Here is a 105534-nt window from a genome sequence, read left to right on the forward strand (position 1 = left end):
TTGACATCTGATTCCACCGCTGGTTGGTGAAGCTGGGGAAATATGCCTACCATTGTATTTATTTTATTATTTCAAAGGGAGAGAGAGAAGAGCTCCCAGGCCACGGACCCTCCCCACAGGCCGCTTTTAGCCAGTGTCCTGAGACTCCAGGAGCAACTTACTGAGGGAGAAGCTCCTGTCAAAAGTGGGGAAGGCCGGGTCTTTGCTGGAGAGGACGGTTGCAGGCCAGTCACCCCTGGGAGCAGCCGGGGGTGGGGTGGGGTGCCCAGCCGGGGGCACCAGCATCCTACAATGCCCCATGTTTCGGTCAACAGAGGGCTGTTTGTGGAGCCCCTAGGTGTGCACTGCTTCTCCCTGAAGCTGCGGCAAACCGCATGGCAGCCGTGGGCACCAGCAGCCCCTCTAAGAAGCCCGGGAACCCCAGAAGTGGAGTGCTTTGAAAGTCAGCCCTGGCAGCGAGGGGCGCCGTGTGCACACCCCGCCGTGTAGCTGTGCGCACCCCGCCGTGTGGCCTGGCCTCTTTTCTCAGCACACCAGCCCACCTCCCCCCTGCCCAGCTTGGAAACAGCAGGACGGGGCTGCCCAGGGAGACACAAAGGCACCAAGCAGCGGCAGCAGCCCATGTGTGTGCCCCGAGGCCCCCAGGGCCGACTTCCTCCTAGGAGTTTCCTCCCCAGTCACCACGGTCCAGCGGCAATCCCTCATTCAAATCTGCTTCGCTCATCTTCCTCCCGGGCTTTGCGCCCGTCCAAACACAGCCTCAGCAGGGCCCCAGGCCGCGTCCACGGGAAGAGCAGGACAAGCTTCTTGTGGGCTCAGCTCTGCAAACAAATAACTTGCTGTGTTTGCACAAGCCAAAGGCTGACCTTGGCCTTGGGCAGGCCTGGCATCCAGATGCCTGGGCAGGGGTCCCAGGAGGGCTGCGTGTGTGTGTGTGTGTGTGTGTGGTCGGGGGACTCAGACCACGGAAAGCTTTGTGACTGAGGTCGCTGTGGGCACCGTCCTTTCTCCACCCGGAGCAACAAACACCTTTGGCCGCCATGTTGTCTTCAGCCCCACGAAGGCAGCCAGCAGGTGTGCGGTGTTTATGTTCAGGGAGCCAGAGGAGACACCTGCGGGGAACCAGAGATGGAGGCAACAGGAAGGGGGGCCGCTCTGGGAGCTGGAATCAGATCCGGGTGCTCCCAGAAGAGAAAGGACGAGGATTCTCTTGGATTAGAACAAAGCCCTTATGACGACATTGGACAGTGGAATTCTTGTCGTTCTCTGCTATGATCTAGAACACATACCTAAGGAGAGATCTAAAGCAAGTCATCCCAGCCACTGAAGGCTCCCCGGGTCCTCGAGCTGTGTGTGGAGGACTCGGGTCCCTGACGAAGGCTCGAGGAATTTAAGTCTACCCAAACCACCCACCACCTCGGCATGGCACCCCTTGCTTGCTCGCTCTTGCAAGCTTTATTTATTTATTTATTTTTTAAAGAGTTACAGAGAGAGAGAGAGAAAGGTCTTTCATCTGCTGGTTCCCTTCCTAAATGGCCACAATGGCTGGGGCTGGGCCAGACCAAAGCCAGAAGTTTCAACCAGGTCCCTCACATGGGTGCAGGGGCCCAAGCACTTGGGCCATCTTCTGCTGCTTTTCCCAGGCCATCAGCAGGTAGCTGGATCGGAAGTGGAGCAGCCGGGACTGGGGTTGGCACCCGTAAGGGATGGCGGCACTGCAGGTGGCAGCTTTACCCGCTATACCACGGCACTGGCCACAGTGCCACCTCTCTTGACCTCCCGTCTTCAGGGTAGCTGGCTCTGAAATGAGCAGACGCAGGGTGGAAGGTTGGATGTCCCTCTGGCTCACCTTGGCCTCCCCCACCCACCACTGAGTGGGAACCACAGGATGTGGCTGCAGTGGGTGCCGTGTGCACAGCTTCACTTGTGATAAAGGACACGAGCATTCACGGCAGCACCATTCCAAAAAGACACAGCCCAAATGCCCACCCAATGCCCAGCGGCTGAACCGTTTGTGGTCGGCGCATGCCATGGAATGTTAGTAGCACACTGACGAATGGTGTCCCAACACTCTATACCCAGCGTGGATGAAGCCGGAAGACATCGTGGGAGGCACAGACAGGCCTACTGTGTGATCGCCTGTCTGGACTAGGCAGGGAAGGTAAGGCCGTGGAAGGCAGACGTGTGGTTACCAGGCGCTGGAGGGAGGAGAGGTGGCGAGGCGACTTAAGGGGCTGGGGTTTTCTCTTGGGGTGGTGAGAATAATTTGGAACCAGACAGAGGGGCTGGCTGCACGACATTGTGAATAGACCAAATGCCATGGAGTATTCGCTTCAAGAAGCTTAATTTTGGGGCTGGTACTGTGGTGTAGCAGGTAAAGCCTCCTCCTGCAGTGCCAGCATCCAATATGGGCGCCGGTTCAAGTCCCAGCTGCTCCTCTTCCTATCCAGCTCTCTGCTGTGGTCTGGGAAAGCAGTAGAAGATGGCCAAGTCCTTGGGTCCCTGCATCCTCATGGCAGACCCGGAAGAAGCTCCTGGCTCCTGGCTTCAGATTGGCTCAGCTCCGGCCATTGCAGCCATTTAGAGAGTGAAACAGTAAATGGAAGCTCGCTCGCTCTCTCTCTCTCTCTCTCTCTGCCTCTTCTTCTCTCTCTGTGTACCTCTTTCAAATAAAAATAAATCTTAAAAAAAAAGCTTAATTTTATGTTAAATAAATTCCAATTAATTTTGTAAAAATAAATACCAGAGACCTCTCCCCAGGGTGGGCAGCTGGGGATGGTCAATGGCACAGAAGGAGCAAGGCCTTGATCAGGTCTGGGCCCCGGAACTCCTACGGGGAGGGCCCTGCACTGCCTGATCACTCAGGCCTGGGTCAACTCCAGATCTTTCCAAACACGCGATCTGGGCCCGGTACTTAACCCGCCAACCTGTGCTTCTTCACCTACAAGTCTTTGCAGGGACCAGGTGAGGAGAAGTGGGATGAGGAAGGCAGAACTTGTCCACAGCAGGCATTTGATAAGAGAGAACCCACAACCATTTTCATAGTCTCAGCTCCACTGGGACAAAGAAAGGAACCCATCTTCTCTTATTCCACTGCACAGCTACAGGCCTCCCGCTCACCTGGGCACCGGGGGGCAGACTTCCCAAAGAACCCATCAGCTCTCCTGAGAGGAACCCTAGTTTCACTAACTCGTCTTCCTTCGCCTCTTTCATCCGTCCCCCACCCCCACCCCAAGCAGGGTAGGACCCAAGGATTGGAAGATTTGGAAGCTGACTCCATTGGGCTCCCGGTTGTGGGACAGTTGTGTGCTTTGGCTGATGGGTTTTACCTCTAGAAGCTCTGTAGTTGTAAACACAAAGCCAGGAGTTGGCAAACTTTTTCTGTCAAGGGCAAGAAAGTATATATTTTGGGGTTTGTGGATCCTACTTTATTTACAAGAACAGGTTACGGCCACATCCAATCTGCTGCCTGTTTTCACACAGCCCTTGCACTAAGAACGGCTTTCACATTCTAAAGTGGCTGGTTAACAAAGAAGAATATATGGGGGCCGGCACTGTGCCATAACAGTCAAGCTGCCGCCTGCAGTGCCAGCATCCCATATGGACGCCGGTTCAAGTCCCAGCTGCTCCACTTCCCATCCAGCTCTCTGCTATGGCCTGGGAAAGCAATGGAAGATGGCCCAAGCCCTTGGGCCTCTGCACCCGTGTGGGAGACCTGGAAGCAGCTCCTGGCTCTTGGCTTTGGATCAGTGCAGCTCTGGCCATTGCGGCCATCTGGGGAGTGAACCAGCAGATGGAAGACCACCCCCCCCCAAGCCTCTCTGTAACTCTGCCTTTCAAATAAACAATAATTTTTGTTTAAAAAAAGAATATATGGCATGTGAGAATGAAATGAAATTCCAATTTCAATGCCCATGAATATGATCATACTGGCATGCAGGCCTGTGCATTCATTATGTGTCATTTGTGGTTGCCTGGGGACTGCCATGGTGGAGCTAAGTGGTTGCAACAGAGACCATAGGAGCTGCAAGGTGTGAAAAAATTATTCTTACCCCTTTCTCTGAACAAATAATAAACAAATAACATTAGTGATTAAAATCACTCGTAGGCTAAACCTCCACCCGCAGTGGCGGCATCCCATATGGGCACAGTGTTGTGTCCTGCGTGCTCCTCTTCCCATCCAGCTCCCTGCTCATGTGCCTGGGAAAGCAGTGGAAGATGGCCCAAGTGCATGGGCCTCTGCGCTCACATGAGAGTCCCAGAAGAAGCTCCTGGCTTCAGCCCATTTGGGGCATGAACAGTGGATGGAAGACCTCTCTCTCTGTCTCTCCCTCTGTCTGTAACTCTTCCTCTCAAATAAATAAATAAATAAATACGCCAGCTAATTCGTCTGTGGGTACCAGAGATTTCCTGCTCACACGCTGGGGACAGTCATCCCATGTCGTGAGGTTTCTTGTGAAGATAAAATGACTCAGTGCAGGACAAGGAGCCAGAACAATACCCAGCAGTGTAAGGGCCCCACGCACGTGGGTTCTAACCCCGTGTAGACTTGTTGCTGGGCAGGCACGACTTCAAATAAAGACAGAGAGCAAAGACGTCTCCCCTCCGGTTTATTTGGGAATGCGTTGTAAACAGTGTGCGGTGTCCCTTTGGCGACGCCCTGGCTTCCCCGTGCTGGACGCCACGCCAGCTTCTCCTTCATAGAAGGCACAGTGCACGGACGGACGCGGAGCCAGGGCGGGTCCTCCCCTCCCGAGGATGTGCGACGTCCCCAGGACTCTCAGTAGAACTGGCCCACGTGTCTCGGGAGCGAGGTGTCCAGACCGCTGTTCATCCATATCTCCTGGATGATCTGTTCCCTGCGCTCGATCCTCTCGGCCAGTTCTGCGGCCTCTATGGAGCTGTAGACGGGATAGGAAGTCCTACAGAACGTCGCCAGCTCCCCCGGGAAATCCGAGTCGGAGGAGTGCTCCTCCTCGGGGCCCTCCTCGCTGTCGTCCTCCGCCTTGTCACTGCCCGGCACCAGGTGCTGCCTCCCCAGCCGCAGCTCCCGGAAGTCCTTGGCGCAGGACAGCTGGATGACCAGGGCGCACAGGGTGAGCACCAGGCCGACGCACACGCTGGACACGAACAGCAGGGCGGCTCTCTCGGGGTGCGCTGTGGGTGGGAGGAAGAGAGCAGGTCAGACGCTGGCCCAGTGTCAGCCTTCACCCATCCGACTCCTCAAAGGACCAGGCGTCTGTCCCAGGACGGAGAGCGCCAGTCCTGGACAGGGGCTGTGGAACATCCGCTCCTAACCGGTCACAGTCACAATCATTGAACACAGTCAACAGATCCGTGTCTATGGCAAATCAACTAGCTGGGGGACTCAGGATCAGAGTTCAAACCCAGATCTGCCACTCACCAGCCAAGTGCCTTTGGGCAAGGTATGACCTCTCTGTGCCTCGGTTTCTTTACCTGTAAAATGGGTTTAATAGCACCTTTCTGTGATGGAGCTGTTATGATGAACTGAGTTAACTCCCGTAAACAATCAATGGTGCTAGCCAGCAGAAGTAGGAGACAATGAAGAATTAATCGAAGCATGAAGCAGATACGCGAACTCAAAGACTCATGAAATAGCTGCTAGCACAGCTTCATCCCGTTGTGTTTTTTTTTGTTTTTTTTTTTTGTTTGTTTTTTTGGTAGAAACAGCAAATAGAAATCAAGGTTCTGATGTGTTTTTTTCTGCACACAGATGCATTTTCCATATGGTAAAACCAGAAATAAAAATAATGCTAACACACACGTACCACACGGCTGGGTAGTCCTTACATTAACCCCACATAGAACGGACAATTTCACTTTTTTTTAAGTCCCCATTTTTTCGCTGTGTACCCCTGGGACATCAGCGCCTCCGCTCAGGAAATAATGGCCCGTTAACCAGATCGAGATCTAGATCAGGAGTTGCCATGTTTTCCCAGCGACAGGTCAGACAGCAGATACCAAAGTTTCGCACGCCCTATCTGTAGCAAATATTCAGCTCTGCTGTGTTAGCTCAAAAGCAACCACAGACAACACGTCAGCCGCACTGCCCGGCTGTGTCCCAGTGAGACTTGATCACAGAGCTGGGCCTGGGCGGCTCAGGGGCTGCAGGTGGCTGAGCCCTGCTCTAGATGCTCAAGCTGAGGCCTGGACAGGAAGCCGTTCCCAAGGTCAGTTGACCTCTTTGGGAAGAGCCAGGAGCAGCACCCAGATCTTGTGGGGTACACACGGGCACCCGTGGCCTTTTCTCGGCTGAGCGGCTCCTCATGCAGGCACGTGGCCTGCCCCTTTGTCCCAGGTGAGCACTGAGGACTGACCTCTTCTTGGTCTCCTCCCCCGAGGTCCAGACCGGAAGACCAGAGCTCACGTGCAGGCAAGGTGTCCAGGTGCTGTCTGATCGCATGGGGGAGGTCTAGCTGCGACATTTTTCTTGCTGACACTTGAGACCTGCCCTCCCAGCCTTCTCTGCTCACAGAGAAGCCATCCCTGGAGCCACTGGCCTCAAGCAGGCTGTTCTGTGTTGCCAGCGCCTGTGCCTGACACAGGCGTCCTAATTAAAAACTTACCTGGGCTGGAACAAGGGCAGTAAGCTGTGTCTGCGGTGCTAATAACAACAACATGTTTCCTAAGGGCCAAGGAATTTATTTGAGAGGCAGAAAACAAGAGAGGGAGGGAGAGACAAGGACAGAGAGCGAGAGAGCGCATCCATCCCCCTGTACACTCCCCAAATGCCTGCAATGGCCGGGGCTGGGCAGGGGAGAAGCTGAGAGCTAGGGACTCATCCAGGGCTCCTGAATGGGAGGCGGGGTTGCAACTATTTGAGCAATCATGGCTGCCTCCCTGGAAGTTGCTTTAGCAGGAAGTGGAGTCAGGAGCGGAGCCAGGAATCGAACCTGTGTACTCAGAGATGGCACTTGGGCCTCTGAGCCCGATGCGTGCTGTGGGCCCGTGGCATTTGGACAATGTGATCAAACACAGACAAGCCTCCTTTCTGAGAGGAGGACGAGCTGTGTCCATTTGGGGGCATGGTGGCAGATGGGATCCAGAGACACTGGCCCTCGGAACCCAGTCCTGACACCGGGAAACGCCGCGGGAGGATCAGGACAGGGGCTCTGCTCCCGGGGTGGGGGTGGCTCTCTCCTCCAGCTGAAGACCAAAGCCTCACTGCTCCACTCTCACGCTCCTTCCTCCCTGCATCGCCTCCTGTCCCCTCCCAGCGCAGCCCGCACCCCACCCCAAATCCTGTCCTGTCTGCTGGCTTTCAGAGCAGCCACCCGCGGCTCCTTCTTGGAAAACAAACTGGAGCCCCGCGGGCAGCGATGCGGGGGACTCTCATCCTATCCTTTTCCGGCCACCCCCGGTCGGGGCAGGGCCAGCTGCAGGCAGGGAGGACTCCATCCCGATCAAGCTTCTGAGGAGCGACGGTCACTCACGAACCCCTTCCCTCCTCTCCCAGCGCTGCTGTAGCGGGAGGACCTGGTCCTCCTCCAGCCACACAGAGCAGGGTTCAAGGTCAGGTTCTGCCACAATCCTTGCTACGCCTTTTAACGTATGCATCTTCAAGGATTTCAGGTGACTGGAGCTGATTTAGTCATAGTCTGTAGGGCAGGCACATTCATTAGCCAACAGGTGTCCCTCCGTCCTGCCTGCTTCTTACCCTTTAAACCCTGTGCTGTGAATAAGCTCCCCAGGAGGGCGCGGTGACCTCGACCACAACCTGAGCTCCCCTCCCTTGCCATTCTAGGTGGCAACCAGTGAACTCCACGCCTTGCCCGCCCGCCTCGCGACTCACACATTTATGGCCTCTATTGCGTATTCCTATAAGCATGTTTCAAGGGCGGAGCTTTAAATGCGGGGTCGGGGATTTGGCTTTGTTTTCAATACTGCACGGCTGTGCAGTCATCCTCCATCCTGACGGCACCTGGGTTGCCACCAGGGCTCTACTGCCGGGGACACGTAGCCACGGGCGTGCCTGTCCCTGTCCCTGTCCCTGGGGCATGCGGGTACCGCCCTGGAAGGCAGCTGGCGGGGTTTAGGGTCTGCCAGTCCCATTTCAGCAAACCCTGCTGGAGCGGTGTCCAAAGCTTGGACTTCGATGTCTGGGCAACCCCGTGACTCTCCACGGCCTCCCAGCACCTGGACTCGGTCATTTTTCCAAGCCCACGGGTACTGGACTGTAGCTGATGGTCGCCTTGATTGGCATTTTCCTGGTCACGCCTTCGTGTGGTATTTCTTCCCACGCCGATTACTTCCTCTTCTCCAGACAAGGGGCTGCGTCATTTCCGGTTTTCTGCCCTTGTGCTTCCGCTCTCACGGCCGGGCAGTGTGCGTAGGCCTGCGTGCTCTTGGTCATCATCCTGCGACGGCGCCCGTGTTGTGGAGGGCAGCTCGCACTCCCACTTCCGGTGAGGTGCCCTTTGACCTAGCGAATCGTCTGGAAGGCAGGGCGGACCCTGCGGCTTCCCGGCGTCCTCTCCTGCCTCTCTCATGCACAGCCGCTGCCCAACTCGAGGGCTCCGCATGGCGTCCCTCCTCTCCTAAGACAAGGATCAGGTCCTGACCAAACTCCCCAAGTTCAGCTCCCAACAATCTCCACTCGCAGGGCCCTCCCCTCCCCCCACGCGGGGGTCGCCCTCGCGCTGTGGCACCATTGCACGTCGTGCGTGCTCCTCCCGCAGCCTGGGGGTCTGCCCTGCACACAGCCGAGGCCAGGCCCCCGTGTCATCGATCCTCAGGACTTCTCGAGGGGCTCCTCCCCTCGTCACCACCTCCCGGTGCAGGCTCACCCTTCTCTGACTTGTTCTGTCAAGTCCCTAGCGCCCAGTGTCTGGGGCGTGGCAGCTGTTACCCATGGCTGAGGGCACGAAGAGAGGGCAGTGCACCTAGCAGTAAGCCGGGGGCCCTGTAGATGAGTTGCCTTTCTTCCCTCTCTCCCTCTTCTCCAGGGAAGTGGAGGTCTGGCTTCTGCCAGGACAACCTCCAGGTCCCCTTGGTTCAGGTTCGCCTCCTGCCGGTGTCACTTCCTGGGTCACATCCACTGAGAGCCAGTGAGCAAAGATGGAGGACATGGCAAGCCCATGGAATGAGGGTTCATCCCGGTGGGCTGGTTTGAAGTCACAGCATCTCCGAATGGGAGTCAGGTGCAACCTTAGAGATGAGCTGGCCCAACCCTTCCTGTGGTGGGCAAGCCATGCTGGCTGGGGCCCAAGCTGGGCAGGCCAGGGCTCGCTCCCCAGCCCTTGGCGATACGCTGGGGCACTGCATCTGCTGTCTAGGAGCAGTTGGATAACAGTAGCGTTTCTGTGACTCCTTTTCTATTATAAGTTCTAGAAAAATAAAGCTATTCTTCATGCGGTTGAACATACACGTGGGTTATTGCTGGTGACGTTCTCAATTTAGCCTTGGTTCATCAAAGGTTGAAGCAAATGCTTTTCACTTTCTCGTCGACGGTTATGCCCTGGGAAGCCTCAGAACGGTGGCCAGTGCCTCTAAGGCCCCTCTCCAGCTAGGGGTCCCCCAGGAGAAAGCACGGGGGTGTCCTGGGCCTGGTCTGACAGCCTTGAGGCTGTGACAGTGACTTCCTGTCGTGGAGCCCGTGGGAACTCATCAGGACCACCGCGGCGGTGACAAGGCTGTGCTGATTTCCAGCTGTGCTCCCTGGGGGACTGCAACTCTCCCACGTGGGAGGTGCTCTTCTGTTTCCAGTGGGCCTTTCACAGGAAGCAGGGACGCCTCCCCAGCCCAGGAGATGCTACAGCCTGGTCCCTCTGCCTCTACTTCCTCACCTGGGACCCCAGTACCCCAGGCACCCCCAAAGTCCACAGCAAGGCTTGCCAAAGGGCTGGAGACACACACTTGCCCAAGGAGTGAGGGCAGCGACAGAAGTATCCGTTCACCAAAGGGGTCTGAGTGTGCAGATGAGGTCAATGCACACAGTCAGTGGTCAAGAAAACATGGGAGGCCGCATTTCAAGGTGGGACTCGAAGGGGTGAGGCCCACAAGGTCACTGGGTCATGGGTGTAGAGGCCCAGGGATTTAGGCCATCCTCCAATGCCCTCCTAGGGGCATTAGCAGGAAGCTGGATTGGAATGGAGCAGCCGGGACTTGAACCTGCGTCCACATGGGATGCTGGTGCTGCAGCAGGGCTTTAGCCCACCAAGCCACAGCACCGGCCCCATCGGCTGCTCCACTTCCAACCAGATCTCTGCTCATGTGCCTGGGAAAGAACAGAAGATGGCCCAAGGGCTTGGGCCCCTGCAGCCAGCCATGTGGGAGACCCGGATGAAGCTCTTGGCTTGGCCCAATCCATTTGGGGAGTGAACCAGCAGATAGAAGACCTCTCTCTGTCTCTTTCTCTCCCTCTCTCTCTAATTCTGCCTTTCAAATAAATTGAATACAATTTAAATTAGTAAATAAGTAGATAAATATCCAAATGGCCTTTGGCAGAAAAAAAGTTCCCCTGCCCTGGAACAGGTGCCCCTCGGCACCCTGCCAGGGCACAAGGCTTCGTGCAGCTGCCTTCTAGAACCTTCTATTCTAGAACGAATTCACAGCGTGGGTCTGTTTCACTGATGTAAGAGTGAATTCAAACACCCCTCAGGGGTCCCACTGTTGGGCAAACAGCCTCACACATCGTTCAGGTGGTCACAGGAGAAACGGTTCCCTAGGGTCATTCCGAGGTCCCTCCCACCAACCTCTGTTTCAATGTCACAGGACGGACCCTCCGCAGCAGTTTCTCATCTACTTGTCCTCACACGTACCTGATTGCGTAAAGCACACAGCCAGACCTGGGGAAGTGTCCAGTGGATTCTCAGGTTAGCAACTATTTAGCTGGTTTGGCTGGTCCCTGCCCTCCTCACACCCCTGACTTCCAGATGCACCTGCCAGTGGCCTCCTACTTGGGTCCCTCCCCAGGGACACAAGTCCAGCTCATGGGTCACACCCTGCAGTGGCACCAGTGGTGCATCTGCGAGTTGGCCAGGCACCTCTTGCCAGCAACAAGGATGGCATGTGGCTCCCACACTTGTGGTTGGCTCGCCATCTGCTTACGCTGACATGGCTTGGCCTGATATCCACACTGGCCACTGGCCAACCACTGTGAGCTTTCCACGTCCAGAGAGCGACACAGTCACACCTGGGAAGTTCACAGCCAGGCCAGGGGCGGGTGCGCCACCAGCACTCTGGTGATTTCAGTTGTGAGCTTCTTGGGGTGAGATTTTTTTTTAGCCACTGTCTTGGACCCTGTTCTAGGGTTTGGTCATGGTTTGTTGAGATAGATGTGCCTTGTCCCTCAATGAAACCAAAGAACAGCCCAGCAAGACCCTTAAAAAAACAAACATCTTAAAAAACCAGCAATTCTCTACGAAGAGCAAATAGTGGGTGATAAGAAAGCCTGTATAATACAGATCAGGATCCACCACTCGGTCACTCACTAAATACTCACCACGCAGCTACCCCACATCAGCACCCAGCACAGGCCGGTGCGGTGACAACAGATAAGACGAAACACCTGTCCTCCTCCCCTCACCCTGGAGCCCTGAGCAGAGCTCCCTGGCCACACCCAGAACAACGCAAAAGATCAGCAAAACAGAGCTGGTTTTTTGAAAAAATAAACAAAATTAATACACCATTGGCCCAATTAACAAAAGAGAGAGAGAGAGAGAGAGAGAGAGGGAGGGAGAAGACCCAAATTAATAAAATGAGAGATGAAAAAGAAAAGGTAACAACAGATAACACAGAAATAAAAAGAATCATCAGGAATTACTACAAAGAGCTGTACGCCAACAAATTGGGAAACCCAGATCCCTGGACACATACAGCTTACTCAAATCAGTACCCTAATGTTTTCCTGTTTAGGACTCTTATGTAAATTTCATCATGTTATTTGGTTTTCCTCTTTGCACAGTTTCAATTTTTGATAACTATTGTAATGATTGCCGGTCTTTTCTGTGTCTTTGGCTATTTTAATAAATATAGCCTATTATAGTTAAAAATACAAAAACGTCTGTCCTAGGGAACTTAATGTCTCATTGGAGGGACGGGACAGACGGTAAGACAACGAGTCTCCCGTAGGGTCCCTGGGGGTGATGAACATGGGTAAGGATGGAGGGGTGAGGGCAGCTGAGTTAGACACCTCGCAGGCAGGAGGTTCCCGGCTCTCAGAGTTCTCAGGGGCATAAGTTCTTGTTCAGAGGCCAGAGCAGGGCTCCGTGTGGGGCTTCGTCCTGCCACTGTCCGTGGTGTCCACAGGCAAACGGCTCAGCCCGTGCGCCCCTCGGCTTGTGGAAGTGCAGAGTGGGAGTCCGAGTCTCTCTCACCTCTCTGGCTCACGCATGGGAGCACTGGTCACCAGTGTGGCTGCACCTGGAGCCAAGCCTCTCAGGAGCTAATGAAGGGTAAAGGCAGTCGCGGCTGGAGTCTTAGTCTCCAGAGGACTGCTGGTTTTACATGAAGAGGTCTCTCTCTCTCTCTCTGTCTCTGCCTCTCTCTGCCACGTGAGTCCACGAAGAGAAGGAGCCATCCATAAGACGGGAAGACAGTCCTCATCGGAACCCACATCAGCCGGCGCCTTGAGGACAGACTTCCTGCCTGCAGAGCTTCGAGCAGACAAACGGCTGTCTGCAGCCTCCGGGCAGTCGGGGTCAGCTGTTCGGGGAACCCACAGAGCACCTGCACTAAAGCCCACGGCCCGGCCACCGCTCAGCGAGTAACACTGTTGTTGCTCCTCTTCCTTCCTTATTCTCTCTTTGAAAAATTTTCGTGATGCCTTTTCTCCAAGAGACCCTTTGGGGATTTTGAAAATGGGAGGATATACCAGGATACACCTGACAACAAAAATCCTCACCTTTGGTCCCCCTGGCAATGATCAGGAATAGCGAGACACACAAGTCGGGGGATGGAGAAGAAAGTGCAGATTCGCAGAGCAAACCCTGGCCAGGTGACAAACCCCGGGAGGAAGATGGGCGTGGGAAGGCAATGGGACTGCAGGAGTGATGAGACCGAATACTCCCATACTAAGACCTGAGGGGTCTTCACATTGTTCATGGAAAATGCATATTATGGAGTCCGGTGCTGTGGCGCAGCGGGTTAACGCCCTGGCCTGAAGCACTGGCGTCCCATATGGGTGCTGGTTCTAGTCCCGGCTGCTCCTCTTCCAATCCAGCTCTCTGCTATGGCCTAGGAGAGCAGTGGAGGATGGCCCAAGTCCTTGGGCCCCTGCACCCACGTGGGAGACCCAGAAGAGGCTCCTGGCTCCTGGCTTCGGATTGGCACAGCTCCAGCATTGCAGCCAATTGGGGAGTGAACCAGTGGATGGAAGACCTCTCTCTCTCTGCCTCTCCTCTCTCTGTGTAACTCTTTCAAATAAATAAATAAATAAGTCTTAAAAAAGAGAAAGAAAATGCATATTATAAAAATACCATGCACGGAGTTCAAGCATGTTTTGCACCAAAATGAACTCCTCTTTTAGTTTCACTTGCCCATGAACTTCATGAAGCCACTGCCTAAACCCCAGATAGCCCTAACTCCAACAGGCCTATATAGTGGTTCTGGGGTGCATTCTATCTACGCATATTTGACCAGAGGTCTCAGAGGTTTCCGCCTTCCTAAATTGAGGCAGGTATGGCTGATGCTAACAGTCAGTATTTCCAGAATAGGGTTTCTCTTAAGATCTGCAGGGCCGGGGCGGGTGCTGTGGCAGAGAAGGCTAAGCCTCTGCCTACAGCATCCCATATGGGCACTAGTTCGAGTTCTGGCTGCTTCACTTCCGATCCAGCACCTGCTCATGGCCTGGGAGAGCAAAGGAAGATGGCCTGAGTGCTTGGGCCCCTGCCACCCATGTGGGAGACCAGGAAGAAGCTCCTAACTCCTGGCTTCAGCCTGGCCCAGCCCTGGCCATTGCAGCCATCTGAGAAGTGAACCGGAGATGGAAGATCTCTATCTCTCTCTGTCTCTCTCTCCTTCTGTCTCTGTATCTCTGCCTTTCAAATAAAATAAAAAATATTAAAAACAAAGAGATTTGCAGAGCAGATGGTGAGGAAAGGCTATCCACACTTTTGCAGCTTGCTCTGTCCTGTGGGCCCCACTGAGTCGGGAGGGCGGTGCCTTGCTGGTCCTTGCAGGCAAGATGAACAAGGAAACCTTGGCAACCATGGGAACCATGGGAACCAGCACTCGTCCATCAGAAAGGGGCCTGTCTTCGTGGGGCACCACCTGTTTTGCTGACTGAGCACTCTTGGCTCTTTTTTTCTTTCCAGCACAGGTGGAATTCGATCGTCCAATTCCCTTTCCACATTTTAGACTGGGAAACGCACCCCGTAGGCTCCCACTTTCCAGAGGGAAAGATATCCGTGGAGCCCAAGTCTTAGATCACGTGCCTTCATCTGTGGATATAGTTTCTCTTGTTTGGTTGCCTGGTTACCACCGAACCTGAGCCTGGGCACTGGACTCAGAAGCCTGTGTTGCCGCGTCAAACTCAAAGTCACTTTTCTGGGGCTGACACTGTGCTGCCGTCATCCCACAGAGGCACTGGCCCAAGTCCCAGCTGCTCCACTGCAGATCTGGCTCCCTGCTAATGCTCCCGAGAAAGCAGCAGAAGATGGCCCAAGTGCCTGGGCCCCTGCCACCCACACGGAAGACCTAGAAGGAATTCCAGGCCCCTCGCTTTGGCCTGGCCCAGCCCTGGCCTTTGCGGTCATTTGAGGAGTGAACCAGAGTAGTTGAAGATCTCTCTGTCTCCACCCCCCCAACTCTGCCTTTCAAATAAGTGCAGGGGCCGGCGCTGTGGTCCACTAGGTTAATGCTCCGCCTGCAGCACCAGCATCCCATATGGGCCGGTTCGAGTCCTGGCTGCTCCTCTTCCAGTCCAGCTCTCTGCTCTGGCCTGGGAAAGCAGTGGAGGATGACCCAAGTGCGTGGCCCCTGCACCCACATGGGAGACCTGGAGAAAGCTCCTGGCTCCTGGCTTCAGATCGGCGCAGCTCTGGCCATTGCGGCCAACAGGGGAGTGAACCAATGGAAGGAAGGTCTCTCCCTCCGTCTCTCTCTCACTGTCTGTAACCCTGCCTGTCAAATAAATAAATAAAATCTTTAAAAAAATAAGTGCAATAATTTTTGTTTTTAAACAGTCGTTTTCCCATCATTATCTGAACGTCGTAATGGAGCAGCACACAGGTTAAGGAGACTCTAAGAAATCCATCGGCATTCAGGGATTCGGACCCTTCACCTACCCCGGATGTAAGCAAACGCCGCCAGAGAGTTGCTGACAATCACGCCATCCTTCCGCAGAATCTTCGACTCACTGGGGTCAAAGGTGACACCTGTCGCGTCAGAAACGCAAGACCAGTCAATCACAGCTCCTCACAGCTCGCCTGTCCTAAGCACCCCTGCGGCCCCTACCCCAGCCCTGCTGGAATCATGACAACTCACTGAAAGGGATCATGGGAGATGAATCTAGCGAGAGCGCGTGGGAGGCGGCCCTTGAAAGTATGAGATGCAGAGGGGGCTGGAGATGCTTAGAAAGTGCAGCGGGGACAGATGTGCGTCCCATCCTCACCGTGCCTCCCGGAGGCTTCACACCTAAGGTCCTGGTTCCCACCCAAGCTGCCGTCAGCTCCGCGGACCAAGGACCAGACGCACCTGGGTGATGCAGGGAGCTGGCTGCGGGGGGCTACTTTTTGGGAGGTGACCGCAACGTGCGGGAAGATCTGCTTCCAGAAGCTGTGCTTGCATGGAGCCACGCGAGCTGGCCACGGGCAGCACAGGGCTCGCAGGCCCTCACTAGGGACCAGGCTCTTCCCGGGATTGGGTGGGGCCTCGTGAGAAAGGGAAGTGGGACGGAGAGAGGCGGAGCCACGGGGAAAGCCCGCGGTGGCCGAGAGGGTAGAGGAACGTCAACAGCAGCTGCCTCCAAGCTTTGGGCACGGGTGGTTTCTCACAGGCGGCTGGCTGTTGTGTGTTTCCTATTAAGGAAGTCAACATCCAGGCAAAGCAGATATCACCTTCTCTGTGGCTGGGTTCTACCTCCTCGGACTCAACCGAGGGGCGGAACTATCATTTTTTCAGATGTGTGTGCACGGATCATGGGCAGACTTGTTTCCTTGCCGTAATTCCCTAAGCGATTCGGTATGACAGCTGTTCCAGGGGCATGTGCCTTGTGCAAGGTTCTGTGACTCATTCGAGATGAGTCAAAGCACACAGGAAGGTGTGTGTGGATCATACGCGGATGCTACACCATGTGATGGAAGGGACTTGAGCACCCAAGGATTTGGGCATGGGGGGAGGGGCCCTGATGCCACTTCCCCTCCCCCCCCATGGATGCCTGTCTTTCACTTTTATGCTTAGAGGGGGCAGCCCTAACAAGCAGAATAAAAGTCACAGAAGACAAAATTCCTGCCACCAAAGCTTGACACGTCATGTGCTGCACTGGGCCTCTGAGGCTTCTGCCAGGAACCCCAGTGGTCTGAATGGTCTCCTGGCTTTGGTCAGAAAGCAAAATGCTGTAAGGAAGTGAGAACCAGGGGGCTGGCGCCGCGGCTCACTAGGCTAATCCTCCGCCTTGCGGCGCCGGCACACCAGGTTCTAGTCCCGGTCGGGGCGCCGGATTCTGTCCCGGTTGCCCCTCTTCCAGGCCAGCTCTCTGCTGTGGCCAGGGAGTGCAGTGGAGGATGGCCCAGGTGCTTGGGCCCTGCACCCCATGGGAGACCAGGAGAAGCACCTGGCTCCTGGCTTCGGATCAGTGTGGTGCGCCGGCCGCAGCAGCCATTGGAGGGTGAACCAATGGTAAAGGAAGACCTTTTTCTCACTTTCTCTCTCTCACTGTCCACTCTGCTTGTCAAAAATAAATAAATAAATAAATAAATAAATAAATAAATAAATAAAAATAAGAACCAGGGATGGAGACGGCCCGTGCATGGGCGCAGCGGGTCCACCCCGGGGCCCGGCAGAATCATCTTTCCAATGAGTTCGTCCTGTGATCCCGGAGCCCCAGACTTCCTTCTGATCGGAGCTGTTGTGCAAAACGACTTTTCTTTCGGGAAGTGCAAAAGAGACTGCAGGGAAACCAAATGGTGGTCGCCAATGGCAACTACCAGCCGCAGCACAGCCATGACCAGAAGGAGCAGCTCAGAGCCCCCTCCCGACATCCCCTGCCCCTCTAACCAATGCCTGGCTGTGGTCCTGGGCAGGAGGGATTGGGGGCGGGGTTTACCTTTCCTCAAAGAGAATGCTGGGAGTAAGGCATGGACATTACCGTGCGCACCATCTTCCTGCTCCAGAGAGGGTCTGAGGTCGACGACGGCTGGGTCGATCGCTGAGAGTATGCTCTTGGGAACTGAAACCAGAGAACGATTTTAAACACTTGGTCTATTTTTAGAACATACACACATTTTATATTTGCTGAGTGTGATGTAGAGAGGGCTTAAAAATCCCTTTTTGAAATTGTTATAGGGGCCGGCACTGTGGCATAGTAAGTAAAGCTGTCACCTGCAGTGCCAGCCTCCCATATGGGTGCCGGTTCGAGTCCCGGCTGCTCCACTTCTGATCCAGTTCTCTGCTATGGCCTGGGAAAGCAGTAGAAGATGGCCCAAGTCCTTGGGCCCCTGCATGCGTGTGGGAGACCCGGAAGAAGCTCCTGGCTCCTGGCTTCGGATCGGCGCAGCTCTGGCCATTGTGGCCAATTGGGGAGTGAACCATCGGATGGAACACCTCTCTCTCTCTATGCCTCTTCTTCTCTCTCTGTGTAACTCTGACTTTCAAATAAATAAATGAATCTTAAAAAAAAAAAGAGAAATTGTTATATTATCACTCACTCTTCCTGTTAGATATACACGCATATACCCACTGCACGTGATCACATATGATCATCCAGTATTCCAGAAGACTTCTAGGCTCATTTTGCCTAGAGATATAGGAGAAATAGACAAGATACGGTCCATGGACCAATGGAATGCCCCTCAGTAACAGAAAGACTCAGAGCCCATCTACACTGCAGCGATGAACCTCAGAACCGCTGTATGTGCCAAAAGAAGCCACACCCACAAAAGCCATGCCCACAAAACCCTCCACTGTCCTCGTCATTCTGTTCCCAGGAAATAGCCGGAAAAGGCAAATCCAGGGACGGGAAGTAGATGACTGCGTCCCAGGAGCAGGGCTGGAAGGGGAAGGGATCGCAACTAGCACAAGGAAACTTCTGGGGACTGTCGAAATGCTTTAAAATCAGGGCACGGCGCTGGTTGCATTAAGTCTTTTTTTTTTTTTAAAGATGTATTTATTTATTTGAAACGCAGACTTACAGAGAAGCACAAACAGAGAGAGAGAGAGAGAGATCTTCCATCTGCTGGTTCACTCCCCAGTTGGCCACAACGGCCAGAGCTGCGCCGATCCAAAGCCAGGAGCCAGGAGCTTCTTCCGGGTCTCCTATGTGGGTGCAGGGGCCCAAGGACTTGGGCCATCTTCTACTGCTTTCCCAGGCCAACTCTCAGGCAGACAGTTGGATTGGAAGAGGAGCAGCCGGGACTCGAACCGGTGCCCATATGGAATGCTGGCGCTTCAGGCCAGGGAGTTAAGCCGCTGTGCCACAGCGCCGGCCCCAATGGTTGCATAACTCTTATGTGTACTGAAAACCTCTGAATTACATTCACTGAAAGTGGGTGAATGTCAAAGTGAATATCTAACCTGTAACTGGGAACACGAGCTCCCTCGGGACAGAGTAGAGTAAAATGACCACGGCCAGCTCCTGCTCAGCTCTCCCAGCCCCAGCTCTGGGTCTCCTTGCTCCCGGAATACACCCAAAGAACATTCTCAGATCTCCGCTAGAGTGACTGGCTGGATGTGAGAGACATGGGGAGGCGGGGACAGCACGGCCTCAGGTGTCGGCATCGGGACAGGTGACAGTAGCAGCTGCAACACGGAACAAAGCGAGAGATCCAAGGCCGAGGGCCCCGCTGGCTGCCTGGCTGCGCGGCCCGCAGAAGGGAGAGGAAATCAGATATCCCCACGGCAGAAGGCTGCTGGTTTCTGTTTGTTCTTTAGCCCAGCTGACATCTGGGAGAAAAGGCAACAGGAAACAGAAGCAAAGCCAAGGCAAACCATGCGCGCCCCACTGCACTGCTGCATAAGAAAAGACCGGGTGGTTCACGGCCAGCTGCAGAAAAACCTCGCTGCCTTGCTCAGAGTGCCTGACTCAGTTCTTCTGAGGATGTCCCAGGAGTTGTGACATTTCCACGGACAGGAGGCCCTGGCGCTTTTGTGCCAGGAAGGGTCACTTTCCTGGGCTCACAGCAAGGAGGCACAGGTGGCTGAAGCTGTCCAGGGTCTCCAAGGAGGAGCCCTGGCTGGCCCAGGGGCACGCCACGTCTCCTGGGACCATGACAGCACCCAGGGAGCTTGGCTGTGCTGCTACAAGAGGCCTGCTTTTCTCTTTCTTTCTTTCTTTCTTTTTTTTTTAGATCTATTTATTTATTTGAAAGTCAGTGTTACAGAGCGGGGAGGGGTGGGGGAGGCAGAGAGAGGTCTTCCATCTGCTGGTCCACTCCACAGATGGCCTCAAGGGCCAGGGCTGAGCCAGGCTGAAGCCAGGAGCCAGGACCTTCCTCTGAGTCTCCCACGTGGGTGCAGGGACCCAAGCACTTGGGCCATCTTCTGCTGTTTTCCCAGGCACGTTAGCAGGGAGCTGGATCAGAGCTGGAGCAGTCAGGGACATAACTGGCGCCCACATGGGATGCTGGCGTCACAGGCGGCAACTTGGGCTGCTACGCCCCTGCAGGATGGCTTCTGATTTAGTGACCTCTTGCTCATCTCTGGGCCCTGAGGACGGCGCTGACTGCTAGATGGCTGGAAGTCTGGTACTTGTCGCTCCTCCTCTTCCTCCCGTCTGTCTCTGGGTGCCTTCTTAAAATATGGCGGGAGGTGGGTCTGGGCTGCCTGCAGAGGCCGGAAGCTGTGTGCAGTTGGAGAGAGAATCGGAACTGCACAGTGGAGCTGCCAAGCGCAGTGCTGGGTGAGCTTGGCGGAGTAGTCAGGCGCTCAAAACACGGAACTGCCTGTGTAGGACACGGGCCACGGCAGGAAACCTGCTCATGGCTTGGCCAGTGGGGACACTCTGAGGACTTTTTATTTATTCATTTTTACAATTTTTAAAGAAGGATTTATATTTATTTATTTATTTGACAGGCAGAGTAAGAGAAAGAGGGACAATCAGAGCTACCCACTGATTCCTTCTCCAAATGGCCACAACGGCCAGGCCAAAGACAGGAACCTGGAACTCCATCCAGGTCTCCCCTGTGTGTGGCAGTGGCCTAAGCACTTGGGCCATCTTCTGCTGCTTTCCCAGGCTCATTAGCAAGGAGCTGGATCAGAAGTGGAGCAGCTGGGGACATAACTGGCGCCCATATGGGATGTCGTGTAGCAGCCGGTGACTTAACCCACAAGGCCACCACGCTAGACCTCTTTGAGGACTTTTTTTTTTTTTTTTTTGACAGGCAGAGTTAGACAGTGAGAGAGAGACAGAGAGGAGAAAGGTCTTCCTTCTGTTGGTTCACCCCTCAAATGGCTGCTATGGCCGGCGTGCTACGCCGATCCGAAGCCAGGAGCCAGGTACTTCCTCCTAGTCTCCCATGCAGGTGCAGGACCCAAGCACTTGGGCCATCCTCCACTGCCTTCCGGGGCCACAGCAGAGAGCTGGACTGGAAGAGGAGCAACCGGGACAGAATCTGGCGCCCCGACCGGGACTAGAACCTGGTGTGCGGGCGCCACAGGCGGAGGATTAGCCTAGTGAGCCGCGGCGCCGGCCTCTTTGAGGACTTGTTAAATATCAAGTGTCAACAATCCCGTCAGATCCTTGCTCCAAGTTGCAAACTGGCTCCGCATGGGGATGGGGTGGAGAACCTGGATGGGGTTTGTCATCGTCTCTAAACGCCCCTCTCCACCGTGGAGACATTTGTGAAAACGCTAGCAAATCACTCTTCAGAGAGTTGCTAATACACAGATCTGGAACCCAGGATATCTTGGGTGCAGTGGTTAAAACACCACTTGGGACGCCTGCATCCCACGTTGGCGTGCCTGGGTTCGAGTCCCAGGTCTATATTCTATTCCAGCTTCCTGCTATCACACGGACACCCCGAGGTAGCCGTGATGGTGCAGGGAGCGGGGTCCCCGTCACTCACGTGGGAGACCTGGACTGAGCCCTTGGCTCGCAACAGAGGCTGTTGCAGGCATGCGAGGGGTGGGTGAACCCGCAGACGGGAGCCCACTCCGTCTGTCTCTCCGACTTGCAGCACCTTACATAGACCTCCTCACGGCCCAGTGACAAGGAGGCTCGTTCCCTCACTTGCAGGTGGGAGAGTGGGGGCTCCAGGATGCACTGCTTACGAGGTTCCCCCTCCTGGCGTGGCTCGTGCCCCAGCCCAGCCCTGGCCCTGGCCCTGGCCCTGGTGCTGCACTGCGTGGGGCGGTCAGTCCCTGGGAATGGAACAGAGAGGATTTCAAAGGATCCTAAAGATGACCAAGCGACTCCCGCGCAGGCAGTGCCGCTGAGTCCGTCTGAAAGCAGAGGTGATTACAAGACCTTAGCGGCTTACTAAATGTGGGCGCAGCCCTCACCTTTCTTTATTGGCCTAACGCACCTCCCGTGTCAAGCCTGAGTCAGGGCAGACTTTAAGAAGCACACTGCCGCAGGCCAGTCTGTGTCCAAACCCTTCCTCACTACAGTAGGGACGGAGGCCATCTCTGCTCTCGGTGTCCCCTCCCCTGCAGGTGCCCAACGCCAGTGCCTGCCCCGCCCACCCCACCTGCTCCTGACCACGGGAGGAGGAGGGGTGTACACCCCAGAAACTGTCAGCACAGGGACACTGCCCAGGCCTCTGGGCTACAGATACAAGGAGGGGCCTTCCCTCCAGGGGGCGGTGGGGGAGAGGAAGCTGGCCCGGGGCAGAGGAAAGCCTCAAATCCAAAATTTCTAAGCAGCTTAGCTCATTGTAAGGTTTGGAAGGAAAAGTAGAGAGAGCGGGGTCCTCACTCTGCATCACATTCTAGATGAAGACCAGCGTGGTTCGTATTCACACCCCGTGCATGGCCACGCGCCCCACGCTCTGCCATCAGTCAGGCGTACAGGCTGGGGCAAGCGCCTGCATCCCACATGGAATGCCTGGGTTCGAGCCCCAGCTCTGCTCCCATTCCAGCTTCCTGCTCGTGTGCACCCCGGGAGGCAGCAGGTGATGCTGGCTCAAGTGCCTGGGTCCCTGCCACCCATGTAGGAGACCCAGATCCAGTGCTCAGCTCCGGGCTTCAGCCTTGCCCGGCCCTGGCTATTGAAGGGAAGAGAACCAGCCGATGGAAGAGCTCTTTCTCTTTTAAATAAAATGAAAATAACAAGAAATAAAAATTTGGAAAAAAACTGGAAATGCTAAAGGCCCCACAACCCAAATCATTCCTTCCATCCAGAAACCCCGAGCCAGCCCTCGGCCGGCCCTGCGGGAGAACTTCTCAGAGGCAGGAGCAGCGAGCCCTGTGGGACAGGGTGGAGACGCCTTCCTGAAGTGCAGATGGCTTGTGTCCATTGTGAAAACCCATCACGGGCTGCCCTCGGCCCTCTGGCACCTGCCAAGCCTTAGCTGCCCTCTTCCAAGCTCCCTGCTGCTCGGGGGCTCAGCTCCCAACCTTTGTGCTCTGTCTGCCCCGTCCTCCCCACGTCCACTTCACCGACGCCCGCACGGCCGTCAAGTCTCACGCGTCTCCCGTGCCATGGTGAGGCCCCCTTCACGGCCCCGTAACACAGGACTCCATCCAACCACAGTCTCCCCAGCCCCCACCCACCGCCACGGCTGGCTTGGTGCTTGTGCCCAATTAACATGAATGCCACGAATGACGGCAACGGCACTGCCCGCCCCTTTGTGGCCCAAGAACAGTGGCCCACAGAGCAGTGGTTCGTGGCCAGTGAGCACCAGCACCACCCTTGCATGCAAATACTTGCTCCCCACACCCCCTACCCGCCCCCCGCCTCACCAGCTTGGCCCACCCAGGTAATTTCAGAGACAGGTGGCCTGGGTCTCCTCGCAGGGTCTGCCTGATGAGGTCTAGCTCGTCCCACCCGCGGGGCCAGACGCCAGCTGGAGTGGCAGAGCAAGGCTGCCAGGGAGAACGGCAAAGCCGGGAGGGAGCGGTGCTGGAGCACGCGTGGGCCTTTGCATTCAAGGACGCCCGGCCTCAGCTGGAGGGACCCCCCCGGGCCTCTCCCGGCAGTCACCACATCCCACAGTCTCTGGCCAGGGCTGACGGAAGGAGCACACCACCTAACCCCAGCCCAGCCAGGGAACTGGGCCCCTGCTAAGAACTTGGAATTAGCCTGGTGAGAGTGCACGTCTTCACGGCTCAGGGCTGTTAGGATGCCCTGGCCCACACAGCTCAGGCTGGAGGAAGGCCGCCTGCAGTTGGGGGCAAGAGAGAGAGGGAGAGGGAGAGGGGGAGGGGAGGAGGGGAGAGGGAGAGGGGGAGGGGAGGGGAGAGGGGAGGAGGGGAGGGGGAGGGGAAGGGGAGGAGAGGAGGGGGAGGGGGAGGGGAGGAGAGGAGGGGGAGGGGGAGGGGAGGAGGGGGAGGGGAGAGGGGAGGAGGGGGAGGGGAGAGGGGGAGGGAGAAGCAGAGGCAAGAGATGGTGGCCCTGGCCTTGAGGACGTGTGTGTCCACTCCAGCATGAGGGCCTGCTCTCCTCCTCTGCCTTCTGAAGATGGCCTTCTAGCCATGATGCTGCCCATCGCCCTTGGCTTGAACCAGCTCAGATCAGGCCCTTCACTCACATCCACAGAGTCCTCAGAAAGACAGGTTCACTTAGAAATTCATTATCACTAATGGTGCACCAAACGTGGAGGCACGGACCAGTCAAGAAGCCAGGTACAAAAGACCGCAGACTGTGTGGCTCCCCCCAGGGGTGGCAGAGCCACAGACAGGAAGTGGACAGGTGGCTGCCCGGGGTGTGTGTCGGGGGTGACAGCTAAGGAGTACAGGGCACCATCTGGGGGTGATGACAATGTTCTTAAATTGATTATGATGAGTTGCAATCATGATGACTTCTGCAAATACCCTAACAATCACTGACTTGTAGAGTTTGTTTTTTTTCTTTAAGATTTATCTATTTATTGGAAAGGCAGAGTTACAGAGAGGCAAAGGCAGAGAGAGAGAGGTCTTCCATCTGCTGGCCAGATGGCCACAATGGCCAGAGCTGCGCCAATCCTGCCAGGAGCCAGGAGCCAGGAGCTTCTTCTGGGTCTCCCATATGGGTGCAGGGGCTCAAGGATCTGGACCAAGATGCCAGCCCTGACTTGTAGGTTTTTAACAGGTGAAATACCTGGCCTATAAATTATATTTAAATGAGTCATAAATTATGTTTAAATAACTCTGTTACCCCCACCCAAAAACAGCAAGAGATATTTGGCGGGGAGAATGGTGTTTTCAAGGGCAAAGGCGGCAAGTGCTCTCTGCTTTCCCTCGCCTCTCGTGTTTGTATTTAAAAAAAAAAAAAAAAAAGCAGGCAAGACAGGATTGCAAACCGGAAGTCCGTGGTACCCAACAAGGAACCGCCGGAACTCCAGGAAATTGGAATCCAAACAAAGCAGGCGTCTCACTTGATTATTTAAAGACACCATGGAAAAAGAACGCTGGCGTGTTTCGGTTTTCCTCGTCTGGGGGGTGAGCATTTGGTGTGCTGACGCAGCGCTGTGAGTGTGTAGATAAGACAGCTGTTGGCAGTGTAGCGAGCTAGTCACGGAGGGCCCCAGGGCACTTCTGGGAGGCTAAGTGGGGGCCGCACGATACCTCCGTGAACTGGCATGACACACGGATACATTTCAGAGCCTCCACCAGTGACAACCCCCGTTCCCAGCGACATCGGTTTTGTCCTCATTTGCTTGTTCTGTCCCCGCCCACTCCACCTGCTGCCAATCTGATCACCAAGAGCTGTGTTAAGCCTCATTTTGACCAAGGAAGATTCTAGTGCTTATCTGATGTGAGCGTCGTAAACAAGAATAAAGGACAGAGCTGGGGCGAGGGGGCAGACAGGGCTCCGGGGTCTCTGGCTGACTCAACGGCTTTTGTGGCTGCGACCACTGCCATCCGGGGAGGCAGGGTCTTCCATGGGGGTCGGGGTGGGGGCTGGCTCTTACCACAGGCGTAGGTGACAGTGAGGTATTTTTTCACTCCTGGCAGACAGGGGCTTCCGAAATGGTGGTTGTTGACAAGGATTTTGCATCTCTGCTTCCCGTAGCACCTTCTGGACAATACGGGTAAAGCTGAGTGAGACAAGCAGTCTGAAAGGCAGGAGATACCAATAAGAACCTGGCGCACAGTCCACACCGGGCCACCGCGCAGCTCGCCGCCCTCTCGGTATGCCAGATCAAAGAGACACCGTTCCTCTGCCTGTCCTCAGGGGACGCACGCAGGGGCAGAGCCCGCTTCCAGGCCGTACCAGAAGGGTGCAGCGCTCTGCGGGGCCACCTTGAACTTCTGAGATCGTTTGAACGAGGGACCCTGCATTTTCCTTTGGCCCTGGGCCCTGCAAATCATGCCGCAGGTTCCGCAGGACAGGCAAAAGGTGCAGAGCACCGAAGAAAGGTTCCAGCTTCCTTTATGATCTCATTACTCTTGGGAATATTTTCTTGGTTTATTTTGAGAATCCAGTTTCCCTACATGAACGTAAACTCCACCAGGAACTATTTCTATCTTGCTTGCCATCTAAATCCCGCTGCCTGGCCCAGTATGGAATCCCGAACAATAACCAATGAATGAAGGAAATGGGCTAATAATAGAAACAGCGGGACGTGTTTCACCACATCCCGACACAAAGCCGTCATAATTAGTAAATTTTACTTAAACACCTCTTCCTATGGTTTCAATTATCTCCCAAAGTTCATGTGTTGGAAACTGAGTTCCCAAATTCATAAGTCAACGGTATTGGGAGGTGGAGCCCATGGTAGGATACTGGGATTAGCTGAGGTCGTGAGGGCGATGGCATTAGCAGCTTTGTAAGAAGAGGAGGTGACCTGGCCAGTGCACCTGCTCCACCTCTCTGGGCTGCAGGAGGCCTCCACCAGATCTCGGGCAGATTCCATTCCCGAGCCCCCAAACTGTGAGCCAAATACATTTCTATTCTTCAGAAATCACCTAGTTGTGAGCTATTTTGTTCTGGCGACAGAAAAGTGGACTAAGACACTGTGGCAGATGAGACGCTGTGCCATGCGTCTCCGTGTGTGCCTGGGAGCTGCAGAGGCACAACCGTGTAGGAGCCCTGCTGTCGAATAGCGGGAAACAGTGACTGAGTGGCAGCAGGGGGAGGTCCAGACTGAAGGTGCTGGGGTCCCCGGGGGCCGGAGGGGAGGACACAGATTTGGTTGGGGAAGAAAAAGCATGAACTAGGCGGGAAAGGAATGCATGAACACTAAAGCACGTGGGCCAGGAGCACCTGCAGGGGGCGGGCTGGGGGCTGCAAGGCTGGGGGCCAGGCCAGCCACGGTGAATGAGGGGGAGGAGTAACCCAAGACGAGGCCGTCTGGGGTTTCTTCAGCAAGCCACAAGGGAGCCTGAAAAAATGGCCAGGCCCCAGCATCCTTGGGGTGCAGGGACAGGACGCCCTGGGGAGAAACTTAGACAGAGGCAGGGAGTGCAGTTTGGAACTGATTGTAAAACACACTGGGAGGAGCCAGGGGATGATGAACAGGGAGCAGAGAAGGAGGGAGTTGGGGAGACCATGCAAAGCTCGCTCGTGGGCTAACAGCTGATGGGATGCTGTGCACGGCTCTCAGCACTTGGATGCTACCTGATTTAATGTTCCCAGTGACCCTGTGACACACACACACACACACACACACACACACACACCAGTTATGTGGATGAAGAAGCAGACCCAGGAGGTTCTAAAATCTCCCAGCAGCTGGGGAGAAGGGTGGGGCCCAGATGTGCACGCTGAAGCGAGGCCCCCACGTGTGCAGGATGCAGCGTGGAGTGCTACAGTCCAGGTGGCCCCAGAGAGGCTGCTCTCCAGGAAGGCACCTCCCATCTCCACTGCAGGCTGCTGGTTCGTTTTGTTTGTTTTGTTTTTTGGGGAATGTTTCGATCCTGACTTCCTGGTCCCGGTCAGCAGCAGCGCCATTACCCAGGCTGGAATCCTCCTGCACAGCCCCCTCGGCCTCTCAGACGGCCCAAGCCCTTGGGTCCCTGCACCCGTGTGGGAAGACCTGGAGGAAGCTCCTGGCTCCTGGCTTCGGATCGGCACAGCTCCGACCGTTGTGGCCAATTGGGGAGTGAGCCAGTGGATGGAAGACCTGTCTTTCTCTCTCTGCCTCTCCTCTCTCTGTGTAACCCTGACTTTCAAATAAATAAATAAATCTTTACAAAAAAGACTTACTAAAAAGAAAAAAGAATGAAGAGCAGAGAGCTGGCCGGTGAGCAGTGGACAGTGCCACCACAGCACGTGTTAGGTGTCTGTCTATAGCAAGAGCTGGAATGTCAACAAGGCCCTGGGGAGGGGGGCAGGCGGGGTGCAGTGTTGCGGTGCAATGGGTTAAACCACCACCTGCCATGCTGGTATCCCACTCGGACACCAGTTCAAGTCCTGGCTGCTCCATTTCCAATCCCGCTCCCTGCTGATGTGCTTGGGAAAGCAGCAGAAGATGGCCCAAGTGCTGTGGCCCTGAACCCATGTGGGAGAACTAGAAGAAGCTCCTGGCTCCTGGTTTCAGCTTGACTGTTGCAGCCATTTGGGGAATGAACCAGTAGATGGAAGATCTGTCTCTCTCTCTCTGTGTCTCTCCCTAGTTCTGTCAAATAAATAAATACATCTTAAAAAATAAATATCGTGGGAAGAATACAATCACCTCTTCGACTTTGTGCAGAGCTGGTCTCCAAATCTCAAATCCAACATGCTGCAAAAACCGAAGCTCTGTGAATGCCAGCAAGACGCCCCGAGTGGAAAATTCCATGCCACAAAACTTTGCTTCATGCACAAAATGATTAAAAATATTGTCAAAAACTACTGTGCATATAAGGTGTATATGAAACATTAATGCCTTTTGTGTTCACACTAGGGTTTCATTCCCAAGAAACTCTATTCTGTGAGAGATATATATGTAAATATTCCAAAATTTTCAAAAAGTCCATCTCCAAAACACTTCTGGTCCCAAGCACTTGGATAAAGAACGATGCTCAACCTGTAACAGGGGAAGAGCACTGGGCAGTGCGTCCTCTGGCTCCTGGCAGGCCACCGGTGGCTCCAATCGGAGTTTAACAAAGAGACTGGAAAAGTGGGATACAGGGAGGCTTAGAACACCAAGGGGATGGTGCAGGCCCAGGCTGGGAGCAGAGGAGATGCTACACCCCCAGCATTAGGGGCCAGGGCAGAGTTCCCAGGACACAGAGCCCGGTGCACAGGCAGCTGGGGTTGCTGTGGCTTTCACACCTGGCTCTCTGACAAGGCCACGAGTCCCTGGAGGGCCAGGAACATGTATGCACCGCTGTTTTCTCAGCACTCGGCGTCTGTTGGACTCATTGAGACTGTGTCTCTGTCCCACGCAGCACAAGGAACGCCCTAAACAGCCTTAACAGATGATTTCAGTTGACATGTATTAGCTAACGTGCTTCCAGGGTGCAGCGTGTTATCTCAACACAGGCGCACAGGTCGGGGCAGTTAGCATATCCGTCATCTCCAACACTTATCAGTTCTTGCGCTGGGAGCATTTGAAATCCTGTCTTCCACCAAATTAGAAATCCGTAATAAATTATTAACCCCGGGCACCCACGGTGCTCTGGAGCCCTAGAGCTTCTTCTTGAACTATATATATATATATTTAAATATTTACTTATTTAGAGGCAGAGAGAGAGAGAGAGAGAGAGAGGTCTTCCACCTGCTGGTTCACTCCCCAATTGGCCGCAATGGCCGGAGCTGTGCTGATCTGAAGCCAGGAGCTTCTTCCAGGTCTCCCACGCGGGTGCAGGGGCCCAAGGACTTGGGCCATCTTCTACTGCTTTCTCAGGCCACAGCAGGGAGCTGGATCAGAAGTGGAGCAGCTGGGACTTGAACCGGCACCCATATGAGATGCTGGCACTGCAGATGGCGGCTTTACTCATATGCCACAGCGCCGGCCCCTCGAGCTGTATTTTGTACCCCATCAGCACCCTTCTCTTCCCTCTCCCAGCATTGATAACCACTGCTTCCTGAGATGAACTCATCTGTTGGCTTCCCCATCTGGGTGAGAACATTCGATATTTTTCTCTATGCCAGTCTTGTTTCCCTTTTTCACTGTATTTCTGCGACGTCTGTAGCAGGTGCACCCGAAGCGAAGGCCCCCATAAATGCTAGGTGTTCTCCTAGCGGTCTCTGAGCTTGAGTGACAGCTCTGCTGAGGTTAGGATTCCGGAGCATCCTCTGCGTGTGGCAGCTCAGTCCTCTCCCAGCTGCAGCTTCTGCGTTAGCACAGGGAAGGCACCAGGAGCTGGCTCCCAGGCCAGCGTGCAGTGTCTGCAGCCAGCACCCAGCACATGTGAGCTGGCACCATTGCCATCGGGTGTTACGATGGGAAAGTGGAACTTTGGGGGAAGTCCTTTGGGACGATGAAAACCTGTGGTCTAAATTACATGAGGATACTTCCGAGAGTTCATGGAAAATGGAATTCAAAGATGAGCTTATTTTGATGCAAGTGTGTTTGAAATCCATGCATCATACACACTTTCCATGAACTTTTTGAAGACCCAGCCTATGCAATAAGAAAACAACCATGGATGCAATCAGAACTGAATATCATGGCCCAAGCCGTATGTAGAATTGAGTGATACAAAAGAGTGGTGTATTCTAATACTTACAGAAAGTATTATATCTCTGAAAAAAATTGCTTTAGACTCTCCATCCAAAACTGTCTTCTACTCAAACACGAACTTCTTACGTTTTAAGGAAGTTCATTTTCTACTCTTCCAGTTCAAAGCAGTGGTAACTCCCCCGAAATCTGGAACGTGCCTTAAAATCGGTGTGTGTGTGTGGGGGGGGGGGGGTGTCAGCGTTTATGGCAGGAAAATCACCAAGATGGCAGTAGAGGATACTTTTGGCCAATGGGAAAGGCTAAGTCCTCTCTACTGTTTCTTTTTTTTTTATGATTAACTTTTCAGTTAATTTGAAAGGCAGAGAGACAGAGACAGATTGATAAAGATCTTCGACCCACTGGTTCATGCCCCCAGCATCCCCACAGTTGGGGCTGGGCCAGGCCAAAGCCAGCAGCTGGAAATTCAATCCAGGTCTCCCACGTGGACGGCAGGAACTACAGCGCTTGGGCCCTCACCTGCTGTCTCCCAGGGCGCTCACCGGCAGGAAGCTGGATGGGAAACTGAGCCCGGACTGGAGCTCAGGCAGTTTGCTGTGGGATGCGGGAGCCACAGCAGCGTTGTGACCTCTGTGCCAAACGCTGGCTCCCATTGGTAAGCAACGCTGTGTGGAACATCCTTAGACTACACAGTCGCCTGGAAACTGTCTTCTTAGAGTCTGACCATATTCTTTGAGGCAAACAGAAGAAGGCGAAGGAAAACCACTCCTGCTTCCAAGACCACAAAGCTCTTTGTCCCAGGAGGCCTGGCCACCAGGGGTGACCGACAGCGTTTGCAGGCCTGGGCACCCCGGCAGAGGGAGAACTCCCCTCGGCGAGGGTGCAGAGCCCAGCGTGTTTTCAGGAGGAGGTCACTCAACTCTCGCTCAGGTTTGACCGCATCCTTGTGGACGCTGAGCTCTGAACCATTCGCACAATTTTGCCTTTTTTTTTTAAGCCGTTATTGCCCTCCCCCCTCGCCCCGGGCTAATGCTGCTTGCATCCACTCCTTCTGGCAAACTCTGCCCCGCCCCCAACCCATGTGATAACAAGGTACTCAACCAATGCCAAGTCTAAGTTTTTGGCTGTTGTCGGGCACTGAAAATGAAGCTAATCGCTCTTTTTCAGCCTGCGTTTGTTTAGATAATTGGGCTGGGGCTGCTCTTAAGTGGTCCTGTCTCGGCAGCAGGAGCCCCAGGCACCTTGATCTTTGGCTGAAGTGTCCAGGCCTGTCCACACTTGGGCTCGGCCCAGCCTTGGCCCAGCCATGGAGGCACCTCATGTGGTTTTAGCAGCATCCCTGGAACCCAGTGGGAAATGTAACTGCAGCAGTGGAAGTAGATCGCTGGAGTGAATCAAACAGTGGGAGTGGCTTTGGGGCTGGGCTTGTGGGCACGGGTTGGCAAGAACTTGAGGGGAGAGTTAGGGGGAGTCTAAGGGTCAGTGATCCTTAGATCCTGAAGCCAAAGGCACCCACGTGGAAGGGCTTCTCAGCTTAGTGAGGGGACACAGGCCATTGATACTGGCCTTGAGCAGCTGTCTCTCTACCCCACTGTGTCGTGCATTGTGTGTGATAAGGAGAAGGAGGGGGAGGGGGAGGAGTCTGGGAAGCACTGTGCGAGACAAGGGTATGATGTGTGACCAACGCAGGTCACCTCTGCACCTGTCGCGTCACGGCCTGGCCTGCCCTGATGCGTTTCAGGTGGAACCAGGCTGGGGCACCGGACACAGACATTGTGACCCTACCCTCCTTCCTCCCAGTCTGGCACCCAGAGGCTCCTTGAAGGCGAGTGTGAGCACCCTCTTGTCCTGTTTAGTAAGAGTGCACCTCCCATTTGGGGGTACCGACAGGCAGGCCACGGCAGCCCTGAAGGTGCTTATGGGGTACAGTGGTGTCATAGCTACAGCCCTGAATGTACCAGGTGGCCCTCAGCACTTACTGTGCATGTGACCCCCACAGAACCAAAGAAGTAAGAAGCCCTACACACCGAACCGAAACTGTACGTTCGGACAAAAAATAGTCATTCCCCCTCATCTATAGTTTTGCTTTTCACTGTTTCCGTTACCCACAGTCAGCCAGGGTCCAAAAATATACATGGAAAATTCCAGAAACAAACAACTCCCAAGGTTTCAGCTGTGCACTGTCCGAGGAGCGGGATGAAGTCTCACGCGGTCCCTCCCGCCGCATCCCGCTCAGCATGGGAACCATCCTCGTCTAGTGTTTCAGCACCCGCTCGGCGGTTAACTCAGCATCCCTCCATCACAATAGGCACGGTTATACAGGAAAACAAAGTGCACGTACAGAGGGACCTCAGAAAGCTCATGGCAAGCAGAATTAAGAGGTAGTGCTAGGGCTGACGCTGTGGCGTAGCTGGCAAAGCCACTGCCTGTGACACTGGTATCCCATATGGGCACCGGTTTGAGTCCCAGCTGTTCTACTTCTGATCCAGCTCCCTGCTGATGTGCCTGGAAAAGCAGCAGAAGATGGCCCAAGTGCTTGGGCCCCTACCATCCACATAGGAGACCTGGAAGAAGCTCTTGGCTCCTGGAGTTGGCCTAGCCTAGCCCTTCCAACCAATGGATAGAGGATCTCTCTCTCTGTCTCTGTCTCCCTCTCTTTATGTAATTCTTTCAAATAAATAAATAAATAAATCTTTAAAAATGCAAATTTTCCATGAACTTTTTGAAGTCTCTCCTTATAGGGTTTGGGACTCTGTGGTTTCAGGCACCCACAGGAGTCCTGGACACATCCCCTGTGGATAAGGCCAGAGGCTGCAGGAGTAGGAGACCGACAGCCCAGAAAGCTTGCAAAGAGTTACTGTCTCTACTCCGCCTAGAGCTCATACAGTTTTGTAAAATAAACAAACAAACACATGAAGATCCCCAAAGGAGAAAGGCTGGAGAGATGACGAGAGCAAGTGCCAACACAGCTACGGGAACAGTAACAAAGCCCAGGGAAATGGGAAACTCATTCAGAACCCAGGAAAGGCCGATGCAGGCAGCCCTGGCGGACCACTTTGAAGCTCTTGAATTGGAAACATTCTGAAACACACACAAGAAAGGCTTCCACGGCACTGGCACTGTGGCGCAGCGGGTTAAAGCCCAGCCTGCAGAGCCAGCATCCTATACGGGCGCCGGTTCCAGTCCCGGGTGCTCCACTTCTGACCCAGCTCCCTGACAATGCGCCCTGGAAAGCAGCAGAGGAAGGACCAAGTACTAGGGCCCCTGCACCCACGTGGGAGACCTGGAAGAAGCCCGGGTCTTGGCTTTGGATCAGCTCAGCTCCAGCCACGATGGCCATCTGGGGAATGAACCAGCAGATGGAAGATCTCTCTGTAACTCTGTCTTCAAATAAATAAAATAAATCTTTTTAAAAAGAAAAAAGAAAGGCTGGCAGAGTTGCTTGGGTACCCAAGTTGTGTGTCACGGTTTACGCAGATAAACTGGTACAGAAAGTTTTGGGAAAGAACTCTGACAATGTGTACAAAGAATTATAAACATCCCCATGTCCTTTCCTGGTATGAAACTTCTGGGACTGTATCCCAAAGAAATAAGGCAGAAGAGAGCAAGACAAGCAAGAGCTCGTTATATATTGTTTATGATATTTGAAAATTGGAAACAACAACACAGAACCCGTCCACTGGGAAAGAGTTACACAAGTTGTGTAACATATCCCTTTAAGACATTAGGAAGTGACAAACACTCTCAGGATCTTGTTGGCCACACAGGGAAACACCCGTGCTATAAATTTGCGGGAAAAAAGTTAGAGTTGCCTGCTACGTAAAACTGTTCTTAGCCCTACAACCTGGATTTGGATGAAATCCAGAAAAATCCACATCTTTTCGCTGGATGGGCGAACGCTGTGGCTGACTCTGTGTGTCTCTACTAAATGTTACCATGTGTTTCTGCAGAGCAATCACAACGTGACGACGGTGGGATTTTAGAAAAACCGGAAGTTCTCTCTCTTGATAGCTGAGTGCTAAAGCCAAATCCAGGCTGGCGCCATGGCTCACTAAACTAATCATCCACCTTGCGGCGGCGGCACACCAGGTTCTAGTCCTGGTCGGGGCGCCGGATTCTGTCCCGGTTGCCCCTCTTCCAGGCCAGCTCTCTGCTGTGGCCCGGGAGTGCAGTGGAGGATGGCCCAAGTGCTTGGGTCCTGCCCCATGGGAGACCAGGAGAAGCACCTGGCTCCTGGCTCCTGCCATCGGATCAGCGCGGTGCGCCGGCCGCAGCGCGCTGGCCACGGCGGCCATTGGAGTGTGAACCAACGGCAAAGGAAGACCTTTCTCTCTGTCTCTCTCTCACTGTCCACTCTGCCTGTAAAAAAAATAAAAATAAAAAAATAAAAAGCCAAATCCAGCTGTTGGGAAAACCAAAGGGGTCCCTGGCCATGCAGCCGTTCACCAAAGCCCAGCTGGTCTTTCCCAACTATGCTTCCAAAGAAGTACCCACATTCTGAAGCTTGTGAGGTTTGGCTAGACGCTAGTTGACAGGCAATGGAAAAGTACAAGGATCACCCTCTGCAACCAGAAGTTCTGGGGTTCCGCCCGCTGAGCGCCCCGACAAGCCGCCCCTCTGCCGTCGCCCTACCAGACTCGCCCCAGCGTCTCTGGTTAGGTATAAATGGCTCTTCCCCGTCTTCAAAGCAATGCGGCTGAGCTGCAGTAATGACTGGAAATGCAGAGCACAGCTCACACACTGGCAGCCTGGGGCCCGGATGTGGCCTGTAGGCATGTTTTATTTGGCTCCCAGAGTGTTTTAGAAGTTGGAACATTTCACTTAAAGAAAAAAAAACACACAGATTTCCAGCATTTCATGGGAGGTTGGAAGCTGTGACAGCACCAGACCCACATTCCCAGGCCGTGACCCGGCACCCACGACTCTGCAGGAACCCGACGTGGACACCCCTACAGGGGCCCTGATTCATTCGAGCACCTCCAGGTTGGCACGGGTGCCCGCTCTGTGCCAGGAACCACTCCAGCTGCTGGGCTGGGAATTCCACAAACACAGTGCCTGCAAAGCTCAGCTTCTAAGGAGATGGGGACACATATGACATGGACTCTATCCAGCCAGGAAGAGAATCGGACAGAGCGATGGCTCCAGAGAGTCGGCAGGGACGAGGGCCATGCTGGCAGGTGTCCCGGGAAAGCTCTCTGAGATATGGATAGGGACAGAGCTTGTGTAAAGGCCCGGAGGTAGAGAGGGAAGGGGAGAGACAGGGGACAGAGCACAGCTGGAGACTGGGAAGGATGGGGGAGGCCATTTGGGGGGTGAACCAGCAGATGGAAGACCTCTCTCTCTGTCTCTCCCTCTCACTGTCTGTAACTCTACCTCTCACATAAATAAAATCTTCAAGCTGAATGGCTAAGCCAGGACCAGTCTCCCGTTCACAGCCCATCCCCGCAGCATCAGTGAGGGCTGGTTACCGCCGGTGGCTCCCTCCAACTCTCCATGAAGTCTGTCTCCAGCCATGGCGTCTGCTGACACTGTCCTTGTCGGGTCACTTTTCCCACTGAAACCCAACCCCCATCCCACTAGGGACGTAAGGCGAACACAGAGCATTCAGCCGACACGTCTACGTACGTGGCCGAATGAATCCCGCTGGACAGAGTACCCGAAACAGTCACTTAGAACCGTTTCCCAAACAGGTATAGCAGGTGAGAGTTGGTGTACACCTGAGAAACGGGAGCTCCGCCCCCAAATTAAGACATGGTGGACGGAGCAGGTAGCAGAACCCCTAAAGAACCTGCACGATCCCCAGGAACGTTCTAGAAAGGCCTCCTTGAATAAAGAAAAAGTTAGGATTGAAAAGAAGAAAGAAGAATGAAAGAGAGAAAGCAAGCAAACAAAGAGGAGGAAAGGAGTGAGTTTCTTTCGGCAGCGAGAGTTCAGATCACCGGCGGCTCCTCCTGTAGCTCTGGAACCCAGATCACCCAGGGAGCAGGGCGCTGAGAAGGCCAGCCACAGATCTGCGTTTCAAAGGGGAGGGAAGCAAGTGCAGGCGTGGGCAGACCCCAGGAATGGCCCAGGCTTTGGTCTCTGCCTAAGGCAGGAGCAGGGAGCAGGGAGCAGGGCCTACGGACACTGCCCTGTGTACTTTCAATCATCTCTGGGTTGCTCGTAACTCCTAACACCACACAGGTGCTATACACACAGCTGCTGGCCTGTGTCGTTTAGGGAATAGCAACAAGAGAAGACAGACGCATTGCAGACAACGGACACAACACGTCCGACTGGTTGAACCCACACAGGCAGAGCCTGCGGACATGGACTGCTCACCGTATCATTACGGTCATTATGCACCGCCCACTGCACTGGCTCATTTCCCATCTGCCTGCTCACAGCCTCCCTGTCCAGTGCTGGATGTCAGCTCCACAAGGAGTGGACTCTGTATGGGTCACTGATGGCCTTGCATACAGCAGGTGCTCAATAGCTACTTGGCTGAACAACTGAGCTTCACGGATATGGAGCGCAAATGCGCCCTCCCTGCCCTTGACCTTCCCTCTGACCCAGGTGCCTGCCACCTGTACGGCTTCCTTCCCTGGGGGGCCAAACTGAGACATCAGACAGCGCCTTAAAGATAACCACGTGACAACACCTACCGAACGGGGGCAGCCACCCGGCCTCCGAGGCGCAGGCGTCCCTCTGCTGGGTCCTCCTGCCGTAGGTCGCGGAGTAGATGTTGAGAAACTTGGACTCGTGGCAGTGCAGTTTCAGCTCCTGATCTTCACACACGGTTTTGTTTTTTAACTCGTCTGAAACAGACATCGGCAGGACCATGAGCTTCCTGCAGAAGGAATCGGGGAGCCCCAGCCGGCCAAGTCCCCTTGGCTCATCCCCCCACCCGGGACTGCACCCTAAGAGAGAGGGAGAGACAGGATGGCCCTGCCTGCCCAGGGGATCTGCAGGAAGTGGCGGGGGAGGCCCCAGATGTGCACCAGGCACGCGCTTTCACCTAAGGGAAGCTTTCCCCAGATGTTGCCTTGGGAGCCACGCAGGTGCGGGACCTCGGACAGAAGCAGGAGGCGGCCTAGTGACACCTCACTGGGCTCCACAACCCGCTTATGTGTTTAAAAAAGAGAAAGAGAAAGATGACACGAAAGCAAAGTCTTTCTTCCGCCAGGACAGAGGCGTGGTCAGGACACTGCCCCTGTGAAGAATCGGGGGTGGGGGAGGCCACCCCAAACCTGAGGATGCAGCAATGGGGAGCCCGGAGGCGCGCGGTGCATTCTGGGTTAGGATAATCCGTTCCCAGAGAACTCAGGGAAAAGTTTGTTTAATCTTCTTACTGTTGGGAAATCTTTCTTTGCAATGTCCTACGGAGTTGACGTGACAAACGCACTGCAGAGGAAAACACAGTTTGCGGTCGTTCTGCGAAGGATACACCCCTCCAGCTGCTCGGCAAATAAAGATGTTCAACACTTATTTGATTTTGAAAATTAATAATAAGGGGTGTCGTTATGGCACAGCGGGTTAAGCCGCGGCTGCCTGTGACACTGGTGCCCTATATGAGCACTGGTTTACGTCCCAGCTGCTCCACTTCTGATCCAGCTCCCTGCTAATGCACCTGGGAGAGGGGCAGGAGATGGTTCAAGTACTTGAGCCCCTGCTACTCAGTGTGGGAGACCCGGATGGAGCTCTGGGCTCCTGGCTTTGGCCTGCCAGGCTGTTGCAACCATTTGGGGAGTGAACTGGTAGATGGAAGATCTCTCTCTCTCTCTCTCTCACTTTCTTTGGATACGCTGCCCTTCGAATAAATACATTTTAAAAAGAAATAAAAGTAATAATAACTAAGACTGCAGACACAGCGAGTCTCGTATCACGTGAGAAATGCAAAATAACAGAAAAGGCAAATGCATGGGGCAGAATGAGGATGAGGACTGGATCAACATCCAATGGGCTCAGGAGACTCCCGGGGAGGAGGGGACGTTTAGGCAGCTGGACTGCACTTGCTGGAGTTTGGATCAGAGTAGATAGCAGCCCCCAACAGATGCATGTGATTAAAGGTTTGGTCCTCTGGGTGGCGCTGTTGGGAGCTGCAGTGGCGCCCTGAAGAGGTGGACGTAGTGGGAGATCCGTAGGTCCCTGGAGGAGTTAGGTCTCAGCTCCTGGAGCCAGCATGGTCCCAGGCCGTCCGCTCTGTGCCTGTCTCGCCTTGCGATCCTCGCTCTGCGTGGGCTCCCGCCATCCACCGTCTACCATATGCTCTTCCAGAACCTGTGCTATGTTCTTTGGATTTTCAGCTTCCAAAACCAAGAGCTAAATAAACTTGCTCTCCTTAGGAAGGGAGGAGCCCCCAGTCTTTCATTGTAGTGAATCACCGCTGATTAATTCAGCGGTCACGGTTGCACAACTTAGTAAATGAGCTGAAAATCATCAAGTTGCACACATGATAAGCATGGAAGCTGAATTTCGTGCTGTGTAAATTATATCTCATAAAGATAGTTTTAAATAATAATACTTAGTACGAGTGCTCCTTGACTCACATAACCTTGGCAGTTATGTCCCAACAAATCCACCCTAAGTTGAAAATACCATCAGTGGAAAATACACTAAATACACCCAACCCACCAAACATCACAGCTTAGCCCAGTCCACCTTGAACTTGCTCAGAGGGACCGGCGTCATGTAGCAGGTAAAGCCACAGCGTGTAACACCAGCATCCCATATGGGCGCCAGTTCATGTCCCCACTGCTCCACTTCCCATCCAGCTCCCTGCTAATGGCCTGGGAAAAGCAGCAGATGACCCACGTGTTCGGGCTTCTGCCACCCATGGGTGAGACCTGGCATAAGCTCCTGGCTCTTGGCTTTGGCCTGGCCCAGCTCTGGTCTTTGAGGCCATCTGGGGAGTGAGCCCATGGATGGAAGATTTCCTCTCTCTCTCTATCTCTAACTCAGACTTTCAACTAAATAAATGACATGCTCAGAACACTCCGGTAGCCTAGAGTTGGGCAAAATCATCCAACACAAAGCCCATTTTGTAATAAGGTGTAGACATCTCCTGTGATTTGCGGGATACCCCGCAGCACACAGCACCCCGGAGAATGTTGCCAGTGTCTCCTCTGGGCACAGGGCTGCCTGTTAGCCGTACCCACCACTGCTCTCCAGCCTTGCAAGAGAGGATGGTACCGGGGAAATCAAAATTCAAAATACAAGGCATGGTTTCTACCGAATGTGGGTTACTTCTGCACCATCCCAAAGCTGGAAAATTTAGGTTGAGGACATCGGCATCCCATGAGCACTTCCTCTCTCTGAGGCCCTGTGTCTCTGCCTCCCAGGGTCTACATTAGCAGGAAGCTAAAGTCAGGAGCCAGACCAGTTACTCCAACATGAGACCCTGGCCTCCTAACCACCGTCTTTAACCACTAGGCTAAGTGCCTCCTCCCACATCCCTAGGTCATGTCTCTTGGGCTTTGCAAAATAAGTGCAAAACAAAACATAAAGTTCACCTGTTTGCATATGTGGTTCTCCCCTCACCCGCCACAGTGCTAGCATGTTTCTGCTGGCACCACCAGCCCTGGGTTGCTTCACTTTGCCATGCCAGCTGCATAGCAGACAGGGGCACTGGAGCTAAGAGCAAACAAGAAGTGGATGGCAGAAGCTGCTCAGGTGGCCCCGGGCTGGCCTGGGCAGGGAGGAGAGTATGAGATGACAGCCCATGTTGTAGCACAGCAGGTAGAGCCCCCGCCTGTAACACCAGCGCCCCATCCTGGAGTGCCAGTCCAAGTCCTGGCTGCTCTGACCCCATCCCTGCGGGGGCTGGAAAGGCGGTAAAAGATGCCCCAATGGCTTGGGGCCCTGCCATCCATCCGGGAGACCTGGATGAATTCTGGCCTCCTGGCTTTGGTCCGGACCAGCCCAGGCCACTGTGGACATCTAGAGAATGAACAAGTAGATGGACGATCTCTCCCTATGTCCCTCTGCCTTTCAAATAAATAAAATAAATCTTTATTAGGAAAAAAAAACTATGAGGTGACTTCAAAAACTTTATGAAAAATGGAATTAAAAGATAAGTTTATTTTAGTGCAAAAGAGTTTTGAAGTCCATGTATATGAAGGATCTTCAAAGAGTTCCTGGAAAATGTGTATTAACTAAAAGCTGCATGGATTTCACTTTTTTTTTTTTTGCACCAAAATAAACAACTTCACTAGCATTTTCTGTTTTTTTTTTTTTAATTTTATTTTTATTTTATTTTATTTTAAAGGCAGAGGGACAGACAGACAGACCAATAGACATCTCATCTCCTCTCCAGGGGTTCACTCTCCAAATGTGAGTGAATGAGATATGAGTAGGGGAGGGAGAGAGGAGGGAGTGAGTCTTCTTCTCTCTGGATGCACAACTGGACTTCAGAAAGCTCATGGGGGAAAATGGAGTTAAAGATGTTCATGGGGCCGGCGCCGTGGCTCACTAAGCTAATCCTCCGCCTAGTGGCGCCGGCACACCGGGTTCTAGTCCCGGTCGGGGCGCCGGATTCTGTACCTGTTGCCCCTCTTCCAGGCCAGCTCTCTGCTGTGGCCAGGGAGTGCAGTGGAGGATGGCCCAGGTGCTTGGGCCCTGCACCCCATGGGAGACCAGGAGAAGCACCTGGCTCCTGCCATCGGATCAGCGCGGTGCGCCGGCTGCAGTGCGCTGGCCGCGGCGGCCATTGGAGGGTGAACCAACGGCAAAGGAGGACCTTTCTCTCTGTCTCTCTCACTGTCCACTCTGCCTGTCAAAAAAAAAAAAAAAAAAAAAAAAAGATGTTCATGGGGTGGGCGTTTGGTACAGCGGTTAAGACACAGCTGGGAATGAGTGTCTGGGTTCAAGTCCGGGCTCTACCCTCCGTCCCAGCTCCCTGCTAGGGTGCCCCCTGGGGGCCACTCAAGCACCTGGGTCCCTGTCACCCACATGGGAGACCCAGATGGAACTCCAAGCTCCTGGCTTGACCTGGCCCAGCCCTGGGTATTGCAGGGATGTTTACCCCTTGATATATCAATCTTTATCATAGATACACACGAATAGGAAAAAGACACAGCACACAGGCTCATAGGGTTCAGTGCTCTCTGTCCTTGGGTTCAGGCAACCTCGGGGAAGGAGCACAGCTGGACGGGATGACGTCGGCGTTAGAGATGAGCCAAAGCGCAGAGCAGAAAACAGGTCACAGGTGCACATGGCATCCCTCCCCCGCAACACATGAACCACCTCAGCGAGGAAAAAACACGGTGACGACCCAGGGCGCATTCAGCAGGCCCCCTACCCACCCTCCGCATCTCAGTAAAACCTCAGCAACTCAGAGCCAAGCAGAGTTCGGTTTCCTTTCTCTGAATAAAAGGAGCACCGGGTCTGACCCCGGCTTCGGAGGCTTGGAGTCCTTCGGATGAGTCACATCCGCCCTGGCTTCCCGGGCAGTGCTTGGGACCAGCAATGCTGAAATTTTGCCGGACTTCAAAGGGCCAGAGTGAAGGCTGCTCTTTGATGCAGGAGCCGGCAAGCAGCAGAGCTGACGCACCTCCCAACTGCGAAACATCTCAAGAATGCCTTGCAGCTGAGCCTGCGGAGCGGCAGGATGGGAGAGGGCGGGAGAAATGAGCTTCAGCTCAGAGAGATTTTTTTTTTTTGAATAGGAAAGTGGCCCCCCCCCCCTTTTAAAATCAGAATTGTAAAATATTATACTTTTTAAAGGCACATCATGAAATGCGTTTTAATAGCCACTTCTCCTTGATTTACTAAAGTGCATTCATTCGAGGTAGCCTGGACGCCAGCAAAACCCACCCAGAGCAACCCAACACCTGCATGCGAGGTCTCCAGCGATTCTGTCCCCAGATTACGGGCAAATCATCTCCTGGAACCGAAGGGGCCTGAGCGTGTCCCATTACATCCTTGGGGTTACTGTGGAGTCACTCGGTTCCCTGGGAATACACTAACTCACTGTCACCTACGAGTGACATTTCTGGCTTCCAGAAATTGCTCCTTTTCTTTGAGAATGAGAACTTGTTTCAGAGCTGGATTAGGCTTCTCAGTTGGTCTTGACTTACAGAGGGAGCGGGCAGCCTTCCAGGAGTGGGTCGCCAGCACTCCTGTCGGCCTAGGTGGGGGAGAGCCACAGGTGCTGGGAGGCAGCACCGCGACTCAGCTTAAAGACACCAGCAACAACATTCTCCCTCCCGGTTCTACCAGTCAGCAGGTGCGTGGGTCCTCCCAGAAGCTCCTTGCGTCACCACGGCAAGTGGAAAACAGTCTGAGTTGCAAATGCATTGAATGCCCTTACCCCACCAGACAGGACAGCCCAGCCTCACAGCTCACTGCCGGCTGGGTCCTCTCTGGACCAAATTCAAAATCTGATGGATGGTTGCTGCTGCCTGCTCATCACCCCGGCACCATGGGAAACTCACACTCCCATTTCTAAGCCTCCTAAGTCTGGGACCCTGTGCGCACCTGCGCATCTCAGCAGGGGCCTTTGTGGGGTGGGCAGAGGGAGGCGTCTGCCTCGGAGAGATTTTCGTTACTGCCATTGCTCCTACAAATGCCAGTGCGTGGTGATATGAAGTGCAGACAGACGTCGGTCACTTTGTGCATTTCAGTCCTCCGCAGACAACACACCCTGCTATTGTCTGCAGCCAGGCCTGACCACGCCACCCCCTCCACCCCGGCTTCCACCGCTGCCTATCATTGCCTTTCAGCCTTTCTCCGCGTTAGCAAGAATTACTCGAATCTGCTCCAATTACTGGAATACTAGCTTCCAACGACCGAGCTCAATTCCCCAACAGGTCCTGCGATAAGCATTTCACACACAGTGCTGTATTTTTAGTCTTTGCAGCAGCAGCCCTAAGCAGAAGGGCCTGGTCTTTATTCTACAACCAATGGCAGAGCGTCCGCAAGGGTCTCCACGCCTCCCTCTGCCCAAAACGCCCGTCAGAAAAACACGCGGATCCAGAGCTGCCGAAATCGGAAGCCACTCAACCCCAAATTCGCTGGAGGGATGAGCCTGGGGCCAGGGGGCGCACAGATAAGAGTGGTACACACCAGGGAGAGAAGATGCTGGTGATGTTTGCTGGGGGGAAGGAAAAAGCACTCTTCAAAAAAATCCAGCCCCCCCCCGATGTGTCGTGTTTGCCAGTTTCCCACGTGTAGCGTTCACGGAACACGGGCAGAGCTGCGAGCAGCGGGGGATGATGGACTCGCACAGTAAGAGCTGGCCCCGTGCACCACTGGGGCACTGGGGCACTGGGGCACTGGGGCACTGGGGCAGCAGGCAGGGGAGCCTTTAGGCGATCCGTGTCCTGCACGGACCAGCACAGGGAGAGCAGGGAGCCAGACGAGGGAGCCTCAGGAAGCGGCAGGTTGGCATAAAAAGAGGCGGAAGGATGTGGAGACAACGTCCTCTCCCCCTGTATTTGGTAACAGCCATGGGACCCACCTGCCAAAATGCAGGGCTTCTGGCTGCCAAGGCCCTGGTGACACAAGGGCTCTGCCTCCCCGCCCCTCCCTGCAGATGCACTGCAAACTCCTTCCTCCGCCACCCACCAGCACCCTGGGGCCTGCTGCAGCGCCTGGCCGGAGCTCCTTCCTGCTCCTCTGGCTGCAGCGCCTCCACCCACCCCTTCACTGGCTGCACCAGGGCACCTGTGTCCTCCAGCCGCAGGCTGTGCAGGGAGCGCTCTTTCTGTGTCCCCAGCCCTGCCTTCTCTGCTCTGCCATTGCTTGCTCGGAAGTCTCTGCTGATTCTCCTGTTGCGCTTGATCCCTTCCGTGAGCTCCTTGCACAGAACAGGGGGTTCTCTGTGGAAGCCCTGCCCCGACCTGGAAGCTCCTATGTATATCTGTGATTCCACAAGGAATGTCAGGCCCCCTAGACTGTAAGATCTGGTTACCTGGGATGCGCTCGCCCGTGTTTCCACTGTGCTGAGCACAGCACCTGGCCCCTGCTGGATGAGCATCTACGCCAGACACATCTGTGCACCTGCTGCTCTGGGGTTACAGCGGTGAAGAACAGCATCCCTGCACTCAAGACGCCTAGGCTGTGATGGGAGGGGGCTCACAAACGAGCAAGCTGCAGGCAGGGGACAATAAAGAGGGAGTCCAGGGGGGGCATCATTTGAGTTTCTGGACACAGAGGGTGGGTCTCTTTGGAAAGGAGCTATTTGGGCTGGAACCGAAAGCCTAAGAAGGAGGGGACTTTGTGAGGATTCCATTAGTGCTGGAAGGTTGCCGTGTGCCCAGGAGTGGGCGTGGCACCTGCCCAAGGCACAGGAGCCCCGCAGGGCAGGAGGCCCCTGGCCCGACACCAGCGCACAGCAGGCACTTCACACACACTTGCTGAAAGGAAATGAGTAAACCAACCGCATGCTGTGCTAGGGAAGCCGTGGCCTAGCAGTGACTTAGCCAAGGTTCAGGCAACTGTACAAGGACCGGTGACTTCTCTCAGAGGCTGGCTTTCCCCTACTTCTTATTATGCAAAATGTCAAACACGCAGAACAGTGAAAGACTATCACAATAAACAGCCGGAGTTCGCTGGCTGTTATTTTGAACAAAGGCCATTTTATAAAAGGGTTTCCGTTGTCACCAGAGGAGGGAACTGGGGTGTGAAAGAGCAAAGAACACAGAAAAGAAGACAAAGCTAAGAGCGGCCAAGGGCATCACAAGGAGGTTGTGGTCCTGGAGACCCCCGTGGAGGATGCCTTGAACAGAGACCTCGAGGTGGGTGTCCTGGGTCCGCAGGCAGAGCACGCGTTGGTGAGACCTCCTGGGGACGCACAAAGAAAGAGCCAGCCGTGCCGCAATGGCCGGGCCTGCCTGTGGGTGTGATTGTGTGAGCATGTGTGAGTGTGCCTGAGGGTCGTGTGTGTGCACACGCAAGTGAGTGTACAGGTGTGATCGGCATGTGACGGGGTATGATGCTCATAGGGTGTAGGGGTGTGATGGGTGTGTGTGACAGTGTGCGTGTGGCTACACGCATGTTGTATGAAGGTAAGCATGTGACAGTGTGTGCAACTGCCTTGCATGTTGTCTGAAGGTATATGTGACAGTGTATGTATATATAGAGCATGTGGCATGACACCGTAACTACCACACATGTTGTATGAAGGTGTGTATGTGACAATGTTGTGTAATGCCTTGAATGTTGTATAAAGGTACATGTGACAGGTGGGTGTGTGATTACCAAATGTGTTAGATGATAGTGTGTAGCTACTGTGCAAATAGTATGAACGTGTGTGACACTGCATATCCATTGCACATGTGGTATGACAGTGTGTATGTGTGTGACTACCATGTGTGTTGTATGAAGGTGTATGTAACTGTGTGTATGCTGAGCATGTGGTATGAATGTGTATGACTGCCATGTGTGTTGTAGGAAGGCATGTGTGTGACAGTGTGTGTATGCTCAGCATGTGGTCTGAGTGTGTGTGTGAGTACTGTGCATGTTGTATGAAGGTGTGTGAGTACTGTGCATGTTGTATGAAGGTGTGTGTGCAACTACCGTGCGTGTTGTATGAAGGCGTGTGTGTGTGTGACAGTGTGTATATGCTGAGCATGTGGTATGAGTATGTGTGAGTACCATGCATATTGTATGAAGGTGCATGTGTGACAGTGTGTGCGTGACTACCATGTGTGTTGTATGAAGGTGTGTGTGAGTACCATGCATATTGTATGAAGGTGTGTGTGACAGTGTGTGCGTGTATGTTGTATGAAGGTGTGTGTGACAGTGTGTGTACCACACGTGTTGTATGAAGATGTGTGTGTGAGTACCATGTGTGTTGTGTGAAGGTGTGTGAGTACCATGCATATTGTATGAAGGTGCATGTGTGACAGTGTGTGCGTGACTACCATGTGTGTTGTATGAAGGTGTGTGTGTGTGTGAGTACCGTGTGTGTTGTATGAAAGTGTGTGTGTGTGAGTACCGTGTGTGTTGTATGAAGGTGTGTGAGTACCGTGTGTGTTGTATGAAGGTGTGTGTGTGTGAGTACCGTGTGTGTTGTATGAAGGTGTGTGTGTGTGAGTACCGTGTGTGTTGTATGAAGGTGTGTGAGTACCGTGCGTGTTGTATGAAGGTGTGTGTGTGTGAGTACCGTGTGTGTTGTATGAAGGTGTGTGTGTGTGAGTACCGTGTGTGTTGTATGAAGGTGTGTGTGTGAGTACCGTGTATGTTGTATGAAGGTGTGTGTGAGTACCGTGTGTGTTGTATTCAGGTGTGTGTGAGTACCATGCGTGTTGTATGAAGGTGTGTGAGTACTATGCGTGTTATATGAAGGTGTGTGTGACAGTGTGTGCATGACTACCATGCATGTTGTATGAAGGTGTGTGAGTACCATGCATGTTGTATGAAGGTGTGTGTGTGAGTACTGTGCATGTTGTATGAAAGTGTGTGTGTGAGTACCATGTGTGTTGTATGAAGGTGTGTGAGTACCGTGCGTGTTGTATGAAGGTGTGTGTGAGTACCATGTGTGTTGTATGAAGGTGTGTGTGTGAGTACCGTGTGTGTTGTATGAAGGTGTGTGTGAGTACTGTGCATGTTGTATGAAAGTGTGTGTGTGAGTACCGTGTGTGTTGTATGAAGGTGTGTGTGTGTGTGAGTACCGTGCATATTGTATGAAGGTGTGTGTGTGAGTACCGTGCGTGTTGTATGAAGGTGTGTGTGTGAGTACCGTGCGTGTTGTATGAAGATGTGTGTGTGTGAGTACCGTGCGTATTGTATGAAGGTGTGTGTGTGAGTACCGTGCGCATTGTATGAAGGTGTGTGTGTGAGTACTGTGTGTGTTGTATGAAGGTATGTGTGTATGTGAGTACCGTGCGTGCTGTATGAAGGTGTGTGTGTGAGTACCATGTGTGTTGTATGAAGGTGTGTGTGTGTGTGTGAGTACCGTGTGTGTTGTATGAAGGTGTGTGTGTGAGTACCGTGTGTGTTGTATGAAGGTGTGTGTGTGTGAGTACTGTGCGTATTGTATGAAGGTGTGTGTGTGAGTACTGTGTGTGTTGTATGAAGGTATGTGTGTATGTGAGTACCGTGCGTGCTGTATGAAGGTGTGTGTGTGAGTACCATGTGTGTTGTATGAAGGTGTGTGTGTGTGTGTGAGTACCGTGTGTGTTGTATGAAGGTGTGTGTGTGTGAGTATCGTGTGTGTTGTATGAAGGTGTGTGTGTGTGAGTACCGTGTGTGTTGTATGAAGGTGTGTGAGTACCGTGCGTGTTGTATGAAGGTGTGTGTGTGAGTACCGTGTGTGTTGTATGAAGGTGTGTGTGTGTGAGTACCGTGTGTGTTGTATGAAGGTGTGTGTGTGAGTACTGTGTGTGTTGTATGAAGGTATGTGTGTGTGTGAGTACCGTATGTGTTGTATGAAGGTGTGTGTGAGTACTGTGCGTATTGTATGAAGGTGTGTGTGTGAGTACCATGTGTGTTGTATGAAGGTGTGCGTGTGACAATGTGCATATCCCACGTGTGAGTGGGGGTGGGTGTGAGTGTGAGAGCACACGAGTGTGCACGTGCAGGGTCAATCAGAGCCACAGGGATCTGCGTGTTTACTGAAAGCTACAAGACCTCGGCACCCGGAGTCTCAGGAATGCTGGGCTCCAGGCAGGAATGTCTGGGGACACGGCTGCGTCCGGACGGCGGGGATTCGGGAGACACCACCCTTGCGTTTGGGTCACCGTCTCCGCTGTCTTCTCTTCTCACCCCATCGCCCAAGCCGCTGCGATGCTGCTACAGCTCTGCCTGTTTCTCCCAGGCGGCCCCTCCTGCTGGCAAGCGGGACCCACTCCCCCAAGAGCAGCTGTTTTTAGCAGACAACATTTTCTTTTTAAAGGCATATTTATTTATTTGAAAGTCAGAGTTACACAGAGAGAGGAGAGGCAGAGAGAGAGAGAGAGGTCCTCCATCCAATGGTTCACTCCGCAGTTGGCCACAACTGCACCAAACCAAAGCCAGGAGCCAGGGCCCAAGGACTTGGGCCATCTTCCACTGCCTTCCCAGGCAACAGCAGAGAGCTTAATGGGAGGAGGAGCAGCCGGGACTAGAACCGGTGTCCACATGCATGCTGGCGCTTCAGGCCAGGGCGTTAACCCACTGAGCCACAGCGCCAGCCCCAGCAGACAGCAGTTTAATCACGAAAGTGTCGCGCAGCAGAAATGGCGAGGGCCCATGGGAAAAAAGACGACGCCCAGAATAAAAGAGCTCGCTCAACCACGTCTTCTCTTTCTCCTCCAGGGAACAAACTTGGCCGACAGAGCCCCTGCCACCATCGAAAGCATTTGGGGGTGGTGGCACCTGCACCCCGGTCCCCTAGGACACTGGGCTCACAGCCAGATGGCCTTGGAAAGCAGCTCTGGGCCACTCCAAGGAGCCCTCCTGGCAGCCTCTCCACCCCGATAGGCTCAGCATTGGAGCAGCTGAGGTCCAGGTATCTGCAGGCGCCTGTAGGGTCACATGCGTCCAACCCTCTCGCTTCCCCACCCTCAAAAGTCGGGGCAGTGGGCCCCCGATATTGCTATAACTATGTGTGCCCAGCGGGGGACTTCACCCGGCACGTGATGACGCAGGCAACAGCATCCCAAGCCCACGGTCCCCCTCCCCGGGAGTTACTTACTAGGTTGGCATTTAAAGGAGACCAGCAGGTATTTACTGCTTCCTGGACAAAGGTCAGGTCCAAAGACACGGCTATTGACCAGGAGGTGGCAGGCCCGCTGGTTCTGGCACTCATCCAGCACCTTCTAGAAGGAGGGGAGAAAAGGGACAGGCTTGAAAACGGCACACAGTGTCGCCTGACCCCACACCTGGGCTGCGCTGGACTCTGGGGTGGGAGGGGCGCCTCCTTGCCTGCGACACGCGCACGTGCATGAGGGTGATAGGGTGGCCCCGGTGCCCCTGCTCGTCCCCAGGGCTGGCAACCTGACCCCACAGCACCAGCCCCACCAGGAGGCCACTTCCATGACCCTCGTGGCTGCCGAAGCCTTTGACAGAAGCAATGCATTGTGGGGATTCCAGGGGGCACCTTGAGGTATCCAGGGGCTGTTTGAAGATCCTCCCCTAGCTGCAAAGCTGAGCAAGCCATGGCGGTCAGGAGCCAGGGTCACAGCTCCTCACCCTCAGAGAGAGCCCTGCACGGGGCCACAGGTGAGCGGGGGGAGGGGGGGGGCCTGAGAGCTCTGAGCCCTTGTCAGTTCATGACCCTCCACTGGGGCTGACACAGCACAGGTAAGAAGCCAATGCCTGCCCTGGCCAGACTTGAGAGCACAGGCCCCCACTGCTCCCTCGTGGAGCAATGCTCTTAGCAGAACACCCAGACTCTCTCTCTCTCTCTCTCTCTCTCTCTCTGTCTCTCTCTCTATGTGCCTCTGTCTCTCTCTCTCTTCCAGGAACCTCCCTCATCTATTAATGAAACTGCCCCGTGGCGGCTCATGGAGCTTCCCACGCTGGGTCACGGACAGGCCCAGCACTGGGCTGCTGTTGTTCTTGGTTCCCAAACACAACCGACCTGACTTGTGATACACTGGGAGGCCCTGGACTCAGTTCTGGGGAAAACAGAACACCACGGACTGTAAAAACAGCTCCCAAGACTCTACTTATTGCCGGAGGTCTGGGTTTCCGGCCTCTCGGAGTGGCCAAGCTCCCACAGTAGCTCAAGGAATGTTTCTGGGAAGGATCAGGCACTGCCAGGTGCCACCTCCACCCCAGGACTGGGGTGGCCATCCCAGCAGATGCACATCCATTAGGAAGAATTCCCAGGGAAGGGGCTGGCACTGTGGCATAGTGGGTTAAGCTGCCGCCTCCAACACCAGCATCTCACATGGGCACCTGCTAGAGTCCTGGCTGCTCCGCTCCTGATCCAGTTCCCTGCTAATGGACCTGGGAAAAGCAGAAGAAGATGGCCCAAGTCCTTGGGTCCCTGCCACCCCATGGGAGATCTGGATGGAGTTCCAGGCTCCTGGCTTCAGCTTGGCTCACCGCAGCCATTGCAGCCATTTGCAGAGTGGACCAGCAGATGGAAGATCTCTCTCTCTCTCTCTCCTCCTACTCCCTTGTAACTTTGCCTTTCAAATGAATAAAACATTAAAGAAAAAAAAAAAAAAGACTGCCTAAGGAAACCCCTGGAGCCCCAGGAGGCTTGGCTTTCAGATGACGGAGCCCGTTAGTGAGGACAAGGGTCCTGGTGAAACAACTCCTTGGTGGTGGCACTGTGGCGCAGCAGGTTAAAGTCCTGGCTTGAAGTGCTGGCATCGCATATGGGTGCTGGTTCAAGACCAGGCTGCTCCACTTCCTATCCAGTTCTCTGCTGTGGCCTGGGAAAGCAGCAGAAGATGGCCCAAGTCCTTGGGCCCCTGCACCGGCATGGGAGACTGGGAGGTCCCTGGATGGCTCCACCATCGCAACCCCGGCAGGGCTGTGTCCAAACGGTATGTGAGCTGGAAAGTGCAGAGAGGGGGCAGGTCAGCTGTGGCCTCCTGCCTGGACATCAGCCGTCCTCTCCCTGTCTTGAGGCTGCACCTTGCCTGGGCTCCCGAAGGGCAGGACTCTTGATCCCTGCATGAAAGAGCAGCACACAGGGAAGAGTCCGGCCAAGCAGCCCCTGAGCAACACGAGCGCTGTGCTCACAAACGCTAGCTTGTCGGCCTGACGGAGCAGCCCCTCGCCTCGGGGGGGCCTGGCTGAGGCAGGGCTCTGGTGTGCCAGGAGTTCACACTGCCCTCAAGGAGGCACTTCCACCTGTTGGGCCCTGGCCAGTGCTCTTTTTAGATACCTGGGAGGGCAGGAGATGGTCTGGGTACCACGGATGGGTGGGCAGGCAGGTGGGAGAGGGGACAAGGGCAGGTCCATGGGGTCCTGGCTTCTGGGGAGTATCCAAGGGGAAGAGCTGGGCAATCGGTGAGGTGCATGTGGAGAGACACTGCCAGCTACCTGAAGAAACGCATTGCCACTCATCAGAGCCCCCTCAAGAGAACCCACTCATAAACACTCCTTTGGGCCACTCGATTGGTGCCTTTTTTTTTTTTTTTTTTTTTGACAGGCAGAGGGGACAGTGAGAGAGAGAGACAGAGAGAAAGGTCTTCCTTTTCCATTGGTTCACCCCACAATGGCTGCTACGGCCAGCGCACCACGCTGATCTGAAGCCAGGAGCCAGGTACTTCTCCTGGTCTCCCATGGGTGCAGGGCCCAAGCACTTGGGCCATCCTCCACTGCACTCCCTGGCCACAGCAGAGAGCTGGCCTGGAAGAGGGGCAACCGGGACAGAATCCGGCGCCCCGACCGGGACTAGAACCTGGTGTGCCAGCGGCGCCGCAGGCGGAGGATTAGCCTAGTGAGCTGCCGCACCGGCTGATTGGTGCTTTTGCAATCACACGGCTACCCAGCCCCTGGTTCTCAGATGGGAACCAGTAAATGGTATGAGAGATAGAAAACTCCTTCCATCATTTAATTCCTTGTGCTTCTCCTCTTTGGGCCTTGGAGAGGGTCAGACACCATTACATCTACTTCTGTTTCTCCTTAGTCTCCTCCTACCTTCCTCTCTACCCATACTTTCCTTCCCATGGAGACAAAACCAAGCTGACTCCACTCACCACCTGCTCTGAACACCCCTCCTTCAACACATTCACAGGCAACTTGGGAGACTTCTTAAAAAAAAAAAAAAAAAAAAGGTTACCCTGGTATGACCTTGTACCCTGGTGTGACCTTGACTAACCCGCTGTAAGTGTTGAGGGGCCAGAGACAGCAGAGTAGAAGCTCGCTGGCGAATTGAAAGTCACGAATGGGCTAAAGCCATCGCGGAAAGGCTGGTTTTGACCTCTGCCCGCATCAAACGTCTCCCCAGAGGGGCCGGCCAGAACAAGAATGAGTTAAAGGTCCTGCTCCCCACCAGCTTGTCATACTATTCAGTAGAACAGCCCGAAAAGAACACGGGTCCCTACAACTGAAGAAGCGCACCCTAAAAAAAAAGAGCAAGACAACTGCTGCTATTTCTCCTCCTCGAGTCCACTCTCTAAGAACTTGGTCGTGCGTGGCCTCTGCCTAGCAGAGAGCCTTGTGGTCTCCACTCGAAAATCCCCTACCTTTCCTGGGGTAGTGATACGGGAGCTGGGGCTGTGGAGTCCCCCGCACTTGTACTTGGCTTTTCCGCACTAAGGAGATCGTCTGGGGGAAACAAAATCCTATTGCAGGTGTACTAAGGCAGCTCCCCAACAGGTAGGGATTCTAGCTCAACTTGTTTTGATAGAGAAGCAAATAATAGCTCGCTTGCAAATTGGTGATGTGAGCCAATTGGGTTTTCATGGATTAGGTATGCTTTGAGGGGTCTGTCATTGTCACAAACATATATAAACAGAGAGAGAGAGGAGAGAGAGAGAGCGCGCATCTGAACATCTTGCCGTGTCTACGAGAGACAGTACCTGCAAGGTGGTGGGTGCCACACAGGCTAAGCTGTCTTCCCTCTCGGGGGCTGGCTGCTGGGGGCTACACATTCGGAAATCTTGCCCGTAAAACGCCGATTGGACACTGATGGTGGAATGCCGAGGGCACTGCAGGTTCAAGTGGTCCCCGTCACATGCATAGGCCGTGTGGTTCTGCAGGAGTTTGGTTAGGTAACCTGGAAAACACACAGCCGGGTTACAAGGGGGCCCAGGAGCCCACAGTCCTGCACAGGTCCCGGAGCAGGAGGTCAGGACGTCTGTTTCCCCGAGTGGGGAAGGGGTTGCTGGGTGGGGGAGACGCAGGGCCTCGCCTCCAGACCAGCTCTGGGTGAGGGTGGGGGGTAGGGTCAGGCTGGGAGTGGGCCAGCTCTCATTTGTGGGCCAGAACCCACGTGGTCTGGGCTGGTCCATTCTAAGGCGGATGGGGAGGGGGATGAGGGAGTGGTAGTAGAGGGGACTCTTTGCAGGGCAGGAAGCTCCAAGGCATTGGCCAGGAGCCACCGGGTTCAGAAGCACCTCTATAAAGCAGGAAATCATTCTGAGTGGGTGTCCCCCGGGCACGCCGATGCCTGTCCTGACGCCTGTCTGATCTCCCGCCGGCGGCAAGGCCACGGCTCCCTGGAGTGAGGGGATGCAGCTCTGTTGCAGGAGGCTGCTCCGGAGGGCCTGGCTCCCCGCTGGAGAGGAAAGCCTGGAGCCACTGCCTGCACTGCTCTTTTGGGGGTGTACGGTGCTCCCCCCACTCATGTGCGCCAGGAGCCTCAGCATGTGGTCTGGTTTAGAAAGCAGGTGGGTGCCGGCATCACGAGTCGGGCTGAGGTCAGGCTGCAGAAAGGTGCCCAAGGCTGGGCCACTTGTTGCAGCAGCCCCAGGAAGCTGAGCCCCGGCCTCCTCCTCGCTGCTTCTCTCTGAGGAGCTGCGGGATGGCCTGGCAGGTGCAGGGGCCAGCCCTGCCTCTCAGAAACCAGGGAGGAGGGTTCATTCCTCTCCGCCTTCTCACACTTCCCGGGGTCAACATGGAGGCGACTGGGAGCAGAGCCAGGGACTTTCTGCAGAGGTGCGTAGGAGTCGGGCTTGGCAGACCTTGGCCTTGGCCTCCGAGAGGGAGGAGGTGGAGCGAGAGAGGGCAGAGGCCGAACTCCCCGATTCCCACATGGCAAACCAGGGGCTTAAGTCACTCCTGTGTAGGTCTCAAAATGCTTGTGAAACAAGTCTCACAATGAGGCTCCCAATCTAGCTCTAGGGCTTCCCACAAACTCACGGCCAGGGGGACCGTGGCAGGCCTGGTGCTATCCCCCGAGCCCATCCAGAGCGTTCTGGGGAGGAAGGCTGTGAGCAGCCGGCATACATAAGCCAGACCTGGGCTGACTCCGCTTATATCCCTCCCTTGAAAACCACCAGAAGCACGGCCAGGGAATCAGCTGCCCTGAGCAAGTTCACGTGCAAGAGCAAAGACTAACAGGAGCAGCCGAAGGACACCAGTGTGGCTGGGAGTCCTGTCCATTGTGGGCAACAGTGTCACTCTGACCGTGCACCCTCCAGGCACAGAGACCCCCGGGGTCCTGGGCCTCTGGTCAACGTTCTCCTATAAGGCACACAAGTGGCCCCTGACACAGAGAACCGGAAGGAAGTTCAGCACCCCATTGGGAGCCACGTCCTGCCCCCAGGGAGTCACAGTCCCCCGCTGCTACCCCTGCTGCTGGTCCCCCACGTGGAGGTCCCTTTGCGCTCCTCATTTCAACTTCCTTGTCCATCGTCCGCCATCGTCCAGGACCAAGCTCACTGAGGAGCTGCCTACAGCATCGAGTCAGTTCAATCAGCCAATCAAAGCCAGGACCTCGGCGTGACCTTTGGTTTGTCTGAAAGACGGTACCCCAGCTAGATGAAGAACACAACAGTGCCCGTGGGGAACGGGGCCACAGGATGAAAGGGGCCTGGGTGACGGATTCTTGGACAGAAGGGCTCCCGGCTCTGCAGGCTGGTGCCTGAGTGAGAGGCGCATCCACTACGTTTGGATCATGGCTCCTCTTTGGTCTACTTGTATTGTCATAAGGTCTGTCCAGAGCTTGATCGCTGTGGGAACCCTGGCAACCACACCTCAGCCCCCAGCCACCATATTTTCATTCTCAGAGCGCTACCCTGGGGGCAGACGCTTGATGCACAGAACCCCCAGCACGAGCTGATTCAGGGTCTTTGCACGCCGAGGGGGAGGATCCGTGCTGCGCCCAGCGTGTTGTCCCAATGCAGCGCAGGTGCACCAAAGACGCGCCAACACCTGCTCCAGACTCAGCCCCACTGCCCTGCAAAAGCTCCCGCCTCCAGCCAGACGATGGAATACGTTCAACGGCAAAAATAAATGAGCTCTCGAGCCACAGGCAGCCAGGGAGGGACCTTAAGTGCCTGTAATGAAGTGAGAGAAGACAGTCTGAAGAGGTCCCACGTGGAATGATTCCAACTATGTGACCTTCTGGAAAAGATGAGACCATGGGAGACAATAACAACAGATCTGTGGCTGCCGGCACTTGGGGAGGGGAGGAACGAAGAGAGGAAACACAGAGGGTTCTTAGGGCAGTGAAACTGCTCTGCGGATGCTGGAGCAGTGGGTTCAGGTTCGTATACATTTCTGCAAACTCATGGGATGTACAACGCCAGGACTGAACCCTAAAGTAAAGCACAAATTGGCGGGCCACTGGTTATCACCAAGGCACCCCTCTGGCTTGATGTTGATGTTAGGGGGGCTCTAATTGTGTGAGCAGTGGGGAGAGACATCTACAGACACTGTACTCTCTGCTCCGCTTTGCTATGAACCTAAATCTTCTCTTAGAAATAAAGTCTATTTAGAGGCCTGCGTTGTGGCGTAGTGGGTTAAGTCACTGCCTGCAACACTGGCATCCATATCTGAGTGCCAGTTCAAGTCCCGGCTGCTCCACTTAAGATCTAATTCGCTGCTACTACTCCTGAGAAAGCCGTGGGAGGTGGCCCAGGTGCTGGGGCCCCTGCCACCCATGTGGGAGACCTGGATGGAGCTCCTGGCTCCTGGCTTCAGCCTGGCCCAGTCTAGGCCATTGCGGCCATCTGGGGAGTGAACCAGCAGACGGAAGATCTCTCTCTATCTCTCTGTCTCTCTCTGTGTGTGTGTGTGTGTGTGTGTGTGTGTGTGTGTGTGTAACTCTCTCGCAGGGCCAATCGCCGCTCAGAGAGCCCACTCCTAACACCATCACCTTGTGGGTTAAGGTCCAGCACAGGAGTTTTGGAGGGATGGGCACATTCAGACCACAGCACCGTGTGTATGCAGGTGTGTTTACAAAGACACATATGCACATGAGTTCCAGGCCATACACACATGCAAATTCTGCTTCTTAGTGTAGACTGTGTTCCAACGAGTCTTAAAGGGTTAGCAAGAGGCTGCTTGAAATGATGGCTGGTGGGATCCAAGCTCAAAACAGGGAAGGGAAGAAACAGAGCCGGGTGGGGGTAGGGGGGCAGGCTCAGAAGTTCTGCTGCGGCCAGCAAGGCCCATGTGGGCGATCAGAGGAGGAGAAGGCTATGCCCAGCAGTCATTTTTTTAAAAAGATTTATTTTATTTACTTAAAAGGCAGAGTTACAAGGAGAGAGGCAGACACACACACACACACACACACACACAGATCTTCCACCTGCTGGTTCACTTCCAAATGGCTGCACAGCCAATGCAGGGCCGGGAGTTTTGTCTGGGTCTCCCACGTGAGTGGCAGGGGCCCGAGCACTGGGTCAAGTCTTGCTCCTTTCCCAGGTGCATCATCAGGGAGCCGTTTGGGAAGTGGAGCAGCTGGGACTGGAACTGGTGCCCACATGGGACGCTGGCATCACAGGTGCAGCTCAACCCACTGAGACACAATGCCGGCTCCCCCCAATGGTCATTTGAAGATGAAGCAGTCGCAGGCAATGGGATTGTTCAAAGAGGGCCATGGACGAGGGGGCAAGAGGCACACGGCGATGTCAACAGGAAATGAGGAAGCTGGAACTGAGAGAGGGAAGATGCCCTGGGGACTAGGTGTCTGCCAGGATGAAGGCAGGAGTGGGGTGGGGCAGGAGCCTGCTGCCAGGGTCGTCTTTGGACAAAGGGCAGATGACAGATGAGCCGCTCCCAGTCGGATGCCCTTCCCGGTGCGAATCCGCTACCTCTGGGAACGAGCACATGTTTCGCCACGTGCCAGGCAGAGTCTATGCATGCCTCAGCCTCCCCACGCCTCAACTTCTTGGCTGGTTCAGAAGAGAACCTTTTAAAGAAACAACCGCTAATGCGGCTTGGTGCTAACGGTGCTCTCTGGATCAAATTCTGCATCAGGTTGGCTCAGCCCAAAATTGCTTCGTATCCTCATCGTCTCAGCCTGGGATCTTACGGTCTGACTCTACCTTTGCAGGCAAGCTCATGCTGTCCTGAAGACAGACAGACAAGGCACACTCGGCAAAAAAAAAAAATCAGTCCTCAGTGTCCAGCGGAGCCTGGGGCCATTCTCTACACGGGGTAGCTGGTGAGAGGGGAAACGGAAGTGGGTGGGGTCTCCCCGTCAGCTTCAGGTACTCAGGGGTCTTCAGCAAGTGGATGCCACCTCTGGGTTAGGGTTAGGGTTAGGGTTAGGGTTAGGGTGAATGATCCCAGAACCAGCCCCTATGGCTGTGGCCATGCCTAGGACCCTCCCCAGAGGAAGATCTTGAAAGGGTTAGGCTGGGCAAATCTGAGTGGTTTAGATACAGGTTTCTATGCTTCTCTTTTTAAAACGTAGATGGAACTGGTGCTGTGGCGCAGCGGGTTAAAGCCCCAGCCTGCAGTGCTGGCATCCCATATGGGCACCGGTTCAAGTCCCAGCTGCTCCACTTCCGATCCAGCTCTCTGCTATGGCCTGGGAAAACAGTAGAAGATGACCCAAGTCCTTGGGCCCCTGCACCCACTTGGGAGACCCAGAGGAAGCTCCTGGTTCCAGGCTTCGGATTAACCCAGCTCTGGCTCTTGCAGTCATTTGGGGAGTGAACCAGTGGAATGGAAGACCTCTCTCTCTTTGGCTCTAACTCTCTCTGTAACACTTTCAAATAAATAAAATAAATCTTTAAAAAAATAAATAAAATAAAAGTAGATAAAGTGCCTGGAAAACAAACTACCAGAGTGGCAGGAACTCTTGTCTTCAAAAGAGCTGGGGAAGTTGCTCTGGGGAGGGGGTGGTCATTGTCCCAGTTGCATTTACGATGAGAACCTATTTATAAAAACATAATCCAGGGTCTGCAGAAGGACCGCAACGGCTGACTTTCAGAGATTTGTGGGCCGTGCCCCAAAGTGTTCTATGGGATAGCAGGTGTTAGGCCAGAGAGAAGGTTCTACGGCAAAATGAGCTTGTGAGGTCCCGGCTTAAACCAAGGTCAGTGCAGTTCTCCCCTGGGAGACTGCTCAGGGCCACGGACATGCCACCGTTCGTAGGACTCCAGGAGTGGACACCGAGGCAGACCCCTCCTCCCAGAGATCTGACCAGCACCCTCCTGCCCCCGTCCGATTTTGCATGAAGCACTGAAGGCTTGTGTGAAACTTGGCATCCTTAAGAGGCACCTGAGCCTGGGCCAGGAGCTGCGTCTAACACAGGTGGGTTCACAGTCATGCAGAGATGGAGAGGAGGCGGCCCAGGGCTGAAAACTCCGAGACTAAAGGTGGGAAGAGAATGGGCGCCTGGGAGGGTGGCCTCCCAGAGGGTGTCCTCATGCTTTGCTGAAGATCTCATCTCTGTGAAGACAAAATGACACGATGGACATAGGCCCCCTTTATCCACCGCACACTGCCGTGGGTCGGGCAGGGAGTCAACCACACCCTAGCCATGTGCACCACCCTAATCCCATCACCGTCTATGCCGACTCAACACGGCTGAGGACCTGGCACAGCCATCCTCCATGACACCTTCCTGGAGGCCACCATGCACGCAGCAGACCCACCCACATCCTGTCTCCCCTGGGTCTCCCTCCAGGCCCTACCCCAAGCACTGCCCCTACCCTATGAAAGGCTGAGCCCAGCCCGGATGGGGGCAGTTCTGTCTCTAGAGGCTGCCCACATGCACTTCTGAGTGTCTGCTGCCCCTCTGCCTTTCAATACAGCCTGTTCTGTGTTCACCTGTGTCTACGTCTCTGGGTTGTATTCTTACACGTGGAAGACATCAACCTATACTAAGTTTACACGGGGTCTCTCTGAGTCCAGCCAGGCCTCTCAACCCCCACAATATCACCTGGGGATCCCTGTCCCTATAACAAACCACACAGCCACCAGCGCAGCAGTCCCACCACAGGCGTGCTGAATCAAGTTCCAGTCCCAGGCACCCCCTCGGCTCTGAGCGTGTTCAGTGTGGACAGGTCAGAGCCTGCGCACAGCCCTAGAGGCACAGTCCCAGGTGCCCCTAGGTCCCACAGTGTCACTGCCGGGCTGGCAGGGAAAGGGGAGCCCCCCAACACACACACACCACTCCTTTTCCTCCTTCCTTCTTTCCAATGATTACGGTCTCTTTCTTTCTTCCCAATAAATAAGTCATTGATATTTCAGACATTCCAACCGGGCTGTAAATTCTCCCTTATCTTTTCTAATGCCAGGGGCCCCCCTGTGAAGTCCAAGTTCCCCAGGGGGCTGACTGTTGCCTGCGTCACGCTCAGCATAGGACCCAAGGACCTCGGTCCCTGGTCCCACATCCGTGTGCTGAAGTCCCCCACCGCGGGGGCGGGCTGCAATGTCACAATCTCACTGCTGGAAGAGAATGGAATTCAATTGTTAGGTCTCCCCCTTCCCCCTTAAAGAATAAACACAGCCCCGCCCTTCACTTATTAATTCTTTAGATAAGAGACCACACCCTTTTATTCGCCTGTTCAAAGGTGTTGCTATATGCTTGAGGTCTTTTTCCAAAAATGGCTGCTTTTCTCTTGCTGCCTTGGTGAGTGTGTTGAGAGCAATGAGTCAGTGTGCCCCAGGAAGCAGGAAAAGCCCAGGCCCGGGCATCACACAGCCAGAGGCACAAAGACCACAAAGAGAGGTTGAACCTTTCTAAGTCATTTCTCCAGTCCCACGCTTGGCATAAAGAAGCTGAGCAGGGAGATTGATGAGGAAGACAAGCAGGGCCAGTTCCCTAGGTCTCCAAGGGTAGGGGTGACCAAGGGTAGCTGTCACTGCTCTAAAGGGATGAGCTCAGATCCTGGTCCCAAAGCAGAGGAGTGGAGCAGGTGAACCGAGAGCCTGGACAGGGCCAAGACAAGGCGGAGGGATTTGGAGTCCCCATCCACTGGTCAGCTCTGCCCAAGCGCCCACCATGGCCAGGGCTGGGCATGGCTGAAGCTGGGCTCCCATGTGGGTGGCAGGGACCCAACTACTTGAGACATCACCTGCTGCCTCCCACAGAGCCCATTAGCAGGGAGCTGGAACGGACAATGCAGTTGGGACTTACACCCAGGCGCTGGGTCACGGGCTGTAGCCAGGTCTTAACTGCTGTGCCCACCCCCGTCACCGCACCCCCTCACCCCGCCCTGCACAGGGAACTTTCTAAAGCCCTTTTGTACAATGAGGGGACAAGAAGGAAAAGCGATTGAGCATCCAATCTCTGTGGGAAAGGGAGCTCCAAGGCGGGGGGCAGCAAGGAGAACCCCAAGTCCATTGCCTTCCTGAGTTAGGCTTTAGCTTTGTGACATCTGGAAGAAAAGCAGACGGTGTGCGCTTTCTTGGTCCGTAACACCGCGCCAGAGGAGGGCTCGGGGTCACCATGGGGATTACGCCGGAAGGTTTGGGGTCGCAGCAGAAGCCTTTTCAGAAGAAATGGGCATACAGCTCCCGGAAAGAGCAGCAGCTAAGAGCGATCTGGAAGAGCCTGCTGGCTTCTGCTTGCCACTTCCGAGCCTGCAAATGCCTGAAATCCAGGCTCTGAGACATGTTCGCCGCAAACACAGCTATTCTCTCTGACAACAAAACTTCCTTAAAGCGCAACAACGATACTTCTGTATTTCCAAAGGCATAAATGTACAGGCCTTCCTTCTGCACATGCCATTGTTTCAAAAGCATTTACAGAAATCCCTGAGCGTACGTGACTGAAATAGTCCAGAATTCAGGGGTCAGCATTGTGGAGGATCTGGTTATGCCACCGCCTGGGATGTCAGCATCCCCTGTGAGCGCTGGTTTGAGTCCCGGCTGCTCTGTTTCGGATCCAGCTCCCTGCTAATGCATCTGGGAGAGCAGTGGAAGATGGCCCAAGTGCTTGGACACCCACATGTGCATGGGAGAGCCAGAAGCAGCTCGTGGCTCCTGGCTTTGGATCAGCGCAGCTCCGACTGTTGCGGCCACTTGAGGAGTGAACCAGCAGATGGAAGACCTCTCTCTCTCTGCCTCTCCCTCTCTCTGTCTATAACTCTGACTCTCAAATAAATAAAAAGATAAATAAATCTTTGAAAAAAACATTCCAGATTTCTTCAGTAATGAACAACATAACCCTTGGGTGCTGACCTTTAACAAGTAAAGTGACAAGACACGGCTCGCTTTCTCTCTCTCTCTCTCTCTCTCTCTCTCTCTCTCTCTCCCTCTCTCTCTCTCTCCCTCTCTCTGTGGCTTTTCTGCCTTGAGAAAGGACTATTTCCGCATGCTTGGGGAGCTCCTGGTGGCAGCCGGGGCCATTCCGAGCCACGCAGGGGGACTTTCCTCTGCTGTCCCTGGACTTTGGGTTCCTGGGCTGGCTCCTGATACCCCTCCCCCAGACCTCTCTATCTCACTTCCCCGCAACAGCTCCCTCCTCTCTCCTGTTCACAGACTGTGACTCAGGAGCCCCAGACAGCCCTGTGTGACTTCACGTATGCTGTAAGCGGGCTGCTTCTGTGTAGACGCTCACGTGTGCATCCATGTGTGCTCCCAGGCATTCGTCTACACTCGTCCATCTACTGGATGGCTTTCCAACTCACTCAAACAGAAGCCTTTTGCAACCGAATGCCCCTCCACACCGGGCTGCAGTCACAGTAGCCTGGTCTCCTGCCTCAGGGCCTTTGCCTTTGCTGTCCTCGTGGCCCCCAGGGATCTCCCTCCAGGTGTCTGCTTCCTCCCTTCCCTCCACCCTTTGTGCAAACACAGCCTCATCCGTCACCCACTCCTGCTCGCTCTGTGGGACAGCACCGCTCCTGTCCTTCCACCCTGGCCCTGCCGCGTTCTCACGTGGAGGCCGAGCCTCTGCTTCTCCCCTTTGGGAGGAAACGGGGACGTTGTTTGCTGCTGTGTCCTCCGTTCCTGGAGAGAGCCTGACAGAGCAGGCGAACAATGAGTGACTGTGGAACGAGTGACTGAGCGAGAGGCCAAGGTAGACCAGCAGAGCAAGGCAGACAGAGCGCAAGGAGGGAGCAGCAGGCTGCGCTGTTTCTTCTCTTCTCTTCTCTTTTTTATTCTTTTAAGCATTTATTTATTTATTTATTTGGAAGGCAGGGCTATAGAGATTCAGAAGCAGGGGCAGAGAGAGAGAGAGAGATTTTCTATCCACTGGTTCACTCCCCAAATGGCCTCAACAGCTGGAGCTGGGACCATCCGAAGCCAGGAGCCAGGAGCTTCTTCCGGGTCTCCCACGCGCATGCAGGGGCCCAAGGACTTGCGTCATCTTCCACTGCTTTCCCAGGCGCACAGCAGGGAGCTGGATGTGAAGCAGAGCAGCCAGGACTCGAGCCGGCTCCCATACGGGATGCCGACACGGGATGCCGACACTGCACAGAGTGGCTTCACCCACTAGGTCACAGCACCAGTCCCATGTGTTCAATCGTCACAAGCAACCAATATCACTCAGGACATCTAGATTTCTCTATAGAGAAGTCTGCACATGCTACACACACACCTGCACACGCATACACACATGTGAGCGCCCACACAGCCGCCTTCCTTGAGAACTTGGGGGATGGGTTCTAGGGCTCCCTTCAGATACCAAAACCCAGAGATACTCAAGTCCCTTCCCTAAAATGGTGCAGCTGTTGAATGTAACCCCTACACACCCTCTAGTGTCCTTTAAACCATCTCTAGACTACTTACCATACCCAGGACGGAGTAAATGCCCTGTAAATGGTGTGACGCTGTATTGCTCAGGGAATAACAACAAGGAAAAAGTCTGCAAATATTTAGGACAGGTGCAGATTTTTTCTAATATACTTAAATATTTTTAAAACCTATTTATTTCTTTGAAAGGAAGAGTTATAGAGAGAGAGGAAGAGACAGACAGAAAGAGAGAGAAAAAAATAGAGATCTTCCATCTGCTGGTTCATTTCTCAAATGGCCACAATGGCTGGGGCTGGGCCAGGCCAAAGTTAGGAGCCAGGAACTCCATCCAGGTCTCCCATGTGGGTGCAGGGGCCCAAGCACTTGGGCCAGCTTCTGCTGCTTTCCCAGGTGCATTAGCAGGGAGCTGGATCGGAAATGGAGCCACCAGGACTCGAACCGGAGTCACGGGTGGACACTTCACCTCCTACACCATACATCAGTTTTCTAGTATTTTTGAGCTGTGTTTTGATTGCATCAGTGGATGCAGAACTATGTTATGTGTGCATACATGCATATGTGCCTGTGTGCATGTCTGTGTGTGTGCATGGAGAGAGAGAGAGGATGTGAACTAATCAACTAAAAATAGCTTAGATGGGCTCAGCTGGCCCTGGGTGACAACCCTTAGATTACATTCACGATTTGATTTCCAGCAGGTCTGATAGGAGCTCATTCGTGCCTTTTCCACCAACGATTCCAAACCCTATAAGAACGAACAGATCAGGTACCCACCTCTAGGTTGTTGCAAGAACACCGTCCGGCCGAGGTTGTCTTGCAAGTAACCGAATCGAGCCCGCTTGCTCCCAAGCACCTCAGCGGCAACACCTCTCCTTTTTCTTGGGGATGCAGAGTAACCCCCAAAGGACAGAGCCACTTGGCGAGGAGAGCCAGGCTTCACGTGACTCTGAGCAGCACTCGACACTCAGAGATGAAATTGACACTTGCGCTTGTCTGCTTGGAAATAGGCAAACTCGTGGCTCTCTCCCCCCAGCACAACAAAAGGCTTTCAGAGACACGCAGGGTCCCTGGGACCGACCAGAAGGACCCACACAGCCCCTGGGGGTGGAAAGGTGTTGCCTCCCACCCACCTGCCCCGACAGCCTTTCAACTCTGGGCGGCTCCGTCCCTCGGCCCACTCTCTGGATGTGTGGGATGATCAAGGTAGAAACTGAGGCTGGAGGGCATGTGTTCTGTGCCTTACTCAGTTAATTGGAAAATTACACCGTCACTGAACCGCTCATGCTGGCACAACCCCTTCACCCCGCCTTGAGGGAGGATGCTCTTTGGCAAGGAGACCCAGAAACGTCCAAAAGTAGTTCTGTAGGTGAACACGCTGAGCTGTAAGAGGACAGCTCTGCTCTACTCCAGGCCGAACACACTTCGTTCCCTAAGCAGAGAACACAGCCAGAGCCCAGAAGTTTCTAAGACTTGCAAGAGCGGCGAACAGCGTCTCGGAGAGGCTGTGCCAGGAGAACAGAGCGGGTGACCCCTGGATCTGATAGAGCCTCCTCTTGGGCATCATGGAGGGTTTAGGACAGGTCTCCCAGCCTCCCCATGGAATAAGCAGGGGTCACAGCATGTGTGACCGTGAACACTCAGGGGAGGGGTCCGTGCTGTGGCGAAGTGGGTTAACGCCCTGGCCTGCAGTGCCAGCGTCCCATGTGGGCACCGGTTCGAGACCCGGCTGCTCCACTTCCAATCCACCTCTCTGCTATGGCCTGGGAAAGCAGTGGAAGATGGCCCAAGTCCTTGGGCCCCTGCACCGACGTGGGAGACCTGGAAGAAGATCCTTGCTCCTGCCGAACCATCGGATGGAAGACCTCTCTCTCTCTCTTTTTCTGCCTCTCCTCTCTCTGTGTGACTCTGACTTTCAAATAAACAAATAAATACATCTTAAAAAAAAAAAGAAAAGAAAGAAACAGGGGAGGCTGCAAGGACAGGCACTGGCACCCTAAAGAGGCTGGCTTCTCATTCAACCTCCCACAGCAGGCCCAGCTTCACTGAGTGGCCCGGTGGCCCACATGGGCTCAGTTCTGTGCAATTTTTACTCCTTCTTCCCTTGCCACCTGCCCTTCTCTGATGGTGGTTCCTCTGACCACCCTCCTCTTCTGCTTCCTCCTCTTCACCCAAGGCCTTGTTGTACACCCGCCCCCACTTGGGTGACAGCCAAACGGTCACAGCCCTCATCTCCGAATTCCTGGAACCACCTTATGATTTTAATAAATCATCTTTTTATACCCAGCTCTTGGTTCCAGGCCATCATCGGGTCACCCACGTGTACACCGACATTCCTCACTATTTGCAGGTTCTGCCTTTGCGAATTCGCCCACCTGCTCACATTTGTAAACCCAAAGTCAACACCTGCAGTGTGGTGAAGTGTTGAGTCGCCTGCTGCATACAAGACTGACAAGGGGTTGGAGGCTCTGCCTTCCTGTTTTATTCTCAGCCCACAAACACACTTCCTTCTCAGGATCTGTTCACATGTCTGTGGGCTTTGCTGATGATTTTGCTGTTTAAAACGACTCCCAAATGGGGCTGCATTATGGCGCAATGGGCAAAGCCCCCACCTGTGACACCAGCATCCCATAAGAGCAGTGGTTAGAGTCCCAGCTGCTCCTGCTTCCAATCCAGCTCCCTGCTAATGCACTTGAAAAGGCAGTGGGTGATGGCTCAAGTGTTTGGGCCCCTGCCATACATGTAGGTGACCCAGACGGAGTTTCTGGCACCTGGCTTCCGTCTGGCCTAGCCCTGGCTGTTGTGGCCATTTGAGGAGTGAACCAGTGAATGGAAGATCTATGTCCCCCCCCACCCCGTAACTCTACTTTTCAAATAAATAAATGTTAAAAACAGCTCCCAAGTGGAGCACTGCTGTGCTGTCCAGTGTTTCTAAGTAGCACAAGAAAACCATGAGGTGCCTTAGGAGTAAAAAGGCATCAGGGAGCTTCATTAAGGCCTGAGTTCTCATGAACTTGGAGCCTGGTCCAAACTCTTTCCAGTTTGAAGGGCACTTCCCTGAGCGCCAGGTCAGGACTTCTGGATAAAGAGGAACATCCCACCACCCCGTGTGTCCAGTTCATTATAATATGATATAATGTGCTGTCTTCAGTGTAACAGAGGAGCTGGTTAAAAGGCCAGCCTCCCACATCCGGGTGCCTGGGTCCAAACTCCAGCTTCCTGCTAATGCATACCCTGAGAAGCAGCAGGCAATGGCTCAAGTAGCTGGGTCCCTGACACCCACGTGAGAGACCTGGACTGCGTTGCCAGCTCCTAGCTTCGGCCCAGCCTGGGCCCTGACTGTTGTGGGCATTTGGTGGGGATGAACCAGCAAGCAAGAGATCTCTGTCTCTCAAATTAAAAAAAAAAAACTTTCAAATTAATTTTTACGATGGAACAGAAAGAAGAGAATCAGGGTTGGAGGAAGACAAAGAAAGAGGGAAATAGGGACCCAATCGTATGCAGGTTGACTTGGTGAGAAGCCGAACGGATAGGAAATCAAGTCTGTGGGTCCGGAGGCCCTGCTGGGTGGGGAAGAGCTAAGCGTGGGGAGGGAAGCAGGGCTTTAAACACCAGTTGCTCCTTCTCGAGAGCCTGGAAGAGGAAACAGGAAGACTGGGGGCGTGAGACACCGCTTCCCGCACTGGCACAGCCTGGCCCTGGACCGGCGACTCTCAAACGCCGTTAGAGGGCAAGAGCGCTCACCTGCTCTCGGGTGCACCTCGAAGAAGACTGGGATGTGGCCCTGGCCTCAAGGACGAGACGCGCCATTGCTTATTGTACTTGAGGAGGGGACGCTGGACTGCGGGAAGCACAGGGTGTAGGCAGTGCTGTCGGGGCAAAGACCCACTCGCTCCTGAGCCAGCTGAGAGGCGAGGAGGGCTTCCAGGCGGGAGGGGAGCCCTGACGAGAGCAGGAGGGCAGGTGACAGTGACCTCGGCAGCAGGGACCTCCTCTGGCTCGCCCGGTGTGCGGTCAGAGCAGCGGCTGCAGAAGCCACAGGAGTCTGACTTTGAACCTGAGGGCAGATGGGAGCCACCGCAGGCTGCGGCCACGGAGGGATGCTGGTAGGGTTTACAATGCAGAGAAATCTTCAGGGGGCTTTTCCTGGATGGGGGGGACCCGGGAAGACCTCAGCGCAGTCACAGTCCTCGGGAGAGAAATGAGAAGGCTCCGACCACAGCATGGCAGTGGGGGTGGGGTCCAACAGACTGATATTAGGGTCCAATTCCTGGGTGTTCAGCTCAGACAGCCAGTCAGCACCCTGCACTCAGAAGGGCCTTGAACTTGCTTTTTTTCTTTTTCTTTCTTTTTTTTAATTTGAAAGGCAGAGTTACAGAGAGGCAAAAGCAGAAAGAGAGAGAGGTCTTTCAGCTGCTAGTTCACTCTCCAATTGGCTGCAACAGCCGGAGCTGCACCGATCTGAAGCCAGGAGCCAGGAGTTTCTTCCAGGTCTCCCACGTGGGTGCAGGGGCCATCTTCTATTGCTTTCCCAGGCCATAGCAGAGAGCTGGATTGGAAGTGGAGCAGCCGGGACCCAAACCAGCGCCCCTATGGGATGCTGGCATTGCAGGAGGCGGTTTTAACTGCTACACCACGGCACCAGCCCTTGAACTTGCCTTACTGCTCTGATGTCACCATCTTGAAATTCTTGGTGATTTTATCTGCACCTGTGTTTCATAAGTGACATTCAACTGGTAGTGGAGCTCGTGTGTGGGCGGATCAGACACCACATGACGAGTCACCACAGTACCTGGCTACCGCATCCTCATGCCCTGGCCACAGTACCTGGCTACCGCATCCTCATGCCCTGGCCACAAGATCTCGGTGGACCCACTGTGCGTGGGAATCCAGTGAGACCCAGAGCAAGCGTCAGAAAAGCACATTAGGTCTACAACTGAGGCCACGAGAAATGCTGATGGCACCGAGAGGCCCTGCTTTCTGCTGGAATCAGAATCTACATTAATGCATGAGGAAGACAATGGCATTGCCTTAAGAAAATTATGCATTTGAAAGACAGAGAGACAGAGATCTTCCACCCATTGCTTAAGTCCCCAACTGGCCACAATGACAGGGGCTGGGCCAGGCTCAAACCAGAAACTCAGGACTCCATCCTGGTCTCCCACATGGGTGGCAGGGGTCCAAGAACTTGGACCATCTTCCTCTGCTTATCCAAGCATGTTAACAGGGAGCTGGGTTGGATGAGGAGCAGCTGGGATACAAAGAGAAGCAACTGAGGTGCAACTTGGTATCGGATATGGGTTGCTGGCCTTGCAAGAGGCAGCTTACCCAACTGTACCACAACACCAGCTCCTGGCAGTGGCATCCTAAGAATCAGGCACAACCAACAGTTCCATCCTGTCCTGCCTTGTCCTTTTAAACCTTTATTTATTTATCTGAGAGATGGAGAGAGAAAAAGAGAGAGCTCTTGTCTGCCGACTTGCTTCTTAAATGCCCTCGGGGCCAGGAACTCCATCCAGGTCTCCCACGTAGGCGACTGGTGTCGAGCTCCCACCTGCTGCCTCCCTTACGGTGCACATTAACGGGAAGCCGGAGTCAGGAGTTGGAGTCAGCAAGCAAATCCAGGTTCCGATACGGGACGAGGCGTCCTAACCGCTGTCTCAACCTCCAGGCCAAATGCCTGCTCCTGCCTGTCCCTTCCCGTTCACGTTAGTCCCCTGCGTTGGCACACACTTATGCTGAAAACCGTGACATATAAGGAGAGGCAAGAGAGAGGAGCCCTTGCTGTTTTTCCTCTCCATCCTCCCTCACACCTCATCAAGCCAAAGGCAGAGACGCTGGGAGCAGAGCGCACAAGGATGGAGACATGAAATAAAAACAGGTGGATTCACTTCCTGCAGGGCTCCCACGGTTGGAGTGAGAACAAGATATAGGCACGAAGCACAGCAGTTTGTGTCGGCCCTGGGATGTCACCTCCAACAGAAGCGCTCTTATTTTTGTATTTACAACAGGCGTAGCACAAAATAGAAAGGAAAAACGTAAAAGCCGTGCTAATCATTTACATTATGGGTTTGTCTTCACTTAGAGGTAGTGAATAGAATGCATTCTTGCAAAGCGAGAGACGGACAGCCCACAGAGACAAGGGAGCAGCTTTATATTTTAGTGGCTGTCACAGAGCTTCTCCTCTGGTTTTTGGACAACAGGGGTCGACATTTTCATCTCGCAGAGTACACAGCTGGTTCTAACGCTAGAGACAGATTCAGCTGTGCAGTCAGCAGCAGCCGGCGGCAGGGATACGCGGCAGGGGCAAGGGGGTCGTAGGGATGCAGCCAGGTTTGGAGCTAGTGGTGGTGTTTGCCTGGGAAATCCAGCACCCAAGAGCAGCCTTGGGGGTGGGCCTTGGGGCGCAGTGGGTCGCACTTGGGGTGCCACCCCTTGGGGTTGCCACTGGGGGTGCATGCATCCTCCATAGAGCACTTGGGATGGATTTCCACCTTGGCTCCCAATCTAGTTTCCTGCTAATGCTCACCCTTGGAGGCAGTGGATGGTGGCTTAGTTACTTGGGTTATGGATATTGGGGGAGTGAATCAGCTGATGGACGATCTCTCTCTCTCTCTCTCTCTCTCTCTCTCCATGTTGCTTTGCCTTTCAAATAAATACACTTTTTTCAAAAACAAAGATAGAAATAGCACTTACTTCAGGGGACCATGTGAGAAATGAATAAGCATTTTACCCATGGTCAGAGCTCTGCTCTATCACGTTCCAAGAGCTGCCACGAGGCACCTGGTGACTTAGAACAGAGCAGTGCTGCTTCGCCCTGCAGAGGCCAGAGGTCTGAGACGCAGCTGGTGGCAGCATCAGGCTCCCTTGTGAGGGCTAGGGACGGATCTGTCCCCAGCGCCAGACAGCCCCTAGCCAGCCTGGCTGCAGGCTCCATGTGGGGTCCTCCACGTGAGCACGTCCCTGTGTCCCAGCCCCTCCTCATTCACACGACGACACGGCCTTTTTGGACCAGCACCCACCCTAATGACCTCACTGGGATTCCGTCTCCAAATCAGGCCACAGAGGTCAGGACTCCAGCGTATCTCTGGGGCAGCTGGGGAGGAAGCACAATTCAACCCCTTTCAACTGCTCTGCCCAGCGACAGCTCCACACAGAAGCTCAAGTTCACTCCTGGGACAACCGGAAGTTGGGGACCTAAATCTGTCCTGGCCACCATCACCACAACAAGGCGATGTTTCTTTCTCCCATAGCACTGGGGAGCTCAGGTGAAAATACACACACGAAATCAGACACCTCCTGAAGATGAGCCAGAGACAACCTCAGGCCAAAATACCAACGCAACACCCGGAAGGAGGACGGCTCCCAGCTCAGTCCTGGGTGCTGCAGCTCCGGGGCCAGCAGGGGGCCCGAGGCAGCAGGTGCACAGAACAAACGCGCCTCTCTCCATCTCAGCCGCCACAGTGCTCCCAACACACACACACAGAAGGAAAGCCACGCTGAGACCGATTCACTTGTGGGGAAAGGTCTTCTTTGGCCAGCAGCGTGGGATTGCTGTTGGCTGACACGCTCTCATACGCTGTGAAACAGTAAGAATCAGGTATGGTCTCTGGAGATGAGCAACCAATCAAGCAAGTGGAGTTACGGGCAGTGTCCAGCTGAGCCTCACCTTAACAGAACCGGTTCCCAAGGCTGATCCGGAAGTTGGCAGTCCCAGAGAAAAGACAGGTGGAGCTGTGAGGTGAGCCAAAGCTTAGAAAAGGGGAGCTGATGGCCGGCGCCGCGGATCAATAGGCTAATCCTCCACCTTGCGGCGCCGGCACACCGGGTTCTAGTCCCGGTCGGGGCACCGGATTCTGTCCCGGTTGCCCCTCTTCCAGGCCAGCTCTCTGCTGTGGCCAGGGAGTGCAGTGGAGGATGGCCCAAGTGCTTGGGCCCTGCACCCCATGGGAGACCAGGAGAAGCACCTGGCTTCTGCCTTCAGATCAGCGCAGTGCGCCAGCCGCAGTGTGCCAGCCGCGGCGGCCATTGGAGGGTGAACCAACAGCAAAAGGAAGACCTTTCTCTGTGTGTCTCTCTCTCACTGTCCACTCTGCCTGTAAAAAAAAAAAAAAAAGGGAGCTGCTGTTTGATCTTAAAATATTTTATTTTATTTATTGGAAAGGCCGAGAGACAGAGAGAGATCTTTCTCTGCTGGTTTACTCCCCAAATGCCTGCAGCAGCCAGGGCCAGGTCAGGCTGAAGCCAGGAGACAGGAGCTCCCTCGGGGTCTCCCAGTGGGTGGCAGGAATCCATCTACTTGGGAACCATCGCCTGCTGCCTCCCAGAGTGTACATCAACAGGAAGCTGGAATTGGGAGCCGAGCCGGGACTCCAATCCAGGCGCTCCGACGTGAAATGCGGGAGTCCCAAGCACAGTTTCATCTCTGTGCCCAAATCTGCCCCTTGCTCTGTTTCGGATGCAAGACTGACAAGGAAGCGTTGTCAGTGCGGGGACGAAGGTCTGGAAGCAGGGACAGAGGCCTCAGCCGCACCACAGAGGAGCAGAGGCTGACTCTTCCATGCCTCACACCCCAACCCAAAGTCCCTCCCAGGACCAGTGTTCTCCGGTCGCCTCATCCCAGCACCAGGAACACCTCTGGCCCAGCCACGCTTGCCGAAGCTCCAGGTTCCGGAACCTCCCCTCTCTCCTCTTCTGCTGTAGTAATTGCTTATCCAAGTTCAAGATCCTTGCAGCCTGGCTAAGTAACGGCTGAGTAAGATGATTGATGAACTTGAGTACGGCTGATGATGGCTTTTGCATCCTCAGCGGGCTGTGCCTCACCTTAAACAAATGATCAACATTCCCCTCGGGGTAACGGGGTGAAGCAACCCGCTGTTCCTCCTGATGGGGGGCACGGAGAACAAGACGGCACAGCCAGGACAGCCCTGCCCCAGGGCACACACGCGTACCCATGAAGGAACACTGGGAGTATTCTATACAGTAACCGCCTTGCATTCTTCAAACATGCCGTTATCATAAAAGACAAATAAACACCCAGGAACTGTTCCAGGTTGAAAGGAGATGAAAGGGGACCAGTGTTGCGGCGTAGCATGTAAAGCCTCTGCCTGCGACACCGGCATCCCATCTGGGCACCGGTTCAAGTCCCAGCTGCTTCACTTCTGATCCACCTCCCTGCTAACAGCCTGGGGAAAACAGCAGAAGGTGGCCCAGGTGTTTGGGCCCCTATCACCCACGTAAGAGAGCCAGATGAAGCTCCTGGCTCCTGGCTTTGGTCTGGCTTAGCTCTGGCCATTGCAGCCACCTGAGAAGTGAACGAGCAGATAGAAGATCTCACTCTCTCTCTCTCCCCCTCTCTGTCTGTCTCTCATTCTCTCTCTGTAACTTTGACTTTCAAATAAGTAAAAAAAAAATATCTTAGAAAAAGAAAGCTGATAATAACGCAATAATGCATGATCTGGATTCTTTTGCTCTAAAGTACATTTTTTAGGGACAACTGATGAAATCAGATGGGGCCTTTGCTATGGCACAGTGGGTTAAGGCCCTGGCCTGAAATGCCAGCATCCCATATGGGCGCCAGTTCTAGTCCTGGCTGCTCCACTTCTGACCAGCTCTCTGCTATGGCCTGGGAAAGCAGTAAGAGAATGGCCCAGGTCCTTGGGCCCCTGCACCCATGTGGGAGACCTGGAAGAAGCTCCTGGCTCCTGGCTTCAGATGGGAGCAGCTCCGGCTGTTGCAGCCATCTCGGGGAGTGAACCATCGGATGGAAGACCTCTCTCTCTGTCTCAACCTCTCTCTCTCTCTCTCTCTCTCTCTCTGCCTCTCCTCTCCCTGTTTAACTCTTTCAAATAAATAAATATTAAAAAAAGAAATCAGAACGAGGCCTGTGGATTAGAATGTGGTCATTTCCTAGTTCTGGTCATCATTTTGGTTTCGTTAAGAGATCGTCCAGGGGCAAGTAAAACTGCTGCCTGTGGCACTGGCATCCCATATGAGTGCTGGTTCGAGTCCCGGCTGCTCCTCTTCCAATCCAGCTCTCTGTTATGCCTTGGGAGAGCAATGGAAGATGGCCCAAGTCCTTGGGCCCCTGCACCCATGTTGGAGACCCAGAAGAAACTCCTGGTTCCTGGCTTCAGATCAGCTCAGCTCTGGCCATTGTGGCCAACTGGGGAGTGAACCAGTGGATGGGAGACCAACCTCTCTCTCTACCTCCGCCTCTCTGTAACTCTACCTTTCAAATAAATCTATTAAAAAAAAACCTTAAAAAATTAATTAATTAAAATTAAACAATAAAAGAAAAAGAATGTCTGGGCTCTTAAGGACCACATACGGGCTACTTTAGATTCCTGGACATCTCGTCTGTGATGTGAGGAAGAGTCAGGCAAATGGGGTATGTGGGAGCATTGAGGAACGGGGTGAAGGGTGCACATGCTTTCTCACCCCGAATCTCAAGATTCAAAGTTCAAAATGCTCGGAAACGTTTGGATTTCGGAGCACTTCAGAGGTCAGATGTTCAGGTTAGGGAGGTTCAACCAGGAAAGTCTGGGCAAATCTTTCAAAATCTGAAAAACCCCCACATCTGAAAAACCTCGGGCCCCAGCATTTCGGAAAAGGGAGTCTCCATCTGTACTATTCTTGCAACTTTTCTCGTCTGGAAAAATGGACAAGAGATATTAAATACAGAACAAGCAGGTTGATTTGAAAAGGGCAACGTTGGGGCCGGCACTGTGGCGCAGCGGGTTAATACCTTGGCCTGAAGTGCCGGCATCCCATATGGGCGCCGGTTCTAATCCCGGCTGCTCCACTTCTGATCCAGCTCTCTGCTGTGGCCTGGGAAAGCAGTGGATGATGGCCCAAGTCCTTGGGCCCCTGCACCCACGTGGGAGACCTGGAAGAAGCTGCTGGCTCCTGGCTTCGGATCGGCGCAGTTCCGGCCATTGAGGCCAACTGGGGAGTGAACCAGTGGATGGAAGACCTCTCTCTGTCTGTCTCTCTGTCTCTGTCTCTCTCTCTCTCTTTCTCTCTCTCTGCCTCTTCTCTCTGTGTAACTCTGACTCTCAAATAATAAATAAATAAATCTTAAAAAAAAAAAAAGAAAGAAAAGGGCGATGTTTCCCAGCAGGCCCCCCCACCTTGGTGCACATCTCGACCCCTCAGGAGCCTCTGCAGACTGCGTGCCCTGGCCCAGCCCAGGATTCAGACTCGGTTCACTCCGGAGTGAAACCCCAGGCATCAGGATGTGGGAAATTCATTTGCCCGAGGTGAAGAACCCATACTGCCTTCCAAATAAATAAATAAATAAATCTTTTTTAAAAAAAAAGTTTATGGGAAAGAGAATTAGACTTTATTTTGGTATGAAAAAAAAACTTGGAAATCTGTGTATAATTTTATATAATTTGCATTTTCCATGAACTTTTTAAAGTACTCTGGTATGTGAATTACATTGCTACAACTGGACCTCTCTCTTCCAAATTCTGCACATGGTTCCGTTATGACTGATTCCTCCAGCATGATTTACTAAAATTAAAGTTGAGGAAGGGCTTGGTATGCGATGAAATCAGCCCTGGGCAGGAGCGCTCTGCGGTGAGAATCCCCACGGTTCTCAGATTTTCCTGCACTCCAGTCAACTCACTCTCCCCACAGTCCTCCGAAATGCAGATACTGTCAGCAGGGCTCATTTCTCACCACGTGCTTGAATAATTACAATGATAATTTTCCTAATTCACCCCCTAACATTCTGCAGCAATGTTAACCCAGTCTATGAGACCGAATCACAAGCATTGACCCTCCTTCGAAGGAACACTCTCAACTCATCAGCCCTGACAATTCACCTTCCCACGGAAGAGGCCATGTGGGTAATAGACAAGGGACACACACAAGACTCATCAGAGAGCCCTGGTGGTAATGGGAGTATTCCAGAAGGTTCCATGTAAGGCCTTCCCTTCGGTCAGGCCCTCCTCACAATAACAGACCCAGGGCGGTGGAGAGCCAGGTGGGTTTCCTCTGGGTTCTGTTTCCAGACTTTGTCCACAGTCTGGTTTTATCCTGACCCCAACCTGGGGCAATCCATGGTCGTGGTGGGGGGGGGTGTTCCACGTCAAATTCCCCATTATGGAACAAAAAAAACCAGACACTTGACATTCAGTGATTCTTTGGGGGTTTACGGAACTTTCTGGAAAGCAGGAAGAAGGAAATAGAGGCTGTTTTGCTGAGAAGGGTGACACTGGACGCAGCACACGCATGAATGCCTCTGGAGAACGTTTCTGTAGAGTGGAGCCGACGCTTTGCCAGCACTGTGAGAAAACGTCTCAGCCAGCCCAGAGCTCATCTACTCCGAGCTCCGAGGGACCTGGCGATGACTAGCAGGCACGGGTTCTTTTTATTTTTATTAGAAATATTTTATTTATTTGAGAGGCAGAGCTACAGACAGAGAGAGGGCTTCCATCCACTGGTTCCTCCCCAAATGGCCGCTAGAGCCAGAACTGAGCAAATCCTAAGCCAGGAGCCAGGAGCTTCTTCTAGGTCTCCCATGCAGGTGCAGAGGCCTAAGCACTTGGGCCATCTTCCACTGTTTTCCCAGATCAGAGAAGAAAGATGGATGGGAAGAGGAGCAGCTGGGGCTCGAACCAGTGCCGGTATTGGATGCCGGTGCCGCGAGCAGAAGCTTAGCCCACTATGCCACAGCCCTAGCTGCATGGGTTCTTTTTAACAGATAGATAGCAAGAATCATTATTAGCAAGAGAAGACAGAAATAGGAGGACAGAATGTGTAGGCTACATAACACATATATGCAATGAGAAAACTCACTGCTCAAGGCTCAGTGTCCAGGGCGGAACAACCTACAACGTGGCATCTTCATAAACATGTTTTTTTCCTGCTTACTCCATATAATATCTATATCCATAAGTAAGCACTGACTACATAAGCCATTTGGGAAGATCCACACTGTCTCTAGGGCTGTACTGAGAAAGAGTAGTAAGGCCGTACACGATTCAACCAACTGTGCATGGAAAACTTAAAAAAATTATATCTATTCTCAACATGTACAGACCATTTCTTCTTATCATTAGGGCTAGAGACGTGTGAACCATCCAAAAATGCCTCATGCTGTCAGTATTTACTTTTTTTTTTTTTTTTTTTTTTTGACAGGCAGAGTGGACAGTGAGAGAGAGAGAGACAGAGAGAAAGGTCTTCCTTTTGCCGTTGGTTCACCCTCCAATGGCCGCCGCGGCCGGCGCGCTGCGGCCGGCGCACCGCGCTGATCCGATGACAGGAGCCAGGTGCTTCTCCTGGTCTCCCATGGGGTGCAGGGCCCAAGCACTTGGGCCATCCTCCACTGCACTCCCAGGCCACAGCAGAGAGCTGGCCTGGAAGAGGGGCAACCGGGACAGAATCCGGCGCCCCGACCTGGACTAGAACCCGGTGTGCCGGCGCCGCAAGGCGGAGGATTAGCCTAGTGAGCTGCGGCGCCAGCCCAGTATTTACTTCTGAGAGTACATATTCTAAAAGAATAAGCAGGAAAAACTTGCTTATGGAGAAGTCCTTTGTAGTTGTTTGTCCCTTGTCATTATTCCCTAAACAACAGAGTATAACAATTCTTTAAAGATTGATTGAGTGACTTGAAAGGCAGAGTAACACAGAGAGAGAGAGAGAGAGAAGGAGAGAGAGATGTATCTGCTATCTGCTAGTTCACTCCCCAAACGGCTGCAGTGACTGGGGCTGGGCAAGGCCAAAGCCAAGAAGAGCCTGGACCTCCATCTGGATTTCCCACGTGGGTGGCAGAGGCCCGAGCATTTGGCCATCTGCTGCTGCTTTCCCAGGTACATCAGCAGGGAGCTGCATTGGAGGCAGAGCAGCCAGGACTCAGACTTGCGGCTGTATGGGATGCCAGCGTCACAAGCAGCAGCTTAGCCCGCTGCACAATTCCGGCCCCATAAACTTTTTACAGAGCTTACATTGCATTCAGTGTTATGAGTCATCCCACGGATAATGTACAGTGGAAGGGAGGACGTCCCTGGGTTCCATGCGACAGTATTCTGTTTTGACACAAGGGGCTTGGGCATCTGTGAATCTGGTTATCCCCATGGATTCCGAGGGATGCTGTAGATTTTCATATACAGTGGTACTTCAGAAAGTGCATGGAAATTGAAATGAAATGATAAGTTTATTTATGTCTAAGAAATTTTTGAAGTCTATGAAGTGTTTTCACAGTATACATTGCCCATAAACTCCTCATATGCACAGATTTCAAAAACCTTTACATCAAAATAAACTTCTTTTTTTTAAGAAAAGGATTTATTTATTTATTTGTAAGTTAGAATTAGAGAGAGGGAGTGACAGAGAGAGACAGAGAGAAAGGTCTTCTGTCTGCTGGTTCACTCCCCAAATGTCCACAACAGCCAGGGCTGGGCCAAGCCAAAGCCAGGAGCCAGGAGTTTCCTCTGGGTGCAGGGGCCCAAGCACTTGGACCATCCTCAGCTGCTTTCCCAGGTGCATTAGCAAGGAGCCGGATTGGAAGTGGAGCAGCCGGGGCTCGAACCGGTGCCCATATAGGATGCCGACACTGCAGTCGGCAGCTTTACCTGCTATGCCACAGCACTGGCTCCCCCAAGTAAACTTCTTTTAATTCCATGTTCCACGATGTTCAAAGTACCCTCGTATATTATGTTATATAAAATATATAACTCATATATATATATAATATGCATGGTCAAATAGCTTTTTCCTTTTATTTAGGAAGCTCCACTCACGTAACAGACATAGCAATCTCTACTTAGCAACACGATGCCTTGCTCCTAAAAGGGGGCCAAAGGCAAAGATGCTTGGGTTTCTGAACATGAGCTGATTCTGCAAAGCGCAGCTCCGTGGGGAGGCAGAGATCAGCAGGGGGAGTGAGCAAGGCCCTCCCGTCAGACGGCATTCTTCCACCACCCACTTGAAAATTCAATCTGAAACAGAGTTCTGACAGGCCTGCTATTTTCTTTGGTGCCAAGAGCCACACAATAGACCTTTTTTTTTTTTTTTTTTTTTTTTTTTTTTTTTTGGACAAAGCTCTTAAAATACTTGGAAATTCAGATGGACTGAGTCACAAAACTGTACAAATACTGCACACCCGTCCTTGCGGTGCCCCTGCTTGCTCTCTTGGAAGCGATCTGGGTTTTCTTTGTGGTTGGCAGAAGGAAAGATAGACTTTAAAGCAGCGTTGCAACTTGTCTCAAAGAGGGGGTGACGGAGCAGGGCCCCTCTGGAAGTGGGAGTTGTCCGGGGGCGGCCGGCGATGGCCACCATCTTCAGGGGGACCCGTTGTGGAAGGTTTCCCAGGGACGTGAGCCCCTCCACGTGCTCAGCCTCAGCACCACACAAGTGCCCTAAGCAGTGTGTCCCACGCAGCACAGACAGGGGAAGGCACGCACTGTTACACGGAAGCCACACGTGAGTGTGTGTGTGTACACCAGGTGCGCGTGGCACGGAGGCAGGTGGGGTGGCAGGGCTTGTGGACAGAGGTGTTCGAAGAACAAGAGCAGGAGAAGCGGGAAGGTGGGTGAGGTCGTGGGTGATGAAGTCTTCCAGGTTTTTTTTTTTTTTTTTTTTAAGATGTATTTATTTATTTGAAAGGCAGAGAGAGAGAGAGAGAGAGGTCTTCCTTCCGCTGGTTCCCCAAATGGCTGCAACCAGGGGCCTGGAGCTCCCTCCGCGTCTCCCACGCAGGTACAGGAGCCCAAGGACTTGAGCCATCTTCTACTGCTTTTCCAAGCATATTAGCAGGGAGCTGGATCAGAAGAAGAGAAGCCGGGACTCGAACCTACACCCCATATGGGATGCCGGCACTGAAGGCGGTGGCTTTACACACTATGCCAGGGCCGCGGCCCCACCCTTTGCCTTTTAAGAGCTTAAGCTAAATCTACCCCCGACCCCCGCCCCCCCACGCAGTTGTTTCAGCGTGATTTTGAAATAACAGAGATGTGTTGCAAATGCATGCTCGCAGAAGTGAGCAACTGACTTCAAGTCTGAACACCTCTCCAGCGGGGTGTTTCAGTTTGACATTCACGTTGGCAAACGGTCCGGCAGAGGGACCAAAGACAAGTTCCTGGGAGGAAGGGAAGGATGGGAGGAGCCTAAACGGAACCCTGTGGGACTGGGGAGTGGGGAGCAGCAGCACCAGCACCCCAAATAAGTCTGGTTTGAACCCGGGCTGTTCCACTTCCAATCTGGCTTCCTGCTGATGGCCTGGGAAGGCAGTAGAAGATGGCCCAAGTGTTTGGGCTTTGGATTGGCTCAGCTCGAGCCGTTGTGGCCATTTGGAGAGTGAACCAGCAGATGGAAGATCTTCCTCTCTGTGTCTCCCTCTGTCTGTAACTCTGCCTCTCATGTAAATAAATAAACATTTAAAAAGAAAAAAAAAGTCCGCAAGTATAAAAAATTGAACAAGGACAAGTGCGCTGGTCTAGCCTAGGGCCCTGAACCTCAGCACAAGGACAGAGTCTTAGCCACAGTGCCTAGAAGCAGTCCTGGCTCCCACACTGGATTCCAGCAGCTGTGGCAGGTGAAACCCCCTCTGGACATTGCCAGATATTCCCGAGGAACAAAATCGCCCTGGATTGAGAGCCACTGGTTTCGACTAACTGCTTGGAAAAGCTACATTTTCACCGAGTAAAGATAGCCACCGACTGTAGGAACCAGACAGCATTTTGGGGCGAAAGTTGCCAAACCCGACCAACCTGCCCTGGATATCCAAAGGGTAGCACAGAAGCAGAGACAAGGGAAAACCTTCGGCTTCTAGACACAGGTGTGTGGCTTTTAGGGAGCCATTGCCCTATTTTAAAGCAATCCTGGGACACCCAATGAAAAATAGGAAAAAAAAAAAGGGGGGGGGAGGGGGAATGAAAAGATATTGACCATTGCACTTGAACTCCAGCAGTAAAAGAGGCAGAACAGGCAAGACCACAGGATCTGTAATTCTGCACCCCGGAAGCTGCCGCACAAACACCTGTCAGCTCCCTTTTAGTTCGGAGGCTGTGGATGGGGTTGAGTCTTTGCCCCCCCCACCCCCGTCTGCCTGTCCACCAAGCATTTCCCAGGCTTCGCTTGGGAAAGAAGCATTTAAAAAAATGGACTGCCCCTTCATTTCATAGCCAGTCAGATGAAGACAGCCACGGAAGCTGAACTCGGGTTCCGTACATGTTTTTTAACAGAGAAAGGACCCATCGCTCACGTGCAGTCCTTAAAGGAGAGACCTCAGAAGCTGTACAAATTGGCCTCGCAGATAAGATCATGCACTCTCTCTTTCCCCTGTCTCCCATCCAGCGGGCAGAGAGGGAAACGGGCTCAGTGACCCGGGTCTCTCCTGTTCCTCAGCCCAGCGCGATGATTTATGATTCCTAAGCCTGAGAATTTCGGAAGCCGCTGAACATGAAAAGAGCGAAAAATCTCCCAAGTCAAGAGAAAGAAAGGAGATGACTGGCTGGAGTGTGTTCTTCCCAGAGTCTGAAACACAACTCTGAAAGCTGTCACGGGTATGCACGGCACGGGCCCCTGCAGACAAAAAGGGTTATTTTATCCAGATGATTCCCCCACATCGCAGGGGAAAGGAACTCATTTGTAATCATCAAAGGAATGCTGACAGACTTGAAACGGGATTACACTCTATTATACTCATCCGCATTAAAGATTTGTTTTGGAGATCATTCTTGGGTTTCTTCCTCCCTGCTCCTCCAACCCCAGATGAGGTGATTTGTATTCACGGGGCATCCGAGGCAGACGATTCACAAACACGCACCTCACACGCGGGGGAACTGAGTTCCCAGCATTCGTGTTGCCTGGCTTGCTGTGTGTGGAAACCTTGGCTCTCGAGTCAAAACTGACCCCAAGCATCACTTCATTAATGCAGAAGAGAGTCAGTGTCCAGTGAGACAAGCGTCGGAGAACACACGGTTCAGAAATGCACACATGGGAGTGCAAAATCTCAGCGTGAGCAGAGTTATCCGGAAGGTCTGTGGACACGCTGCTAAGCCCTCAGCTCGAGGGCTGTGGCTTGGCTACTGTTTTTGGAGACTGAGACCTTCCTCAGATGCCTCGCTGATTCTTTGTGTGATCCAGGAACCAACCAAAAAGCAAGGCTCCCCAGGGCAAAATCATTTCTTTGGAGTAGCCCCTGTATCAGCCCCAGCACGGTGGCTGGAGCCTGAGAAACTTCAGAACGTTTCCCCCACCGGGGGGAGGACACTGCTGGGTACCTCGGGCTGGAAGTCAGAGGTTGGTGGACGAGCTCGGTGGTTCAGTAAAATGTCTCATCATTTCAGCTGACCAAGGAACTACATATCGGGTGCAGGCAGCTGATGCAGGGGTGCCTGGGTTCAAGTCCTAGCTCCGCTCTCTACTCCGCTTCCTGCTAATGCACTCTGGGAGGCAGCAGGTGATGGCACAAGGACTTGGATCCTTGCCACCCATGTGGGAGACTTGGGTTGGGTTCTGGGGTCCTGGCTTCAGCCTGGCCTACCTTCAGCTTTTGTAGGGATTTGGGGAGAGGACTAGCAGATTCAGGGATCTCTCTTCTCTCTGAATTTCAAACAAAATATCTTAGAAAACATCTCTCTTGGATGACATTCTATAAGTAGGAAGACAGAAGAAAAATGGTGGCAATGTGCATTAGAAGTTGTACGATTTCTTTGCTCACCACTGCTTTTCTTACTTTCTCTTGCATTCATTCTAGACTCAGTATTCTACTTTATGAAGTATACCCTTTAGTAATTCCTTCAGAAAAGAGTTATTAGTGGCAAATTTATATTTATTTCATATTCACCCTTAAAAATAGATTCAATGAAAAAAAAAAAAACAAGCATACTTTCCTTCCAGCTCCCCACTAATGCACCTGGGAAGTCCAAGTACTTGGGCCTGCACCCATGTGGAAGACCCAGATGGAGTTCCAGGTTCCTGACCTCAACTTGGTTCAAGTTTAGCCACTGTGGCTACTAAGGGTATGAACACCAGATGGAATTTCTCCTCTCTCTTTCTCTTGGTCACTCTGCCTTTCAAGCAAATAAACAAAATAATTTTTAAAATATACATTAACTGGGCTGGCGCCGTGGTTCAATAGGCTAATCCTCTGCCTGCAGTGCCGGCACCCCGGGTTCTAGTTGCAGTCGGGGTGCTGGATTCTGTCCTGGTTGCTCCTCTTCCAGTCCAGCTCTGTGCTGTGGACCGGGAAGGCAGTGGAGGATGGCCCAAGTGCTTGGGCTCTGCACCCGCATTGGGAGACCAGAAGAAGCACCTGGCTCCTGGCTTCAGATCAGCGGCCATTGCAGGGTGAACCAACAGAAAAGGAAGACCTTTCTCTCTGTCTCTCTCTCTCTCACTGTCCACTCTGTCTGTCAAAAAATAAAAAAAAATTTAAAAAATACATTAACTGGAGATTTATTTATATATATATATATGTGTGTGTGTGTGTGTGTGTGTATGTACTGACAGTTGTACTTTTTCCTAAGAAGCTGGAAAATATTACCTCCTGGATATTCCATTCCTGATCCACCTCCCTGCTGATGCACATGGGAAGGCAGTGAATGTCACCCATGTGGGAGACCTGGCACAGACCTCACTGCTGTGGCCATTTGGGGAGTGAACCAGAGGATGGAAAAATCACTCTCTTCTCTGTCTCTCCTCTTGATGTTGCTCTCTGCCTTTCAAATAAGTAAATAAATCTTTTTTTTTTTTGACAGGCAGAGTGGACAGTGAGAGAGAGAGAGACAGAGAGAAAGGTCTTCCTTTGCCGTTGGTTCACCCTCCAATGGCCGCCGCGGCTGGCACGCTGCGGCCGGCGCACCGCGCTGATCCGATGGCAGGAGCCAGGAGCCAAGTGCTTTTCCTGGTCTCCCATGGGGTGCAGGGTCCAAGCACCTGGGCCATCCTCCACTGCACTCCCTGGCCACAGCAGAGAGCTGGCCTGGACGAGGGGCAACCGGGACAGAATCCGGCGCCCCGACCGGGACTAGAACCCAGTGTGCCGGCGCCGCTAGGCGGAGGATTAGCCTAGTGAGCCGCGGCGCCGGCCTAGTAAATAAATCTTAAAAGTAAAAAATACTACTGCTTTGCCTTTAGTATTTTCTAGTTTCAATAGGCTACACATAGGTATAAATTTATAGTATTTGTCTTGCTTGAGAGGTTTGAATCTGCATCTTTCATCAATTCTTGAAAACAGGTTCTAGGATTCCACTACTTTGAGTGCTGCCTCTTGTTTAACCTGGCTTCTCTTGCTGGAATCTGATCAAATATATGTTAAACCTTCATTCTATCCCTTATGTCTTATAAATTTTCTTCCATAGGCCAGCACCGTGGCTCACTAGGCTAATCCTCCGCCTACAGCACTGGTACTCTGGGTTCTAGTCCCGGTTGGGACATCGGTTCTGTCCCAGTTGCTCCTCTTCCAGTCCAGCTCTCTGCTGTGGCCCAGGGAAGCACCTGGCTCCTGGCTTCGGATTGGCACTGCACACCAGCTGTAGCAGCCATTTGAGGGGTGAACCAATGGAAGGAAGACCTTTCTCTCTCTTTCTCTCTCACTAACTCTGCCTGTCAAAAAACTTTTTTTTCTTCCATAGTTTCCATGTCTTTACCTTCTTTGCTTAATTCTGGATAATTTCCCTCCAGTTTTATTTTCCAGCTCATTGTTTCTCTCTTCAGCTATATCCAATCTGCTCTTTAACCCATCTAATTTAATTTTAATTTCAATGAACATATGGATATAGACTTATTCAATGAATATTCTATATACATAATTTCAATGAATATACTTTTCCATGGATATAGACAATCATTTCTTTTTCAACATATTTGTTTTTTCTCTATGGACTAAGAACTCTGGTGTTGCTGTTGACCATTGCTCCTACAATGTAATTTAGAATTGTAATTCATATTCAGCAGTATTTCTCCCATAAAAATATTGAGGTTCTTGTGTTGACAACATTTCCATACAGGGAGTATCCATTTTTTTAAAGATTTACTTATTTATTTATTTGAGAGGCAGAGTTACAGAGAGAGAGACAGAGACAGAAAGAGAAATCTTCTACTCATTGGTTCGCTCCCCGAGTGGCCACAATGGCTGGAGCTGGGCCGATCTGAAGCCAGAAGCCAGGAATTTCTTCCATATCTCCCACATGGGTGCAGGGGCCAAGCACTTGGGCCACCTTCCACCACTTTCCCAGACTGCTCACAGAGAGCTGGATGAGAAGTAGAGAAGCCAGGACTCGAACCTTTGCCCAGGTGGGATGCCAATGCCGCAGGCAGAAGCTTAACCTACTAGGCCACAGCACTGGATCCCATGTGTTTGTTTCGCCATATGCTGTGACAACTGTATTAGTTTCTTAGCTTAGGTTTCCCAAGAAAAGTAGTGTGCATTCAAAATCCAGACTCTCAAAAAGGCCCTGATTAGGCATTTTAAAGGGAAAATTTTAAAGATATATTTATTTGAAAGGTAGACCATCAGAGAAGGAGACAATGGCACACACACATACACACACACACACACAGAGCAAGGGAGATCCTCATCTGTTGGCTCACTCCCCAGAGGGCCACAACTGCTAGGGCTGGGCCAGGCCAAAGCCAAGGGCCAGGAACTCAGGGTCTCCTACATGGGTGGCAGGGGTCAACTTTCCCTGTCTTCCCACGCACGTCAGCAGGAAGCTGGGCTGGAATCGGAGCAGCAGGGACTCAATCAGCACTCCGACAGGGACCCTGCTGTCGCAAGCAGCAGCTCTACCCACTACGTCACAACACTAGCCCTAGGAAATCATTGTTTTCTCCAATCCTAACCCAGGCGGAGACAATTGTTCTAGTCATTTTCTTTGTAAGAATATTGATTTGTTTTATCTTTTTATTAAATATTATTCCTTCAAGGTCCTGGCTTTATATAGAGATCTTTATTCCAGTTCCAGTCTGTCTCGGTCTACTGTGTCATCTCCTGCCCTTATGCACCTGTTAAATCCTGGTTGTCAAGACCATCAAACCCTAGGGAAGCCACTTGGTCAGCACCAGCTAACTCCTCTGGTTCTCTGCTCCCCATTTTTGTTCCCAGAACGTTCCTTATATTCTTTCCCTTCCACATTCAAAGGATGTTTATGTTTTGGTCATCAGTTCTAGGTGTATTCTTGGGGAAATAACTTCAGAACACCATCCACCATATTTTCAAAAACATATTACCAAAACTAATCTACAATTAATTCTTTGGAGCTGGATGGTGCTATCTTGAGACAAGACATGGAATGAACAATACCTGTAAGTGATGGGAAAGAGAGTTAACTCCGGAGGCTGGTGCTACGGCCTACTGGGTAAAGCTGTCACCTGCAGTGCCGGCATCCCAAATGGTTGTAGATTTGAGTTCCAGCTCCAGCTGCTCTATGTTTGATCCAGCTCCGTGCTACTGAGCCTGGGAATGCAGTGGAGGACAGCCTAAATACCTGGACCCTTGGGAGACCTGGAAGAAGCTCCTGGCTCCTGGCTTCAGCCTGACCCAGCCCTGGCCATTGCAGCCATTTGGGGAGTGAACCAGCAGATGGAAGATTCTCTCTCTCTCTCTCTCTCTCTCTCTCTCTCTCTGCCTCTCTGTAACTCAGCCTTTCAAATAAATAAATAAATCTTTAAAAAAAGATTTGACTAGCAGGTTAAGAGGTAAGCAGTACATAAGTGCCATTACTTTAAACTACTCGCAATGTACTTATTGTATGCCTCAGTATCAGAAAAACTGCAGGGGAGATGGTGTTGTGGTGCAGTTGACCAAGCCTCTGCCTGCAACACTGGCATCCCATATCAGAGTACCGTTCAAGTCTTGGCTGCTCTGCTTCCAATCCATCTCCCTGCTAATGCACTTGGGAAAGTAGCAGATGATGACCCAAGTACTTAAAGTTGCCACCCAATTGGGAGATCCAGATGGCGTTCCTGGCTCCTGGCTTCAGCCTGGCCCAGCCCTGGCTGTTGCAGCCATTTGGGGAGTGAATCAGCAATGGAAGACTCTCTATATATCTCCTTGTCTCTCCCTCCATGTCTGTAAATCTGCCTGTCAGATAAACAAATAAATCTTAAAAAAAAAAAAAAAAAAGAATGTGATGAGCATTAAGCTGACAGAATGGCTGTGAATACAATGACTTTTATAATATGAACCCCAGGGGCTGGTACTGTGGGGGAGTGGGTAAAGCCACTGCCTCCAGTGCCGAAATCCCATATGGGCACTGATTCAAGTTCCGGCTGCTCCACTTCTGATCCAGCTCTCTGCTGTGGCCTGGGAAAGCAGTAGAAGGTGGCCCAAGTGCTTGGGTCCCTGCAACCACATGGGAGACCTGGAAGAAACTCCTGGCTCCTGGTTTCAGATTGGCACAGCTCCAGCTGTTGCAGCCATCTGGAGAGTGAACCAGTGGATGGAAGATTCTCTCTCTGCCTCTGCCTCTCTGTAACCCTGCCTTTCAAATAAATAAATAAATCTATAATAATAATAATAATAATATGAACCCCACCAGTAAAAAAACATTTTAAGAACACATCTTCAACATATATACAATTATTTATAAATTACATGTTATCATATTGTCAACTCATGTGTTCCATAGAAACAAAACCTAACTCCATTTATTTACTTACTGGAGAGACAGAGAGATCTGCATCTCCTACTTCACTCTTCCAAATGCCAGCAATGACCAAGACTGGGCCAGACCAAAGCTGGAAGCCCAGAGCCCCGATCAGGCCTCCCACGAGAGTGGCAGAGAGCTGATTACTTGCACTGGGACTACTGCCTCCTGGGGTCTGCATTAGCAGGAAGCTGGAGGCAGGAGCAGGAGCTGCGAACTGAATCCAGGCCGTCGAGCGTGGGATGTGAGCATCCTAACCACCAGGCTAAATGCCTGCCCCTAACACCAAGTTCTAACATCTTCCTCCTCCACTCCTCTGGATCCCACAGGAGTGCATCCACTTCGGAATAAGCGTGAGGAAAAGGTGGGCGGTACGGACGGGAAGAGGGCAGACTACTCAGTGGGCGCCTGAGACAGCAGTGCACCTTCCATCAGCTACAGTCAGACGCGGGTGGACCACAGGGTTATACCGGAACTGAAAAATTCTTATTGCCTAGTGACACAGAAGCTGCCAAAGCATCCTAACACAAGGCATTCCTCACGTGTTTGTGGTGATGCTGGTGTGACACCCACTGCACTGCCAGTATATAAAAATACGCCCGATTACGCACATTATGTAAGAAGTCACTATGTCACCAGGCCATGTATTCACTGCACTATACGTATGCCATTGTCTCGGTCCTAGTTTACTGGAAGGGAGCATGCGTGTTAGAATGACAGCAGCTCATCCATCTCGTGCTCACCGAGTCTCCTGGTTGCATGGAGAGTCCACGCCGAGTGTCTGACCCACACCATCACTGCTTGTGCGCATGTACACTGTGACATCCCCACAACAGCTAAATCACCCAGTGCCGCGGTGGTCAGAACGTGCGCCTTCATCCAGTGACCTGTGACCCTGTCTAGACAGCTCAGGCAGATTGTGGCACTTTTTTCTTTTTCCAGCCTTCTTCCCCAGCTCAGTACCCCTGAAGGCCAAATCTCTCCATCTGGCCGGACCCCTGGGTTGGAGGCTGCCTCTGTCCTGGTTTTCCTGGCTCAGTGGCCTAGGATCAGTGAGCAATCCTCCCTGGGCTGAACTCCCATCTGTGAGAATGGGGGCCAGCATTGTGGTGCAGAGGGTTAAGCCGCCACCTGCAACACTGATATCCTATGTGCCTGCAGGTTCAAGTCCCGGCTGCTCCACTTCCAATCCAGCACTCTACTAATGCACTTGGGAAAGCAGCAAGAGATGGCCCAAGTGCTTGGGGCCCTGCATCCACTTTGGGGAGATCTGGATGGAGTTCCAGGCTCTCATCTTTGGCCTAGTCCAGCCCCAGCCATTGTAACTATTTGGGGAGTGAATCAGCAAATGGAATTTCTCTCTCTGCTCTCTCTTTCTCTCTCTCTCTAACTCTGCCTTTCAAATAAATAAACAAATCTTTAATATATGTGTATATAAGTGAGGCTAATACTGACTGCATAGGGTTGCTATGAGAGTGAACTCAGATAACACTGAGCTCAACTAATGTTTCCTCTGGTCCTTTCTCTTCCTTCCCTGAAGTGTTGCCAGGCTGCCCTTTCCTATTATAAAGCACCTGGGAGACCGAGGCCATCAATAACGGGAGCACTGAGCGCCCAGACGCCCCTTGTCTGCCTTAGAAAGAGCCGGCAGAACATTTCCCAGCCGTGGGCACTTTCCGTGGAAACGGACGTGCAGATTGAGATGCCTGGTCAGCCCCTGAAGACATTCGCTCTGTTCTTCTTGGGTTGCTGGCTGGCTTTTCACACCATAAAAACATTTTAAGATGAAAATACCCTGGAGAGGCCAGCGCTGTGGCTCAGTGGGTTAAAGCCCTAGCCTTCAGTGTCAGCATCCCATATAGGTGCCGATTTGAGTCCTTGCTGCTCCACTTCCAATCCAGCGCCCTGCTGATGCTCCTGGGAAAGCAGCAGAAGATGACCCAAGTGCTTGGGCCCCTGCACTTATGTGGGAGACCTGGAAGAAGCTCCTGGCTCCTGGTTTCAGCCTGTCCCAGCTCCAGTCATTGCAGCCATCTGGGGAGTGAACCAGCGGAATGGAAGCCCTTTCTCTCTCTCTCTCTCTCTCTATCTCTCTGACTCTACCTCTCTCTTTCAAATAAATAAAATAAATCTTTGGAAGAAAGAAAGAGAGAGAGAATAACCATAGGATAAAAGGATGATGTGGCTAAGGCAGAATGCAGTGCAGAGGGGAGTGTGTGTGCACACAGGTGCTGGGAGGAGGTGACGAGCTGGGAAAAGGCTGCCCTGGTCTCCCTGGGGATACCCAGCCAGGCCTGTGGCTCTGCAAGAACTGGCGTGGTGCAGTAGGCAGTCCTCTCCTTACGGCCCCAGTGCAGGGGGCCCCCTCTCTGCAGCACATTCAAAACATCCAGGAACTTCCACAAAGTCTCCAGTGCCTGGCCCATGAGACCAGAGGCCGTGGGGTGGGATCTTGCACACCCCCCACGTCATCCCGTGTAACCGGGGCAGCTCGACACCTATCAGGAGGAAGAGGCAGGACGGGAAGGCTCAAGCTGTCCAATCCACCTGTGCTGCCTCCCTGGGGACCTGCTTCCCACTCTCAGCGACTGAAGTTCTACGTTCCGAAATGCCCGGCCGATGCAACAAAGCACTGCCGCTCAAGTTCACGGGTTGGGCTGCGAGCGATCTGTGTCCAAACACACATGTTGCAGGCCTGGCCTCCAAGACCCTACCCTATGACCTCCACAGTGTGTTTGAAGATGGGGGTGATTGAGTCAAAATGAGATCGTTAGAGCGGGCTCTAGAGCAAGAGGATGCTGTCCTTTTTGAGAGGCGACTGGACGCAGTGTGTCTGCAGGAGGAAGACCCCGTGGAGACGCAGAGCGAGAAGGGCCTCTGTGAGCCCACGAGGGAGACCACAGAAGGATCGATCTGCTCTTGGACTTGCAGCCTCCCCATCTGTGAGAACAGACTTTTCTGTGGTGCCTTTGTTGTGGCAGCTGGAGCTCGTGAACACAGTCCAACACCGCGAACCACGTGTTGCTGGCGCGCGGCTGCCGATGGCACTAGTAGAATCCCGGGCCACCTGTGTCACACAGCGACTTTTCTTTGAGATCTGGGGACATTTGGGAGGAGAAGAAGGACCTTGAAGGCTGCCCCCAACCTCCCCTCCGCTTCCCTCATTCACACTTTGAGTCCCAGGGCAAAACCAAACGTGTAAACACACAGTCAATACCACTTTGTCCAAGTGGCAGGGGTGCCCCAGGAGTTCCAGTGGGAACGAGAACCATTTTCCACTCTTTCCTTCCTCTCTCCCCACTCCTACGCATAAGCCTGTCCATCGCTTTGAATTTCTTTGAGAAATGAGAAAGTAAAAGAACAGGAGAGAAAGAGAAGCAGAGAAAGGGAGACCCAGCCTGCCCTTGGCCGAGAACCCACACAGTCAAACCATCAAAAACCAAGTCCCGAGGGGCCGTGCCAGAGACACACTGGACACCACGCTTGAAGGCAGAGCAAAATGGAGACAATCCCTTGGTCACCATGGCTAGAACCAGAAAGAGCACCCCTCCCTCCTCTCACCTCTCATCTGCCCTCCAGCTCTCCGGACAAAGAGGATGCTAAGGATGACATGACACTTTTATTGTTGTCACTTTTAAAAAAAAAAAGATCAGCGATCAATTTGGACCTCTCGGGCCAAATGCTGAAATTGGGAATGCAGTCAAAAGAACAGAACTCCGTCCCAAAGAGGGAGATGGACGGGAGCCAAGCACATTTTGAGTGTAGGATTAAGGATCAGAGACACTAATTTTGCGTGAACTGCTCTTGCCTTCACCAGGATGTATTTTTAATGCAGTGATGATAGCCTTCCAGTGGCCACTGGCAAACTCTCAACATCTTTGTGGAGGAGAGAGAAGAGGGTGTTTAAGGGCCTATTTCCTAGCAGGCTTGGGGGTGATTAGCACAAGTCACGAGCACGTGGGGGGAGGGGGAGGCCACCATGCCGCTTCTGGGTTATTAAGAGTGAGATCCGATGCTGGAATCCCTAGGGCAAAAAAATCAATGACCCAGGAAAACGACACCAGCTGACAGCCCCAGGGAAAGGCTTAAGTTACTTTCCAAAACTCTGCCCTGTCCCGGTACTGGACAGATAATGGCTGGGACCCTGGCATTCTGCCGCTTTGTTTTACAGGATCTACCATCCCGGTCCTCCTTTGCAAGGGCAAAGGGGTCCCAAGCTGGCTCCGTTCTCTGCCAGTTTTTGCTGTGTTCCTCTTATTTAGAAATCAAGCAGGTATCTGCTTTGCTGAGCGCTGCTGTCTAGCCCTCAGCTACTGCTGCAAGGCTGGTGGGGGAGGGGTCTGCCATCTCTTTATGGACCTGTGCTTGGTGTGTATACACTCCTCCAAGAAGGAGGAGCCTTCTTGTCCCCAGATAAACAGGCAGCCAGCTTTGAGGCCATGGGAGCTCGGAGCAATGTGATCAGGATCCACTGCTTCACCAAAACATTCGCCCAAACATCTTTAAAGCTTGGGACTTAACCCTTTCAGCTGTTCATCACGTAGCTGGGGGCCCCTAAGAGTCGTTAAGTCTTCATTCCAATCAGCCAACTTTGGGAGGCTTCTCTTTCTCTTTCTCCCCTCACCCCACGCTCTAGTAGAATGTAGGTTTCAGCCCGAGTATGCCTGAGGTTTGGGAGAATACTTATGTTTCTTATGTTTCTTTCCTTCTCCCAAAAAGGCTCCCTGCTAACTCTCTCCTTGGAGGACATTGATCAGAGGAAAAATGGGGCCGGGCTGTGGGTGGATCTGACATCCTCACCAACTACTGCTTTCGCAGGGGCATTTTAGAAGCTAGACCGGCAGGCTGGCGCTGTGGTGTAGTGGGTTGTCTTCACCTGTGGCGCCACCATCCCATATGGGTACTGGTTTGAGTCCTGGCCGCCCCACTTCTGATTCAGCTTCCTGCTGATGGCCTGGGAAAGCATTGGAAGTTGGCTCAAGTGCCTGGGCCCCTGCACCCACGTGGGAAACCCAGAAGAAGCTCCTGGGTCCTGAAAATTGGGGAGTGAACCAGCAGAGGGAAGACTTCTCTCTGTCTCTCCCATTCTCTGTAACTCTGCTTCTCGAATAAATGAATACATCTTAAAAAAAAAAAAAAAAGCTGGAGGTCACTTCCATGGGGAAAGCAGAAGGAAATGGCTTCTATCATTCATATGACTTAGACCTCTGTCAAAGCATGGGTCCCCCTCAGGAATGTGGGTGGTGACCTGCACAGTGTTAGAATATTGGGACTGCTTCCCTAGAGAAACAAACTCGTCTATAATCTGTGAAAACAACCTGATGGTTACATCGCAGTTGGCCTAAAGCAATATTTGTTCAGTTGCAGTGGTGTCACTGGGCTCGTCGGATTCCAGTTCTTTCTTACATTAGTCAGAGCTAGGTGATGGCTCAGCCCAGCACTGCTCTCCACCGCTCAGATCAGCAAACACAGAGCTTTTCTCGCAGCCAAGCAAGTTCTGTTAGGAACAAAAATAAGTCAATAGCATCTGAAAGGGGAGACGCGTTTCACCCAGCATTCTTACCACAAAGGCTTGATCTTGCGGTGCTGGATTTTAAGGGCTGAGGTTTGCTTGCCAAATAGGCATATCTTGGCTTCCTTCACTAGGCAGGATCCCTGCCTTGATATTAAATATTCAAAGCAAAGCACCTCTGACCTAAGGCTCTCGGCTAACAATGACATTCTCTGTAAGTGAACCAGAAGCCCAGCTCAGCTTCCAGCTGGCCAGTGTTCCTCGCCGCGTACTAGTCTCCAGCACCAACAGCACCCACCAGGGGCTCACTTCATTTACCAGAGTATCTTGCAAAAGATGCTGCGTGGCCAGTACCTGCAGGACATATGCAAAGTCTGGAAGATTCCTGGGGAAGGAGAAGTGGGCTGGGCTGGGCTGGGCTGGGGCAGGGTGCAGGCCTTGCCAGAGAGAGAGAAAGAGGGGAGAGAGAGAGAGCTGTTACAGTTGCAAGGACAATTGTACCAGAAGCAAGTGCAACCACTAAGCATCAGCACGTGCTCCCGTGGCCATGGCCAACCCTGAAACTCCTTTCTTTTAGCACAGTCACCTCTGTAACCCCAGAACAATCTGAGATCCTCTTCCAGGGCATGAGTTAGAATTCCCCCGAAAGAAAAGTCCCGTCGCTGACTCGGGAGGAGGAGGTCCTTGTTTCTTGTAAAGGGACTGGAGAGGGGGCGCTGACGCACTGCGGAGGCACGGCACGGCCCTGGGTGAGTGGCGTGGGCTGCTCCACCGGACACCCGGCCCCTGCGGGATCCCTCCTTCCCTCCCGGTACGGGCTTCAGACCCGGTGCGCTCCGGGCTAGTCTTCTGGCACGGATACCTGGGAGGCTGGCTGGGACGCCCCAGTCTCCGCGGGTGGCAAACAGAACGCGACTCCTCCAACCACAACACGTGTACTCCAAAAAGCGGCGCGCGGTACAGAGCTCAACCTCGGGCGCCTCCAGCGAACGCGCGCGCGCGGCCAGGCCAGGTCCGCGATGTTGGGAAATTAAGGTCAGCGGCGGGGCGAGAAACCCTGACAACACCACACATGCTTCCTTGCCAAGGGCTCACATCAGGCAAGGAGACTACGAACGCGACTCAACTTTAATTCAACTTGGCCGTGGCCCTTGGGAGCCAGCAGCCAAGGGCTCCGCCGGCGCACGGCGGCGCTGGGGGCGCACGACGACAGAGCGCGCACTTACCGGAGAAGTCCGTGAGCGCTGCGATCTCTTTGGAGCACACCAGGACGGTGCAGTAGAAGAGGCGCAGGAACTGCCCCGGCGGCTCTACCTGCCTGCGGAGGCCGGGATGCTGGGCGGGCTGGGGCGCGGGCGGCGGGCGCGCGTGTCCCAGCAGGAGCATGGTGCGCGGCGGGGCGCGGGCCCGGGGCGCGCGGGGGATTGCCGGGCTCTGGGTGGCGTCACATGGCGGGGCGAGCGGGTGGCTAGCGGCTCCGCGGACCCCCCCGCCGCCTCCCGGCCCAGGCTGCCCGAGTCTCCTCCCCGGCGCGGCCGGGCCCCGGCTCCCCAGCAAAGGGGAGGGGGCGGAGACCTGGGGCGGGGCGAGGAGCCCCGGGAAGGATCCGCGTAGTTTCCCCGAGAGGAAATCTCCGCTGCCGCCGCCGCACCGGAGGAAGCGAGGGGGCTGGCAGGGAAAGCGTCGCCTTCGCGAGCCCCACGACTGCCGAGGTCGGTCCCTGGCGCGCTGCCCGCCGCCGCCAAAGGCGCTCCAAATAGCGTCCCAGGGCCGGGCAACGCCAGCGCCTTCCAGGCCGGGGTCGCAGCCCCGGAGACGACCCGTCACCCCGTGCCCGGCCCGCACTGGCTGCGTGCCAGCTCACCCCGGCCGCGGGAGGAGCGCGGCCGGTGCCCGTGACGCACTTTGGAGCCAGCGCCGCGCGTGCAGTGTGGGCGCCTCCAGGGCGGGGCGGAGCGGGGCCAGCGGGAAGGTGGGGTCCTGGAGGCGTGGGGTCGCGGCGCCGCCACCCCGCTCCCGCCGGGCGGGGTGCCGGAGCGCGCGCACTCATCCTATGTCACAGAAAGCCACCCTGAGCCCCGGCGTTTAGCCCAGGTTCGCGCAACCTGGACAGGAACGAGCCAGGGGTCTCCACGCGGGGCTGATGGCTCCCGAGCGGGTTTCCTCTCTCTCTCTAGCCTCCTTCGGGTGCTGGTTGTCCTCAGAGCTGGGAGATTTGACACCTGACCGGGCGTACACAGCCGCCTGGCGCTCATAATTGGGCTTTGTTCTTTAAAATGGGCCACAGCATCTTTCTGAACCTCTCGATTACCGCGCAGTGTGACCCACGTTTGGGCACCGAATCCCCGGGGCGAGGAGCGGGGCTGCGAGGCCTTGGCACCCGGGAACCCATGACAAGTGTAGCGCGGGGGCCCCGCGGCCGCGCGCCCTGGGACCCCCCTTAGACCCGAACCCTGAGGCCCGGGCCGGGCCGGGCCGGGCCGGGCGGCGCCGGCGGGAGGGAGGAGGGCCCGGCGGGCGGGCGCTGGGCACAAAGTGTTCCCGAACACCGCGAAGGGCCTGCCAAGTTCGCGGCGGGTCTGACGCGGAAACGTAGATAATGAGGCCCCAGGGCGGGGCCGGGCGCGCGGCCCCGGCGGCCCCAGGGCTGCGAAGGCCCCGGCGAGGCCGCGGGAGAGCGAAAGCGGAGGCGCCGCCCGCGCCCGCGCCGGAGGTGAGCAGCCGAGCTGCGGAGGGGTGGATGCCGGCGGTGCCACTGTGTGCTCGCCTCGGGCTGGGGCCGCAGGACGCGGGGTCCCAGCCCCTTCCATCCGTCTGGGGATGAGCCGGTAAATGCTGAGCATGGGCGACCGTGGGCTGGGGACCCGGGCGCCAGGCACAGTGGTTTTGAAAATCTGTCTTAACAAGACTAGCTCTTAGCGTGCGTTTTTCTAGGCTGGGGCATCTGAGCCTGGAGGAGTCAGGCGAGGATGCCCCGCACTTGGGAGCCGTTCAATAAACCATGTTTGCTCAGAAACTCGGGTCCTTTTGTATTTTCTGTCCACTCCTCCGTCCAGTTGCGGGTGACCGTTCACTGCTAGGGGTGGGGACTGCTGGTCCAGGGAGGGGCCCCGCTCCCTGAGGGCTGGGCGTCTGCGCTGGCTTCCAGATGCCAGTGGGGGAGCTGTTACTGACAGTGGGTGCACCTGTCAAGTGGCTAAGGAGCAATCCGGGGTAGGCGGTGAGGACTTAGTGATGTGCCTGAAACAAGACCTGGAACACAGCAAGTGCTGGGTCAGTGTTGGCCATTATTACAGCCGGGAAGACACACGCTGAAGCCACCATGCGCTTTTATGGGGATGTGTGACCCAAGGGGTCTTGGAGGCGAAGGAGAGTCCCGGGAGATGCTAGGGAACACGTTTTAAGGCAAGATGAGGGAGGGAGCTGGGAAGCTGGCCCAGCAAGAGCAAGCTCAAGCCAGGTGTTTGCAGGAAATGAACAATTGAGGCAAAGGGACCGGCATGTTGAAATCCATTAGGAGTGTGGCCCTGTGGGAGAACAGAGAGAAGTGTGGCATGGCTGCAGCAGACCAAGGAGCAGGGTGTTGGCCAGGCCGGAGCCCAGGTCCCTGGAGACCTTGGGGATCAGTTCCGTCTTTACCTGCAGGTGATAAATGGTTGTCAGCAGCAGTGTGACATGACTAGATGCTCTGGCTGCTGAGTGCCAATGGACCGGAGGGGTCAAAAGTAGGTTCAGGGACCGGCGCTGTGGAGGAGCAGCTAAAGCTGCTGCCTGCAGAGCCAGCATCCCTTGTGGCATTGGCTCCAGTCCTGGCTGCTCCACTTCCCATCCAGCTCCCTGCTGAGGCACCTGGGAAGGCAGTAGAAGACGGCGCAAGTGCTTTGGCTCCTGCACCCATGTGGGAGACCCAGAAGAAGCTCCTGGCTTTTGGCTTTAGATCCACCCAACTCTTGCCATTTCGGTCATTTGGAGAGTGAATCAGCGGATGGAAGAAAGACCTCTTTCTCTGCCTCTCACTCTGTCACTCTGCCTTTCAAATAAATAAGTCTTTAAAGAAAAGCTATGCACACCCTTCTGTGTACTTTATCAACTCTAGATTATTCATGGTACCTAATGCAATGTAAATATTATATAAATAGTTGTTTTATTATATTGTTTAGAGACTAAGAGAAAAAAAATCTTTACATGTTCAGTGCAATGCAGATTTTCCCCCCAAATATATTTCAGTGGGTACGGTTCCAGATACATTTCCAGTAAATTTCAGTTTCCAATACAGATGGAAGGCCAACTGTGTAGACCTCAAGGAATTGAAAGCGGAGACTCAAGCAGATCCGTATACACTGACGTTCATGGCAGCGTTACTCACAGTAGCCAAAGGTAGAGGCAATCTCAAGTCCATCAGAGAGTGAGTGAGTGGATAAACAAGAGCGTGCCCGGGGCCAGAGCTGCGATGTAGCAAGTTGCCGCCTGAAGTGCTGGCAACTCACATGGGCACCAGTTCAAGTCCCGGCTGCTCCATTTCCAATCCAGCTCTCTGCTATGGCCTGGGAAAGCAGTAGAAGATGGCCCAAGACCTTGGGACCCTGCGTCTGCATGGGAGACCCAGAAGAAGCTCCTGGATCCTGGCTTCAGATCGGTGCAGCCCTAGCCGTTGTGGCCAATTGGGGAGTGAACCAGTGGACGGAAGACCTCTCTTTCTCTCTCTCTCTGCCTCACTTTCTCTCTGTATTTAACTCTGATTTTCAAATAAGTAAATAAATGTTTTTTTAAAAAGTCAATAATGTAATATATAAAAACCACTGAATTATACACTTAAGTGGATGAGTGGTATGGTATGTGAATTATGTCTCAATGAAGCTGTTAAAAAAAAATCAAACAGGCAGGCATTTGGCATGACAGTTAGCCACCTGGGACACCAGCATCCCATGTCTGAGTGCCTGGGTTCAAATCCCAGCTCTGTTCCTGATCCCAGCACACCCTGGGGGGCAGCAGATGGTGACTCAAGTACTTGGGTCCCTGCCACCCCTGTGGGAGACCCGGATTTCCATGCTTTAGTTTTGACTTGGCCCAGTCCCAGCTGCTGTGGGCATTTGGGGAGTGAACCAGCAGATGCCAGATTCTCTCTGTCTCTTTCTCTCCTCCTTTAAAATGAAATGAAATACAAAAAATTATTTAATCAAACAGCAACAGAGTGGGCCTGGGGACATTATCGGGGGGGGGGGGTGGAGGCAGTCAGGAGCGGGTGGTTGTGCTCAGGGTTGGGGAGCTTCAAGCCCTGAGGGAAAGGGAAGTGGCCAAATGGGAAAGATGTTCAGAAGGGCAATGGATGGGGCCGTGTGGCCTGGTGGCTGCAGGGCAGGAGCAGGAGCCTGGGGGATGATGCCCTGGCTTCCCTCTGCCTGGCCCCTCTCAGCTCCTTGCTGTTAAATCAGAAGACTTTAGTCCTCATCTGATCTATTTAAGAATTTTTTAAAGCACATGTGCTTGGTTCAGCTGCTAAGACACAGGTTGGGTCGCCCACGTCTCATATCAGAACACCTACATCAGATTCCCAGCTCTGGGTTCTGACTCCAGCCTCCTGCTGATGAAGACCCTGGCAGGCAGTGCCTGGGTTTCTGGCACTCACAAGGGAAACCTGGATTGGGTTCCCAGATTTGCTTGGGCCCAGTGGGGCCCAGTCCTAGGCAATGTGAGCATTTGGGGAGTAAACCCGTGGATGGGTGCACTCCCCTTCTGTCCCTGTCTCTCAAATAAATAAACAAAAACCTTGATAAAGATTTAGTTTGGATGCAACAAACATGCTTTGAGTGTTACACACACAATACCTTAAGAGGAATGTTGTCATCTGGCACGAAAACTAACTACAGGTTGAACATTCGCAAGTGGGAAGTTTTACACCTAACCTCACCCGATAGGTTGCAGCCAAACCACAGGTGGCATATTAACAATAGTGTGTGAAATCACCATCAGCCCGTGTGTACACTTGTATGTGAAACATACATCAATTTTTTTTGACAGGCAGAGTTAGACAGTGAGAGAGACAGAGAGAAAGGTCTTCCTTCCATTGGTTCACCCCTCAAATGGCTGCTACGGGCTGGCGTGCTGTGCCAATCCGAAGCCAGGACCAGGTGCTTCTCCTGGTCTCCCATGCAGGTGTAGGGCCGAAGGACCTGGGCCATCCTCCACTGCACTCCCTGGCCACAGCAGAGGGCTGGCCTGGAAGAGGGGCAACCGGGACAGAATCCGGCGCCCCGACCGGGACTAGAACCCGGGGTAGTGGCGCCACAGGTGGAGGATTAGCCAAGTGAGCAGCGGTGCCAGCACATACATCAAATTTTAAAAAAATATATTTATTTATTTAAAGGGCAGAGTGATGGAGAGGCGACTTCCAGCTCTATCTTCCCCCTTGCTCAGTATCCTGGTTGCTTCCTTCCTCATACGACCCAGCCTATTTTGGAAGATAATATTGTGCTTTGCACTCAGATTCCAGTCTTGAGGGGCTGGCACTGTGGCATAGTGGGCTCAGCCTCTGCCTGAGGCACTGGGATCCCATATGGGTGCTGGTTCAAGTCCCGGCTGCTCCACTTCAGATCCAGCTCTCTGCTGTGGCCTGGGATAGCAGTGGAAGATGGCCCAAGTGCTTGGGCCCCTGCACCTGCATGGGAGACCTGGAAGAAGCTCCTGGCTCCTGGCTTCGGATCAGCGCAGCTCCGGCTGTTGCGGCCATCTGGGGAGTAAACCAGCGGATGGAAGACCTCTCTCTCTCTCTCTGCCTCTCTCTGTAACTCTACTTCTCTAATAAATAAATAAAATCTTAAAAAAAAAAAAAGTCCAGTCTTGAGTATGTTCCTTCACCAGGACCAGCAAAGGGCAGGTTTTTGGTTTCCAACAGAAATGAGCCGAAGCCATTCTGAGCAGACGCAGCCACCACGTGTCAGCCTCCAAGAATCCAACCTGGCAGCCCAGAAGAGTGAGCCCTAGTGCTGCGCAGGACCAGCAAGGCTGGTTTTTAGGCAGTAAGTGCTGCTTTGTTTATCGAGCTGGCGCTAAGGAGACACGTCAATAGCAAAGAGTCGGTTGGTGAGGACTGACCGAGCTGTGGTGTCCTAGAAATTTGCCTGGGGAATGTCTGACCCAGAAACCCACGGGAGGAGGTTGTGAATGCTAATGCAGGTTTGCAAAGAGGCTCACCTGCCCCATTGGGGTGCTCAGGGTTGGTACTTGGCTGTGCTCCTGACTCCAGCTTCCTGCTAATGCCGATCCGGGGAAGCAGCAGTGATGGGTTGAGTTCCCAGCTCCTGGCTTCAACACTCGGCCCAGGGCCACTGGGTAGCAAACCAGGGAATGAGAACCCCCCCTCCCGCCTCTCAAGTTAAAAAAAAATTATGTGAGCAGCAGTCAGCTGATATCCATACCAACAGTCCATCCAAGGTCAAAAGCATCTTGTCCAATAGTGTCCACTCAAGTTCAAGTCAGATATCTTTGCGTCAAGTCCCAGCTCTGCCGCTTGGAGGCAGCCAGCCCTGGAGGAGACACTTCACCTCCCTGCCTCTCGCCTTCGCACATCTGCAAATCCAGGAAGTTCCACACTGAAGTCCCTGTTGGCTTTAGAAACCCGTGACCTACTTAAAATTGATGTAGGATTTCAGGAAACTGGTCTGAATCCATATCGATTCCTTGACATGCCTTACTATATTCTTAAACATATATTTTTTCATTTACTTTGTGCATAAGCCCTCCATTTGGTTAAATGTTACTCCTGTTTTCTTGTTCATAAAGAAGGCAGCAGCTTCATAAGTCAAGTTTTTGGGGGGCTCTTCTGAACGACCGAATTATCATTTCCCATTCGTGGGAATCTCTCAGTGTGGGAACTCCTGAGTGTCCAGGGGTGACTCAGGTTCTGGAAGAAGGCCTGGAGCCCATCCTGGAGGAAGCAGACATCTTTTTTCCCTTGGAGGCTGGGTGGGGCTAGGGTCCCCCTGGAGCCCTGAGGCTTCTGGGCACTAATTCAGTGCCTGCAGCAATGCTGCAGGAAGCTGGGCCAGCCTGGGGGTTCCTGAGAGCAAGGGGCAGTTTTTGGTGGAAAGAGGGGGGCCATCAAAGAAGGAGGTACCTTTCTCTGAAGGGAGGAGAGAACTTCCACTTTGACCATGGCCTTGTCTAATAAGGTCAGAGTTTGTGAACTCAGGAGGCTTCCATAGCCTTGGCAGCTCATGACAAGAGCCTCCGATGATCACTGACATCATAAATAAGAGTGTCAATTGTTAAACTGATGTCAATTGTTAAATCAACAACAGGGGTCACTGTGCACTTGCTCCCCATGTAGGACCTTGGTCCTTAATGTGTTGTACTATGAGAATTAACGGTAAAACTAGTCTTCAAACAGTACTTTATACTTTGTGTGTCTGTGTGGGTACAAATAGTTGAAATCTTTGCTTAGTATGGAGTTGATCTTCTGTATATATTAATCTTAATGAAGAATGGGATGGGAGAGGGAGTAGGAGATGGGATGGTTTGCAGGTGGGAGGGTGGTTATGGGGTGAAACACCACCATAATCCAAAAGTTGTACTTTTGAGAGTTATATTTATTAAATAAAATTTTCTAATAAAAAAAGAAAGCAAGGGGCAGTTTGTCTCCAGGACCACACCCCCATCCCCTCCCCACCCCCTCTCTCTTCCCTTCCACTTGGGAACCAGACATGCTTCTTGCTTCTCTGCCATCAGGCAGGACCGTGCGCTGGTGGAAGGAGCCGGCTGTGTGTCGGAGGGAGGCGCTCTGGCTCCAGGAAACCAAGCTTCCCTAAGTGCAGAGCAGTGGCGAATGGTTCGGCATTCAGAGGCTCAAACCCCAGCTCTGCCAAGATTGGTACTGTGGGTTGTGGTGGCACTTAGAGCGAGAAGGCCCTCAGCACGTTAGGCTCGCACAGGCGCCACCATGAGGAGGGACAAGGTCGACTTGTGGACTTGATATATTATGATGTCTCAGGCAGAAGACGCTACTCCGCTTTTTTTTTTTTTTTTTTTTTTTTTTTTTGACAGGCAGAGTGGACAGTGAGAGAGACAGAGAGAAAGGTCTTCCTTTGCTGTTGGTTCACCCTCCAATGGCCGCCGCGGCTGGCGCACCGTGCTGATCCGATGGCAGGAGCCAGGTGCTTATCCTGGTCTCCCATGGAGTGCAGGGCCCAAGTACTTGGGCCATCCTCCACTGCACTCCCGGGCCACAGCAGAGAGCTGGCCTGGAAGAGGGGCAACCGGGACAGAATCCGGCGCCCCGACCGGGACTAGAACCCGGTGTGCCAGCGCCACAGCTACTCCACTTTCGTGACCAAACACACTTTGCTGGGGCAGGCGTTGTGGTGCTGCAGGCTATGCCACTGTTTGCGATGCCTACATCCTGTATCAGAGGGCTGCTTCTGACCTAGCTCCTTGCTAATGCACTAGGGAATGGAGTGGGTCATGGTCCAAGGATCTGGGTTCCTGCCACCCACGTGGGAGACCTGGATGGAGCTCCTGGCTCCTGGTTGAGGCTTGGCCCAGCCCTGGCTGTTGCCAGTATTTGGGGAGTGAACCAACCAAAGATCTCTCTTCCAAGATCTGCCTTCCAAATATATAAACAACTCTTCAAACAAACCGCAAGGTGGTGACAGAAACAGCTTCCAAGGAATTCCTTTGAATGACAGTGGCTCTTATCTCCACGACTCCTCTTTCTGAACACCCCCTCCCCCCTCCTCGCTCCCTCCTTCCCTCTTGCCGCCTCCCTCACCCTCTTCCCCTCTGTGATTGACAGGTACACTTGCATTCTGGGACCTGGCTTTGCTATGAAATCCCCGCCAAGTCTGACTTTAGCTTCAAGTGCTCAGAGGCCTGGGGATATGGATGGTTAAATATAAATATATGAATATAAATATATATATCTCCCTTTCTTTTAAAAATGTTTTATTATAGTATAATACACATAACATAAAGTACACCATGCCAACCAGTTTTAAGAATATGATTCAGGGGCCGGCGCTGTGCTATAGTGGGTAAAGCCACTGTCTGCAGTGCCAGCATCCCATATGGGTGCCAGTTCGAGTCCCGGCTGCTCCACTTCCGATCCAGCTCTCTGCTATGGCCTGGGAAAGCAGTAGACGATGGCCCAAGTCCTTGGGTCTCTGCACCCACATGGGAGACCTGGAAGAAGCTCCTGGCTCCTGGCTTCGGATTGGCACAGCTCCTGCCGTTGCAGCCGTTGGGAAGTGAACCAATGGATGGAAGACCTCTCCCTCTCCCTCTGCCTCTCTGTAACTCTGACTTTCAAGTAAAATAAATAAATCTTTTTAAAAAATAATAATACAGTTCAGTGCTCAGTGCATTCATATTGCTGCACAAGCCTCGCCATCACGCATCTCCAGAACCCTGTCCATCATGCAAAACTGGACAACTCCCCAACCCCCTCTCCCCCGCCCCTGGTGCCACCCACAGGTTCGCTTTCCATCTGTGTCACTTCGGCTGCGTGCATAGCCATCTGCCCTGTGTCCTTTAGAGGCTGCCGCTTCGTTCTGCGAGGCAGCCTCCAGTTCCCACCTGTTGCCCAGGGTGAACAAAGGTCCCTTGCTTGTCTGTGCCACTTGGGCCCCAGCTGTGACCTTCTCACCTGGAAAGAAGGCGTGCACATATACACCCGGGGGATCTCCCCTAGGTCAGCAGCAGGTTAGAGAAACAAAGCCAAGCAAACCCTTAGCAAGAGCCTCTGGAATATGAGGGCATGGCAGAGAGGCCCAGGCCTGGTGCCCACGCCGAAGACCTGGAGGGAAGCCCTGGGTCAGGCCACTCCTGCACATCCGACCAGAGAAGCTGGCGAGGTGCTGCCAATGGCGCCCTCTGTAGGTGGGAATTTTAGTTTATGTCTGGGACTGGTGAGCGGCTCCTAACTTTAAATTTTAATTTCTTTTAAGTTGTGGTAAAACATACATAACGTAGCGTATGCCATCTCAGCCGTTCGCAGCGTGCGGCTCAGTGGCATTGAGTATATCTGCATTGTTGTGGGGCCATTGGCACCACCCATCCAGAGCGGCTCATGTCCCCAGGCTGAACTTCCCTGTGCATTTAGACCTGGCCCACAGCGGTGGACCATTCCGCTCTCTGTCACTGCGAATCTGAGTACTGCAGGTGCCTGATGCACGTGGAGTCCTACAGCACGTGTCCTTTTGTGACTGCTTATTTCGCTTAGTTTCATGTCTGCAAGATTGCGGGGTGGGTCAGGATTTCATTCCTTGTTAAGGCTAAAAAGTAGCCCCTTGTATTTATTTGTGCATCACACTTTGTTTACACTGATGGGCACTGACTGGGCTGCTTCCACCTCTGGGCTGCTGTGTATAATGCTGTTCCGAACATAGAAATACAAAGTGATCAAAGTTTTTATTTTTTCTTTTTTGAAATATATTCAGATAACCTTTTTTGTTTTAAATATTTTTATTTATTTGAAAAAACAGAAATACAGAAAGAGAAGGGGAGAGAGAGAGATGGAGAGAGAGAGAGACAGAGATATTCTATCGGCTGGTTCACTCCACAAATTTCTGCAAGGGTCATGGCTGGGGCAGGTTGAAGCCAGGAGCCGGGAGCTTCTTCTGGGTCTCTGATGTGGGTGCAGGGGCCCATGCACTGCTTTCCCAGGCACATGAGCACAGAGCTGGACTGGAAGTGGAGCAGCAGGGACTAAAATCGGTGCTCGTAAGGGATACTGGAGTTGCACCATTCCACAACGCCAGCAGCTAAGTGATCACTCTTTTCTTTTAAAAGAATTTTATTTATTTATTTGAGAGGCAGAGGTACAGAGATGCAGAGGCAGAGTGGACAGTGAGAGAGAGAGACAGAGAGAAAGGTCTTCCTTTTTGCTGTTGGTTCACCCTCCAGTGGCCAACGGGGCCTGCGCACTGCGGCCAGCGCACTGCGCTGATCAGATGGCAGGAGCCAGGTGCTTCTCCTGGTCTCCCATGGGGTGCAGGGCCCAAGCACCTGGGCCATCCTCCACTGCACTCCCGGGCCACAGCAGAGAGCTGGCCTGGAAGAGGGGCAACCGGGACAGAATCCGGCGCCCCGACCGGGACTAAAACCCGGGGTGCCGGTGCCGCAGGCAGAGGATTAGCCTAGTGAGCTGCGGCGCCAGCCCATCTGCTTATTCACTCTTCAGAGGGCTGCAATGGCTGGAGCTGAGCCGATCCAAAGCCAGGAGCCATGACTTTCTTAGGCCCACTAAGCCACAGCACTGGCCCCTAAATGATCACTCTTAAGGGAAAGCTTAAAGCTACCACAAAGAATATAAACCAAACTTCACCAAAGAGAATTCAGAATCAACAAAAACCAGTCTGGTGTATGACCTAGAGCAGAGATTCCCAAAATTTCTCTGTTCATGTCTCTCAATAATTTTTCATAATGTCCAAAGACAGAATACAGATACATACATACTCTCAACCACTATGTTTATTAAATAGATAGACTCAATGAGTATTTGTTTTAATAAGCAGAAGTTTGAAAAAATACACTTAAATTGAAAGAAAAAATATTTTAATCTTATCTTTAAATAACCATGTTTATTTACTAGTGAGGTGTGTGTACCCGTTGGGCATGGCACTCTTTCTTTCTTTTTTTTTTTTTTTTTTTTTTTGACAGGCAGAGTGGATAGTGAGAGAGACAGAGAGAAAGGTCTTCCTTTTTGCCGTTGGTTCACCCTCCAATGGCTGCCACGGCTGGCACGCTGTGGCCGGCGCACCGCACTGATCCGATGGCAGGAGCCAGGTGCTTCTCCTGGTCTCCCATGGGGTGCAGGGCCCAAGCACCTGGGCCATCCTCCACTGCACTCCCTGGCCACAGCAAAGAGCTGGCCTGGAAGAGGGGCAACCGGGACAGAATCCGTGGCCCAAACCGGGACTAGAACCTGGTGTGCCGGCGCCGCAAGGCGGAGGATTAGCCTAGTGAGCCGCGGCGCTGGCCATGGCATTCTTTCCACAACCTTGAACTGAGGTTGGACCCTGTGCCCCCACAATTCCTGTCCCATGTTGTTTTTTTAGTACTACTTGCTTTTTCTTTTTGATCACAGTAACTATTGAAAGCTCAGCTTCGCAAAGCCGTGACATCATCAAAAAGCAAGTAGTACAATCTACTGTTGAAAATAGGAACGCTCTTCAGTGAGCCAGTGGTTTGCCTGGCAAGGAACAGATGCCAAGAATCTCTGTACTCCCCTCAACTTACCAGAATATTCCAAGGAAACCCTTTGGTGCCCAGTTTCAGAACTGGAAATCCAGGCAATTCAGTTCAAGTCATGCGCACCACATGAATCATTTTCTGTCTGACTCTCCATCGATCTCATTCTACCACTCCTGCCCTCCTGCACTGCAGACTGCTGCTGCTGCGGTTTGGTTATGGCTTCAGTGTCCCTCCAGGCTCCATGTGTTGGCAGCTGGGCTCCAGGGTAGAGACGTGGGAGGGGGTGGAACCTCTAGGAGCTGGAGCCCACTGGGAAGTGGTTGGGTCACTCGGGACGCTGTTCTCAGAAAGAGATCCATATGGTTCTCCAGAGAGGGTTGTCACAAAACAGCCAGCCTGGTGCCTTCCCAGGCTCTGGCTTCCTGTCTCGCCATGTCATCTCTCCCTCTCACACAGGCTCCCACGCTGATCCCATCTGCCGCGATGGGACGCAGCTGCAGGGCCCTCACCAGAGCCAGCGCCATGCTGTTTCGGCTTTCAGCCTCCACGGCTGTGAGCTACATAGACCTCTTTTCTTTGTAAGTTGCCCAGCCTTGGGCATTTTGCTGTAATAATGGAAATCAGAATAATACACAGATCTCTGGGCCTTTTTGCTGTTGTTTGGCCACTCTGGTCTATCTAGTTCTTGCCTCAATGCCTTTGCCTGTGCTTGGCTTCTCCTTGGAATGCGTTCCCCATGGGTTGTCTGGACTCGCCTCCTGCCCCGCTAACTCATTCAGGCATCTGCTCTCTCCTGCCCTTGCTAGTGATCCTCGTCCGTTTTACTCCCCTTTGGGGCACTCATGCTGATCTGTCTGCCATGCTGTCTGTCTTCCTGCACCTCAGCAGGTGGATTTCCCCAAGCGAATCCTGAAGACATGATTACATTTAACATTAGCAGTTCAGGATTACTTCAATGTAACGAAGAAAAGTGATCGTGTTGATGTAATTGGAGTGTTAATGCATGAAAAGGAAGGAA

General features: G+C 53.3%; 1 protein-coding gene across 10 annotated transcripts; it reads right to left on the bottom strand.

Moving 5' to 3' along the window:
• Positions 1-4593: 4593 nt before the first annotated feature.
• On the bottom strand, positions 4594-94357 carry EVA1C (eva-1 homolog C). 10 transcript variants are annotated; one of them, XR_016232282.1, is made up of 8 exons: positions 92558-94357; positions 52199-52395; positions 48406-48529; positions 36452-36604; positions 25170-25276; positions 17270-17350; positions 15249-15338; positions 4594-5157 (listed from the first exon to the last, which is right to left on the bottom strand). XR_016232282.1 is itself a non-coding variant. In XM_089330586.1 (8 exons), exons 1-8 carry the CDS (start codon positions 92715-92717, stop codon positions 4781-4783), a joined length of 1365 nt encoding a protein of 454 aa, XP_089186712.1. In that variant the 5' UTR covers positions 92718-94354; the 3' UTR covers positions 4594-4780. The 10 variants fall into 10 exon arrangements, 9 of the variants coding, with proteins under 9 accessions (XP_089186712.1, XP_051715451.3, XP_089186713.1 ...); XM_089330586.1 differs by having other exon boundaries at positions 17228-17350; positions 25170-25313; positions 48406-48526; positions 92558-94354; XM_051859491.3 differs by having other exon boundaries at positions 17228-17350; positions 25170-25313; positions 92558-94352.
• Between the last annotated feature and the right edge of the window lie 11177 nt (positions 94358-105534).

The sequence above is a fragment of the Oryctolagus cuniculus genome, chromosome 4, assembly GCF_051225735.1.
Source record: "Oryctolagus cuniculus isolate XC-2025 breed Fujian yellow rabbit chromosome 4, ASM5122573v1, whole genome shotgun sequence".
NCBI lineage: Eukaryota > Metazoa > Chordata > Mammalia > Lagomorpha > Leporidae > Oryctolagus > Oryctolagus cuniculus.

Bases quoted from the DNA above. Each gene is read 5' to 3' on its own strand.
- EVA1C (XM_051859491.3), bottom strand. From the start codon at position 92,717: ATGCTCCTGCTGGGACACGCGCGCCCGCCGCCCGCGCCCCAGCCCGCC. The intron at 48,530-52,198 runs GTACTGTCTCTC...CCCTCCTTCTAG, and splicing joins TGGCACCCACCACCTTGCAG to AAGGTGCTGGATGAGTGCCA. The intron at 25,314-36,451 runs GTAGGTGTTGTC...CCTGCCTTTCAG, and splicing joins CGGGTGGCTGCCCCCGTTCG to ACTGCTTGTCTCACTCAGCT.